The sequence below is a fragment of the Talpa occidentalis genome, unplaced genomic scaffold, assembly GCF_014898055.3.
Source record: "Talpa occidentalis isolate TD23 unplaced genomic scaffold, MPIMG_talOcc4v2.1 talOcc4.6, whole genome shotgun sequence".
Taxonomy (NCBI): Eukaryota; Metazoa; Chordata; class Mammalia; order Eulipotyphla; family Talpidae; genus Talpa; species Talpa occidentalis.
The window spans coordinates 96,960,881-97,105,059 of record NW_023604972.1 but is presented as its reverse complement, the minus strand read 5'-3'; the positions used below and the strand labels follow the sequence as shown (position 1 = coordinate 97,105,059).

General features: G+C 37.5%; 1 protein-coding gene and 1 pseudogene across 4 annotated transcripts; one reads left to right on the top strand and one right to left on the bottom strand.

Moving 5' to 3' along the window:
• The first annotated feature begins 71,139 nt into the window (after positions 1–71,139).
• On the top strand, positions 71,140–143,801 carry HAPLN1 (hyaluronan and proteoglycan link protein 1). 4 transcript variants are annotated; one of them, XM_037529945.2, is made up of 5 exons: positions 71,140–71,542; positions 112,814–112,938; positions 127,909–128,280; positions 137,853–138,155; positions 140,236–143,801. In XM_037529945.2, the coding sequence occupies exons 2-5, from the start codon at positions 112,839–112,841 to the stop codon at positions 140,523–140,525; spliced, it is 1,065 nt and encodes a 354-aa protein (XP_037385842.1). In that variant the 5' UTR covers positions 71,140–71,542; positions 112,814–112,838; the 3' UTR covers positions 140,526–143,801. The 4 variants fall into 4 exon arrangements, with proteins under 4 accessions (XP_037385842.1, XP_037385844.1, XP_037385843.1 ...); XM_037529947.2 differs by lacking the exon at positions 71,140–71,542 and adding an exon at positions 102,050–102,264; XM_037529946.2 differs by lacking the exon at positions 71,140–71,542 and adding an exon at positions 112,014–112,223.
• Positions 93,301–93,399, bottom strand: LOC119261503 (U6 spliceosomal RNA; annotated as a pseudogene).
• Positions 143,802–144,179: the final 378 nt, after the last annotated feature.

Sequence of the window (144,179 nt, the reverse complement as noted above, 5' to 3'; positions counted from 1 at the left end):
GCCTGTTCTGTTCTCCACTCTGTCTCTGGTGGATCCTCTCAGCACCCCACATCTCTGGCCTGTACCCCAGCTCTTGTATGCATAAATAAATAAATCTTAAAAACGTTCTAGTTAATGAAAGTTATCAAATAAAATGTGATTTTATGAAACAGCTGTCAAACTTTAAAATGGGCTTCATATTTAAGTGAAAATTTTACTATTTAATCATATCCTCAGCCAGTTTATTGAGCTTCTACTACATGTTGTGCATCTTGTTTTGTGTGAGTATATTGAGAATGCCTGGTAAAGGGTCCTTGCTCTCAAGAAATGAATGGGTGGAGGGTTAGAGAAGTGTAGAGGCTAAACAAATCAACAAAGTCTCTGTACTCAAGGTTTCATTGGCAAAGGGAGAAAACTCAAATTAGGTCTGGTGGGGAAACAGACCATGTCAGGAAAATATCGTGTTGGTGCTGATCTTGACAATGAATAAATGATATCCAAGGAAGGATGTGAAGAACAAGGACATTTTTAAGAAAAGAAAACAGCACAGACTAAGGAATTCTGCAAGGTGTATGGTTATAGGAAATTTCAGAAAATTGCAAACAGTTTTTCTGGAAGTATGCCAAGATGTGATTATGAAAAAAAAAAAAAAAGGGAAGAGGACATGTTATAACAAACAACAACAAAAGAGGATATTCTAAATGTAGAAACAAGTCTAAGAAAAGAAATATACTTGGTTGAGTGGCATGAGTAGACTATCAGCCTATGAAGACCTTAAATAGTGAAGTGGAAGACAGAAGCATAGGGTGCACAGAAATCCTCTCAGTGAATGCAGTCAGGTGTGGAAGACTCCAAAAGGTGGAAAGGATGGCAAGGAGAATGTCTGTCAGGAGATTATTTTTCTTTCAGGTGTTTTGCTTTGCAGGTGATGACTGAGTCACTGTAATGTCATATGCACTTAGCCTTGTGATTTCCTACCTGTAGGCAAAAGGGGTTAGAGGAGACTTTGTTGCCACTCAAGTATTCAGAGGCCAGATGCTGATGACACTGGCTTTGGTGGAACTTTCTCAGCAAATAATGATAAAGTGGATCAATTTGCTTTTTATTTATTGATTTTTTCTGCATTGTTGTTTATTTTTGTAAAGTGATTGGTTTCTCCCCTCAGGTGTAATTTTAATAGTTCTACCACCATCATATCACCTATGAACCATCTCCATAGCCCCTTGTGCTCTTCCCTCCCCTGTTATGACTCCCGCTCATCCCCGCTCCCTTGCTGTATGTCTCATATCTATGGTCGGCTTCCTAGTTTTGTCTTTTTCTTGACCAAATGCCCCCAAACAGACCAATGGATCAAAAAGTTGTGGTATATTTACACAATGGAATATTACTCAGTGATCAAAAAGGACAAAATAATTTTGCTTTTTAAATAAAATTCAAGCATTTAAAATTAAGAGTAGGTCCTCCCTGGTGGTACAAGAGGTTGAGTCTCAGCACTATAAAGCTATCAGCAGCCACGATAGCATGAGTTCAATCTCCAGCCAGGGAGCTAACCCATGTGGTGCAACAGACCTCTCCTGTCTCGCCCACTGTTCCCCTCAACAGTGTATTTCAGTCAATCTGCCTGTTGTGCTCCCCACTCTGTCCCTGGTGAATCTTCTCACCTTCCCCCAACCCCACACCTCTGGCCTACACCCCAACTCTTATATGCATAAAATATATAGAATAAAAATCTTAATAAAAAATAAAATTAAGAGTAGTAAACATGTCCTAGTGGACAAATGTCACTCTTCTCCAAAGGTAATAAACAGTATTGTGAACATCAGGGATAGAAAAGGTCCTCACTACCTCTCCCAGAGGAGCACAGCTGTATTTCTGCACCCCGCAGTCCAGCTTTGACCATTGTTTTATTTCAAGGACCAGAGAAGACCTGGCAGATCTGGGAGGCTGGGAAGAGTCTTTTAACTACAGTTTCTGCCACTTAAAATGAGGAAGGAAGGGGTAGTTCCAATTAGTCTCCTAATTGGGAGGAGTGAAGGGAGCAAGGGATGCATACTTCAGAGGGACACCTCTCCACCCAGAAAGAAAGAAAAAATCATAAAAACCCCACTACTTTACTGCTCTGGGCAGCTGTTCTGCTTCCTGAGGCTGTCCTCTGCCTCCTGTCACTTCCAAATAAACTTCATTGCTGGCTTCAATTTGGTGCTTCCTGAAATTCTTTACCACAGACACCCTGGGTGTCTCGGTTCCCAGTGTGAACATTGTATCTATGCAGAGAGATTTGTGGTAAATAGCACATATGTGCACAAAATGGCGCAGAAGGTGACATGGAGTAGTAAAAATATGGGTGAAATAGTTATTGTTTATGATTTGTATTTTTTGAATCTTCATGAATTTGTGCAATTCAGGAATGTATTCCAAATATACAATGGGTATGCATTACTTGGATTCTGAAAAATGAGAGAGAAAAGAAAAGAAATGGTTTGTGAAATAAATATGGTTTAATGTGTGAAAATGAGCAAAAGGATGTTTGGCGGATGAAAGTAAGAAAAGAGAAATGCACAAGGTCTGCCCTTTGCTATCCTTGAAGAGTAGATTACTGATAAAAATGTGTGAAAGTTTATTTAAAGATGCTTTAATTTGTTATTTTGATGTTTCCTTTCCATTTCCCTATGATTACATAGTGAGATAGTGAGTAGCTATAAAACTTTAAAACAAAAAGAGCCTGTCTTCTTGTCTTCCTGAGAAGGAAGATTAGGCAGAATCCCAAGGGGTAACTTCAGTTCCTGTCAACAAATATAAACAAAAAGCATAACAACACCTTGGCAAGAGATAAAAATGTGAAGGGCAAAGAGTTGATAACATTACGCCCCATCAGTCAAACCTGAGTTATAACCACCATAAGGATATGCGCTGAATTAAACATTTCATGGTGGGGGGAAAACAGTTTTCAAGTCAAAATTATGAAATTGCTTTGATGTTTAACAACAATCACAGCAACAGGAACAACAAATATGAAAGACTAAGTAGACAAAATTATGCCACCATCAGCAAATCTGAAAAATTAAGAAGACTAGATGTCGACAAAATGCTGGTCCCTTTGGACAATAGGATATTTTGTTATTAATACTTAGTGTTCCTTTGAGATAGTGAAGAGCTCATTAAGGCTATGGAGAGCTTTGCTAAGAAATGCAAAGGATTGGGAATAAAACTTGATTTCTATAGAAACTGAAAATGATGCTTCTGATACTCCCAACAGCTAAATAGGTCCTGAGTGTGTCTAATGCGGAGATAAATAATGCTAAATGTGTTACCACTTTGGTGTTCTTATTGCAATTAATATAACCCTCCACACTTAGAGAGGTATACCATTTGGGACATCAGGCTAACATCAAAGGCAGTTTTGGTACCCAAGGCATGGTACTCCAGCCGCCTGGTAGAATTAAGGGAACAATTTAAACAATGGAAGAATCTGGCTCATTAAGAAAAATTCTTACTAGAATAACAAACATAATGCATGCACCAGTCAGCAAGTCCTATTATCTCTCTTGGTCCTGCACGTGTGATAAACCAAACCTCTCATTTCTCTTCTTCTGATATAGGCAACATCTTACATATCCTCTCTTGCCCATGTAATTAACATGTTCTTCACACTGTCTTCCAATTCACTAATGATATTTTAAGAATTTCAAATTAACAGGATTAGACATAGCATCACACACAGTTGCACACCATATGGTAGGTTCTCCCAAGTGCCATTTATTATTATTTTATTTATTCATATTCAAAATATAGGCACAGTCTTGTTCCTACATGAATCTCAAAGGTCAGATAATCCATTTCTCTCAGTTTAACTGATGAGGGAGTTAAGGTCAAGTGAGGTTCAATGATCTTGCAAAGATCATTTATTGCTCGGAATATTTACTGCAGAATCATGGACTGGCCATTAACCATTTCTTCTGCAGAAAATTCATTTGTAGTCTGAAGGCAGTAATGCTAGATGTAAACAAAATTGGGAGGAAAAATATTTTGCGAAGTAAATTCTTCAAAAAACTTCCTGCTTTATTAATGAGTGAAAAATGACACCTATGAGCTTGACACCTAAAGGGTCTGCATTTTACATGAGATATTGCATGTTCAGTTGCTTTTAGGGCCAGGCAAGTTACACAAGTGAGGGAAATGCGTTATAAGACAATAGACAGGTTGTAGGCTATATCTAACTCTAAAGACTATGCCCCTTTCAAAATTACTTTTAATTTCCAGGAGAGAATGAATTTCTTCTTAATAACATTTTTTGTGTGAATTGTTCTGTTGGAGTTTTGTAAATGTATGTGTGTAACCAATTCTCACTGTACAATAAGCTTCAGGTCTATTTTCTCCTTCTGTCACCTTCATTTATTCAACAAACATTACTGGGTACAAATCTTTTAAAAAAAACAACTTTAATTTCAAAAGTAAAATAAAAAAGCTCTCTGAATTGCAAACCAATTTCAGCCAGAGGCCACCAATTTGTGATATTTTAAGTCCCACGGGATAGACTGAATTAGCATTTATCACTGAATAAATGATATATTTATTTCATTTTGAAGAGAGAAAAAAAATGAAGTTAAATATACACTTTATGCTTTCCAACCTCAAATGTCTTGAAGATAAAATCTGTAAATCAACAGAGGGCAGAAAGTTTATGCTTTGGTGCCTCCTTCTGATCCAAACACACAGAAATAAAATATAAAAAGGAAAAAGCAAAATGGCATGACAGGATTAAAAACAAAACAAAAACCTTTTATCAGAAAGAGAAAAGAACCTCAAGACACCGAGTGGCTCTAAACCACTGGTCATCCGAGTGCTTTTTTTTTTTTTTTTTGAAGATTTATTTATTTATGCATACAAGAACTGGGGCGTAAGCCAGTAGTGCGGGGATTGGGGTGTGTGGGTGAGAGGACTCACCAGAGACAGAGTGGGGAGCAGAACAGGCAGCGTCACTGAAATACATTGCTGAGGGGAGCAACGGGCCAGTAAGGAGAGGTCTGCTGCGCCATGTGGGTTGCTCCCTGGCCTGCCTGTGATCAAACTCATGCTGCAGTGGCTGGCCATAGCTTAATAGTGCTATGTTTAACCCCTGCGCCACCAGGGAGACCCATCTGGGCTCTTCTTCCAGGCCACCAGCGGAGCTCCTGTGAGCAGGGTAGTCAAAAACGGGTCCAGGTGAGTCCGGGACCACAACTCCTCCCAAAAAACACACTTCAAACAACAACAGCAACACAAATTATTTCCAAACATTTCCAACAGTTACAGTTTCTGTGGAAAACAGGCTAAGAAAAGCAATGAACACAGATCCAGTTGGGATCAAGAGAGGATCCATATCCTCCAATGTCACTGCAGGAAAGATGTATATTTTAATGGTAGGACCTAATTTTAGATGTTGAGGCTAGATAGAAGAAAACTTAAAGCTACGAGTAAGAGATAGAAACCAGAGAATGGCAGGTATCTCAAATATTTCAAACAAATAATGTCATACAATTTTTTTCCCATCCACAACGCAAGCAAAAAAGATAGGAAAGACTAACATAAGAGAAAACATACACGCATGCGCACTCACACCCTTTAAAATGCAAGAAAATGAGGGAAACTCCAGTGAAAATAGTACAGAAAAAGTTTTATAGGATAGAGTAATTATTGTAAGAATGGAAATACATAACTTACATTCATTTTCTTGAAAAGGAAAGTACCCTAAAGCTAAGAGAGTTTTTTTAAAACTAAAAGTGGAATGAGTTATCTCAAGAAATTAAGAAGTGTAAAAAGAAAACACTGAGGAAAATTGCAAGAAAATAAAGTTGGGAGTAGGTATTAGTGAAACAGAAAACAAACAAAAGATATGGTCAATAAACAAAATATAAATATGATTAACAATGTTAAAAGACACACCTACATATATTAAGTAGATTGTAAAACCAAATCAAATTTAGGGACCAATCTGATATAAAGGTAGATGACAAAATCTTAAATACATGTTACTTATATAAAATTGTGTTTAAAGTAATACATCATGGGCCTCCCCTGGTGACTCAGGCGGTTGAGCACCACACTGTGAAGCTGTCTGCAGCCTCTGCAGCACAGGTTTGATCACAGCCGGCTGGTGAGGGTCCCACATGGCGTGGCAGACCTCTCCTCTTGTGCCCGCTGCTCCCCTCAGCAGTGTATTTTGTCAGTCTGCCTGTTCTGTTCCCCGCTTTTTCTCTGGTGAATCCTCTCACCCTCCTGCGCATCTGGCCTGTACCCCGGTTCTTATATAAATAAATAAATAAATAAATCTTTAAAAAAAGAGTACAGATAAAATAGATTAAAAAAAATTTTAAAAATAAAGTAATACATCATGACCTAATTCTGATCATTTCAGGAATACAAGAAGACTACAATGATAGAAAATGATTAAGTATTTATACTAATGAATGGATGACAAGGACCCATATGATCATAGCAATAGATTCAGGGGGAGAAAAGTATTTCATAAAATTCAACACATATATGGGCCCCCCTGGTGGTGTAGGGGTTAAAGTCTCAGTGTTTTCAAGCTACTGGCAGCTGCTGCAGCATGAGTTTGATCACCTGTTAGGGAGCTACACACATGGCACAGCAGACCTCTCCTGTCTCACCCCCTACTCCCCTCAGTGGTGTATTTCAGTAGATCTGCCTGTTCTGCTGCCCACTTTGTTTCTGGTGAATCCTCTCACCACCCGTACCTCTGGCCTTCTATGCATAAATAAATAAAATAAATCTTAAAAAAATTCAATACCTATGACTTTAAAAAGACACATTTAGAAAACATGTGTCAATTCCTCAATGGAATTATAAATCTTAATGTGCTATTTTGGAAAAGAAGTAGTAGAATTAAATGTATTGGTTACCTACATGATTATCTTAGAATTTTCACTTATAGGAGATTTGATAAAATTTGCAGAACACAAGGTCAGTTTCAAAACTATTAAAGTTCCTACACACCAATAATAGTCAAATAATAAATATAATGGAAAAATTCCTGCCCAATACAGAAAACAAAATCAACAACAAAATCAACATGAAGTCAGGAATAAATCCATGGAAAAGATGGGAAGATCTCCTTTTAGAGGGGATAATATTTTATTAAAGAACATATAAACAGATGTCAATACTCCCTTTCATTTTTAAATTTATATATACAAGCATTATTTGAATTTTATGAGGACCATATGAAGCCCTTTTTATTTTTAAGTAAACATAGTCAAGTAGTCACCAGATTTCCTACGGACTTTTCAGAAATTCTTATATTCCTTCCCAAATCCCTATTTGATTTATGTGCTTCTACTGGTTCGCATTTATGACACCATAATTCAGTTTTAATTCTATAATTCCTCATAACTGGCTTTGGCTAGTTCTCAACTGTACTTATCCACAGGGCCTGATCATTACCCCATAGGAAACCAGGCCTGGCGGCCTGCTGGTTTGTAGTTGTCTAATCCTATTCCACAAAATAGCACATGGCTATAACCACAGAATTATTCCTAACGTAGTTTCTCTCTTTCACATGCAAAAACATTAGTGAAAAAAGCCCAGTGTGTAAATACTTCATTTTTGCTAGTATATGTCTCATTATGGGTGTGCCACCATCCATGATGTTATGCACTGGAAAGGGGATTTTCAAGCCAAAATGATGACTCACTAAGGCACCATTTCTAGAAATCTATTCACCCCAACCTAAGAGATTGGCCACTCTCAGAGAGTAATGAATACATTGCCAAAAGGGAAGCTAAAGTTTCAAATGAATTGAAGTCTTGTGAGATTTTGATGAGTCAAAGTTTGTTTTGTTTTGTTTTGTTTTTTAAAAAAATAACCTTGGTTAATTTTCAACATGGGAAATTCTGATGCTTTCAGAACTAATTTTTTTCAGAACAGAAAGGCAACAGAAGAAACTTTTTATTTTAATTTTGTTATCAAATGGAAAACAATGCATTGAATAACATACATATGGAGAATACACATGGTTGTAAATTCTAAAGGGTAATGGAACAGGCTAGGACTATTTATCCTGAGTCCTAAGGCATCAAGAACAAAGTGGGGGAGTCTTCACATGACAGATAAGGGGGCGGGGGTGGGGAGGAGCACCTCATCCTTACTCTGAGGGTAAAGATAACATTCTTAGATTGAGAGAACATGAACAAACTGTTTTTAAAACTTTCTATTAGGAGAAACCCAGAAAATGATTGAAATTTATTGTTACTTTATATTGTTACTTTATTGTTACTTTATAAACCACAGTGTGTGGATGTATTTGTAAATACATGTGTCAAAAGTTTAATTTAAAAACTAAGCAGATCAAATAGTTTATTTACTTCAAGCTTCATTCTGACTTACTTTTTGCATTATAAAGAAGAAAGAAACAAATATTGCATAATACCTGTCTTCAAAGGACGATTTTAAAAGAATTTTAAACATAATGCTCTAAGTCCAAATGAAAATAATTAAGATAGCTTCAATGGTTGGTAATATCTGGAAAGTTAAAAATTCTTTTTTTTTCCCATGATAAAAAAAGATATTAGAAAGAAGGTGTCACTGTTTATTATGTAAATGAGGAGGCACAGTTGAGTTATGTTTATGCAGCATTATTGGTCACACAGGTACTCTCTTGTCTTTGCCTATCATTATCTAGGTTCAACCAGGTATGTACTCCACTGTTCTCCAGTTTTGTGGGGACAATGTTCTGTTACCCCAACCTACCAGAACTTGACCATCTTGGGATCCATGACCTCAAAAAATTTCCAATTTTTCAGAGAAGTAATAAAACAAAACAATGAGATTTTATTTTTCAGTGTACAATGATTGTACTCTGTCACTTGTCCATTCCACAAGTGACCAAGCACATAAGGATTACCCTTATAGGATCTTCCCTACATTTTAAAAGTTAGTTTAGGCTGAGTTTGTTCATATCACCATCAACAGTCATGATCTGTTGAGGAGGATTAACCCTCTATCACTTGTGATGATCTCATTTTGGTGTGTGATAAAAATGACCCTGAACACAATGGTCTGAACACACCAGATCCTTAGTACATTATCACTTACTTACCAATACCTATTAATGATCTGTGGACATAGTAACTGTGGCAGCTTTTTTTTTTAGATTTATTCATTTATGCATACAAGAACTGGGGTGCAGGCCAGAGGTGCAGGAGGTGAGAGGCTTCACCAGAGACAGAGTGGGGAACAGAACAGGCAGATAGACTGAAGTACACTGCTGAGGGGAGCAGCGGGAGAGCCAGGAGAGGTCTGCTGTGCCATGTGGGGAGCTCCCTGGCCGGCTGGGGAGCGAACTAATGCTGCAGAGATTGTGGACAGCTTCACAGCACTGTGCTTAACCCCTTGCGCCACCAGGGAGGCCCTGTGACAGTTAATTTTATGTGTCAACAAGACTGATCTCAACAGTGTGGGCTCTATGATTTTTGCCCATTCTCTCTTGACTCAACTGGATATTGAATCCATAGTATTCCAGTTTTGTGGAGACAATATCCCTTTTTTTACTCCCAATTTACCAAAACTAAGGGTCTCCTTACCAAATAGTTGGCTAAACATTATTTCTATTATGTGTCTGTGAAGGTACTTCTGGATGAAATTAACATTTGAATCAGTAAACTAAGTAAATCAGATTACCTTCCACATATGGGTGGGCATCCATTGAAGGCTTAAATAGACTAAAAGGCTGAATAGGAAGGAATTCTTTCTTTCTGACTGCTGTTTAACTTGAACGTGGGTATTCTCATGCCATCAGATTTAGAACCAGACTGGAATTTACACTACCGGCAACCCTGGTTCTCCAGTCCTTGGACATGCACTGGAACTATCAATATATCATCAGCTCTTTGGCTCTTCTGGGTCTGCAACTTGCCAACTCATATCCTGGACTTCTTAGCCTCTGTAATTACATGAACCATCCATTATAGTAAGTCATAGGTATATGATAATATAAATGTATATATTAAATAATAGATAAATGATGATGTATAAATATATATTCAGGCATAAATATTCTATTGGTTCTGCTTATCTGAAGAATGCAGCTTAGTGTAGTAAGTTTCATTCATTCAACAAACAATTACTGAGTGCCTACTATGAGCCTGTCAGTGTAGTCATCAGTGTAAGATAGAACTGATAGTCAAATAGTGCTGGAGTAGACTCCTGCCATCGACCCCCATCATTGCACTGAGGATGGTTCTGTTAGTCAGTTTCCTTTGTAACATCAGGTGAATAAGTGCTATCCACTTGACCAACAAGGGTATGCTAAGTGTTTATTATTAGGTATTCTTCTAGTTGCTAGAGACATGCTAATGGAAGTCAGGAAGACAAAAATTCCTCTTCCATGGAGTTTAAAATGTAATGAGGGAAAGAGACAACAAATAAAACAAATAAAATATGTAGTTGTTAAGAAAGAATCTCTACTGGTTTCTCCTATTTCTGCATATCTTGCCACTAGAAGCACTGACTGCTTTTGTTCTGGGCTATTTTCTCAAATATATTTATAAAGTGAAGAGACTTGGAAGATAAAATCTCTTGTACCAAAGCAAAATTTTCTTGTAGCCTGGTACATAGTGACAATGAAAGGCTATCACTCTATAGCTCTATGTTACTATGTCATTGTATCACTCTAGCATGAGTATAGGCTACCACCTCATTGCTCCTCATCATCATATGGACAGTGATAGGCTTTGAACTTATTGAGATAGAAGTCACCAGAAAGTTTCCAACAAAGAAATGACATAATTTGATTCATAGTTTAATAGAATTATTCTGACTTCTAGATTGAAAATAGCTCAAAAAAGACCAGGATAGACAGAAGACTCAGGAGAGTAAAAGGCATGGTAGAAAAGGAGTGTGCAGCTAAAAGTGGAACATTTCCCTGAGTTAAAGGGAGAGGTAAAAGAGTATTTGGATAAAGGCAGCTCTCCTTTCAGAGTTAAAAGCCTAACCAGTGTGCTAATTTTCTTGATAAAACATTCTTCTCTAGTTTACTAAACTATAATTGTATAATCCTAATTAGTGCTAAGAATTCATTGAGTAATAAAACATTTTCTTTCTAGTCACAAAGGAGCATATGTCTTATATAGGAAATAAAAAAAACTTTGATTATACCATCAGAATCAATTAATTGCAATAGACTGGGAATTTTAATATTTACTGATATATTATGAAGCATGAAAAAATTTAAACTGAGTTTTTTAGTAAGACATGCCAGCATATAAACCCTTCTATTCAGAAGGAAGATTTAGCTATCATTCCAGAAGGCAAAAATCATGACTAGAAGATGGTCGTGAGTATCCAAATTAATATTTTCCAGTAATATTTTTTAAACCAGTCATCTCAAACTTTCAGGAAAAAAAATGCAAGGAAGCAATGAAATCCCAAAATAAAATTAGAAAAAAGTAAAAATCTATTTTTATACACCTCACCATCCATCTCTATTTATTGCCACAGGAAATTATATTTCATGATGGGGTAGGATCATTCTAGTCTACCTCTCTAGAGAACAATTGTAACTGAAATTCCCTCAATGAAAATATACTATTCCCAACAACTAAATAATGTCATGAATCTTTGACAAAGTACTCTTTGAAAAAGCCCCAGATAATACATGAGTACTTTAAGTATTCATCCATCTCCATCCACCCATCCATCCATCCATCTATTCATCCATCCATCCATTATTGCAGTAAATATTATTTAACACATTGTGCTGAAAAAGATAGTGGTTTACATAGAAAGTATGGAGATGATTACGATATTATCTCCAAAGAGAAAAAATCTACAAGCCAGAAAAGAGCACATACATGGTAAAGTAACTGTTTATAGGTGCAGGGATAAATGTTCATTCAAAGAACCAGTGGAATACAAAGAACAACAAACCCAGTTTTGGTGTTAGCCCAGCTAAGGGGCTATTGAATTGTGAATTTAAGGGTGAGTGGGAATTAGTCAAGAAGGGAGGTAAAGGCAAGGACAAGATCTTCAGAAGATTTCCTTTATCCATCACTTGCCTCTGAATACATGATGGAAGTGATAACACTTTAATATATTCCCTAAGATAGCTGTTACAAATAGTTATTGACATCTATGCTAGACTGTTCATTAAGAGACACAAATGAGTGTAAGAAATAATCTATTCATGAAATGAGTGATATTTAAGATGTGTGGTTGGTTAGGAAGTCTCCACAGACCTACCTCCTGGGTGTGACAGAGGGTAGGAATGCAGCCAATCCAACAGAGCATAGCTCTACTTCACAGGGATTCTGGTTCAGCCACAAACTTGTTTGCTTCTTTTTTTTTAAAGTTTCATTTATTTATGCATATAAGAACTGGGGCACAGGCCAGAGGTGTGGGGGTGAGAGGATTCACCAGAAACAGAGTAGGGAACAGAACAGGAAGATTGACTGAAACACACTGCTGAGGGAAGCAGCAGGTGAGTCAGGAGAGGTCTGCTGCACCATGTGGGTAGCTCCCTGACCAGGGATCGAACTCATACTGCAGTAGCTGCTGATAGCTTCATAGGTTGCTTCTTAACCCCTTGCACCACCAGGGAGGCCCTACAAATTTGTTTTGAATACAGCTCTACACATGAAATCTAAATACTGGCAAGAAATCTAAATACTGGCAAACCAATTTATGAGACTAGAAACCAAACAGTTGTGGAAGGAAAGGAAGTGACTGACAAAAGGGACCAGGTTATTTTCTGGAGGGTGGTGGGGAGTTGGGAGGAACAAGAATGTTCCATGTCTTATTTGGGACAATGGTTACATGGGTATATAAAATTATCAAAACTCGACAAAGTCTTATGATTACATTTTAATTATATTTTAACAAGAAGAATAATAAGAGAGAATATCATTGCTTCCTCCTCAAAGTGAAATGTTTATGCATAGTAGTAGGCAGAGAGTTAAAGGGTAAATATGGTGGTTCCCAAGCTACAAGAATGGAGTCTCTGCTTGTTTAGTGACAGCTTAGTAATAAATATGGGTTACCTTTGGCAGACTTTGGTCTCAGATCTGCTTTCAATTGTAACTAACCATCTGGTCATTACATCAAAGGAATGATGATAAGGTCTGCTGCGCCATGTGGGTTGCTCCCTGGCTGTCTAGGGATTGAACTCGTGCTGCAGAGGCTGTGGATTACTTCAAAGTGCAGTGCTTAACCCCTTGCGCCACCAGGGAGGCCCCATGAGGTTTTATTTATTTGCCTATTCAGGAAAATAAGTCAAGCATGGTTTTGATAAAACCCCTAAAATGTCTTAAATGATTTCCCAAAATACTGTGCCTTCAAACTGAAAAGCAACATCTACATTATATTTTCAATTTTATAGGCAAATTTTGAAATTTGATAGTATGTTACAAATAACAATATAATAGTTTACCCGTGATTGAGTGCATTTTGTAGTGAATCTGATATATCGGAGGTTATATATTTCAATCTCTTTGTTGACTAAATAAATAGAAAAATATGAACACCAGTAGCAATGTGAATGCTGCATCATGAATCAAAGGACAGCAACCCAGACAACACTTTTTCCCTGCTGACCAGAGGCACAGGAGGACAGTAAAAAAATAAATTTTGTACTGCTCATTTTTTAAATGCCACTATCCAGTGAGTTTTGATCATAAGGCCAAGGAATTGGTAGACGGGAATTAATTCTGTTGAACTTTTCACAGACCAGCTATGTTTTTTGAAAATTTACATTTACACTCCAGATGCATAACATTTCTGCTCCCCACCCCAAATTAGCTTTTGCTGGGACATCTAAAATCTTTTTGAAAATGCATGTGACCCCGGAATATCCACAGAACACCAGGCACACAACATGCTTAATACAAACTACGCTTGTGTGCAATCTCCTCAGACTACTACACCACGTACCTCGGGGACTCTGCTTACATATTCTAGCCTGTCATTTAACCTAAAGATAAATAAAACTCTTTAAAAGGGAGTACAGAAGCTGCATTCTAAGGCTCTGGTCTTACTTTGTTCTTGGGTGCAAGTCAACCCACAGAAAGATTATTCACACCCACTCCTAAGTCCCAGCTGCCCTCCCACTACCAGGTATGTGTGCGCCCCAAATGGCCTCTTTGTGAAACAGGAGGGCCAGTACAGGAGGAACAGTATGTGCAGTCATTTTGCAATCACTGGGTAAAAAGTTCACCTTCAGTCAAAGTTTAAGAATATTAGTACCTACTCTATACAGTTGTGAAAGCCACAGCAAATGAAAGCTTCGACAGTCGTGTTGTAGAGCTTGGAATTCTTGATTTAAATTTTTGAGATTTCCTTATAATGAAAATTATTAACTTGCTCTTCTCTTCTTTGCAGAGCATTCTGATGGTTTAGAATGTGTTTTCAGAGGATATCTGGACTAATTAGCCTGCACAAACTGCAGTGAATGTTAATGCAGACTTGAAATAAAACAAAAAGTCCATTTATGCGTTGTATTAGGCCACAATTTTACATGCAAGGAATGAATTTTTTAAAGTACTTTTACTGATAAACTTGATTGAAATGCAGCCCACTGTAGAAAACAATTACTAAAAAATACTTACTGAACTCCAAATTGGGAATACCAGAATACATAATTACGTAGGAGGAAGGGCATAGAATTTTTTTAAATCAGAGTTTCTCAACCAGGATATTACTAACATTTTGGGCTAGATAATCCTTTGTTGTGGGGGTCTGTCTGTGCATTATAATTCATTTACCAGTATTTCTAGCCTCTACCCACGAGTTCCAGTAAGAAAGAAAACATCCCAACCCAAAACTGTAACAATCAAAGATGTTTCTTTGTTCCCTAAAACTATTTATTGTTCCCTAGCAGGGGCAAGGGAAGTCAAAATCACCCTCTATTGAGAATCCCTTTCTAATATCAAGACAGTTCTACAAAATCCAGAACTTTTGGTTTATTATAGTCATATGGCTTTAAAAAAATTAACAAAGTAAAGCAAGTATTAACACAAAATAGCGCTATGATCACATGTTGGCTTGAAAATGTTAGCACTTGTCAATAGGTAATTTATTGCCAAAATTTTACCCAGTATCTTGCTTGGATTTAAGAAATTATGGAGTCATTTTCAAGTCCTACATAAGACTGATTTATATTTTTACATGGGTTTCCCTACTGTCCATTCCTTCAGAATTAACAAATACGTTTTTAGAAAACATTTTCTCAATTTTCTATATAAACTTACACAGACAATGAAATCTGATTTTATTTTAGGTCTCTCTCAATTCTCTCCAACCATAAGTAATACTAGATATGGGATATGCAAATTCCATTGTTTCAAATATAAAAATAATATCCTAATTTTTTTCCAGAACAAAGGATAATTGATATGCTATGGAATACAAAGTATTCTCCCATGTATTTTGAGCTCCATTTCAAGCCTCAACGTTTGCCTGTTTTTCTTTTGTCATTTGATTTCTTGGTTTCTATTTAAAGCTTTTTAAGACCCAGAAGATCCCTCTAAATGTTCCCATCCTTGGCACATTAGGGACCAAAGCAATTTAATGAAAAGCTTTAAGTATGGGAGGGGGTAGGCAGTGGAGAACAGAAGGAATTTACAAAAAGGAGTGGAAGTAAAGGAGAATATTAAGATACCTGCATCTTATCGCTTCTCGGCCTTTTGGCTAAGATCAAGTGAAGATACCTGCATCTTTTCTTGGGTAGAAAAAGTGTTGAGACAGCAGGAGTTTGTCCCAGCACAGATTTGCTGAGATAAGAATTCCCCACCCTACCCTCACACACCACGCTCCTGAGTCTAGCAAACATCCCAAGTCCTGAGGTCTCCAAAAATGAATAACAGGAGGGAGGTTAGACTGCCCTGAGCGGGGTGCATTTTCTCACTGACAGTCTCCCCAGTAAGAATCCTTTTATGGAGATTCCTTGGGATTTTTTCATGTAGGGGAATTCAGAAGTTGCCCAAACATTAATTAAGCACTCACCTTACTAAAACTGCCTTCTCTCTGAGCAAAGAAAAGGCTGGGATTCCTTGAGTTTACACTGTCATGACTAACCAGCAGTAAAAGAATGTCTCATTTCCAATATGAACTCAAGATATCTAAGGCCTGAGGGCACAGAGTGTACAAATCTCCTGTATTCACAAACTTCTCAACCTTCTGATTTTTGTAGGCAGAGCTTAAGTTGTTTCATTTCTGCACACAAGCAACAGAGAACTCTAGCCATCATGCAGTGATTTCTGTTTGTCATGGCGCTGGATCGTCGTTGGTGTGTTTGCGGTCATTATGCTTTTTGACCATAAATCGTACCATTTCTGATAGAAGAAAATTCGGTAGAAATATCAAAAGTGCTAGTAAGAGAAGATCTGTATTTTATTGAAAATAAAAGTAAAGGGGTGTCCCTGGTGGTGCAGGGGTTAAAGACACAGTGCTATCAAGTTATGAGTTCGATCCCCTGCGAGGGAACAAACCCATGTGGCTCAGCAGACCTCTCAAATCTCACCCCCTGCTCCCCTCAGCAGTGTATCTCAGTAGATCCACCTGTTCTGCTCCCCACTCTGTCTCTGGTGAATCCTCTCACCCTTCATCTCTGGCCTATACCCTAGTTCTTATATGCATAAATAAATAAATATTTTTTTAAAAAAGTAAAGTAAAGGTAATAAAATAATAGAAAGTGGTAAACAAAGAGGTAGGGGAATGAAACATTTGAAATCAGGAGTAATTCAAAAAACTGAAAGTCCAGAGACAACATGAAAAAAAATTGTATATATGTAATCTTCAAAAATGATTGAGAGAAAAAAAGTGATTACTGAAATTAAAAATGTTTGGACATCAGTATCAGTGGTCTGTTAGAGCTCAGTGTCAATTCAGGAAAGTTTTAGGTGATTGCATAGTTTTATTTGCACCTAACAATGAATAGACTTAAATGTGACCTTGGCATACAACCTTTTCTTTAAGACCTTATATTAATTTTGCTATAGACAACTGAAACTCCCTCTACTGACTTTGACCTGGCAGCTTGAATACAATTTTATTCTTGGAAAGGAAAAAAGAAGAAAGGCACTTATTTTGTTTTTTGTTGTTTTGGTGGCCTAAGGGCATTTGGTGACAAAGGAACAAAAGGAAATATGATTGGTAGTAATTAATGCATTAGGTTGCTCATTGTATCCCCAGATTCCATTTACAGTATGCATATACCACTAATCATATAAGCTCAGAACTTCCAAGTTATTAGTGTTTAAAAAAAAAAATGTAACTACTAAAGGGAGAACTCTTTAAAACCTTATATTCCCTGTCCTGTTGGCTTCACTTGTCTGACCTCAGCTTCTGTGTACAGATCGTAAAGACAGAGCTTACCTTCAGATTACCATCTACTCACACACACCGCACCTTCATGTTCAGTGTTCTGTGGTTTCTTGTTTGAAATGTTAGTTAAAAACAAACTGAGCACATTTGTAAAATTCTTTCACAGCAGTCAAATCCCTTCTCTTTCACTTTACTAATTCATATTTAATTGGTTGCCAAATTATTTCAGTGTCTTCCTCGGAAATGTCTTTATGATCTTCTCTTTTTTGTACTGCAATGATTCATTTCCACAATTATATTATTGGGGCCCTAACTGGGCTTTCAAGCCTCTTATCACTGTCTACTTCCTTCCTATATTCAAATGTCAGTGTATATTCATACAGCTCCAATCACACACTAAAGCCCTGCTAAAATATGTGAATGGCGCCAATAGATAGTCTAATGACATTAAATGAAGACTTATTGTGTTCATTTTCATGACTGCTAACAATAAACTGCCACTTTATCTCCCCTGTCACTCTAGTTTATTTCTCAACTTTTTCTGCAGCTTCCCCATAGACCAGATAAATGAAACATTTTAATTTCACAAATATCCTATCTTTGTACATGTTTTTCTCATGCTTAGAGTTTTCTTGATGCCTATTTCCACCTTATTTAAACATTACCCATATTTCCAAATTCATCTAAAATGCCAGATCTATTTGCCCAATGTGTCCCAAATAAAGGTGATTGTTAGCTGGCCGTAGCTCAGCGGTTACTTCGTAGAACAGCAAATAAAGGTGATTGTGCCCTGATTTTGAGGTGACCAGCCCCTATAAAACTGGAATTCTAGTATATAACTGAAATTTACTGCTCTTTGTGTCTTCTGCAATGTCAGGAACTTAACAAGTACTCAGAGAATATTTGTGAAATTAAAAATGAAAGAAAAAAAAGCATGCAAATATTCATTCAATAAATATTTTTGAACACATATCTCACTTGCCAAAAATTCTCTTATGATACAATTCATTCAGTACTAAGGGCTTTTCCCAGATGGAAGCAATTAATATTATGTATTTGCCAATAACATGCAAAAATAAGCCAACTCTACTTCTAGAATAATCAATTTACAACATGGTTTTTTGCCCAGAAATCTGGTGGATATAATTTCTCATGATGTTAAAATATGCAAATGAAATTAAATCTCCCTATGTGTTAGTTTAAGCATTATCTCTGCATAAATATCATGATATAGGGGAGTTAGTTTTCACCTTCTTAGGATATCCTTGATGCAAAATTACATATAGCTCACAGCTGACAGCTGACAGCTTTGTGTGGATAGTGTTGGAGAAACTCTGTAAAATTAGATCTGTTAGCTCTGTAACACACACAGTAATGGTAAATTTACACTAAAGTAATAGTAGGTATGCAGACAGGAATAGATGTCTGCAAAAATCATTATATTCCTTCCCTCACTATTTTTACTGGCATATGTGTGAATTAATTGAAATTATTATATATCAAAAATCAGTATGATTGCTTGCATGTGCCCAAACATACATTTGACTACATGTAAAATTTTATAGCTAAATTTTGCTATAGATTGCTGCATGGAATAAAGACTGAGTTACAGGGCCTCCCCTGGTGGTGCAGTGGCTGAGTGCTGGGCTGCGAAGCTGCCCGCAGCCTCTGCAGCACCAGTTCGATCCCCTGCCCCCAGCAAAGGTCCACGTGTTGCGCAGACCTCTCCTGCCGCGCCTCCTGTTCCCCTCAGCAGCGTATTTCGTCGGTCTGCCTGTTCTGTTCCCCGCTCTGGCTCTGGTGAATTCTCTCACCCTCCCGCGCTTCTGACTGTACCCAGTGCTTGTATAAATAAATAAATAAATAAATCTTTTAAAAAAATTGAGTTATAAGTTCTAGACCGAACTGTTCCTATCTAGATTTTCTTTACTAACAGCAAAGTTTTGATCTGAATTTAGCTTTCTTAGATTTAATTTTATAAGTTGAAAATTCACATAACCAAAATTAAATCACAAAATCAATATTAGCTTTGAGGGACTTCTACCATTTGGGAAAGGGACTTCCACAATGGAGTAAGAGGGGTTAGCCTGACCCTCCTTCCTCTAAGCATCTCCAAACCAGACAACATAAAATAATCGATTTTATGACATGACAATTGTTGGGGGAAAGGATGTCCTGAGCAAACTCCACAAAGGTTTTGTGGACTCCACCTCCACTCCAGACCAAAGCCATCAAGACACCCGGAACTACAAATCCCATCATCACCCAAGGGAGGGTTGCTGGGACCTGAGGGTGGGGTTAAGCAGCCAGGTTTGGTATAAAACCAAGACATGTGGGCCTTGGGGGTCCTCTTGGTCTCTTGGCTCTTGGCTTGACTCTTGGCTTTTCGCCGGCTCTCAGTGTGCCATTGGGATTCCAGGTCAGCGGAACTGGTAGGACACATTCACCAATTTATCTCCCTCTCTTTTTCCCTTATTTATTCATTTCTTCATTTTCCCTTCTTTTGTAAATAACCCCTTATTAACATTTTTAAGTGTGCCTGCAGTTGAGTCTTATTATAAGTCCCTTTGAGCACATGGTTGAGGGCCCACAGTCAGGCAACCCATTTCATGTCAGGGTTGTCCTGTAACAACATCAGGCAAAGAAAAAGGGAGCCCTAGGATGGGAAATGAATGAACTGATCCTTATGATTGCCTAGCTTTCTGCCTCTGGAGAGTTTTCAGCTGGTGTTAAGGGGAGGAGGAATCCAGGTAGGACTTGGTAAATTCCCTAAAGTGAAGTGATGAGCTGAATCTAAAGAGATGAAAAAGTGCATGACTCAAGACAGGGTGCAATAGAGAAGAATGCTGCCTAGAAAATGAACAATGGAAATCTGCAGAAAGTCTTTGAAAATTCAATAGAATTTCGATCAGCTAAATGATATCATGGAGTATTTGTCTTTCTCTTGCTCATTTTACTTAACATCTTGCCCTCCAAATTCATCCATGTTGTTGCAAATGGCGAAATTTCCTTGAGTGAATATTCCGTTGTCTATGTATAGCACATTTTCTTTATGGGGGCAAGCTCCTTGACACTGGTGTTGGCAATGATTTTTTTAAACTTGGCATCATAAGCAAAGGGAACAAAGCAAAAGTAAACAAATGAGACTATATTAAATTTAAAAGCTTCTGCATAGCAAAAGGAAACCAGTAGGGCCTCCTGGTGGCACAAGGGGTTAAGCACAGCACTATGAAGCTGTCTGCACCCCTGCAGTATGAGTTCGATGCCTGGCCAGCCAGGGAGCTACTCAGATGACACAGCAGACCTCTGCTGTCTTGCTCACTGGTCCCCTCAGCAGTATATTTTAGTCAGTCTGCCTGTTCTGTTCCCCACTCTGTCTCTGGTGAATCCTCTCACCCTCTCTCCCCATGTCTGAACTGTACCCCAGTTTTTGTATGCATAAATAAATAAATCTTGTTTTAAAAAAAGGGAGAACCATTAACACAATGAAAAGGCAAGCTATGGAATGTGAGAATATATTTGCAAGCCATATATCTGATAACGGCTTAAATCCAAAATATGCAAAGAACTCATACAGTCCAATAGCAATGAAACAAATAATCCAATTTAAAAGGGCAATGGACTTAAGGTAGACATTTTTCCAAAGATATACAAATAGGAATGGGAATATACACATAGGCTAATAGGAATGGGAAAGATACTCAATATTTCTAATCATTAGAGAATTGAAAATCAAAAGCAAAATGAGGTATCATCTTACCTCATGCCTATCAGTATGTCTATTCTCAAAAAGATAAAATATAACAAACTGTGGGAAGTAGGTAAAGAAAAGGGAATCATCATACACTGTTGGTGGGAATATAAACCAATACAGCTACCTTGGAAAATAGTATGGGAGTTCCTCAGGAAATTAAAAATAGAACTATCATTTGTTATACCACCGCCACTTCTGGGTGTCTATCCAAAGGAAATGACTATCTCGAAAAGATATCTGCCCTCTCCTGTTCATTGCAGCATTATTCACAACAGTTGAGGTATGGGCTATTAATTTTCAACAAAATTGCAAAGGTAGTGAAGGCAATTTTTTTCAACAAATAATGGGAGAAGCAATTGCATATTCATATGTAAAAGCATAATGCTGACTTAAATACTGCATATAATTTAGTGGCACAAGTTTACACCTCTTAGTTATGTGTCTCTGCACCATCACCCCACCAAAGCACCTATTATCCTTCACAAAACACCATTGGGCCTCCTCCATATGTGCCCCCTGCCCCCTGCTAACCTCAATTATGCAGTCAGATTTCTAGGGTTTGTTTTGGTTTAGGTTGGTCTAATCCTTCATTTTGTGTCTTTAGAACCACTTGTGACTGATGCCTTCTGGGGTTTGTCTGTCTCCGTCTCACTTATTTTGCTTAGCATAATCCTCTCCGGTTCCATCCATGTCATTGCAAATGGCAAGATGTTATCTTTTTTTATAGCTGAGCAGTATTCCATTGTGTATATATACCACATCTTCATAATCCATCTATCTGTCCTTGGATACTAGTTTGTTTCTGTAACTTGGCCATTTTATGTTTTGCTTCAATGAACATAGCATTGCACATATTCCTTTCAATTAGTGTATAAAAGCATGAATTTTGATCCCTAACCCACAGTCTAACAAAAGTTAACTGAAAATGGATCATAGAACTAAATGTAAAACTTGAAAGTGTAGAGCTTTTAAAAGGGAACATACAAAAAAAAATCTATATGACCTTGTTTAGGCAACAATTTCTTAGACACCAAAGTATGTCCTTCAAAGAAAAAAAATTGATGAAGTAGATTTTATCAAAATTAAAAACTTCTGCTCTTCAAATGACATTCTCATGAGTATAAAAACACAAGACCCAGATTTGGGAAAAGTACTTGGAAATCATACTTCTGATGAAAGACTTCTATCGAAAAAATGGAAAGAACTCTCAAAATGAAATTGTAAGAAAACAACACAAAAACATGGAAAAATATTTGAACAGAGACTTCTACAAAGAAATGGATAGACAATAATAAACTTTTGAAAAGATGCTAGCCATTTATTAGCTAGTAAAGAAATGCAAATTAAAAGCACAATGAGTTATATACTTGGTAGAAAGGTTATACTAAAAAAAGGATGACCATACCAAGTAAAACAAGGAATCAGAACTGGCACATACACTGCTACTGGAATACATAATGGTCAGCCACTTTGGAAAACAGTTTGGCAGATTCATAAAAAGTTAAATATAAACTTATAATATGATCTAGCCATTCCACTCCTAGGTATTTACTCAAATAAATAAAAACATATGCCTACACAAAGACATGTACATAAAATGTTCAAAGAAGCTTTATTTGCAATAACCTCAAACTGGGAACAACCCAAATGTTCATCTCAAAATAATTATGCTCAGTGAAAGAACCCGAACAACAGAGTACACACTGTATGTTTCCACTTATATAAAGCTCAAGAAAAAGCAAGCTAATTTATAGTACAGAAAGCAGATCAGTGGTCATCTGGGAATGGAAGAGTCCCCTAGGAAGAAATGGGGGGTAAATTACCCCCCACAAGAAAACTTCTGATTATGGTTGATATGCTCACTCTCCTCAAGGTGGTGATGGATTCACAGGTGTATGCCTTTACCAAAAATGTTCAAATTGTACCACTTAATATGTGCAATATTGCATGTCCATTTTACCTCAACAATACTATTATTAAAACATTAAATTATTAAATATTTAAAATATTTTCTTTGAAAACTCATTAATGTCTTTAAGCTAAAATAACCATGTATATATTATTCACATAGTACAGGCATTCACATGTAGAGTAAACTGCAAAAAAACACACTAAGTACATTAAAAAAAGGACAAAAGGAATGGTTTTATACAGATATTTGGACATTAAACCAATCTGCTTCTAATCCCATTGATGATGAGAAAAGTGGAATTAAGAATTCTGAGGCATCTTTCTTATGTGCAGTGTTTGCTCCATTCTTTTATAATACAAATCTAATTATGTGTATGTGTGTTACCAGATGTGTTTGACATTGTAAAGTATAACAAAATCTTATCAAATTTTGTTGTTTGTTAGTACAAATTAAATTTGTTTACATGAAGAGATTCCATTATAATTTCTAGCTATTCCATTGCTTTTTGGATGCTTGAATATAAAAGTCCATTTCAACAATAAAGGCCCGTACAGTCTAATGGGAAAGTCAGCATGTAAACGTTTATAACTCATTGTTGTCACAGGCTATAGAGAGGCAATTGATTTTGTGTAGGGACAGAGGATTGAGTAAAGTTTTAGGGAGGATGTAAAATTAGAACTATGACTTGAATTACATGTAGATAGATTTTTCTAAAAGCAAAGAGAGTATTTCAGAAAGAAGAGTCTTCCCTTCCTCAGAAGCACCTTCAAAAATATTGAAATAGGGTCTCTAAAAGTCCCTTCATTCTTTCACTGTGATGGTTAGCAAATATTTGGAACTTCAGAAACTGAGGTTCAAAAATGTTGGTATAATTGGCAGGACAAATAGCTTAGTGCCAGAACCAGGATTCAAAACTGTGTTTATTGTCAAAAACTTTCTTTACATTATACCACATTGTTCTTCATGGGCTTCAAAGGGACAAGATAGGTCAAGATTAATTTAAGTGTGTGAATGACCTTGGGAGGGAGGAGAAAAACTAGTATGTTTGTGTGTGTGTATGTGTGTGTGAGAGAGAGAGAGAGAGAGATTAACTGGAGATAAATGAAAATGAATTGATTGCTTTGTCTTCCCTCAGTTCTATAGTAGTAAGGGAGAAATTCTATATTTTTCTATGAATTTGTCATACTCCTTCCCAAAATATACAGAAAAATTGAATAGGCATTTGAAATTATTTAAAATACCCTCAATGAATGGCAATACCTCATTTGTTATTTTTTAAAGATTTATTTATTTATGCATACAAGAACTAGGGTACAGGCCAAAAGTGTGGGGGGTAAGAGGATTCACCAGAGACAGAGTAGGGAACAGAACAGGCGGATTGACTGAAATACACTGCCAAGGCAAGTCAGGAGAGGTCTGCTGTGCCATGTGGGTCACCTCCCTGGCTGGGGATCAAACTTATGCTGCAGTGGCTGTGGATAGCTGCATAGTGCTGTGTCTTAACCCTTTGCACCACCAGGGAGGCCTCTCATTTGTATTTGTTAATACACGGTGGATAAAGTACTAAGTTGAGTCCTCTAGAGAGACACCCATCGGGTTGCAACCCATATGAACAATACTGGATTTCATACAACCCAAATGACAAATGCTCAAGGCCTGCAAGGGCTATTTCAGATGCATGACTAATTGGGAAGGTGTTCATCTCACCCAATGTCAACTGGTAACAATATTCAACACACTCTGAGCCACTGTGCCTCTGTTAAGTGGTTCTTTTTCCGGTTCTTCCATGAGCAGTTCATTGGGTCTCCCTTGTTTTCCTTTAGCACACTACTATTTTCATATTAAAACTCAGGGAAATGCAACATTGAGAAGGCTACTTACCTGGAGCTTTAACATAAATCAGTGGAAGAAAATTTTGATAATTCTCTGAGTTCCAGTCTTTTGCTACTGTTTTGGTGATGGTTCTGACAGAATGTCACTTTAGATAAAGTTAAACTTCTTTGAGGTATTTCTTCCAAAATCATTGTAAGTAAGTATATGGGGGAGGCTGTATATAATAAAGAAGAACAATGATTATTTGGCTTCCTGAGCATGATAAAACCAATTAATTTTATGTCCTTTTTAAAGGAATCTTGTCACTTAAGTTCTGCATTTAACTCAGATTTTGAGAAGCCAGTTGCTAAGGGTATCTAGGGAAAATGGCAAAGACTATAAGCAAATGTATGTCACATTCTATAGAATAAGTCAAGTACCAGTTGGCAAAGGGCAGGAAAGAAATAATGCATAAAAGATACAACCATATTTTATTTTAAGATTGTGTGGAGTAAGTCTCAGCTTGACTGTGTCTGGGTACACTGTGAAGATTCAGATCCATCATGGGTATAGCTCGGAAAATACAGAAAAATCTATTTGCATGGGACTCTTGGGAAATAGCTGAACCTGTATCTAGTTATAGGGCTAACATCTGCCTGGAAAATTGGGGGAATCTTACTAAGTGTATAAAAGAGGAGAAGACGAGAAGGATGGGGAATATACTGACAAGTTTATCAAAGAGGATGGCAGGATTCACAGTTACCTTGGCTCAGAGAAAACACACTGAAACATATATTTGCACTGATGGAGCAAAGGGCTCTAAGGTTTAAAATGAAAGTGTAATTTGTCAGTGGCAAGAGCTGCTATGCCACGCGTTCACAGGTGGTCGTGGTAGAAATTCCCAGAAGTACTGACAGCTAACCTCAGAACATGCATTTCTGTTCCTCAATCTTAGGGTTTCTCCAGAGCCATGCGAGCTACACACAGATGCAGGGTATTCCAAAAGTACTGGAGATGTAACACCCCAAACACACCCTTCACCAAATGAGAAATGAGAATCAGCAGATAAATGCCCCCATTTCTTAGACGCTCAGTGGACAGTGGAGGTAGATTCCATTCAATGTTTAGACAGTTCCTAGTGAAACTGAGCCCCCTCTTCCATACACACATGATTTAGTACACCTTTATCTGTGCTTCTTGCTTCCCTCTCTTTTTCTCTCCATTTCTTTACCTGTGCTTCCTGAAAGACTTCACAAATAAAGTCCTCCATGTTCTTGTCTTAGGTCAACTTTTGAGGAACGCAAACTAAGATATTCTCTAAACTTAGTGTATTATTGGTCCAAATTGTTCAGCTTTTGAACTTCATTAAGAGGATAATTCAAAGTCAGATCATCTCAAAGCTTTGGCACATGAAAATTCAAGGTGGTCACAGCCAGGGAATGTTTGCCTGTTCCCCAGTTCTTGTATGCTTAAATAAATAAATCTCTAAAAAAACAAAAATAAATAAAATGAATGCACAGATAGGGCTACATGATTCACAGAAGAAACATTAGTGCTTAATAAACATAAACATGTGAACTTTCCCTCCATGGCCCTTCTCCTTTTGCCCACCTCTTAGCATCGTGCTGTTCTTTAACTTGGTCTTGGCCTAGGTTGTCAGTGATTTGGTTCCACTTGATGATTTCATCAGGTCTTGTAAGAGAAGGATATGAAAGAAATGCTGTTTTTCATAGCCCAGCGTCAAGGTGAAAGAGTTACAAGACAAGCATATCTTTCTGCCTTTAAGACAGATAGCATCTTATGGCAAGGCTCCAGGAACTTTGTAAGTGGAGTCTCTTTTTTCCTAGCCTACTAACATTGCCACTGTGCCCACATCCGAGCATAATTCCTATGCTATGCCCATATCATTATCCTACTTTATAAAATATCTCATCATCAAGAAAGTATTTTGTTGGGGAAGAATCCCACCCTGATAAGTTAGCTCCCAAATCCCCTAGACTGCCAAAAATGTTCATAAATGTGTATCCTAACTTATGTAGAGTTTTAAATTATTTAAGTCTATTTAATTTCCTTTTTATTTTATTTTGTCATTAGTATTGATACCATCATTATTGGTCTATTTAATTGACAGATCAATGGAGATAAAATCTGGCACTATGCCAAATACAACCATTTGTAGACAAAATGTGGCTTTGTCCATTTCTTCTTGAATTTTTAATATCTTTGGTTGTGTGCATTTCATATAATGATTCAACACTCATGGCTGTGATATTTTCACTGTGAAAATTTAGTGTTTTGTCAATATTTTAAAAAATCTTCTCTTTCCTGCCTCATATTTTGACTTTTGTGTAGTGTTGCCTACCTTAACTTCCACTCATTCCTTTTTTGTTTAGCCTTCCAATTCCAAGGAACTAAATAGTTTTAATCATTCCCACACAACATCTAAAAATATTTGCAAATCCAAACAGTGAACCAAAACAGATCTCCCTTTTTGATAATGAAAAGAGAGAGAGAAATACCTTTTTTATTGAACTGTGGATCCAGTTGGTCATAAAGGGCTGGTGGTAATGCAGGGAGCTCTCTGCTTTGCTTGGTGCAGCGTTGTTGTTAAAATTGTGGATAGTCATTTAAGAATAATGTGATCTTGGGGAGGTTCCTTAACCACTCTGTCTCTCAGATCTACCTCATCTGTAAAATGAATGTGATGACAATACATACTTTCTAGGACAGTTGTGAGGATTAAGGAGGTTAAAGTAAGTGAAAGGCTTAACCATCACCTAGGTCATTGTAAGTACTCAAAAAATATGAAGTAATACCTTGAATACTAACATGACTCATGTTGCATTACTAGTTTCACCCAACTCTTTCCCACTTTTCCTTCAGTTCTGGAGCTTTCTTTTTGCTATTGGACATTTAAGGATGTCCTTGACAAGTTAGTATTGTGATTGTCAATAGGAAAATGAGTCCATGAAATTGTGCTTGATGTTTTATTTTTAAATATTTACTTAGCAGAAAATTTTGTGTTTGACATGATAAATTTTTTTCACAGTATAAAAAGACATGTAAACAGAGAACCCCAGTCCTCTTCAAGCCTCTCTTCCCAAGGCAAATTCTATAACCAGTTTTTTATGTTATCTTTCTCAAGCATTTTTCAAATCCTTAAAAATCTGATGAAAAAGAATCAAGGAAAAAAATCATGAATGGTAGTGTTCCACCTTTACACACTCTTCTGCTTTTAAGATCTCTTGTACATGGTACAGACTTTTCCCTATTATAAATTTACTGTAATTTACAAAACAACAATCTACTAATGTACATTTAAGATATTCTCTGGTCATTATTTTATTTGCAAAAAGAAAGTCACCATGAATATCTTGTACCTATGAATACATTTTTTGAAGAATAAATTTTTAAAAGTAGAAATCTAAGTCAAAACTGAGCACTTTTAATTTTGATAAATATTGCCTAACTGTCCTCTATGGAGATTTTACCACTTATGTTCCCACCAACAGTGTGGGAGGGTGGAAATATATTTTACCCCCACCTTTACTCTTTTTTTTTAAAAAGAAGATTTATTTTTTATATTTATGTACACAAAAATTGGAGTATAGGCCAGAGGTGCAGAGGGTGAAAGAATTTACCAGAGATAGAGTGGGGAGCGGAACAGGCAGAACTGCTAAAACACACTGCTGAGGGGAGCAGGGGTGAGACAGGAGAGGTCTGCTGGGGCATGTGGGCTAGCTCTCTGGCCCAGTTCAATTTCATGCCGCAGTGGCTGGAGGTAACAGCTTCATAGTGCTGAGACTTAACCTCTTGTGCCACCAGGAAGGCCCACACCTTTACTGTCTTAAGTATATTCACAAATATATTTATCTTTGCCATTCTGGCAGCTAAAATCAGTATTTCTTTACAGTTATAATGTTCTTGTCTTCTATTAAGAATCAGACCAGGATGGTTTCTGTTTGCCACCATCATCTAAAATTGTCTTAGTGAGATGATGTATAAGAACAGGCAGCCCTGGTTCTGCTGTAGGTTTCAAAACTATGGTTGGCAGCCTGAGTGTTGGGTTTTGCTCATCACAAAAATATTTGAAAAGGCAAAACTAAAGGTTTCTTTATCCTAATCTTTTTGTTTCTATTTTTTCATACTACTTTTTTTCACCAATTCAATAGCATGCCTAAATTGCAGCGGTCGCCAAGTTCTCAGGGAGTCGTTACACTTCTATTAATTTTCTTTTCTGTGAAAATATACTAAGAAAATGTAAAGAAGGAAATTCCTTTCTGCTTGCCTACAACAATTTAAAGGCCAATGATGAATGGTTAGCTGGGAGAGCAAGTCTCCCAAAGCAAGGAAAGTAGGATGATTAGGTTCTGTATTTTAAATTAGGGATACTGTACTATGAATACATAAGCAATCAGACACCCATTTATACAGAAGTAAGAGGAGCTAAAGATTAGCCCATTAATTGCAAAAGAATCAAGCATAAAAATGCAACTTTTTGCAAAGTGTAAGACTTTTTTTAAAGAAAATTAGGATAGTATTTTCCATGTATTTTTTTCTCAAAACTAAGTATAAATGAACAGACACACGTTTAGACAAAGAAAGAACAATATATTTTCAGTCTGAAAAACTGAATCATGAAATGCCAACAAATCTGAATATGGTTATTCACATGAATCATTTCTCAGTGACGTGAGTACCTCTCAAATGAGTTGATATTTATGAGTCAATATTTCTATTTATAATCTAAACCTCACATAGATTTTCTAAAAGCTCTCTTATCATACTTCATTGCTCAGTTGCAGAATGCACAATGACAATACCTGAATCAATGAGTTGTGCTGGACAATTTTATTGCTACATTAAACTGGTAAACAGTACATTTCCCTCAATGTTTTCAGGTTTCTCTGGCCATATCCCTTTCTCTATTAAACAGATTCTGGTTCAATCTAACTTTTCTATAATAATTCATTCTAAATTTCACAGGTATTCCTACAGAATTTAAGAAGAATTAAACACCTTAGAACATGCATTTAAAGATATCAATGCTGGATACTTTTATTATTAAAAAGAATTAATAGTTCATCAAGTTATTACCTTAACTACCCTATTTAGATATGATAAAATAGAAAATAATTGCTAAAACTAATGTTATGCAATGTTATTTAAACCTAACAAATGAACAAGTTCATCAATAAATAGAACTTCACTACACAAGATGTAAGGGGCCAGTTTGCTTAGTAAACTCTCCATGCCATTCCCTTCTTACACTAACAGTTTTTGTTAGCAGAACAGTATGTCCTGAATGAACTCAACTCACTGATGTTTTGTGGGCTCCATCCCCACCTCCATGCTAAAGAGATATCAGGTAACAAAAACTACAACTCCCATCATGCCATGAATCTGCCGTGACTCTTGATTTCTTGAAAAGGGGGTTGCTGGGAACTGAGGGTGGAGTTAAGCAGCCATATTTGAATAAAATATGTGGGCTTAGGGATGGGGGGTGGTGGTGGTGTTTGTTTGGCCTGTCTTCGCATTTACTAGGGTACCAGCTCAGGCAGCATTGGGACTTTTTTTAAGTGTTCTGGTGAGGACTCACACCCAGGCCATCCCAAGCCATCACATTTACCTGTGGGGCTTTCCTGTGACATTTTGACCCAATACAATTTTCCCAAAAATTACTCATCCTCTTTCCCAAAGTAATAATAAAAAACACTTGTGTAGAAAATACTTGAGAAAGCATCTGTTCAATACTTCAACTTCTTGCAAAAACAGCCTTTCTCCATCATAATGTGGTTCTCTGAAGAGCCTCTTTGTTCAACAAAATCCCCCCTAAGCCTTAGTCACAGAGATAAGTAGTTACCTCACCCAAAACAAACTTCTTTGTTAGGAAACAAAGAAGTAATTAAGCAGTCTTTCCAAGAGATTGAGTTTATCAGATTCAGTTCTGGGGAGGGATGGAGCTATCAATGGCAATGGAAGTTTAGAGCCAAGGAATAGAAAGACAGTAACCTGTGTCAAATGCCAAAATCTAAGAAAAAGCTGAGAAAGAATACAGCCCACTTCACTTCCTGATGGATGGGTCAAGGAAGCTTTGCAGAGGAATCCTCATTTGAGCTGGGCCTTACCACATAGGTAAGAATTGAAGATTTATACTTGATGGGTAACAGAAGATGCTCTGGTGAGCATCTCTTCTGGAAACCATCATTTATAAATCACAAGAAAGTTATTTGGATGTGTGTCTGTGTGTGTATGTGTACACATGTGCATAAATATGTATAGTTATATGATTAAGATGGTCACTACAGCATTATTCTCATTAGTGAAAAGAAATGTGAATATGAATCCATATATTTTATGTATACCTCATATGTATATATATGTATCAATTTTATTAATAATGACTACACATTATGACATAGAATGGTGAGGGGAGTGTCTGTGAAAATTGTAAGGATAATTTGTACATATAAATACTTACATATCCTTTGAACATTTTTCCTAGCATTTTTATCTTTATTTTTATTTTTTTTTAATTTATTTATTTATGCATATAATAACTAAGGTACAGGCCAGAGGTGCGGGGGTTGAGAGGATGCACCAGAGACAGAGTGGGGAACAGAACAGGCAGATAGACTGAAATACACTGCTGAGGGGAGCAGCAGGCAAGAGAGGCGAGGTCTGCTGTGCCATGTGGGTTATCTCCCTGGCCAGGGATTGAACTCATGCTGCAGTGGCTGCGAATAACTTCATAGTGCTGCGTCTTAACCCCATGTGCCACCAGGGGGCACAAATAAAAATTTTTTATTTTTCTAAAAGATATACATGAACACAGTTTAAAGTTAATAGTTCTTGTTTTTTATAATAAAACATGCCTCTGACATCTCTTATATCACTATTTCTTCATTTCCAGAGAAAGCCATGTTTGAAACCTTTTTACACTAATTTCTATTACTCTGAGCAATTACTTAAATTGCTTCTTTGAATGTAAGACATTATTGACTTCCCACTGTGAAGACAGGGCTTCTTTCAAATCCATTCATAATTTCCCAGCTACCATTCACTCAAGATAATCAAAATTTAATTTTTATTAGACCAATGTTAATTTTTCAGGTGTAGCATCTTATGATTATCTTTCCTTTTCTGCATATTTTATTGTCCTTGTTGTTACTAAATGTCTTTTTGTATACTATTTCCTAATAACTTATTAATAGTCAATTTCTAAGCTATTCACCTACCCATTACTTATATCTCTTCTGAATTAATTCAAAGATGTTAGGATTTCAAATTTATCTTGTAGAAAAAGCTTCTCTTAGATCCTGCTGATGTGCTTCAAAAAAAAATTGGTTATTCTTTTGAACTTCTTCCTGGGAATTCATTTTTTTTAAAAGATTTATTTATTTGTTTGTTTGTACATACATACATACATACATACAAGCGCTGGGTACAGTCAGAAGCGCGGGAGGGTGAGAGAATTCACCAGAGCCAGAGCAGGGAGCAGAGCAGGCAGAAGAACCAAAGTACACTGCTGAGGGGAGCAGCGGGTGGCAGGAGAGGTCTGCGCGCCATGTGGGACTCTCCTCTGGTGGCCAAGGAGCAGCCGGGGATTGAACAGGTGCTTCAGAGGCTGCGGGCAGCTTCGCAACCCAGCGCTCAACCGCTGCGCCACCAGGGGAGGCCCCTGGGAATTCATTTTACTTTTGTTTTATGTTGGGCGTTTTTCTTGGATCACATGGTGTTTTTTCTTGGTTTATTCCCTTAATTCAAGCATATTCTTCATTAATGTCCCCAGAAAAAATCACTTGTGCTAAAGTTTTTGTGACTTTGTATCTCTGAAAATGCGCTCAATCTCTTTCCAAATTTGAATGATAATTTATCTGGACACAAATTTCTGTATTAGAAGATATTTTCCTATACCAAGTTTTTAAAAGCCATTTTTAACTTATTCTCCTTGCCCAAAATGTTGTGATATTTCAAAAATAGCACGCCCAGGAATGAGTCTTGTTTTGTCATTCCTTATGTCAGACCCAGTATATATTTTTAAATCTGGAACCGTAACATATAATGGTAAGAATTTCATTGAGTTATTTCTTTTAGGAAATTCCCTTGTCTTCCTCCCTCCCACACCACCCTCCAGGGGAAAAAAAAAATTCTTAGATATTGAACTTCTTATGTTGGTACTCCAATATTTTTTAGACTTATGTTTATGGAGGTAATATTAATTTACAACAATGCATATGTTTTAGGAGTATAGGTTCACAATTCTACAAACTTATGTTATCATACCATGCCTATCACAAAAGTCTCGATAATCCTTCACCATAGACCATTGGGTCCCCTTCCTCCTTTGCTCTACGTAGCCCAGCCTTCCTTCTGGTCATTCTATTCGGTAGTCGGATTTCTAGGAATTGTTTTGTTTGGTTTTATTTGACCTTTTGTCTTACTTCTCTATATTCCACATATAAATGATACCATCTGTATTTGTCTTACTCCTTCTGACTTATTTAGCTAGTTTAGCATAACCTATACAATTCCATCCATGTTATCACAAACAGCAAGATTATCTTTCTTATTTTTTAGTATTCCACTGTGTGTGTGTGTGTGTGTATCAATCTTCCTAATACACTCATCTGTCTTTGGGTGCTTAGTTATTTCCATAACTTAGCTATTATAAATAGATCTGCAATGTGACTATGCATTCACTTTGAATTGGTGTTTTTGAATTCTTTGGGTAAATATCTAGGAGAGGAATTGCTGGATAATATGGTAGATTATTTTTAATATTCCGAAAACTTTCATACTATTTTCCATAGTGGGTGGACAAGTCTAGATTCCTATCAACAGTGTACAAGGGTTCCTTTTGTAAGATCTAAACATTACCATTCACAGATTTTCATGGTAGCCACTAAGTCAGAGATGCTAAAATTATTGAATACCTGCAACCCTACCTCCATAAACTATTGTAAGGGACTTAAATTTTAGGAAGAAATGAAGGCAATCTTCTTACAATTTAGAATTCTGTCAGATTTTAACACTGACTTCTTTTTTGACATATTAATTTGAAGAAATTTTAGAACAAGTTTTAGATTCCTCTTGTTTTGAAAAAAGAAATTCCTGTGGTTGTTTTTATCTTTACCAGAGGTTTTTATCTTAACCAGAGATTTTACTTATTTATGAGACTCTGACTTCATTGAGTGTCTCAGATGGCTCCCCCATGTTACAGCTACCCATGCTGCCCAAGCAGAGATCTCTTACTAACTGGGTCATTAAAACACAGTGGTGAGGGGCCTTCCTGGTGGTGCAAGGGATTAAGTCTCAGCACTGTGAAGCTATCTTCAGCCACTGCAGCACAACTTGGATCCCAGGCCAGGGAGCTGACCCACATGGTGCAACAGACCTCTCCCGTCTTCGCCCGATGCTCTCCGAAGCAGTATGCTTCAATAAGTCTGCCTTTTCTGTACCGCGCTCTGTCTCTGGTGAATCCTTTCACCCCCCCACACACCTCTGACCTGTACCCCAGTTCTTGATGCATAAATACACAAATCTTTTTTAAAAAACACACATAGTGGAGAGCTAGAGAGGAAGAACAGTCCTTTTCCAGCCTGTGAAAATGTGTATCTCGAGGGTTCACTTCAGGAGAGGATGATGACCAAAGTCCAGGGGGTTGCTCAGCAGCTCCATTCAACTGGTACTAGATTATACTTATTATTTGTACAGCAGTAAAGATCAGAATTTATAGTAGTGCAGACCAACAGTAAAAGAGATGAAAAAACAATTTCTACAAAGCATTCTCACTTGGCAACATTAACATTCTTCAAGATTGTCTTAACAAAATAGATGATATGTGCTAGAATCTGCTGGGCTACAACCACATTTCAAAAACTATTCCCCTTATATCATAACCTACAAAAAATATTGGAAAGCAAATGTTTTGCACAATTAAATATCAAGGCCATCTTGATATTTAAGTAACTGATTAAGTCCTAAAATCCCCCAAGTTACACTAGGTGACATTGTTATATAACTGTGATACTGGAATCAGAGAGACAGACTTATACTTAAATCTTGGGCCTGACACCCGTTAGCTGTGCATATTTGGCAAAGTCAGGTAACTGTGTGCATAAAATGGAAAAGGAATATCAGTGTGAATTATTAATATATTGGTTAGCAAAATTTCTAGCAATACTTTTTTGTGGCATTGACTTTATTTGCAAGAAGTTTTTCTTATATAGAGTAACATAGATTGGCCTTTGGCCTTCCAACTATGCATACATTAAATATTAAAAATTCCAGATAAAATGACAAAATGTGTCTCCTCAAGAACTACAGGAATCTCCAAAATGGATTATTGATGACTTTTCTTGAATTCTGTTCTCACTCTTGAGACAATGACTTTGGCTAGTGTGATTTGGTAAAGGTTGGCAGATTTGATCCATGTCACATGTAGGTGAAAACACAATTACCTCTGCACCACCAAAATTACAGAGAGGTAGTTTCAGAAAGAAAAAGATGAAGGCAATTCAAAACCCAGCAGCTGTTCCTGACATGGCTTACTTATCCCTCTTTTTACAGAGTCACCTTGACAAATATTCAATAACGTCACCAAAGTACCAGACACAATGACTTTCAGCAATTATTTTTCAAAAGCGCTCTCTTACATGGATAAACCATTTCAGCTACTTACTTGAAAATCTGATTTTTGCATTTGCACAGCAGTATTTTGAGCATAATCAGATGCTGTTTCTTTTAATTTCTAAACACACCATAAACATGATCAGTGAAAGCTGGAACTTAGAAATAATCAAAAGTTCTTACTTCACAAACCAAGTCTGAAAATCTTAGCAATCAAAATACAGATTGCAAGCAATACACTGAAGTGCTAAAAAGTCACATACTGCTGAAGAGCAGAAAATTGACCCACTTCAGAATAGGGAGCTCCATTGAAATAGGCAACTTTAACCTCCACTTGAACTGGCTGAAACAAAGATCATAAACAGCCTTGGAAATAATTTCAGACTTGGTGTGTTATAAAAAATCCTGTATGAAGTTCTGAAAATGAAATCTAGATGTTAAAAACTATATATTCTTGTTCTTTCACAAATGTGTTAAGATCTAAAATTTAAATACAGTGATTTTAGGGAAACAAAAGTAACCATTAGAATAAGGTGGTTTGTACACTCACTATTTTAACCCAAATATACCTACTTTAGAAGTGCTTCCTTCACTAGTTATATGTTGAATATCCCTGGTTAGGGAGAACTGAATGAGCAAAGACAAGGAGGAAAACTAACATTAAAGAAATAATGATTAGTTAAGTTGGATTGAAATGGAAGGTTTGTATGAAAAAAAAAGTAGATTAGCTCTAAAGTTATATAAAAAGTAAATTGTGTGAGCCTTCAAGTGTAGTATAAAAAGAGTTAATCCTGAAGGCAAGGGAGATTAACCTTAAAGACAGTTGATATGTGGGAGATGAACCGAGTGAGTCTGAAAACACAGGGAGCATAAACTGATCTTAGTGTGACCCTTTGATACTCACTGCGATTGATCTCTCAGCGGATGGAGCCAGCATGGCATCAGAAGGAAGGGATGAAGCAGATATGGCCAAAGAATGTCTGATTAGAGGAAAGCCTGTCAGACTTTCTGTGTCTGGGTGACTGGAAAAGTGGTGATACCGTCACAAAAATGTGGACGTCAAAGGGATGGTTTGCACAGGGGGAAAGAGAATGAGGTTGATTTTGAAAAATACATTGAAATACTGATATGCACTGAAGCCAGGACTGGAAAAATAGATTTGGTGTCTGTCTTTATAGAGTTAATAGGTGAAACTACAAGAGTAAAAAGAGACCCTGAAGGAAACAGATATAAAGACTGAACTGAGGATAGCAGGTAGGACGAAGTGGACATCGCAATGAAAAAAATTGTTAGATGAAGGAAGGAGTTAGACGGTCAAGAGGTGTAGACATGGGAGAGAGGAGCTAGCTGGGCAGTGAACAGAGACAGAACTCAGGGACTAAGGGTTTTTTTCCCAGAAAGTACTCTCCTTTGAAGTTACCCTGTCTGCTGGACACACACGCATCCTCTGCTGTCCACTGAGGGGTGAACTTACCGGTACAGTCCTCAAACACATCTGCACCAATGTTCAGCTGGGTAAATGCAGGAAGCATTTTAGATCCACTTAGCTACCCAGATGAAGCCATAATTTCCCCTTGTTCTTCTCTAAGTAGTGATAATATTTTTATCTCAAAAACAAAAAGGGAGAGAGAAGGGTAAAAATGAAGAGAAAGTGACGAAAGGAGAAATATTAAATAATGTAAGAAGCTAAAATTTAAGTAGCATCAAGGTTGTAACTTGCAAAAGAAGCTAGGTCTTCTGAGAAGGCATCTAAGGAAGAAAGGAAGCACTGTATTCTTTAACAAAGTTAATTTAAAAAATTAATAAATCTACCATTTTCACTGCAATAATTTAGAAAGGTAAGACATTTGAGAATTTCCTACAGCATAATACACTGAATTTAACTTTGTAGATTTCATTAACTGTTATGGTGGCCTTTAATTTGCATCACAAAATATGCATCCATAGTAGATTAGCCAAAAAATATTACATAGTTTTGCAGCATCAGTTCTGTGCAAGTGAAAATTAAGGGGGAATTATTCAATACTTATAAAAAACTTTTTTCTATTTATTAATTTGAAAGTGCTCTAATGAGTTGGGTGGACAAATTTTTGCCCGATGAAAGCAAACAGACAAATGCCAGCAGCTTCCTAATTGAACAGGCACACTGTTGTATTTTTAAATATTCACTGAAAAAATTTCAGGCTTGGAATTGAGCTGGTCTGTGTCTCTTTCCCCATATGTCCTGTAATAGTTAAAACTCCAATTCCAGTTTGAGGAACATTTAACACCATTTTTCTAGCTTTCTTCAAATAATAGATGCGGCTGCTAAATCAACCATAGACTCATAAAATTAAAAGAAATCTCAAGATCATCAAGTCCTCAAATCAGAATAAAGGATATTATCTAAGTCAGTGTAATCACAGAGACATACATTTCAACAGTTTTAAAAAATAACTTTAGGTTTTCAATATCTATTGGTCTTGCAATGGCCTACCAAGTCAGATATTATCACACAGGCTCATTCCTGTTATTTCCCTGATAGCACATTTCTATGCTTGTAGTAAAAAGGACTGAGAAGTTTCATAAAACACATTTTTTAGATATTAAATAATTGCATTTACACATATATAAACAAGCAAGTATACCTATGTAGGTTTGCCTTAGATTGGGCTGCAATAACTGAGCCCCCTCCAAAAAAGTGCTTTAGATAAGTATTTTAGTGCCTCCCTAGTGGTACAAGGGGTTAAGTCTCAGGACTATGAAGCTATCAGCAGCCACTACAGCATGAGTTCGATCCCTGGCCAGGGAGCTATCCATATGGCACAGCGGCCCTCTCCTGTCTCGCCTGCTGCTCCCCTAGGCAGTGTATTTCAGTAGATATACCTGTTCTGCTCCCCACTCTGTCTCTGGTGAATCTTCTCACCCCTACTTCTCTGGACCTCGGGCCTACACCCTAGCTCTTGTATGCATAAATAAATAAAATAAATATTTTTTAAAAGTATTTTATATGGTGAGAATTTTGTTTCGTTTTATAGGGTCTCCATCTGTGAGAAGTCCTCATGCTCCAAGGTGACTTGCCCAACTCAGTGTGGTTTTTAATACTCTATATTATAAATAACTCTGTAATGAAGTCATTTACTTGTAAACCTTCATTTATAACTCCCATTTTTCCTCAGAATAAATTTCTATGGCCAAAATGTCATTCAAAAGGAGTGTAACAAATTATAACTTCACCAGCAGGGTTTAGCAGTATCCTTTTAGCCAACACATGTCCTTGACAAAATTGAGCATATCATTCTCTCAATTATTTGACAGGTAAAAATGTTTTTCTCATAACTCTTAATTTGTACCTCTTTGGTCATAAGCGGCCTTGAACTACTCCTCTGAATACTAACTACTCATAGTTATTCTCTTACAAATTGTTCAGATACTATGATAATTTGTTTGAAAGTGGAATGGAAAAATTATATGAGGACTTTTCATATTATAAGATGCACTATAAATATTAGATGACTTAAGTGTCATTAATAAGGAGAATGACTTCAGTTTCTAATTTTCAGATTCAAATCAAGCAAAATTTATATGTGACAATGTTTTGAAAACTTATACTTAAAATGTAAATGCCCTGGGATATTATCAAATGTTGCTTAATTTATTGATTAATTTACACAGATGGAAGGTAGGAAAAAAGGAAGTTGTAAAATAAGTTTTTCTTATTATCACCATGTCACTCCTGTCATAGCATCCCATTAATATGGGTCTAGGTGTATGGTAAAATGAAGTCTTTCTACTAAGGTCCCCAAAATTCCCATTAGCAGATTTTGGAAAAAAATATTAAAGGTTGAAAAAGAAATGAGACTACTTTCTGGAAGAAATTTCCATTATCATTTTTGAAAATTACCTCACTTTTTTGTGTAAGTGAAAGCAGAAGCTATGATGTAATAATTTCCTGAATATCTCCTCCTTCTCTTCAAGTTGTCTAAATGTACACATATTATTTGCTTTCCACTGCAGTTAGAATAAGTATTCCTCTATATATTCCCCAAGCAAGCTCATTTCTTGTCAAGGATCTATCTAATCTCTATGCTTTTGTCTTTCAGATAGATTCCTTCAGTTAATCTCACCCTACACCAGCTAGCTCACATTCACTTCAAACAAAAAAACTAAATTCATCAATATTTTTTTTGCAATTCAAAGTCACTTAAACAAACATATTATATGGTAATATTTTGCCAAATATTGTGAGAGTCAACACTATAAATGTGACATAACCATGTTTAATAAAAGATATGTAGATTTGGGACACAAAGAAAAGACATGATGGTGATATTATCTTTTTCTACTTTATTTATAAATGTTAATACATTCTGATTATGCTGGTTATTTCAAAGTAGTATCAAGGATGTTTGTTTAAATTAAATGTGATAGTTATCAGAATTTGAATTAATCTCTTGGATTTATGCTATCATTTTTATACATGGTTTATATTTTTGTATTACTTTATTTGTCATGGTTTCTGGTTAGCTTATGGGCTTGGTAAGATATTAATGTAAGAAAAATTAGAGGGAAAAAGACATTCTTCAAATAGTCCTAATAGTAAACATGTTTCACAGGAAATGAAATGAATAAGTGTTTCAAAAAATGAATATTCTTAAGTAAATCATAATTATTTTTCTGGAGAAGAGTCCAACATTTTTGTTCTTGGGTAGTGAAAGTTTTATGTCCTATCTAGAAGCAATGAAGTGTGTTCTAAATGGTTTTTGGAACACTAGAATGCAGAGTACAAAATCTGAGTGAAGGGGGGTTCTTTTTGCAATTGAGAAAAATAAACATAATAATCCTAGAGCCATAAGTATGAAATGTTCAAGTATGGTAAGAAATCTGGCAGAACTGATTGATAAGTAACTTTTAGATAATATATTTTTATACAAAATAATTTAAATCTTTAGACCTTAATTCTGAAATGATTAAAATTTTTGCATACAAAATAAGCCCTGAAATTTTAATTCTGACCTCTCCTGCTGTTAGCATTGGTTTTGTCTATAAGCTGTCTCCACTACAGTAACTTAGTGTGGCTGAATGTCTGAAGCATTAGTTGCAATCTTTTCATGCTGCGGATGTGTTATGAGTGCTGCTGTTAACAGCTGTGATTGTTGTTTGTAATTATCTCTATTTTCCTTGTAGGTGGTCTCTTGCTGCTAAGGCTTCTAAGCAATCATCTGCAATGTTGACTTCTCTTAAAACTGAGATACTTAGGACTAAACTGCCACCCATGTTATTCATTCCCATTAGATAAAAGAAGTGTTTAATGACTGCAAATGTCAGATGTGTATTGCCTGAGACTATCTCTATACACAGTAAAGTGGAGAAGTTGGTTATTACCTGGATATTTAAATAAAATAACTGATATTAAACTGAGGAAGAAGTAAGGCTAGGATTTTGAGTCCAATCTTGACTGAAAATCCTGATTGGTAGTGACTGCCTTTGCTGAGAATTATGATTCTATAATTAATCCTAGCAGAGAAGCAATTAATTATTCATATCATATCTTTAGTGCATGGATGGTGATTCAGATCTATTCATTTGAGCTAAGGGGTTTTGGATAAATCTGATCTTCATTGAAAGTATTATGCTATCTGTGTCATAAATTGCCTTTGGAATCCATCAGTAAGTAGTGTAATGTATACAGATAGAGTTTTGCTTGAATCCCCAAGGCAGGGACATTCAGTTAGCATTTGAAATAGAATAAAGAGGAATCCACACTCAGGAAGTGTATTTATGCATTTCCAATATTGATAAGAAGTTTTGTTATTCACAAAGAAGTCTTAGCAATCAGATTTCAGTGCTGAAGTGGTTTCTGAGGTATATGACTGGCTAAAAGGGAATGTAAAACTAAATGAAGAAGGTACAAAATTGAACAAACCCAAATTGGCAATCACTGAGATTCAGGGTTCCAAAAGCCTTGGCTACTCCACTGTAAGTGTTAGAGGGAAAAGGATGGGGTGCTCTATAACATAAGGACAAATCATTTGATCTCTGGAAGTGCTGCTGACCCTGTATTGGCCTCAGCTTGAATCTTTCAGGTAATGTACCTATCAGAGCTACTGAGGGCAGAGATGGATGCCTACAGATTGCAAGAGCAGATCATTCAGTTCATTATTTCAGATAATTTGCTTTTGTTTGCATATAAATATGTTTTACCTAGATTTAGAGTGTAGGCTAAGGTTTGCTTTCACCATAAATTACCACGTAGCCCCAGCTATCACTGTCCTTCTAAGCCAACATTGTGGTATAGTCAAATTGGCTTATTTGAGTTCACAAAAGAGGTTGCTATACCATCTCCCGCCTTTGCTTTTTTCCATTTCCTCAGATACATATTATGTATCATGTTTTGTTGAAATTATTCTTCTCCACCATCTTTCTGTACTTGTCTCTTGCTACTTTTTTACTGATAGCATTTAACGAAGTACTTTAATGGAATATAAATTTCATGGAGTAATTATGATTCTTTTATAGATGTTTCAGCAAGACTTACTGTTCTTGAAATAACATAACTGTCTCAATGTGCTAAAGGCATATCTGTTGTATTATGCAGGTTCAAAGGCCAGTATTCTTGTTATTTGTCAGATATCTGAGCCACTTGAGGAAGAACAAAACACAGCATCTGTTCTAGGGCATAGTTTTAAAGATCAACTTTGGGCCACTGCCAACTCCAGAGCACTGCTGTGCACATAAATAAAAAGATACCCACTTTAGTCTTGCCAGTGAGCCAATGGCTTTGTTGGCAGCAGAATGTAATTTCAAAGATTTTGCATTGTGGGTATGACACAACATTCATAAAAAAATCCACATTTAAAATTCTCAGATTCCCCCATGAAAAAAGATATTATGTATTTGTTGTTGGGTAACTATCTGTAAAATCTTCATTTCCCTAGTCTTCATCTGTTTTCACCAACAGATTGTAAAATCCAGTTCCTCTTGTTCAAATAATCCATCAGCAGTACTGACAGAGTAGTTGATATCAAACTAACCTCCCCACAGGAAATAAGTGAAACTGTAGACAAATTATAAAAAACAAGTTATTTGAAAGCAATGGAGGAGGATCAAACACAGGCAGAAACTGAAGAAGGTAATTGCACTGAGTGATATCCATATTTAGGGGACATTTCCACTAAAAGAAACTCAGCAATTCAGGGAGTCAGCTAGAACCCAAGCATAAAGCTGCAGTCTTTCAGATGAGGTGTTACAGGACAGAGTTCAGTTAAAGTTTCTCTACTTTAAATAAGTGCTAGGAAACTTAAAGGTATTTAAAATTATTTATACCACAGAAATAATCTTTTGGGGACATTTTCTTCCTTGCAAATGAATTTTTTAAAGAATATTAAGAATATTTTAAAGAATATTGCTCATATTTCATTAATAAATTCAACTATGGATGTTGAAAGATGTTTGCTAATATATTTGAAATGTACCAAATCTCCCAAAAGTACTTTCAAATAATGGTTAAAAGTTGCTAGACTTAAAAATTACAATAGTAAGATTGTAACCTAAGAAATAAAAAAAAAAACGAAATATTCATTGAGTAACTCAGTTTTTGAACTTGTCACTTTAATTAATTGAATTATAATTATTGGAACCAATAAATAAACTTCTGGATATTTTTTTTTTACCATGAAATGGAAAGAAAAAGAATGCTCAAAGATTTTAAAGATTTTACACTGTCAGAGATGAGAGCTTGACTACCACAATAGAGGGGGGAGGTTCAAAGTTCAAGCAAAAGGGCAAGGCAGGGGGTCTGAAGCTGCTGAGGAGCCAGAGGGAAGAATGCAGGAAGAGACCAAATATAGCAAAACCAGGAAGGATCTTGATAACCACCAAAGTCACTCTTTGTTTTAGACAGGAAATAAATATATATTAGATACAGATACTTTAAAAAAAAATAACAGAAAAGGAAAGAAAAGAAATAGGGTAGCAGCCAGCCCTTTCTTCCTGTTCATCGAGCCAGAACATATGGGATCCTACAATGGCCCAGCTGTAGAGGAAAGTTAACCACCACAAGGAATACACAGATTGCACCAGAGTAAATCGGTGAAATCCTGTAGATCCATCATTAGTCATTCTTAAAAATCAACTATTTCTGTTGCACAGTAGAATGCTAACCAGTTTGGCCTATGAAATGTGGTGTAAAGTGACAAAGTGAATAATACCACTAAGGAGATCAAAACAATTAGATGATACTTTCCTTGAAAAACAGATTTCTAGAGTCAATTTAATAATGCAGTCTATAGACTATCTCATTCCTGGTGAGCAGAACAATTAAGTCGCCTTTTCTGTGTAATTTCTGATTTTACCTAAAGCTCCCACACATAAGAATATATACAAGAGGGCCTCTCTGGTGGCCCAAGGGATTAAGCACAGCAATGTGAGGCTGTCCTCAGCCTCTGCAGCACAAGTTCCATCCTCTACCAGCCAGGGAGCTACCCACATGGTGCAGCAGACCTCTCCTGTCTCACCTGCTGCTCCCCTCAGCAGTGTGTTTCAGTCAGTCTGCCTGTTCTGCTCCCCACTCTGTCTCTGGTGAATCCTCTCACCCTCCCACTCTGTACCTCTGGCCTATACCCTAGTTCTTGCATGCATAAATAAATAAATCTTTAAAAAAAAGAAAGAATATACAAGAGAACCTATATAGTGCTGTATAGTGTTGTACATATTTGTTTTAAAATTAACCTAAATCATTTTTGGAAGACTAAAATCTATATCAGAATAAAATAATGCAGACAATTCTGCTTTAAATTATTTCCATCTCAGTTGTTAAATATATTTACTTTAAAATTATGTGTGTATTAATAAATAGGAAATAAATATATATATTAGATATAGATAATAAAAAAAAAAAAAACAGAAAAGAAAAGAAAGAAGGTAGCAGCCAGCTCCTTCTTCCTGATCTTCCAGACAGAAAATATGGGATCCTGCAATCTCCCAGCTGTAGGGGAAACTTAACCACCTCAAGGAAAAGATAGATTGCTATTTAAACACAACATTTCCTTTGTATACAGTTATTTAATAGGTCCAGGTTTGTCTCTTAATACATTTTTATTTATTTATTTTATTGGGGTAACATTGGATTACAATGTTGTTTTTGTTTTAGGAGTACAGGATTTCCCCCTTGAGGTAATGTTACTAACATCCAAGCACCCACAGTGCATTGTGATTCTGCCTCACTTTGTTCTCACCATCCCTCTCTGGTAGCTCCAGTATTTCTAGTGTTTTTTTTTTATTAGTTTGGGTTTATCTGACCTTTTCTTTGGTTTCTCTATATTCTACTTATAATGACACCATTTGGTAGTTGTGTTTCTCCTTCTGACTTACTTGGCTCAGCACAATCCCCTCCAGCTCCAGCCATATTGTCGCAAATAGCAAAAGTTTATCTTTTTTAATAGCTGAGCAGTCTTTCACTGTGTGTCATACACAACACTGTCTTGATCAACTGATTTTTTTGTGTATGTGATTAGGTTTATTCTATAGTTTACTTGTTGTAAATAGTGCTATAACAAATGCAGGTGTGCATATATCCCTTTGAACTAGTGTTTTGTATTCTCCAGGTAAATACCTAGGAGTGAAATTGCTGGATCATAAGGTAGATCCATTTGTTATATTTTTGAAAACACCATGTTCTTTTTCATAAGGACTTGACCAGTCCACACTCCTACCAACAGTGTGAGAAGATTCCTTTTTCTCCACATCACCAGCAATGATTGTTTTCCTCACTGTTCTAGATGAATCCACAGACATCTCTGAATACTATATTATTCAGAGTTTTGCCTATATTGTCCTCTATGTATTTTATGGATTCAGGTATTATATACAAGTATTTTTACCATTTTGACTTGATTTTTGTGTATTGTGTGAGATAGTGATCTTGTTTCATTCTTGGGCATGTGGCTATCCAGTTTTCCCCAACACCATTTACTGAAGAGGTTTTTCTTTCTACAGTGTAATTTTTTGTTCCTTTGTCCTAGAATGACTGTCATTATAGGTGTGGGTTTATTTCTGGACTCTTAATTCTATTCCATTTGTTTGTATATCTGTCTTTGTTACAGTACCATAGTGTTTTGGTCATTATAGTTCTGTAGAATTATTTGAAGTCTGAGCATGTGTTACCACCCTTCCTCCTCTTTATTGTCAAGATTATTTTGGTTAAATGTTTATATTTTCTTTATTTTAAGATTTAAATTTTTTCAAAGGTATATTAGAATTTTTTCGCTAATCATGATGGAAATTCATTGAAGACAGATTTTTATTTACTTTATGTGTTTTACTCATATCATCTGGTAACACAAGATATTCAAAAAATATTGCTTTGCCCAAATAATAATGTTTTTGCAGATTCCATTGCACATGTAATAAATTAGACAGAACTTCTGGGCTGGTGTTGCACTCAGGCCTTTCATTATTAATAAAACCTAGTGATATTAACCTGTTTGTCAAACTTTTCTTTTCCCTGCACTCCTGAGATATGTAAGACATCCCTATCTGTAGAGTCCATGGCTAAACTCACTCTAACTAAAGTGGGGGGTAGAGGCCAGGAAAGATGGATCTTAAAAAATCCTAAATGAATTCTTAATACTACCCTTCACCACATCCCCTTAAGTATAGTGTATTCAAATGGCAAATTCATGGAGGAGAATGACAAGCAATTTAGGCAAACACTTGCTTTAGAGAAACAAACTTTTATACAAGCATAAAATAATCTTAGTTCATAAATGAATTATTCTTGTAGCAACTTAGACTCTTAAGAGCATGGACTCTTTCACCAGAATAATGGATTGAAAGTTGCTTCCATTTACTTGATGTATGGCATTGAGCATATTCCTAAAACTCTTACACCTCCATTTCCTCATTTTGTACTGCAGGGAAACCAACAATTGTACAAACCTAATAGTCTGGTGAGGATTAAATAAACTCATGTTAGCAGAAAAACAAAATCTGTGCTGACCTTCAAATAAGTAAATGAATGAATTCAGCAAGTAGAAGCTGTTATTGTTGCAGTAGTGGCTGTTAAAAGAATACTTGGTCTCTTTTATGTTATATATTTGAAAGCAACAAAATGTATCATGTTGTATGTGTGTGTGTGTGTGCGCGCACGTGCATGTGTGTGTTTGTCTTCTCAGGGTGCCATAACAAAATACCACAGCCTGAGTTCATAAACTGCAGAGTCTCAAAAATCTGGGTGCCAGCAGGTTTGGTTCTAGTTAGATTTCTCTCCTTGGCTCACAGATCACTACCTTTTACCATATCTTCATATGTTCTTTCCTCTGTGCTCACACAAACAGAGATAGAGACCTGGAATCTCTTCTTTTTCTTGTAAGGACAACAAATAGTTCTATTGGATCAGGACCTTACATTATGACCTAATTTAACTTTACCTCCTTAAAGGCCCTCTCTCCAAATACAGTCACATGGGGGTTGAATCTTCCACATGGAGACTCCCTGATGGTACAGGGGTTAAAGACAGTGCTGTCAAACTATTGCCAGCCTCTTCAGTAAGAGCTCAATCCTTGGCTGGCCAGGGAGCTAACCACATGGTGCAGCAGACCTCTCCTGCCTTGCCCCCTGCTCCCCTCTGCAGTGTGTTTCAGTGGATCTGCCTGTTCTGCTCCCCACTCTCTCTGTGAATTCTTTCACCCCCTGCACCTCTGGCTTAGACCCCAGTTATTGTATGCATAAATAAATAAATCTTTAAAAAAATCTTCCAGTGCCTCCCCGGTGGCGCAGCGGTTGAGCGCTGGGTTGCGAAGCTGCCAGCAGCTTCTGCAGTGCCAGTTGGATCCCCAGCTGCTCCCCGGCCACCTGAGGAGGGTCCCACATGGGGCGCAGACCTCTCCTGCCGCCTGCTGCTCCCCTCAGCAGTGTACTTCGGTCCTTCTTCCGCTCTGCTCCCCGCTCTGGCTCTGGTGAATTCTCTCATCCTCCCGCGCTTCTGACTGTACCCAGTGCTTGTATAAATAAATAAATAAATAAATAAATAAATAAATAAATAAATAAATAAATCTTTTTAAAAAATCTTCCACATAAGAATTTTGGAGGGACACAATTCAGTCCATAACAGCATAAAATCCAGATGTTTTCAATTTTTACCCAATTCACTACAATATTCCCATGTACTAATTAGACCACATTAGTTTAGCTAAATTACTCACTAGAAAAACAATGTTAATAGCACTTTGCAAAATTAAATTCCTACTCTCTAACTTCCTCTAAAATTAACATTTGCATTTTGAACCAAATTAATCATGACTCCAATACATTATTTTGCCTATATCCTACCAAAGTGTTTCGTGAGGGAGAGACAGAGGTGCAAAGACAGAGACAGGGTTGCAGCCTCTGAATACCTACATAATAATTAAGTCAGAATTATCATAGGGAGCTTCCTCAAAACATATCTGCCTGTCTCACTAACCTCTCCAATGCTGAAAAGTATGTGGGTATCTTTGGATACTATTGAAACCACTCCCTGATTTCTTCCAAATCATTCCTCTCTTTTTCATAAAATTACATAGCAAGTATTTCCCTACCTCTCCTGTGGCTGCCACTTCTCAGTGAGGATCAAATACAGTTATTTAGAGCTTTCTAGCAATTGGACTAGATAGCTGCCTTATCATCCAAGTCTATGAACCAAATTATTTTGCAAAAGACAAAAAAATTTAAAAATAGATTAGATGATATATTGATGTCACTTAGTTTTACAAAATAATCTTGATTTATCTAGTGGGTGTTCCTAGTTTTCCATTAATATTATAAGGTTTGTTTCTTTTTTTGTTAAATAATTCTTTTAAAGATTTATTTATTTATACATACAAGAACTGGGGTACAGGCCAGAGGTGCAGGGTGGGGAGGTGGTGAGAGGATCCACCAAACACAGAGTGAGGAACAGAACAGGCAGACTGACTGAAATACACTGCTGAGGGGAGCAGCAGGCAAGATAGGAGAGGTCTGCTGCGTCATGTGTGTAGCATCCTGGCTGGCCAGGGCTCATGCTGTGCTGCAGTAGCTGTGGATAGCTTCATAGTGCTGCAACTTAACCCCTGGGGCCAACAGGGAGACCCAGGTTTGTTTTAGAAACTTTACTACTTGGTTGTTAAATTATTGGTAGCTTGACATTGATGTAGAAATATTTACTAACAAAATATTTACTAACTAAATATTTACTAACAAAAATCAACAACAAATTCTACAAATCAGGATTTTTTTTTCTTGAAGGAGCAAATATCCAGCATTTACCAGCATCCCACTAGGTATTTAATGCAATGTATTTATCTATACGTATGTATCTATACATATGTATTTATGTGTACTTATGTCTGAGCATGAGACTTTTTTCTCCTCCCTCTTCATCTATTCATGCCCAGTTCATTCCAGTTCATCTATATAAAACTCTCTATTTGAATTTTTTTTAATAAGGAAAAACCTAAATGAGAAGCATATTGGCTCAGTAGGAGTGCTCTTATTTTGAAGTAGCAAGATGTCTCGGTAGTCGTCCCATGAATAGATAAATGCATACTCAGAATTTCTACATCTTCAAGTCTACAAATACAGCTTCTTTGTATAAACAGATTCCTATATATTTACATGTCAGCACTGCATATAATACATAGTATTCTATAAATTAGTGATTGTTATGTGGTAATTAGACCTGGAACCTACTGAGAATGCTTATAAAACAGGCATAGTTTCCAGTCGTACTCTCAGAGAGCTACCAAAGCTATAAATCCAGGGTAGAATCCAGGAATCTGATATTTGACAGTATCTCAGGTGATCTGTGCTGCAAGTGGTTCTCAGCCTACACTTTCAAAGCGCTGCCATAAGGTGGGGTACAGGTTTGGTAGCAGTGCCTGCAGGCTTTTGGTCACTGTGCCAAAAATTGCTTTGAACCTGTCTACTCTAAGGAGCAATATTTGTTCAGTCTCTCTAGGTCATGCTTACATCTCAATATCCACCTCTCCAGGAGCCCTGATTAAATGAACTCAGCCTCCAAATTTGTCTGGATAAATTCTATCCCAGCACTTTTTCTTTCTGAAACGTGTATTTTACTTGCCAATTGATTGCTGTTGAACAACTACTGCTGGTTTTCTTGGCTAGGGATCATATTTTTGTGTCCAACTTATAAGTAAAAGCAGGACTTTGCTGAGTTGGGACTTCCCCAAAGATCACACAGCTTCTGTTCAAAGTCATGCTTCCAGTTTGCAACCTGTTCCTTGGAGCTCCATGGAGATTCCCAACCAGAAATGTAAAGACTTTTGAAGGTATTTACGGGCCTCCTTAAGGAAAGAAAAGGAATGTGTACTACTTACCGTCAATCTTTTTATTATCTATGGGGTTAATGTTTGCCTAAAAATTTCAAAGATAGTGGCTGACCTAGCTAATCTTTGCTTATTGGTGTTCTGATATCCGGCTGTAACACAGTTCATTACCAGTGCTAAGCTATTTCCTCAGAGACTTGTTTTCTGTGAATCCTTCACTCGGATAAACTAAATGACTTTATGTATGGCTACTATCCTAAGTGTTCCCAAGTTGTTCTCTTGCAAATGATTTCCAGCATTAACACATGGCATTATTTCTAAATTTTTGTTTTTCCCTACGTACACACCTACTCTGAATGCAATGAACACTTCCAGTTGTTTCTTCCAGGAATCTCTTTCCTCTCCCAAGCCTGCACAGGGACAAGCAGGTGTGATACACCTACTCCAGAACCATATGCAAGCCTGAGAAGAATGGAAGAAAAGGTGTTTGCATAAATTGCACAAAAGCCTGAGTGCATATTAGAGTAGCTTGAGCTAGTTCAGTGCACAACCTGCACAACTGTGCTCAGCATACTCTCCAAGATAGGACTAGTTAGAACCAAATTTTTCACATCATTCTGGCTGTGGGGAATACCTTCTATGTGACTAATTTTTATCTTTGAAGACTCAGTTCAGATTATTATCTTACCTTTCCAGACAGGTCAGTACTGTTCTCCAAAATGGCCTATACGTTTCTGGTCAAATACTCATTTAAAACTATTATATTGAGATAATCTGGTTTTGTGTCTATTTCTCCCTCTATATTGTAAATGTATCGAAGACTGAAACCAGAAAGCATTCATCCTGTGGCCTTTAGAACATAGTACAATGCCTGCTACATAGTAGGATCTTAATAAATGTTTATTTAACTGTCTATCCTTTGCAAAGGGATGGCATATTTGCAATAGCATTTGCTTCTCTTAAACACTTCTAAATAGAAGAGGAAAGCTAATGATGCGGAGACTTCAGTAACACAGACACTCCACTCCACTCGACAGATTCTGTGAAGAGCTTTTGTTAATTAGGCAAGTATAAACGGTAACATTTTGAATTATTAATGTATACTGCCTCTCCTTTAACCTAAGCACATATTCAGGTGAATTTCTCAAAATAAACTCCTCAACCTTAATCCATTTTGTGAAGCCTGTGTTTCAGTATATTATTTGGAAATATTATGAAAAGTACTAACTAGCTAACAGTGATTATTTTAATGCTTATATTTACAATAGACATGCTTAGCTTCTGACAACTTTTTCTTAAATATACAAAAAAAAAATCACTGTAATCAGAGAAACTGAATTACAAGTTTAGGAACAATAGGCTGCATATTAAATTTTTAGGTTTATAATTTGGAATAAATGATACATTTGAAAATGTCAATATCAGGCATGGCTTCAAAAAGATGGGTTAGGAGTTCCTAATGACAAGCATATTTTGAAACCTCAAGATCTGCTACAGTCTATAAAGCAAGTATGAGTAGAATGCAGAATTGCTCTGATGTTTTCATAGTGTTTTCAGATTTTGTAAAGAGACATTTATATTAAAATGTGATAAAGCATAAAAACTACTGTGGTGGCAGTGATTGCATAAAACTGTCTCAACAATGAAATTATTGATATACTGTACTTGATGGGATACACTTTTCAGATGTTAAATAATGGCAACCTTCAAAACCCTGGGTAAAAAGATATAACATTTTAATCTTACTGGTGAACTACAGTGTGTTTATTATATATTAATTGAAATTCCTGTGCACAAGGTGAACCTGGTTTGTGCAGACTTAAATTTTTAAAGTTGCTTTGTATTTTCTTCATAAAATTAGGGAAGAAGGGATGAAGAAAACTAAGCATCTGAGCAAAATTTATCTATAGCTATTATTTAGCCATTATATTGTTTATATATTAAAAACTTGGAAAATATCATATGTGTCCTATAGTAGCACATAGGTTACATAAATTATATAGTTATACCATGCATCCATAGAGCATATATTGCAACTATATGAAACATTTTAAGGGGATGTAGATATTTTGTTGTTCTATTTTAAAGACTAGTATGGGCGGGCCTCCCCGGTGGCGCAGCGGTTGAGCGCTGGGTTGCGAAGCTGCCCGCGGCCTCTGTGGCGCCGGTTCGATCCCCAGCTGCACCCCGGCCACCGGAGGAGGGTCCCACATGGCGCGCAATCCTCTCCTGCCGCCTGCTGCTCCCCTCAGCAGTGTACTTCGGTCCTTCTGCCCTCTCTGCTCCCGGCTCTGGCTCTGGTGAATTCTCTCATCCTCCCGCACTTCTGACAGTATCTAGTGCATGTGTAAACAAAACAAACAAACAAACAAATAAATAAATAAATAAACATGCCTCTAAAGAAAAAAAAAAAGACTAGTATGGGGCCTCCCCTGGTGGCGCAGCGGTTGAGCGCTGGGCTGCAAAGCTGCCCACAGCCACTGCAGCGCCGGGTTCGATCCCCCGGCCGCCAGGCGAGGGTCCCACATGGCGTGCAAACCTGTCCTGTGCCCCCAGCTGCTCCCCTCTGCAGTGTACTTCAGTCCTTCTGCATCTTCTGCTCTCCGCTCTGGCTCTGGTGAATTCTCTCACCCACCCCCACCCCACCCCCCAGCGCTTCTGACTGTACCCAGTGCTTGTATAAATAAATATATAAATCTTTAAAAAGAAAAAAAAATCTTAAAAAAAATAAATAAAACGCTAGTATGCCAATATATATACCATAACCCTTGAAAATGTAAAAGTAGTAATATGTCTGACAAAAGTAGGATAATGCCGTTTGACAAGAAGTGAGAAAATATGTGTACATTGATTTCCTAATCTTTTATAACAGGTATTCAATAGATAATGTCTGAAGTTAACGTTTTCTGAATAACATTGTTGAAAAGTGAATTCACTTTTATTTTAGAAGCTGTGGGCAAAATTGTGCAGGAATAAACTGCATAAAAAATCCTTTCATTAATCCCTCTGTGAAATATTGCTTATTTTACATGCTCAAGCCTTTTAAAATTGTGGGGTTTTTTTCTGATATTTGTGATCCAACCCAAGGCAACATTGCACTGATAGTCTGATATATTTGCCTTGCTAAAGTCTTGGCCATAAAGCAATGGAATGCACTAAAAGATAAAATAGCTAAATTGATTTCACTCACATGTGGAAATAGACTGAGCTTCAGAGTAGGCAGAAATGAGGAGCTAAAGGTGAAACAGAAATTGAGGTCCTAAAGATACACAGTCTAAGGAAAGAGAGGAGCTTGAACACTGTTGAAACAAGGGGTAGGGGACCTAAAAACAGCTCTTCTTGCAGCAACACATGCTCTGCCTTTCCCTAAATAAGAATTGCCTTGATCCATTGATTTTACTCTTGTTTGTGCTATAAGGGGAAAAAAAAAAAAACTAGTTTGCAGGATACTGGTGAGAGGGCAGAGATAAAGGGAAAACAAATACAGAAAATAAACAGATAAATGCATGAAAATAAATACATCATTTGCAATCCAAGAAAAATTGAATGAAACAGCTTGACTGAAGCTAAGCATTAATGCCAGACTGTAAGAACTAAAAATAGAAGATGAATTGGGATAGATGATGGAAGGCACTGAAAGATAAGAGTAGTAAATTTTAACAAGTATGAATAGTCACTTCTAGTTTTTGAACCAGACTTTGGAAAGATTTAAATAATAGGAAGTAAACTGAAAGTACAAAACAAAAGGAGGAGAAACAACATCTTTTAATAGCCCTCGACATTGCAGGTACAACAGTCTGTAATTTCTCATCTAATGCAACGACCTGATAAAGCATATATTATAATTTTCACTTTTTAGATGAGGAAATTAGGGCTTAGGGAAATGAAGTAATAAGTCTGCCTAAGATCAGGAAAAAAAGGACATTATTTATATACTGTTTGGGAGACATGTTCTGGAAAGATGGAGTAAGGACCTCCAAAAATCCACTCCTCTGCTAAAGTAATGAAAACGTTGACAAAGTTGTCATAACCAACTCTCTTGCAACTGTAGAAATTAACTAAGGGTTTGCCAAAATCCAGCAATGGATTTATTCCAGAAAGTGGGTAAGTGTTGGTAAGAACAGTAAGCTTGTGGATTTTAGCTTTCCCTGTTCCCACTGCCCCTCCCAGCTCTACTGCAGCCAGGAAAATCAGCAGCAAGCAACCTGGGTGACTCTGCAAGCCCGCAGGCTCAGGGAACCAGCCTGAGGGAGCCAACTGGGTTTAGAGCTCAGTAAAAAGCTCCATTCCCAGAGAATAGTCACTATTTTTCTTCTCTGCCAGCTGCCTGGAAAATCTTCATTCATAGGGCATGTCATACTTGACTCAAAGCTCAACTCAGTGGGAAATCCTTGCTCACAGGATAAAAAAAACTGTCAGTCACCATTGTTAATGTTGAATTGGCAAATAGTAATATCAGTTGAGGAAAAGAAGAGGCAGGCCAAAAAACCTTAAAGGGAGTACCTGGGAGATGACCCTAGAAGGTGTAGGGGAGCAAAAATTCTGACACCCTAAAATATTCCTTTTTGGCAAAAGGTTAATTTCATGGGAGGGACTCTCAAGGTTGGGTGGAGCTTGCTTTTAAAAGGGCATGCACCTGGAAGACCTAATCGCCTATCTTTTTCTCTGGAGAAGGCTGAACTTACATCTGCATCCCTTTGCCCGCTGTGCCCTCCCCAGTAACCTCCCTAACTTAACTTCCCTTTCTCAAACCCTGTCACCAAAGTCCTTCTGTCTTAGCCAAGCTATTAAGATGGCATCTGAGGCCAAGTGGGTCAGTTAGTTAGTTTTGCTGGGTCTTTCTTGGGCTAATCCTGCGTTCTCTGTTGGTATAATCATGTAAGTCCCTGTTCACATTACTTGTGAGCATGTCATGGCACAAGAGAATCATCCAGTACACTTCTGATTTCTTATAGGCTGTCAATAATCAAAAAAGCATCAGACAGATAGCTAAGAGGAAAAAAAAAGAAATTTTTAAACTATATGGCTCATAAGTATGGGAAAGACTCAGCAGAACTGAGACCGGATAAACAAATTAACATCAGACGGATCAGTAGGAGAAAAAAAGAACAAATTTAGTGACTCTGTGGAGAAATCACATGGCTATAAATTCTAAAGTAAATGGGACAAGCTGGGGGGGTTGTATCTTGTGCTAATGGGCCTGTGGCATTAAAGAGTGAGGGAGGAACTTCATATAGATAAAGAGGAGATGCCAAAACCTTGTTTCTATATTTTGGTTTGTGTTAAGATAGGTTTCCTGAATATAAAATATTATTCCTGGAGAAATCCTTCAGTCTAAGTAATATCATTCCTTAGTGATGATACTATTATCATTCCCCCCAAGGCCTTCAGGTCTCAGTTGACCTTAGTTCCACTGTTGCTGTTACATGTATTAGAAAAGGACTACTTTAGACACCTTGGGAAAAGCCTATCTGACCCCTTTTGGGGTCAAACCAAGCCTACACCAATTCCATTCAATATTGTACTGGAGTTTCTAGTTAGGAAAATTATGTATAAAAGGAAATAGATTGCATTCAGATTGGAAAGGAAAAGGTAAAACTATGTCTGCACACAGAAGACATGATCTTGTATTTTACCAATAGCTTCTAGTTCTTCCTGTGGGCACCATAGATTTATCTGTGATTACAAGACTAAGGTCCCTGCTTCCTTGCTGGCTTTTAGCAAGGAACTCATTTCACCTGATAAAGCCCCAACTCAATCCTTGCCATGGGGCCTCCTCCATCTTCAAACCAGAAACAGCACAGCAGATCTTTCTCAGGTTTTGAATATCTTACCTTTCTTTTTTTTAAAAAAAAAAAAAAAAGATTTATTTATTTATTTATTTATTTATACAAGCACTGGATACAGTCAGAAGCACAGGAGGATGAGAGAATTCACCAGAGCCAGACCAGGGAACAGAAGAGGCAGAGTGACGAAATACACTGCTGAGGGGAGCAGAAGGTGGCAGGAGAGGTCTGCGCGCCATGTGGGATTCTCACCGGTGACCGGGGATCGAACTGGCACTGCAGAGGCTGCAGGCAGCTTCGCAGCCCAGCGCTCAACCACTGTGCCACCAGGGGAGGCCTTATCTTACCTTTCTGTGACCAGCTGGCAGAGGAAAAAAATCTATTTTTAAAGAGCTCATATAATTAGGCCAGGTCCACCAAGTTTGTTCCCCTTGGTGGTCAACTGACTTCGTACTTTAATTACATCTATAGAATACCTCCATAGCAATACCTAGATTAGTTTGAATAACTGGGGAAAGTGCAGTGATACCAGGGGCCAGGAATTTGGGGGAGGAGAGCATCTTACAGTTCTCTCTGGCACAAATCTGGCAGGGTTGCAAAAGGAAATCTGTCACCCTGCTCTGGGTCTTTCTATTGGCTAATAACCAAACAAACAACTAACAGTTAATAAAAGAAAAAAGCCAGAAATAGCATATATACCTTCTGTAAATGTGGGAGAGAAACAGTAAGACTGAGTGAACTCCCCCCTGTGACTTCAGATACCATATTAAACAACCTTAGCTAAGACATGTTTGGTGAGGCTGGTGGTGGGAAGGGAAGGCAAGTTAGGGTTGGTTACCATGGAAGGCATGATAAATGAAGTTATCACTGTTAGGCAGGTTTAAATTTTATCTTCTCCCTTGAAAAGAGCTAAGGAGTTTAGGCCTTCCAGTACAGTGAGGAGCCATCCTTACAGAGACAGATTTGCCTTTGTACATGTAAGGATCTCCTTCAAAAGGCAATCTCCAACCAGTTTTCAGATGGCTCCTATGAAATAAACCTTTTTGGCAAAGACAAAAGGTTTGGTGTGACAGATTTTTTTTTTCCTCTATCATTCTCTTTTAACGCATCAGCAAAATTATTATTGTATTTGTAAACTGTGTGTTTAAGAAATTTCTCAGCTAAAGAACAGAGAAAATGAGTGCCAAGCTGAATGGTGGGTTTGCAAAGATACAGAATTCATGATTACTTGTGTATGGTGTGCTTTGCTAGAGTATAGGTGAGTAGCTTGTGACTAGAACACAGTGTGAATTGGAAGGTAACAAGTGAAACTGTACAGACAGGTAGAGACCAAAAATTCTATGTCATATTGAAGAGATTAAACTTTATTCTGAGGGCTATGGGCAATAAGGAAAAAGCACAGTTAAATTTCCTTGTGGGCAGATTGTTCTGAATATGATACGGAAGACAGACCCTGGGGCCTGGCTGCCTGCATCTGAGTCTTGCCTCCATTCATTACCAGCTCTGTGATCCTGTACATATTCTTTAACCTCACCATACCTTAGCGATCACATCTATAAAAAGCACATAATATGAATACCTAGTTTGGGTGCTTGTCTTATGCATTAATTGAGTTAATACAATCAAAGCATTTTGAACAGAGATTGGAATGTAGTAAATGCTACTTAAGGATCTGCTATAATCATTATTAAAAAAAAAAAGAATGGAGAGCATTTGGAAGGCTATTGAAATAAGTGATGGCTCAGGTCAGGAAGGACTCAGACATTTATATCAGATTGAGAAACACTTGGAAGCAAATCTGACTGGACTTGATTTGATATGGGTGATAACGCAACAGTAGTTGAGAATGATTCATAGGCTTTATCGTGGGCAGATTCCTAGGGTTTAAGGTGAACAGTGGACCAAGACGCGGTAGTCAGAGACTTGTAAGAACAAGAGGAGAATATCATCACAAAAGCTAAAGGAATAAATTATTTGAAAAACATGTAATGCAGACAACAGTATCAAAAGTAGCAAATAATTAAGTGTTGGTTTTAGAGTTGACACTACAGATGTCCTTAGTGTCCCCATGAGAACAGAAATGTGGATGAAGCAAAAGCCAGACTGTGATGGTAATGCAGAAAAAAGGGAAGGAAAGAAGCTATGGTCAGAAGGTTCTAGAGCAAAATTTTAGTCCTAAATAAATAAATTTATAAAAAGAAGAATCTGCTGTCAATGTAGAAGAAGTTCAACAGTGACTATTTAATTAATCTGCCCAGCATGGATTGTTCGCTAAGAAAATTACCAGGTGTGTAGTATTTAAAATTCTGTGTGATTACAATTCACAGCATTTCTCTAATACCTTAGTATTAACTTCATGTGAAATATCAACCACCTATGATTCAAATCTAGAAGGAAAATAGAGTCAAAAATATTTTTGTCAGACATCAAAGGTTTCCTTTCCCAAAAATTTGTGCCATAAGACAGATAACCCCTGATGTGATTCTGAGTCTTCAGGGCATTTTGTTTGGGTATAATTACCCATTATTTAATGTCTGGAAAGTGCCCAAACTTCTATCTCCAAATACGTCTCAAGAAATTCTGGGTCATCTTTAACTCAAAGATCATTGCAGTCTGATCAAGTGTGGGGACTTGATCCCTGGGGACTAACAGCTGATATTTTGAGCAGCTTGTGAACACAGCTTGGGTTATAATCTCTTCACGCGTTAGCTCATTTAACCCACACATAACCCAGGAATCAGGAGCCATTATCATCTTCATTTTATAACAGATAAAATTTTGATTTACAAAGGTTAAATAACCTATGGAGGCAGCACCTGGCAAGGGCTGTGCCCAGATTTGAATATAACTAGTTACAATTGTATGATTTCTCTTCCACATAATGCAGCATTCATTTATTCAGGAAGGAAAAGTGTGGTTAAGAAAACAAGGAAAAATTTTTCAGGAACCTGAATATTTATTATGAGAATAATTCATTTATTATTCTCCCTTCTTTTCGGATTTTGTTTTCTTCACTGCAATGCATATTGCCTTTACCAAAGAGAAGGCAGAAAATAGAAAAGGTTAACTGAAAACAAGCAAGTCAGCCTTATGTAAAACTGTGAGATAAGTGAAATCTGCATCCCCCACAGTCTCAAGTCTCCTTTGCTTCCTGTCCTAGGTAACTGAACAGATGGTGATTCCACAAGCCAGGGCATCTCTTCTGACAAGGTCTCATTGCTTTGATGGCCTTTGCGTTGCTAAGCAACTCTCTTTCTCACCCTCTAGTCTGTCCCACCCATTGCTGCTCATCAGCTCACCCTATCATCCCACACCTTCCACAATCAAAATATAGAAATAATACACTTCATTTCCACATTCCACAGATTCTTCAATGTTTCAAGAATATTTGCTTTTGTTCTTAAATTTTGTGCAAATATTCTCACTGATAGTGTTTAGTCTTTTTTCCCGTTACCCTCCTTAGAGGAGGAGTATTTTCTAATCTTTACCAAAAGCTTAACAGATCTTTTTAGAGATTTTTTTCTTTTTCAGATTTTTAGGTGGCAAGTCTGCCTCATCAATAAAATGATAGCACATCCTATGTTCTTTTACTGATCAGAATGCTACTTTTCCATAATAATCCCTAATGACAAGTCCTGCATCATAAAGGAGGTAGTATGTCGCTTTGTTTTCATAACAACTAGAATAAATAAGTTTAAAATGGGTTTCCCAGAGACACCTTAACAACAAGAAAGCAACTTTAGCAGCAACAAAGCAGTTCAATGATGGGAATTGCAAACACAGTGGCAGCCAGGCGGGAGCTATTTTTGAACAGACAGGACTCTTACTGTCCCTCAAATTATACCATCGACATTGCCTCCCTCCCTCTGTTCATAAGGAGGATCATTCCAGCTCACAGGAATTCAATACCATTTCTTATTAATAGAACTGTGAAAAGATTTGGGAGGAGGAATGTATAAATTAGGATACAAAAACATTTTTCTCTCAAGTGTTAACACTGTTCAAAGATTCATGTGAGGACACCCTGGACATGAAATCTAATTTTAATCATGGGCTTTTGCTTTTTTTAATATTACCTTAAAAATAAAACTTCACTTTTTAAACACTTGTCAAATATTTGTCAATTACTTATCACATGCTAAGCATGAAGGATAAAGCAGTGAATGAAATGAACTTTATTTCTGCCCTGGGGCACCTTAAAATTTACCAGGGAAGACAGATATCAAACACATTATAAAAATGTGTTACAAAGACTTCCAGATGTTCATGGAGTATATGGCAGGGAAATTAAAGTTGTAATTCTTATTTTTAAAAAAGATTTATCCATTTATATATGCATACAAGAACTGGGGTACAGGTCAGAGGTGTGAAGGGTGAGAGGATTCACCAGAAACAGAGTGGGGAGCAGAAAAGGCAGATCTACTGAAATACACTGCTAAGGGGAGCAGTAGGCGAGCCAGGAGAGGTCTGCTGCACCATGTGGATAGCTCCCTGGCCAGGGATCGAACTCATGCTGCAGTGGCTGTGGACAGCTTCATAGGTTGCATCTTAACCCCTTGCGCCACCAGGGAGGCCCTAAAGTTGTGATTCTTTTTTTTTTTTTTTTGAAGAATTTTTTTTTTTTAAAGATTTATTTATTTATTTATACAAGCATTGGGTACAGTCAGAAATGCAGGAAGGTGAGAGAATTCACCAGAGTCAGAGCTGGGAACAGAACAGGCAGAGCAATGAAGTACACTGCTGAGGGGAGCAGCGGGCGGCAGGAGAGGTCTGTGCGCCATGTGGGACCCTCCTCCGGTGGCCGGGGAGCAGCCGGGGATAGAACAGGCGCTGCAGAGGCTGCGGGCAGCTTCGCAACCCAGCGCTCAACCGCTGTGTCACCAGGGAGGCCCTAAAGTTGTGATTCTTAAGAAAAATTAAGGTATCATTTACTCTCTAATCTATTACAGTTTCTATTATTTAGCATTCCTCATATGAAAAAATATCATGAGAAAAATTAATGGCAACAAAAAAGAACCTAATTGAGGTCATTTTCTGTGTCTTATTCTTATGCCAATAAGATTTCTAAAACTGATTAAAGTTTTGTAGGTTGTGCTTTTATATAACTATAGCACTTTTATCTAGTTGATAGAGAAAAACATATTTATTCTATTAATTATTATTTCAATTATCTACATGATGAGTAAATAATGTAAATAGTCTCAATAATTGTTAATGACTCTTTGCAATAAGAACACAAGCTAGATGGCTTAAAGCATTAAGAATAGATTATTGTTATTTTATTTCATTGATCAATCAATCAATTAACTGTGATTGCTCAATCTATAAGTACCCTGGATACAATTTGCCAAATTGCAGACTTGGATTTACAATCCAAAGTAAATCCATGGGGTAAAATCTGCATATGTTTTGGAATGAAAGCAACAAAAACCTTAACCAAAATAATCATCTTGTCAAAACAACAAATACAGGTTGTATCTATCAAATTACTCTTTTCTTGAAATTCAAATAAATTAAAAATGGAAATAATAGTAAAGGGTCTATTATTTTTTAACCTTTTAATAATACCAGCCTACAGAAAGATTATAGGCCTTCAAATTAAGTATTTTATTATTTAAGAGTTTTCTTTTTTTCTCTAAACCCTGAGGGAATAAAAGCTATCTCTGGACAGCTAGTACTTTGAATATTCAGTGAAACAAAATCTCTTCAAGATCAATTATTTAAACAGATTAGTAGCAGAAAGAAGTCATTTTCATAGTCAATTTTTAAAAAGGTACTCACCAAATGACATACATATTTCAGATTGAAATGAAAACAATGTAATGAACCTTACTTTATGTAAATGATTTTAACAGCTAAATTATAAAATAGAACATAATACTATCATTAATAAAAACTGAAAGAAGTTTACTTATGGAACATCAGTAGCAGTGAGTAACTTAAATTGTAGCCCATGAAGCATAAATGAAGCTTTACATGTAGCAAAGGGCCAGGAGTATGCTCCTTATGTTACTCATTTTTTATCCCCACCCCTTATTATATAAAAGTCGGGTAATATTGGGGCATGTTTTGAAATAAGTTACATGTTCAATGCTCCTAATTTGTGCTTTTTTTATGTTTGCTAAGTGGAGGGGATGTTGTAAATCCATATGGTAAAATCATATAGTCATTAGAACTATAAGTTTCCATTCAGGATGGAATCTCACAAAAGTTCACTGTTAGAGGCATTAAAAGGAAACTCAGTCAGTGAGGCCAGGGGGTAGGTGGAAGGAGGGATGAGTAGGTGGGACACAGAGTATTTTTAGGGCTGTGAAAATATTTTCTTTCATCCTATAATTGTGGATGCCTGTCATTACACATGTCCCCTGCTATCTGCAAGTAGAGTGTTTCTATGAAATTTTCTTAAACTGAAATGGTGTAAAAGCAATTACCATTAATTTATATGGGAAAAGATTGAAACATTCTCAAACTCAAATAATAACCTTCCAAATCATACCAATAACATACGAAACCTAAAATACCAACATAGAGTAATAAGGTGATATGTACACAGCCTGTATAAAGTAGTTCCCAGGGAAGGAGGTTGGCAGTGCTACTTTTAAAAGTTCTATCACTGCTGCAACAAAAGCAATGCTGAACACTACTTTCACTTTGAATGCAAATTTTTGAGGAGCAGGGTATATTTGTATACATTTGTTAAAACGCACAGAATGTACTAAGACATGAGTAAAACATGTGCTACAAAAGATGACCCTGCATTAATACATCATTATCACTGAAAGTCCGTAATTTACATTAGCATTCACACATGTGAAAAGCAGGTAATAAAACCACTTTGTTTTTACAAAGGATTTGTATCTCTTACTATTGTCACCAACCAAAGGAAATCTGAAAAGGACTTTTTTGCTTTTACAACAAAAGCTGAAAAGTGAATCTGGAGGTGGATGTAGATATTGGGGGAGGCTATCAATGTGTGGGGGAAGAGAATATTTGGAGTTCTTTATACTTTAAGTTTGCTATAAACCTAATATTGCTTTAAAAATTAAGTTTTGGGGGGCCTCCCTGGTGGTGCAAGGGGTTAAGATGCAATCTATCAAGCTGTCCACAGCCACTGCAGCACGAGTTCCATCCCGGGCCAGGGAGCTACCCACATGGCATAGCAGACTTTTACTGGCTCGCCCACTGTTCCCCTCAGCAGTGTATTTCAGTCAATTTGCCTATTCTGTTCCCCACCCTGTCTCTCGTGAATCCTCTCACCCCCCCCCCAATCTGGTCTATACCCCTGTTCTTGTATGCATAAATAAATAAATCTTTTTTAAAAATTAAGTTTTAAAACTAGACATTTAGTAAGACAAGCTACAGGATTTTTTTGGTTTTATTTTGTTTTTATATACATTCCAGTTGAGGGAGCAGCTTCTGAACTCTCTGCAAATATTCAAATATTAAGTAAAATGCAAATGGCACAAAGCTTAACAACCACAAGGAAATGCATAAAATGATCATACCCCAATACAAAATTATCAAGTATATTTTTCTACAAATATTTGTTGATTATTTTATGAGTCTAAATATACAGAAATGGAGCATAGTGACACTCTGAAATTGAAGCACAGAATCCCATTGAGCAGAGACCTATTTGTTTAAGAAAGTTTCATGCATAGTAATTTAGGTAACCAAAAAAATATATTTTAAGTTTTACCAGAGTCTGATGAACAACTATATTCACTCAACTTGATCCAAGAGTAGTTCTACTGCCTCCAAACAACTTAATTAATTCAAAAAGTAAAGAATGCCACTCTCAGGCCAAGTATAGTAAAGCAGTGTAGATTTTAACATCTAGGTCACAAAACCAAATACACATCTCAGGTTCTTAGGACTCAGCTATCCAACAAGCCTTGTCAAAAAAGTTTTTGATGAAGGAAGTGCTACATTAAGAGCAATGACAGAATGAAATAGTGTTACGGGCACATGGAAATGGATCTCTGCAAAGAAATTAAGATCAGGAAAGGCAACCAATTATACAGCCTAAAAAGTGGGGTTCAAGTAAGAAAGGGATAATACTCAAAATGCTAAAACTGAAGAGGCAGAAAAATTGAGGGACATTTCAGATTTCCTTCTAGAGTCAATGGAATCCTGCCTGGTCATTAGCAAGAATGGGAAGAGTAAGCATTAGTGCCTGAAGGGTTTGGGTGGTAAGTATCCAGGAGGGATTACCATGCTGAAAGGAAAATGAAGAGGGAATAGAGAAGAAACACAGACCATAAAAAATGGGTCATGTCCAGTCTTAAATCAAAACACATTGCTATAGTTTTATAAAAGACAAATCTAACATACTTCTCCTATGGTTTTGATGTGATTCAATTCAACGAAATTTTTTCTATACCTCCATGGCCTATGTTTGGGGTTTGAAGCAGCACTGGAAGATTTAGAAGTGAATTAGTCATGAATAAGAAATGTATCCATAATATAACGAGAAAGATAGATATATACCTAACTAATAAATTGAATTGTGCTAAATTTTGTAATAGAAATATAAGGTGATGAACAGAGAAGAAGAAGAAGAAGCAATTAATTCCTAACTATGTTCTAGAAGAAATATATTAATTACAATTGCATCTTTAAGTACTTTGATATTCAGAAATATGTGGCTAGGAAAATTCACAGACATAACACAATACCAGGATGACTTTGAAAAAAGGTCTTAATCTCATTAGATTTAGGTTTCTTATCCAGAAAGTAAATGATTAAGATCACTTTAACTTGCTTTTAATTTAATCTAGAAACTTTATACTTCTGTTTGTGTTATTGGAAGGGCTATAAGGAGAAAGCAAGGCAAAGATCATCAATGGGGAAAAACATCTTAGAAATCACCGGATTCTGAAGTTACTGACAATTCTTTCCATGTATGAGGTGAGAGATCGTCACCTCAAATTTGCAATTTTTAAAACTTTTTCATGATTTCAAATTACCTGCCTTTAAATCCAAATGATTTTCAACATCAAGCATTTACGCCAGCAAGCATTCTCTAGTTGACATTTAGGGCAGGATTTCTGAAGAATTATTGTGCTTTCAACAACAAGGTTAGTAGCAATTAGAAACAAAATGGGGGAGTGTTTCTTTTTTTTTTTCTTTTCTTTGTTTACTCACAGGGTTTGCTTTATTCAGGAAGAAGTGCAAATTTCCTATTTACAGTAGAATCCATTGGCTAGGTTAATCTGTGAAAGGAAGTATTCAAGATCAATGTATGTAAAGTTATTTCCACATGCACTGTTCAAAGCCTTCTTCTAAAATCTTTTACTTGCTCAGTGCTTAAAATAAACAAGTGAGCTTTCCAATGGCCTTATGCAAAACAAACAAACAAACAAAAAAAACAACAACAAAAAACACAAAACCCACACACACTCAATATAAGTGCACATATTTGACAGATGTGTGAGCCTACCTCAGAAATATTGCAGGTTCAATTTCAAGTCACACACATGTTATGTTTTCCCAATACATATTAAAGTTACATTTACACTATGCTGTATTCTATTAAGTGTGTAATAATAGCATTATGTCTAAAAAAACAAGGGGCACACTTTAAAAAAAATGTTTTATTGTTAAAAAATGTTAGCCATCATATGAGCCTTTAGTGAGTCCTAGTCTTGTTGGTGGAGGGTCTTATAAAAAACACAGTATTTGTGAAGAGCAATAAAGCAAAATGCACCAAAAGGAGGCATGTCTGTTCCTGTCTGCTGTGTACATATAAGCAGTTACTTTTAACGATTCTTTTAAATACTGCCTAGTGCCTGCTTAAAACTTGTATATAAGGAGAGAAGTAGTTATTTGTTTCTGGTGATATTAGGAAAAATTAACTTTTTCCTATCAAGTTTAGCAATGACTTTATACAAGATTTCAAAAATATCCAGATGTTTATTCCAAACCACTGGAATCAAACTATATTCAGAGGTATGCTGTTTTAAGTATTATGCCAATATTCTCTTCTAGTCTAGTAGAAATGTCCCTGACCTTCGCACCTAACTATTTCTTCCTTTTGAAATTCTTCTTCATAAGCTTCTGATACAGTATATTCCTGTCTTTCTCAATATCTTGCTGAAAATTCAAAACTATTTTCTTGCATTTCCAAATAATCAAAGCACCACACTTCAGGCCCTCCTGAATTGTCTTGCCCTATGCCACCCTTGATGCATTAGCTAATTCACCCATTTCACCCTAAAAAGGACTATATATAAATCACTCCAGCCCAATTAGACTTGACATTCTATTCTCTGAAGGTTATAAGAAAAAGGGCAAGAAGAAAATACAATAAGGATCACATTTACTGATAGTAATAATTGGTTTAAACTTAAAGGAACTATGTAAATGTAACTGAAAAAAAATTCAATATTCAATGTCGATACTATTATTTTAAGGCAATAACCTTATTTTATTCCTAAACTCAACTTAATTTCTTAAAAGAATAAAATATTTCACCTGTGTTGAGTATCATTTATACAGTCACTCATCAACCAAGTGTGGAAGAAAAATATGTGTTATGTTTCTTTTAATTCTATGAAATCAATAACAATGATACAAATTATTAATCAACCTTTGATGATTTATTATTTATGTCATGGGCTATTAGATGCAACTATTCTGTACTAGCTTGTCCAATAACAAGTTTTCCTCATTTATTTTCACTTTTGCTCCTAAATATAAGCTTATCGTCTTCAACAATAGCAAAAAAAATGTTTTGATCAGCTTCTAAAGAAGACAGTGTGCCAGGAATTGCAGATGCAAAGATAGAATATCATTCCTCAGAAAATTTACTATACACCTGATTAAAAAAACCTAAATACATGTACATACAAATAAAAATACAAAGCCATAAACACGGCAACAGAAAAGCAGGTGAATTGCAGCTGTTACATCTCTGGAGTTGAAGATATTTATTGCTTGGCATGATATTCACATGGCCTCACTAACTTTTAGAACAGCTCTGCTCTTAACATTTGAACAATTTATTACCTAATTATTTCATTTGCCCTTTTGAAGAGTCTCTCTCCAGGACAAAAAGGGGATCCTTAGAAAGTCATGCTACCCTATTGCATTGAAAGTAAAATAACCTTTTATCAAAAGCTTTGTGACCATTTATGATACTGAATTTGTATTTTAATCATGGAGTTCAACAGGAATATAGCCAGTGGGAAGGACTTAGTTACAAATGGTGTCTTTCTCATGGCTGCTGCCCAGCCCCAAGGGATGCTCCCCTGAAGTTCTGAACCTGTAACAGGGTGGTCCCCAGGAAAGGGGGAGGTTCCCGGTTCCCTGCCCCACCCAAATGGAGGGTGGAGCTGAGCAGGGAGAGGATAAGCTGAAGAGAAGACTGAGGAAGGAAGCAGGATGGAGCCAGAAGGAGACCTGGAGGAGGCGCATGGAGCCTAGAGACACGTGAAGAAACTGCGCTTGTCTTTTGGTCCTGGACTGGGTGATACAGATGTGGGTGAGAACCGTAGGGAGGGGACAATGGCAGCTTTTATCTTGATTTTGATTTTGCTCTTTTCCTTCTGGGCTTGTCTGGTTGTTTCTGACCCTTTTCTGTGGGTCCCCACTGGAAGATGCTTTAGACTTGTGGCAGGCTTTGGGGACTTGCTCTGGGCCAATCCCATTTGGATGGAGTTTTACCCACTAGGGGACGGGTAACTTTGGGTGCTTGATTTAGAAACTAGATTCTTTGCCTTTCCTGTCTTTTTTCCTAGTTGTATTAAAGTTCCTTCCCATTAAAGTCTCATATGTTTTGTGTTGATGCCGTGGATGGCAGAACCCATTAAGAATAGGCAGGTTTGCAGGGTCTGGGCTGCCCCTCTCCCTGCCCTGTAACAAACCCTGTGATAGGAAAGGACAAAAAGACTTTTCTCCACCCCCCTCCCAGGTACCTCAAAGTGCACATAGCTGCACCTTCATCCAAACAGATGTTCCTCCAGGTGTATCTGCCTGAGGCAAAAATTCCAGGAAACAAGCATGAACTCACAGCAAAGCAATTCGCTGGAGTTCAGTGGATAATTGAGAAGCCGCTTTCAGAGTTTGAAAGATGACTTTAGATAGTCTCCACTTGATGTAAATGGCTATTTCATTAGAAGTATAATATGAAAGAAGGAAGATTATTTATTACATATTAAAGATTCTTGATATTTCAGATTGATATTTTTTAAATGTTGAAAATGTTCCTGCTGTGTTTATACTATGCATGTAGTTTGTATTAGGTTAAATCAGATGAATTGCCTTATTTGGTAAGTTAAAAATAGTTGAGTATTCCATTTTATCTGATGCAAACTGATTACTAAAATAGTTTTACAACTAGCTAAAGAGTGCAAAGTTACATTTATAACACCATTCTGATATATTTTTTCTTTTTTAAAAAATATTTTGGCATGATGCTAAACAAGATATTTTCAAGACGTGCTGATATATATATATGTATATATATATGTATATATCCACTACCTCTAAATTTGTGTTTACTTTACTAGAGCTGGTCTTAATTTTCAACTTGGATCTTCAGGCTTTGTATCTCTAGCACTAGCCAAGTAATTTAAGGTATAACCTGACATGAATTTTAGCACATCACATTAAAAAATAATATTGAACATTTAGGTTCTCTTAAAATGCAAAAACATAAAAAAACTGGTTCCCTACCTTCTCTAAAACAAAAACACTTCACTATGCAATGGCAGATAAGAGTTTTCACATGCTGGGCCTCCCTGGTGGCTCAGGCGGTTGAGTGCAGAGCTAGGAAGCTGTCCCCAGCCTCTGCAGTGCCAGTTTGATCCTGGCCGGCCAAGGAAGTGTATTTCAGTCAGTCTGCCTGTTCTGTTTCCCGCTTTGTCCCCTGTTCTTGTATAAATAAATCTTTAAACAACAAAAAAAGAGTTTTCACATGAATTATTAATGTTAATAATTAGAGAGAATCTTCAGATTGAGAATACTCTTTTGATAGGGATTTCCTTGAAAAGGTATTTAGAACATCTACCAACTTTTTCACAATTTACACCTCTATAAAAAATTTAGTGATTATAAATAGATTTGTATTCATTTATTTACTTGATTAGACAATTTTTACTTAACCTTATTATGACTTTGCCTTGATGCACAGTTATAATATACCTCTATAAAGCATTAATTAGTTGAACAGTGATTAAACACACAAAAAAATCTTTTTAAAAGACTCTTAAAGCTAATTCTGATGTAAATTTAAATTAATAAAACATGTAAACCCCAAAATTAATGAGAATGTTTATCTCGTCAATTAAATTAAGTCAGAATAACACAGATTAAGTAGTTATAATTGAAAATATTACAGATCTTCTAACAAAAGGAGTAAACTAGGCACTGGGAAGCAGAGGTAGGTAATAGCGGTGGGGAATGATTGACAAGATACTTGTCAGGAACAGCAGGGCAAAGTAGCTGTCCTTATTTCTGGAATTCTATCTCAATTGGTGGGCTATACCTGAAATTGAAACAGAAAATTCTAGTGTAACTCACGGTGGAATGACCAAATTACAAAACAGCTGGTCGTGTGGTTTATAATTTCGGAAAAGAATGCATTAGTTTCTCTTAGTGTGTAGAACAGAGTACAAAATAAGAACAAGTGCTTTTCATGGGTCAGCTGATCTGATTTACTCTCACAGAAAACTCTCAGAAATTAGGTTTTTATGCTGGGGAAAATAAGATCAATATTTAAGCTAGAAGATTTACTAGCTGCACACCATCAACCACGTCTTTTAAATATAAAAATTGTAACATATTTGTTATAGGGTCTAATTCTTTCGTGATACTTAAAATGCATTCCACTGGTGAACGTTGGCAAGAAATAGCACAAAACTTTTTCGTAGTTGAAATTAGAGATCTATCTTATTTTTTTGGCAGTTAATGTGAGACCATACAGTATAGCCGCTGTCTCAATAGTCACGAAATTAACGGCATAAAATTGCAAAAACGCTTAGCAGCCTGTTTGCTGCGGTGGGAAAATGAAAAAGGCCTTACCAGGTTTTGGAATTACAAGAAAGGTGTTGAATTGCTTTTTGGATGACTCACTTTTAATTATTTCATTTCAAATATAACTGCATTTAAGGTTTGTGGGCGTTTGGTTTCTCTTTGGAATAAAAACTTTCCAAGAGGCACGTGTTAATTACTACAGACCAGAATAGCAAGGGCCAGCCTGGGGCAAGAACCTGGAGAAAAATGTCAAAGCAGAAAAAAAGGATTTTTTTTTTTTTTAAGATCTCTTTCCCGCCTATCTGCAAAGCTAACTGCCACAGCTGCTTAGACTTTATCTCAAAGACAATAGCGCCGCTCGCCGCCTCGGGGGGGTTCAGACTGCGCGCCCTGCCCTTTGGGCTTCTCTGTCCCGCCTGTCCCCTCCCCACTCGCTCCCCTGCCCCAGAGGCGAACTGTCCCACTCTAACCCCCCGTCCCAGCTGCACCCCTGCCCCATGATTCCCTTACTCCACTAGTTCCTCTGCCCGCAAGCCTCCCAGCTCCGCCAACAACTCGTCTCCATCAATCATCTGGCCCCACTAGTCCCTCTAAATAACAGTCACTCTGCCGCACCAACGCCCAGCCAAGGAGCCAAAGACCGTGGTGATGAACCCGCAGTCTGGCCAGCGCCATTCCTGAGCCTATGGGCGAAAACCCGGGGCTGGGTCTCGAGATGCTGGATGCCTCCCAGCAACGTGCGCCCACGATGCCCAGCACACCCCGGCTCTCCGCAGGCTGGCCTGGGTCTCTCCTCCACCCGGGTGCTGGGCCTCCCTCGGGCTTGTTTGCTTGTCCTCATCGCCCCCCCCCCCACACACACTCCCACCCCCGCCAGCCTTGCTCCCTCCTCCAGGCTGCTTCAACAGCCGTTTGCTTCCTGCGGTGTCTCCTTTTTCCCCTTCCTAGCTCCATCAAAGGTGGCTCTGTTATTGAAATATGAAGCCATTTCCTCTCCAAAAACCTTGGTTACTCAAGGCGGGAATCAATGGACCTATATACTCTCCCAGGAGTTATAAATAAATGTGTATTTGTTCAGGAGGCGTTTTCCCGCGTGTCTCAGCATCATCCCCAGTGGTTATTTTAGGGGTGTGTGTGTGTGTGTGAGTGTGTTTGTCCGCGTGCACGCGCGCGCGCGCCTGTGCCCATCTGGTTTTAATCCTGGGTATGGATCTTTAAACCAACCCCACCCATCCCGTACAACTCTTGCATTCCTCACTCTATAAATAAATCCAGGTTCTTTGAGCGTTGTCTTCCAGGGATACAATAACAATTGTTTGTTAATAGGGATTCAAATCCATTATCGATACTGAGTCCAGCAAACTAGAAAATATACGTTTGGCAATTTGTGTGGAAGGACACTGACAGTTTTGAAGTTTTATCTGATGTTCTCATAATTGCCGCTCTACCTGGATCTTCTGGATCTACTCTGGGGAGAGTATGGCGGGAAAGCGAGCACCTCTCCTACCCTTGGAGTTTGCCTTTGAAGAAGAGGCTAAAACACAAAGCGAAAATTCATTGCCCAGGAGATTCTGCCTCACACTGCTGTCCCAGAATTTATTCCACAGTTTCCTTGTCCCATCCCCTCTGGATAGACTCGGGAGGGGTGTGGGTGGGGGCTTGTGGTTGCATCGGACGCACTCCCTGAACCCCGAGCGGGATACTGGGGTCTGAGCAGAGGGGAAAGTCATCTAAGAGACTGCTGTTTCCCGAGGTCTGGGCACAGGGCTGCCCCTCCCTTCCTCCCGAAGTTTGCCTGAAGTGCATGTTAGGCTGTAATTAGGGAATCTGGGAGGAGAACTTTTCCTGGTGACGCTCAGCTTTTCTTCTGCTCTTGGTGAGAAGTGCCTCCTTCTTCCCAGGATCAGGACCTCTGCCATCCAGCGCCACAAAGAGGCATTCTGCACACACACACTCACACACGCACACACACACTCGCCCAGAGACAAACTTAAGGTGAGGGGAAACAGCGTTAGCTTCACTTGATCTCCAGGCTCCCACTCCAGCAGGACTTGAGAGCATCTGAGCGTGTGGATTTCAGGACATTCAGGACAAGGTAAAACTTCCACAACTTTTTCCTCTTTCAGTCAAATCTTGGTGCCCTTAAGATTTCAAAGAACAGTACCTATCATGATAGATGCACACATTAAAACGAATTTCCTAATTATTTTCTTTTGCATTTAACGTATCTCAACTTTTTATTATGATGATTTATATTGTCAGATAAAATATTGTGCTGCAATAGACAAGCTCAGTCTAGAATTGGGGCAAGGATTAACTCTAGTATCCCAACTTGGGCTACTGCTACTATAAATCCAAGTGGTGATTTTTCCATCTTTATTTCAACAAGCATTTTTTTTATAGCACCTGAGATGAAAAAAAGACAATATAAGTTGAAGGAAGAGCTGAGGAATGGGAATGTTTATTCCAGATTCCTGTGTTTTATTTTAGGAAATAAATAGATTGCTGTGGGAAAAAAAAAAGTTACTCCAATGATAAGTAATACCTGTTAGATTATTAATCAGAGATGTTACCAATTTAGGTCCATGCTTCTCCAGTTCATTGTGAAATTCAGATTATAATACAATGTGTGTGTCATATATAGGATGATATTGATGGATAATTTTAATGTACTTTTAGTCATAATTGGTAAGATTACTTTAGAAAGTTGCTTACAGGAATTAGTTTTGTGTTTATAGACTGTTCACCTCCCTAAGCAAACCTGAACTCTTTGGAAATTAAATAAAGTTGTTTTCCTCCATTGAATGTGAATATTGTGTTCAAAATAAGATGGTTTATTAATTTGCAAATAACTTATTTTCATTTATCACTGGAAAAATACACAAAGTGGCCGGGACATTTGGGAATTTTTAGGGTGGAAAGTGTTCCTGTACATGTTCCAGCGTGATGTCATAAAATCAAACATTCTGGCTGGCTTCTTGGAAGCTAACGGTTCTTAAGAAATAAAGCCTGTGAATTAATTTCTAGGTGAAATGTAATATTTATTCATTGCAAATGTCATTTCTGGTAACCATTTCTATTTGATTATTTCAGTATACTAATTTGCTGTAATTTCATAGACATTTAAGCGACTTCAATATTTTAATGGAAACATAAAACAGAAATATTGTTCTACAAAATTTATTATAGTAGCTCTCTTTGGACAACTTTTAGTGTGTTTTTCTTTACCTTTTTATCACTTTTTAACTTTAGTTCCATTTGTTTTTACAAATAATGAAGCTTTCCCTTCTATCCAGTAAAAGAATGTATGCTGAATGTCCATTGAGCATTTAGTCTTTAGTGATTTGGGGGCTTTCTATTCTTAATAATTTAATTGTTTAAGCTAAGACAATGACTTTACATTTTGGAGTAACCTCTCACTAAATTGGAAACAGCTTAAAAATGGGAAAACTAAGGAGCTTTAGTTTTGTTTAAACCTAATTAAATGAACAAGAAAAACCAACAACCTCAAGACACCACTGGTCCAATATGCTAAACAAGAGTATCCGATGGAACTGGGCTTTCAATGAGAAACAAGAAGGGGAATAGCATGTTCTTATAAAATGGGTCCTTTTAAGTGAGAAAGGCCCTGTCTCTCAGTGAAATGACTGACACTGTAATTTAGAAGCACTGGAGACTTTCACAGAGAAGAATCAATTCATTATATCCCTAGTGGTTTTACTTCCTTTTCCTTCCTTTGGGAGCAAGTAACACATCCAGGATAAACACAGTAGGAGCATGCAGAAAGATATTTCAGATACTTCACAAGTATATGGTCCACTACACAGTTATGTCTTTTTGAATCTTGAATGTCGAATATTGGTAATTTCTGAGAAGTTGAACATGTCTTCTGAATTTTAAGGGAGCACAGCGCTTTTTCACTGTAAAGATAAACAAGTCATATCAGAAAATAACTGCTTTTCCAGAAAATTCTAGTGCTAGTATTCATTTCCTTTTGCCCCATACATGTTTTACTTTCCAGATTATATTTTGAAGACAATGGCATTCCACTAATTAAAATTCCAAAGAAATGCCAAGTAACATTAAAAATGACTTTTAAATTATATATATCAATTTCTATAATCTCTAGTTAATTTTTCAATAGCCTGTGTTCATTAATAGTAACTATAGTACTTAGTCTATATAATTTAAATGTACTTAGTTTGTTATTTAAAAGTAGCAAATGTTGGGTGGGGGAAAATGGGGAGGGATGGAAACCTGAATATGCTTAGGATTTTAATCAATAGTGTTTAAGGCGGATTAGAGGAAACAGCTGGTTAAACAAATATTAGTTGTAGAGTGGACGAGATGGTATAAATTAATAATGCAGCTCTTTATTTACACCATGAATGGGAAGGTCTGTGACGGTACAATGTGTGAAGCATGGTCCCTGTGTGCCACCTAGTGGATGAGTCAAGGAAGGCTTTCTCACCAGCTTTTTAATTAAACATTTTGACTTGTATTCAATTGATATGCCAGACGTTGGGTTAGGTGCTCACAGTAGAATATACAGCAAGTGACTTTTATATAATTTAAAAATCAAGGCACCACTTAACAGTTGATTAATTTCCCAGTGGTTGAATTTAAAATCAGTTTACTCTATCGGTGTTATACCATCAACTTTCTGCCTCCAGAAGGCTATAATCTAATAACGGTAACTCACTTCTAATATATAATTTGTTTTTACAGAGATGTCGTGATCTATTCCAACAAAGGAAGGGAAAGAGTTTGAATCTTGAATCACTGTTTCTCAAATAGAAATAAAATTCTGTAAAGTTTATTGTTACAGAGCTTAAATGGGTAAATAATGGTTAGCTTAAAAGATTAGCATGTAGATTTGCTTATATTATTACATTTCTTTAGATATGTTTAATCAAATGTAAAGGAGAGTAGTAAAAAATGCTTTCTGCTCTAAAACTGCTCTCAAACGTGAATAATTAGCATATAGAACAAGTTTATCTATACCTATTTTTTATATGTAGTTTTGAAACAAGAAATTTGCTTCTGTTACAGGGCAATGCGGAGTTTCTTCAGGTCATCTTTTCCGCCCAATACTTCCATTAAATTTGACACTGTAGAATCAAACCATAGGCAGGAACAGTTGCAAGGAAAACTACTGTTTGAATGGAGTATCAGGAAATCAGTCCATTTCAATACGGCACTGAGAGTTGAAAAACTTCTCTTTAGGAGATATATAAATTATTACTCCAATTGGCACTTGGCAAGATATATGACTTAATGGCAACAGTGTTGAACACATCAGCATTAATCTGAAATTCAGATTGGAAAGAAAAATGCCCCTGTAGGAAAAAAAAAAATGATTAATGTTAACTTGCTGAGCTCAAGAGGTGGAATCCACAGATCAAGTTAGACCTGCTGGTATGGAATGGAAATTTTCTTTTTTTTTTTTTTTTTTTTTTTTCAGAATTTTGGGGTTTGTGTGTAGCAGTTAGACCTACATGGTAGGAGGAGAGATGCTTTTTAAGTCTTTTTTCATTAATGTCACAAAATTATAGCCTGAATTGATAGGAGGTGATGACAAGAATCCTTAATCAACAGTTCTCTAAAATTAAAGCATATTATTTAATTCTGATTTCCAATAAGTCATTATCCACTCCGTAAGGAGCCATTCTGTTAACAATTTCCTCTGACGAGCCTTGCGATTTAGATGAATCACAGACTCATTCTAGTGAGAGAACTGCTGAGAGATTGCCTAAAAGTCAGAGGCCCGGAAACAAGAAATTTAGTCATGGATTGGAAAACCATTATAAGAACTTTTAATAATTTCTGATTACTTAATGATACTAAATAAAAACACACTCTGCAAAGAGAACCAACCAAACTCTTGGAAATAGTCCAAGGCTACTGGGTTCCTGGTTATATTCCGGTAGCTCCACATAATGCTTCTCCAGAGAGGAGACATGGGAGTATCTTGCTGGTGTTGAAGGGTTTTTAGTTATATTCAGATAAAATGAGGATTCATCAAATCTCAAAATATCAAATGATGTTGGATGTTATGAGCTTTTATTCATTGTTGTTAGATTATCAGGGCATGGTGATTAATGAGATGGGAGCATTAATGGAAGGAGGCTATTTCAAAACAAAGCAAAATAAAAACAAAAGAGAAAAAAAATACTTGAAAAACTTAGCAAAGTTCAAAGGGTCACTTCTCAGTCTTGTAAGGCACAGAAATTTCCCTTTTTATCCAATCTAGCTTAGTCCAAAAAGAACACAACCTACTTAGTTATTAAATTCCAATTACATTTACTATGGTAAATAAAATCCAGTTAGTTAAACAATACCCAAATACCTTCTACAGTAAGTCTGATTTTCCTAAATTTTCCAATAAAATTTTATAGCTCATATCTTAGTTCAGTTTCCACCTTTACCATGTGACTTTTTCTTATTTTGAGTATTTTGAATTTGGGGAATTCAAAGGCCTTATTTCGGCATTTGTGTTTTCATATATTAGTTCTACAAAAATTTATTGAATACTTGCTTCCTTCAGGCTTTGTTCTAATGCCCTTTGCTGGGTCCCTTATTTTATACCATGAAAATTCATTCTAAAATATCAGAAAGTCAAAATTGATGATAAAACTTTGCAAAATCCTGCAGTACACTTTAAGTAAGAGAAACAATCAAACAAGTCTAGCCTTAAGAGATTTTGTGGTAGAATTTGAAGCATGCTCATTTAAAACCATTTCCCATTATTTGCTGCTTCCTAGCTGGGGGGTTAAGAGCTTTGTTTCTCGGTTGTGTGGGCACAGATGGGCTTGGGATGGCAACTCCAACACTCCAGAGCCCCAGGTTCCAATAATCTGTCTACTTGGATGGGCAAGAAAAGCAAAAATTCATTTGCACACAGTTGCTGTCCACCAGTTTGCAACTAAAAATTACAGACAGCACAAATGATTTCACGCTGACCATTTGCAACAGGCACCATGCTAGGTGTTGTAGAGTAATCGCTCAAGGAATTCACAAGTTAGTGGAGGTGACAGATGGATGCACATCATGAGTCACTAGTAAAATTTGCCAAGTAGGTGAAGCTTGCCTTCCTAGTCTCCTGGATCCCTTTCCTTTGCACTTATCTTAAATTTCCTCCCTCCTCTCATAAACTGAAACTCCTCCCCCCAAACCTCACCCCAGAGGATCATATACTTCTCTGGTTTATTGATTTCTTCACTGACTGATTACACTTAAGTGTGAATGAGTTTCACTCATGCATTAACATTTTAAGCCTTTTATCTCTTTTAAGCAAATGTTTTGTTTTCTACAAAAAGAATTTCAAACATCTAGGGGTCTTCCCATCCTTACAGCAAAGGGTATAATTAAGCTGATTTAATCCTCCATGGTCTTCAGTCTCTCAGTTATCCTCACTCCCTATGTGAGGTCAAAGGGATTCCCACCAGGCCAGTTTCCAGAAACTTGAAGGAACCTGGGTCCTGTTAACTACTGGCTCCTTTTAGTTGAGTCTGACCAGCCTGAATTCCACCTTCCCAAGCCACTCTGCTCCCCACTTTGCTCAGACCCAGTCTCCCCAGCCTTCCCCCTGCCTTTGAAACTTCCTGTTCACTTTGCCATATTCTACATTCAGGTCTTCTGAGCCCTTCATCACTGTGCTTTGGTTACTGACCCCAAACTTCTTTTGTTCTACTCTTTTTTAAAAAAAAGATTTATTTATTTATACATGCAAGAACTGGGGTACAGGCCAGAGATGCAGGGGGGTGGGGATGAGGATTCACCAGAGCAAGAGTGGGGAACAGAACAGGCAGATTGACTGAAATATACTGCTGAGGGGAGCAGTGGGTGAGTCATGCTGCACCATGTGGGTCAGCATCCTGGCTGGGGATTGAACGCATGATGTTGTAGCTTCAGATAGCTTCATAGCACTGAACTTAACCCCTTGTACCACCAGGGGCCCTATTCTACTCTTTTGAGCCCTTATGCCCCCCACATATCCAGGTCAAGAGAGAAGGAGTGGTGAGGATCCATATATTGATCCAAGAACTCCTCCAAGTCAAAGGGAAAAGAAAGACACTTTATATACAAGGCAAGCATAGAAATTAGCCATCATATTGAAAACATCAGACAAAACCAACATCTTTCAAAAGTATGTGCTCAGATACTTAACTATAATTGCTTTCAGAGACATTTCAACATCAATGCTGATTAGATTCCAGAAATCTAACTTTGCAGGAAAAAAATTGCTTTGGTTTTATAAAAGTCACACTTATCATAGTCATTTGTTTAAATTCTGTCCCACTTGATATTTAATTAATAAACAGAATAATGATAGTCATGTTGTTTAAGTTTTTTAGATGTATTTATATGTTTTCTTTGGTTACTCTCCTTTGATGATGATTAGTTTGGAGCCCCTGTGAGATACTGATCTACTGTTGCAAAGTTGTGCTCACTATTTTTATTTTTTTAATATATTTTTTTAAAGATTGATTTATTTATGCATACAAGAGCTGGGGTATAGGCCAAATATATGGGGGTGAGAGGATTCACCAGAGACAGAGTGAGGAGCAGAACAGGTAAATTGACTGAAATACACTGCTAAGGGGACCAGTGGGCAGGCAAGACAGGAGAGATCTGCATGCCATGTAGGTAGCTCCCTGGTCAGGGATGGAACTTGTTCTTCAGTGGCTGCAGAGAGCTTCATAGTGCTGACACTTAACCCACTGTGCCACCACAGAGTCCTCCTCAGTACTTTTAAATTGTCGGACAGATGACTCAAACTTAGAGAGTTAGTTTCCTTTCCCTGCTTCCCTGCATCCTTGAGAATGGAGTCATTGGCCTGCATTATTTACCAACTGGGGATAGGAAAAGCTCACATTCAGTAGGTGCCCTATATATGTTTTCTGGCATTGCTGTCAGTGCTCAGTATAATGCTGCACTGGAGGCCTCAGGAAACCTTGCATCCCCAGTATCTTTATTCCACGGTCAAACACTTCCCAATACCAGGCTATTCATTCCCTGACTCTGTCTCTATCTCTCTGTCTTCTTCCCACCTCTCAATGTTGTTAAACTCATAAACTTGTCTCAACTTTAAATAATAAATATAGTTGATATAAAATTAATAATATAACAAAAATTAATTGATAATGGCAATCAATGTCAAAATTTAAAGAAAGTGAGATGGAGGTGGAAAAAGTTCAAAGAGTCCTTGAAACAGCCTAGGCAGCATCTAACAAGGGTAAATGGATTGAGAGGGGAGCGTTGTAGATGATAGTATGAATGTTCCCAGGTGGGTGATGCTGTGAAAAATAATGCAGTCTTAGGCTAAGATTAGGGAAAAGGAAGAATTAAAGGTTCTGGGCAAAAAGGAGGAATCTATTTTAGAAAGTGCCACGGAACAGCCAAGCACACAAATTTAGATGCATGTTTCTTAGGTATAGGGGAAAAGTCATGGCTGGAAACAGATCTGGAACTCTTAGGGACTGAAATGGTAGTTGGGAATCAGTTGGCCAAGAACTGAAACCCAGGAAAAAGTTGGTAAGAATGAATTTTGCCAGTATTTACGCATGATTTTAACTTTTATTTTATCAACTATAGATGTCCATTGAGTTGAAAACAGCAATGTTTTATTAATCCTGTATCTCATAGTATTACTAAGCCCTCTGCAAGTAGAAAGTGCCAGACATGCTTGTTGAATTTAAATAAATTAAAATGGCATTTCCGGGCCTTGGTGCTCTAATGACAGATTTTTATAATGACAACCCTGAAGCTGGGTTAAGATCTCAAAATGTCTGAATTGTAGCTATTTATTCAATTTTGTCCAATAATGAGCTAACTTTAAATATATGTTGTTACATTTTGTTGTTTAAAAATCAGTAACCAAATTGTGGTGTAGATAGTAATTCACCAGAATACTTGATTAACCTCAGCCTGTGTTGTTTAACTTAACATATAAATGAGCTCACCACGGAATGCAGTCTAGTTCAAGTTCATTTGTAATTCTTTCCCTAGTTCCTTGATCCTGAAGACCTCTAAATCTTACATTAGGTTGAGAGCACATAATCCTGGATTTCTCTGGTCTTCTCAGCAATTGCTTTTTACTAATATTTTTCCCTTTTGCCCCCACCCTCCCATCAGAGCTGCCATAGAAAATTCAACAAATAATTGAATAATATTTAGTATAACTATGTCTCAAATATTGCAGGGTATATACTTATGGTAAGATTATCCATTGTTTATTCAGATTTAACTGGGTGTTTTGTATTTTTCATTGGTTAAATTTGAATAACGCTATCCCATATTAATATAACCAGAATGTAGCAGGTAAGAATTTCTCCTTGAAACTCTGAACACTGCCTTCTTAGAATCAATAAATGGAGTTATTGAATTTATCTTCACTAGTGAAATAAATGTTTTTGAAAGATACTCAAAATTATCTAGCTAAAATATACCAACCAAAACGCAAATTTATAAAATATTTAACTGCGGTGTTATATAACTTAAATAATAGCTATCCTAAGAATGCCATAAATGTATACAGAGGTCATGTGTTTTAGTCTAAATATTTTTTTTTAATTCTATATGTTTAAAAATTAGGTTTTTAAAATTTCCTTTTTGAAGTTGGCAATAATGATGAAATTATTTGTAAAGACTATACATTCAGAAATGTATCTATATGCATATATGTATACAAACAAACATATAATGTATAACGGATACAGACTTTCAAATGTTGGAAGCAGAAAATATCTGGAAAGGATCTTTTCCGTTGTTCTTACTTTGTAGTTGTGCTGCCACCTTGTGATGATTTGAGGTATGACCCAATTTAATTCAACCCATTAACAATATACCAACTGACAGCTTGGTCAATATTAAAATTGTTCCTCATTCTATTAATATCTGTTACTTTACCGCAAAATGCCACATATTTCGATACTTAAAAGGATTTCTTGAACATCTTAATGCAAACATTTTCCAGGAATTTAATGTATTGTCTGCAAATTAATATATCATTCCTGAGATAATCACTAAATTATAAATTATTTACTACTATAATAATTTATGTGTTGGGGTGAAATTATGTTTTATCTGCATGTATGTTTAGTTTACTTGATTATTTACTCTGAATTTCTCATAAGATCCTTGAACTCAACATATTCAAAACTGAACTCATTACCTTCTATTAAGCTTGGTTCATGACATCTCTACATAGATAGATGCCAAGGCCATGTAATTTTTCACTCAAAGCAGAAAAATTTGAAAGTGAAACAGGATACCTTACAAATTATTCCAGCACAATGGGTATAAACCTAAACTGTCTCAAGCAAAATAAATAAATATATATACACATTTATTTGTATATATGTATTGATTACTGGTTCATCAAATTAAACTGGAACCTTCTTACAGTCCACATTCCTTTAATCTATTTGCTCCTTTTCATCTTCCTTTCTTCATTGTCCACCATGCTTGCCAATGTTCTCAATATTTGTTCTGCTATCTGCAGAGAGATCCACCAGGCAAAATTCTTTTTCACGATGAATCTAACTATCTAAATTCTCCACACTTGCTCCAAACCACTAGGAACTGCTGGGGAAAACTCATCATCCTGCAGAATGGGGTCACTGATCAGCTTAATTTATCTGACTTCAGTTGGATTTTAAATGCTCTAAGGCAACTCTGATGTGTGTTTTAAAAGCGTCTTGCTTTTTGAACTCCTTATAGCAGATATACAAGCCTTCCTTATTCATACTGAATACAGAAACTACCTGTAAAGAACCATCCCATTGTGCCATCAAAACTAATTCCTGACATTCAGCACTCCTATAGTGACATTCAGCACTCCTAAAGTGTCTCTTTCATCGTAACCTTTCCACTCCATTTCTGCCTATTATCATTTAATCATTTTAACTATTTGTCTTAGAAATAGAAAACTTTCCCTAACATCAGATACACTCTATGTAGCAATCTTTCTCTTTCACACCGGAGCTGGACTTGGTGAATTATCTCTGCCCCCACTGTACCCCTTGACCCTGTCTGCTCCTTAAATCACTGCAGTGTGCTTTCTCCATCAAGCTAGGGTCACCAATGTCTTATTTTCAATGCTTTCTTAATGGCATTTAATGTGGGTGTCCATGTTCCCCTACACAAGAGTCTCTCCCCTGGGCGTCTGTGATATCATGCTCTCCTAGACTTCCACAAATGGAATTTGACTATTGCATTTCAGACTTCTAGGGAATTTGACTATTGCATTTCAGTCTTCTCCTAGGCAATCTGTGTTCTAATATCTTCTAATATCTTCTATCTGCCCCTAGGCAATCTGTGTTCTAATATCTTCTTCCCAGAACGCCTTTCACTATCTCCACATTCTCTTGGTGAGTGTTCATCCACTCCCCTGCATTGCACTTCTCTCACCTGAGTGAGCTTGACTCTCAGATCTTTATATGTGTCCCAGAATTTTCTCCTGAATGTCCAAACCACAACATTTCCCAGCTAGGAAGTTCTTCAAACATCTCTTATTCCATCGATGCCAAATGAAGTTCTTTTCTTTTATCCTGAATTTGAACTTCCCCCAATCTTATCTAGCTTGGTAAATGGCACTGTTTTGCCCTCTATTAAGTTCCCAAAACAGAGACATAGGAGTCCTCATATGGTTTCTTTCCCATAAATATCCCTTAAATATATACACCCTTTTATGTCATGGCATAAATCTTACCCCTGGTCACTGTCCTCTCTTGCCTGAATTCTTGCAAATATGACCCCTTCATCTCTCTCTCCAGTCGTGTTGCTTTTAACTGCATTTCTCTGACAATGGAGCTAGAGTAATCTTCATAAAGTCTAAATCTGAATATACTTGCCAACTTAAAATCTTTCGATGCCTTTCTATTGCTGTGATATTTAAGTCCAAATAATTTAGTGTTGTTTGTATGCTTTCTCAGGGACCATTTCTCATGTTATCTTTCTAGTACCATCTCTCCTCATCTAAAATTACCTAACACACCAGCCGACAGGATCAAATAACTGGAAAAAAAGAATTCAATTACTGGAACAGAAGATAGGAACAAATCAATGAGTGATCTAAACATTAGAGTTATCAGATACAGATTTTATGTGATTGAAATATCCAAAAAAAATAGATAATAAGGATTTCACAAAGAGTGACAACTATAAAATATTTAAATGGAAATTCTAGAACTGAAGAAGTATAATAATTAACAACTCAATGTGTAAGTTTGAGAAAAGTTTCTAAAGATGATTAGTAAAGTAGAAAATAGGTCTGAAAAGATAACCAGACTAAAACCTGTGGAAAAAAAACAACAATGAACTAAACTGGAGGGGGAGAGATAGGAGGGAGTAAAAGGCATATGAGATACAAACATTGAGTCCCAGCAGGAGGAACAGCAAATGGGGCAGAAACAATCTTTTGGAAATTACAGCTTGTGACTGACCACATCACAGATTCAAGAAGAATTACAAAGCTCCAACATGATAAATACAAAAAATTAAAAGTCAAAACCCACACCCAGGTATGGCATAGAAAATCTGACAAAAAGAAATAGAGAATATTGAAAGCTTCCAGATACGTAAGATTTCAGATAAAGTAACAAGTAGTAAAATCAGCTAGCTGTCAAATTTGCTTTCCTTTCCACTTTATGCAAAAAAGAAAAAAAGAAAAAAAAAGGGAAGAAAAGAATCAGTGGGTTGGCTTTTCTATATTCTGGGTAGATCTTATCTGCTCAGCCTACTTTCTCTGGAAGAACGAAATTTTCCAGTCCAAGGAATATCAGTGTGCCTCATTGCCTGAAGGAGCTGGACTGGACGGAGATAAATTTTAGTGGTGACTGAGTTTCTACAATCTGTTTTCAGATGCAGTGTTGCGGTATTGCTATCCAGGAAAAATTCTGGAAGCCACTTGGGAGGTTAATAACCATCTCTAGCACTATCTAATGTTATTTTTAATTACGAAGAAGAAACAGTGATCCAGAAGGCTGTGATTTATACAGGATATTTTATGTCTTAACTCTTTGTTTAAGGCACTGAAAGGCAGATGTTGGTAACCAGAGTAAATGCATATTTGTCACTAGGATTCTAATAAGGAAAAAAAATCTCTGGAATATCTATTTTTCTCTTGGCAAATGACATGTTCTACTCCTGAGCTTCTCTCAGACAGGGACCTCTTTTTTTTTTTTTCCCTTAGACTTTCTTTTTTTTAAAGATTTATTTATTTATTTACACAAGCACTGGGTACACTCAGAAGCGCGCGAGGGTGAGAGAATTCACCAGAGCCATTGCAGAAAGCAGAACAGGCAGACAGACCAACTACACTGCTGAGGGGAGCAGCGGGCGGCAGGAGAGGTCTGCGCGCCATGTGGGACCCTTGCCAGCGGCGGGGGATCGAACCAGCACTGCAGAAGCTGTGGGCAGCTTTGCAACCCGGCACTCAACCGCTGTGCCACCAGGGAGGCCCAGACAGGGACCTCTTACTACTTTTCCCTCCCGCCTGAATTATGCACATGCTGGCATCAGTAATATAACACTCCCTCCAGGCACTGCTAGCTGGAGCTAGTCACTTTTTCCCCTTAGTTTTCTGTTAATATTGTATTAACACCATTATGTTATTAGTGCACTTTTCTCTGTGTTACACTCTAATTGATGAAATATCTTTCACTAATCTATTGCCTCATTGTTAAATTGTTTTATTCACCTGCTGTCTTTCATAGTTCTGAGCAGAAAGGGTAGATTTGGAATCAGAACGCAAAGGACTAATCTGTTCCAGTGCCCCACCCATTAATGGAATCCCTTGTGTAATAGAATTGACAGATGTTTGTTGATTTACTTCTACACCTGCAGTGGCAGAAAGTTCTAATGTATTCTACAGGGCAATTCATTTCACTCTTAAAGGACTTACCAGAAAAGATATTTCTGACATTTTGCAAAAGCAGCATTCTTAACTTCCATTTGTTCTAGTTTTGCCCTGCGAAGCTACATTGAATAAGTTTAATATTTTTTCCCAGCTCACATTTGGGCAATATATTTGTAAATGCAAAACGCTTTATTTTATTCTGATAAATTTTGTCATTTTGGGTGCATCATTCCAAATTCTGCAGATCATTTTATTTCTTCCTATCTTTCAAGTCACATTGTAATTACTCTTAGCATCAGCTTTGCAGGCCATGTCCAGGCTTTGAGTCTTGAAACTCTTAAGACTGAAAGGTAAAACCTCATTTATTTTAACATGACTTGAAAGCAAATGACTTGATTGATAGTGCTAAAAGATTATAGGAATGAATAAGAGAATGACCTTGTCATTGGAAAGGTCTCCTTTTATTAAACAAGTAACTAGCACACCAGAGAAATGGAAAATAGATGTCAGTGCACAGTTGAAAATATTTATTTTGGAAACAGAAAACATTGATCATTTTCATTCTTTCATTATTTATTTTATTATTTATTACTATTTCAAATTAATCTTCATACAACAGAATGACAAGATAATAGAAATATGTGACTTATTTTAATAAAATAGGCATAATCATATTAATACTTAGTAATTAATCATATTAGCATGCCTAAATATATAATAAATAGTTTTTATACTGTGGTGGAATATTCTGAGGACTCAGTTTGCTATTTAGTATGTGTTTTAATCTCCCCATTTTTTGCTTTTGGGGACCATGCTGCTGTTTATGGGGCTTCCACTGGGTGTGATTGTGCGCTTGCTGGTCTGGGGATCTTACCAGAGACTGTAGAGACTGTGCTGCTGTATGTCCTGCTGGATTTCAGTCTACCCCCCTGCACTGATCTGAGGTTCTTACTGGGCCCCACACTACTGCACTGCCAGTTTGGCCTCTCCTGGGCATGGCTCTGCCTATATAAATAGTTTTAAACCTCTTTATCAACATCCAAATTATATCAGATTTTTTTTTCTCTATGAAAAAAATCATAGGCACACATGCGTACAATTCAGGAGAGAAACATGGAAAGGCTTATTTTTTAAAAAAGATTTATTTATTCATGCATGCAAGAACTAGGGTACAGGCGAGATGTGCGGGAGGGTGAGAGCATTCACCAGAGACAGAGCAGGGAACAGAACAGGCAGACTGACTAAAATACACTGCTGAGGGGAGCAGTGGGCAAGACAGGAGAGGTCTGCTGCAACATGTGGGTGTCTTCTCAGCCGGCTGGCCAGGATTGAACATGCACTGCAGAGACTGCGGATGCTTCACGGTGCGGCGCTCAACAGCCGGCGCCACCAGAGGAGGCCCAAAAGGCCTATTTTGAAAAGGAAGATAAGTAACTTTTTATTAGATAAATGAAATCCTATATTGTTTTTAATGAGCTCTAAAATGAGGGCCTCCCTCGTGGCCTGTGGGTTAAGTCTCAGTGTTATCACCACAATGGGCTGAGTTTGATCCCCACCAGGGAGTTAACCCACATGGTGCAGCAGACCTCTCCTGTGTCACCCACTGCCCGCCTCAGCAGTGTGTTTCAGAAGATCCACCTGTTCTTCTCCCCACTCTGTCTCTAGTGAATTCTCTCACCCCCTGTATTTCTGGCCTACACCCCAGTTCTTGTATGCATAAATAAAAATAAATCTTTAAAAATAAATAAACTCTAAAATGCTGCAATGGCTTATGATAATAACATTAACTTGCCTTCAAGTATAAATTGACCAAAATTTTCTTATTTTAGGTTACAAAATATATTCCTCAAATATTTTCTCTTAAAACTTTTTAGTCCCTATTTACAGATGTTACTCCCATGACCAACCTGCTGATGAGAATCTATGGCATAAATACTATACTTTGAATAACTTCTTACACTTTCCCCAAACTCAGAAATTCATCATACTGTTAAAAAACTGTATTCTCCATCTGTGACTTTGGCTTTTATGATCTCCTTGGGTGGCTCATTTTTCCCTTGCATTTCTAAACTTCAAATTAAGAAACAGTCCCTCTGCAAAAGGTATTGGACAATTTTAACTATTTTCTTGCTGTGGATATTTTAGGGTCAAGAAAAGACCAAGGCATTTTCAAAATGTAACTTTGCATTCTATTCATCGCCAACAAATTTGCTTGAGTCCTGGTGCCAGGAATGTGTCCTATGCAGTTTTTCTTTTCAAGTAAGCTGAAGATTGCTTCCTCAATTAGTTGAAACTTCTGGGTGGTCTTTTAAAAAAATAGCTCTTTGAAGAGAGTAGTGAACTAATAATGCTGTAAATGTAAAATAACATTAGTCCCTTAACTCTGATGCTAAAGATAATGAGAAGCAATTCATTGTTTTTTGTTTATTCATATAGAATTTCCCACCTCTGACTTTTAAGAAGGAAAAAATCTAAATCCCACAAAAAATTAAAAAAACAATTGTATATATTTGGGCTTAGATTTAGCCAAGTTGAATTCAGAGAGAGAGAGTGTGTATGTGTGTGAGCATGTAAACTGCTTGGTTTGCTCATTTTTATATGCAAATAGATGCACATTTTACATTCTACATTAAAATTAGTGTATAATCAGTGTATAATAAATAAAAGACTTCCTCAATTTCTGAGAAAACTGGTTGTCACTTAACCTTAGTTTCCACATTTAATTCCACTTTCAGGTCTGAAATCATCCCTGTCCTTTCAAAATTAGCCACCACTACCCTTATATCTTGCTCTATGCAAAATACTAAAATATTTGAAGATTTGTGGGCACTCCATTCTATCCTACTGTTACCTTTTCTACTTTTACTTTGGGGCTGGGATGTGGGAAAAACTATTTCAGTTACAAAGCCTTTTGCTGCCCTGATAAACACCCACTTATTTTAGACCACTGTCCCCTCTGGAGAGACATAGGACATGCTGACAATATTAACAATCTTCACTACTCGAATACCCACAACTGTGATTTTCATTACTACACTGTGTTTGTCTAACAGCCTGACAATGAAAACAGCTACCATGTACGTCCTCAGAATATTCAATTTGGGTCTGTTTAAATCCAGTGACCCCAACCCTTCCTACTCACCAACCCCAAATAGGAAGGATAGTTAAATTAATTCTGTCTTGAAAAAAAGATAATCTTCTACAAACAGGGCCTTAATAATTGGGATTATTGGTCAGTAGATTGAGCAAATTTAAATAAAGTAGACTATGCATCTATTGTAGATTTTGCAAATCCCCCTGGCAAGTTCATTCTAAAAGGCATTTTTGGCTGTGTAAATACAATGTCTGTACAAGAATTGTACTTAAGCCTGAATACAGAACATTGAATTTAAGCTCCTCCCGGAGCTGCTGAGTTTCATCAGCTATTGGCCAAACAGGCATTGGTTGGCAAGTGAATATTGCCATGGCCTTCAGCATAGTTTTATTCAATTTGCAGTTTTATTAGTGTCATTATTACTAGCTATTTCTCAATGTATATAAATAGAAGGCAATAACAGTTTGCTACTCTGTCCACCATTGCCTTAAATACATCATTTTCTAGTATCATCTTCTCCCCAGTTTATATTAATACCTCCTATTTAAATGAACTTTCCTCAAATACCCATTATCCAAAGCAAAAGGAAAAAAAAAAAAAAACACTCGAATCTGCATTTGGCAAATTGTATTCCAGGAAATTATCCAAAATCGTGGGCGCCCACAAAAGAGGTCAAGAACCATTTGCTTTTCATGTGCGTTTAATTATTGGAGGGAATTTGATTTGCCAATTATGCTAATATTTTGAAGCAATTTCATTTTACAATTGAGAATGAGGACTTCTTAAAATAGGGTCTGTGCCAGTAAATTCATGCCAGATTCATTGTGGGTACTGAAAAGTTTAACTTGTGAGGAGAACCAAATAAAGAATGGCAGGAACTAATCTGCTATGTAGAGATAAATGGAGCCTAGTGCTTCAGAACAGGCAGCCAAGGTAGATGGTGTGATGCAGTGGTCACTGGGATGACTTTTGAGAAGAAATATTTCTTCCATGCCTGAAAGGTTCACTATGGAATATAAAACTTTGAATCAAAGGCATTATTAGGCAAACAAGAGATTATCAGAAGACAAAGGCAAAGGAAATCTTGGTTTCAAGGGCAGAGAAGGTCAGAAATGAGCTGACTTTTTCAGCAGAACCTCAGGTCTGAGGAGAGAACCTGAACGTTAGGCTATCACAGACACCCAGGACATTCTGAAAAGAAAAAGAAGAAAGAATGTAAACAAAAGAAGGCATGGATGGATATGAGAACAAACTTACCCTGTCCCATTTGGCCTATTTTGTGGCTTAGAAATACTTATCTATCCAATGTTTGTATCTTTAAAAAATCAAATGGCTAAGAATAACTTTTTGATGTTATAGCAGAAAAGCAGTAACTGGAAATGTTATATATAAATTTCAAAATTTATGGGGGCCTTCCCGGTGGCTCAAGGGGTTAAGCACCGCACTGTGAACCTATCCACAGCCTCTGCAGCACGAGCCATGCCAGACAGGGAGCTACCCACAGGGAACAGTAGACCTCTCCTGTCCCTCCCGCTGCTGCCCTCAGCAGTGTATTTCAGTAGTTCTGCCTGTTCTGCTCCCCACTGTGTCTCTGGTGAATCCTCTCATCCCCCGCACCTCTGCCTGTACTCCCGTTCTTGTACGCATAAATAAATAAATCTTAAAAAAAATTAGAGTCTAGTGGCAAAAAGAACAAATAAAAAGCTAATCAATCCTCCTGATGCTGTCATCTTTTCCTTCCCATTACATAGATTCAGAAATTGGGTATGCCAAAGTATTGAAATAAACAGATATAATTTTCAAAATAGTTATGAGGACATTCTTTTAGTTTGCGTGCCAGAGATTCAAGGATTGATAACACAGTGTGTGCATTGTTCTGATCAAAACAATTGTATGTTGATTGGGGATGTTGAGTGTCAAATCACTTTAATGTGACATCACATGCAATCCAATGGGATTTAAAGAGATCATTCCTCCTTCAGATGCCATAACAGTGAGTGATTTGGGGGGATGTGGATTACATTTTACACACTTGCCTCTAAAATATTGTGGAATAAGGGCCTCCCAGGTGGCGCAAGGAGTTAAGCACAGCCTGGGAAGCTGTCCACAGCCACTGTAGCATGCGTTCAATCCCTGGCCAGGGAGCAACCCACATGGCACAACAGACCTCTCCTGTCTCACCAGCTGCTCCCCTCAGCAGTGTGTTTCAGTCAGCCTGCCTGTTCTGCTCCCTACTCTGTCTCTGGTGCCTCTCCCCCCCCACTTCTGACCTGTACCCCCGTTCTTGTATGCATAAATAAATAAATCTTAAAAAAATATTGTGGAATAAGTGCTTTAAATACTATATGAGAAAGTAGTTATTTATTCTACTTATGCATATGACTAACCAGAAATTTAAGCTTTTGCTCAGATGGTTATTTTTGCAAAGACTTTTCTATACCATCACTAAAAATGCAAATTGTATTCAAGAGGTTCCTATTTGAGGGTAGTGGGAGAAATCACAGCTACACCCCCAGGCCATTCACTATATGCTGAGAGAATATTCACCATTTGTGCAATTTTAAAAGTTGCTTCCAATAGACTAGATCAGCGGAGTTAAACATCAGATGAAGTCATTGTCCTTTACTCTTTCTCATGGGTTGATTGGTTGGTTGGTTTTGCCTTTGACCAGTTGTCTGTTTCCAAATCAGTTTTGTTGCATACGTTTTATTATTTTAAAGTACATTTTCCCTTTTGTTTTATATTCCGAAAGTCCTGTTACTTTAACTCTCAGTCAACTTTTATTAACTACTCTTTTTTCAGGCATTGGTATTTTTACACAATGAAATTCTTCCCTTGAAATTCAGGAATGAACAAAACAACACACCCTTCCAGATGTGGAGAAAATAAACCTTATCCTGCTCTTGACCTTCCTGAAATTTAAATGACCTTCTTTTGTTTTGTGTCTCTTTGTACTCCACCTGTTTTATTATCTTCTTCTTCCCTCCCTCAACTTGACCTAGCATAGTTGATTCAAGGAGCTTCCCTCAGTTCACTTGCTGGCTACCTCTAAAATGCCAGCTGGGGCTAAAGGTAAGGGATGGGGCATATGCCTCAAATTATCTGTGTTAGGTTTGATGCATTACATTTTCAGTCAGCATTAGAAAAATGAAGAGACAACATGGTTGCCTCTGAATTAATTTACTGCTAGAAATTGCCTTTTAACATTTAATGATATTGAGCCTTCTCACTTCATCGCTGCAACTTCTGTTACCAACTCAGATAAGAATTAAGGTATGTGGGGCCTCCCCTGGTGGCTCAGTGGTTAAGCGCTGGGTTGCGAGACTGCCCGCACACAGCCTCTGCAGCGCCAGTTCGATCCCCGGCCACTGGCGAGGGTCCCACCAAAAAAAAAAAAGAATTAAGGTATGTGGATTCCACTGTCTTCGACTCTCCTTCAAGCCAAAGGAGGTTTTAATAAGCCTGACAGGAAAGAATAACAGAGTTCAGATAAGCCTCACTAAAGGTTATTATATTAAGAAAACAGTCTGATTTTGTTCCTTCTATTACCTTTTCATCACTAGCAACATCTGCTTCTTTGTGCACCTGTCTTACCTTTCCCTTTTTAAGACAGAGGTCAGATATTCATGCAAGGAATGGATTGAAATGGGCAAAATCCTCAAGCAAATTTATTCTCTTTTATTAAGGTAAATTTGGTTTATAACATATTCTGTATTTTAGACATATAAGGTCTCTCCCTTCAGGTGTTGGAACAACCCCACACCCACCACCAAAACATCCATCATCTACTACCATATTCCATTGTGCTTCCTACTTCTTTATTTTTGCCCCTTCCTCTTCCCGACCCCCAATACTGACCTCAGTTCTACAGTCAGATTTCTAGCATTTATTATTGGTTTGCTTTTTCTGACTTCATTTTGCTTCTCCATATGTCACATGTAAGTGACACCATCTGGTATTTGCCTTTCTCCTTCTGACTTAGTTTGCTTGTCATAATCCCCTAAGTTCCATCCATGTTGTCACATAGGGCGAGGGGATTTCACTTCACACCTGTGAGAATGGCCCATGTCAAAATGACTAGAAACAACAGATGTCGGCAGGAATGTAGACTGATCCAACTTCTATGGAAGCAACATAGAGGTTACCCAAAATATTGAACATGATCCACCATATATGACCCACCAATTTCACTCCGAGGTATTTATTTGCTGAAGAATATAAAAACACTAATTTAAAGGAATATATACCCTCCTATGTTTATTGCATTATTATTTACAATAACCAAGCTATGTGTGAGTGTGTATGTGTGTGTGTGTGGTATGTCTAATATCTAGAGGGCTATAGCATATCATTGTGCAGATTGTATACTGTGCAAGGCTGGGGCTGCCATTCATTCTTTTTTTTTTTTTTTTAAGATTTTATTTATTTATTTATTTATACAAGCAGTGGGTACAGTCAGAAGCGCGGGAGGGTGAGATAATTCACCAGAGCCAGAGCAGGGAGCAGAACAGGCAGAAAGACCAAAGTACACTGCTGAGGGGAGCAGCGGGCGGCAGGAGAGGTCTGTGCACCATGTGGGACCCTCGCCTGGCAGCCGGGGATTGAACCAGTGCTGCAGAGGCTGTGAGCAGCTTTGCAGCCCAGCGTTCAACCGCTGTACCACCAGGGGAGGCCCTGCCATTCATTCTTAAATGTGCACTGTAAAACCAACTCTAATGTGTGCCAGAATATATCATGGTGAACATACTCTCATCCCCTAGGTCACAGTCCAGTAGTTATACATCCACATTATGGGCTGGATTCAGCTCGCAAATCCCAAAAGATATTCTGGAACCACTTGAATCTCTTGATACAACCCAATAAAAATACATATTGAATTTTGGACAGTGTTTGTGTGTGATCAGTGGTATCCAGGAACCCCAAACTATTAAAAAGTCTATGCTTTAAAAGGGATTTGGCCAAACACACACACACAAAGACAAAGGAAGCTGATTCATAGATTTTAATAGGATTGGTATGGAGAGAGAGATTGAGAAGAAAGCATTTCAAACAATAGTTTCCCAACAAAACTCCAAAAATTACCCATTCCATGTGGGAAAACACCTATGTAGAAAGGCTTGGCCTGATGTAGAGCTGCTGAGGTCCAAAAGCTTGCCACAAGTCTAAGATACCCTCTGGCAAGGAACCCCAGGAAAGAAGTTAAGCAGGCCACACACACTTGGGACAGAAGGAGAGACTCCAAATTCAAAATATACCACATGATCCAAAATGAGATCAAGGTAATGACGGTCATTGTCTCTGCCAAGGACCAAGAGCAGCCCCACTCCCCCACATATCTATCCCCTTTGTGTCTCTTCCAAGTGTCTCTCCATGACCCTCCTCCATGCATCTCCCTACCATTGTTCCATCTCCCTTTAGATATCCACCTTGCTCCTTCCCAGCTGCCTTCCATGCAGGAAGTCTGCTTCATGGCATGCTGGGTCTTGCAATCCAAGACAGCTGCATTTAAGGGGGTGAGGGGCAGGGGAAATAGTTCCTCCCACTTTCACACAGGTGTATCTGTAACAGATGTGTCCCACAACTATGCTGAGTTTACAGCAACTGCTGTTCTAATCTGACCTTCCTGACGAGTGATTGAATATCCAATACTAAACTCATATTTTGAAATCTTCACATTTTGATTTTGTAAATATTGGAAAACTTTTTTCCCTCAAATTTCATTAGTCAGACAGCTCTCCTGCACACCTGTGACTATGGAAGTGCCTCTCTTCTTTCTTTCTCCTTTTCTCAATAAACCTGTCTTTTTAAAATGTAAAAAAAAAAAAAACAAAAAACTTGTCATTTTTTTACTATATAATTTTGAGAGTACAAACTTCACACCTCCATTAGTGCACATGAGAACTAGGGGTGCTCCACAAATTTGTGTGTCACTCTTAGGCAGGGCCATACTAATCTCCATTTCGTTCCAATTTTAGTATATTTGCTACTGAAGCAAGACTGGAAGGCATTTTAAAGTGTGTTATGACTGCATCTGCCTTAGTAAACAGAGTATACATGACATGGTTAGGAAAATCCCTCTTTGCCATGTGCCCTAACACACTTGTATTTTAGGGTATTATTAAGAAATATTTAAAGATAAGGAAAATAACTTGAAGTGGCGGCAGCTCTTTTTTTAGAAGACCTGCTAGCATCAGGAAACATGCAGATTAGCGTGACTGTAGGGTGAGGAAAAATGTCAGGCTTTTCTGCCCTCCCGCCATCAGGATAGATGATGGATCCTTGCTGTCCTGAATGCATGCCTGATGGCGGGCACCTGGAGTAGGGTGTGGGCATAGGTAGATGGGATTCACCTGGGCTAAGACTGTGCTTTTAAGTGCAGCATCACGGGGACGCCAGGAGAAGCCGAAAGAGAAGCTGAAAGAGAAGCAAGGAAGCAGAAGCAGAAGCAGAGATCACAGGAGAACCCAAATAGAGTGAGGATTTGCTGGGGGCTGGGAGGACTGCCAGCCTCCCGGCCCCCCAGCACCCTTGCCTGCTGTCTACCGGGTAAATCCCAATAAAAGACCTGCAAAAACTACTGAGGACTCTGACTTCTTTACCCCGTCTGCTGGATCATAGAAAACCTGCACTGTGTCCATTCCTGCCCCTACAATTGGCGTAAGTCGGCAAGATGATCGCGCAGACGGGTATGGAGCCCTCTGAAGACCTGGAGGGACTAAGGAGTAGCAGACTGAGCCTGTGACCATGCTGGAGGCGTCATGGCGACACAGAAGGTGGACAAGTTCCGGGAGCTGTGGGATAAGACCTCTCCCGGAGGAGGAGGAGGAGACACCCGAGAGGACCAGCCAGCGACCCCTGAGGCAGCAAGAATCATCGGAAGAGAGGACCACGATTCGGAGCTCACCAGTGCTGATGCAGGGAGAGGCTAACAGACTTGGACTAATGAACTTGGACTGATAACCCCACCAGAAGGCAGAGGAACTTTGGCAAGTTATATTTTTGGGACCCTAGGGGAGGATGCTATTGTTTGTACACCCCAGGAGATGGGAATCTGGGGGTGGCCAGTGGGCCTCAGTGACCCAAAGCAGCCTGTGTATGCCGAGCAGCCAGGCAGAGGAAAAAAGCCAACTGAGAAGGCAAACGCTGATGCTGATGCTAAGTTTGGGAAGCCCTGAGTGGCTGTGAAGCACTAAATAAGCTGAGGAAGGCCAGTGAGTCTCATAAAACCACCCGTGGGTGATGCCCTGCTCGTTCTCGAGTGAGGGTGAGGAGCTGAGGAACCCGTCCTTGGGGGACGGGTGGGGAACATGGCTTGGGGTGGAGCCCAAGCCGCATGTAGAGTTTGGATCCCCGACCCATGTGCTTGTGCAGTGGGTTGGCCTGAGTGCAGGGGTCTGCGAGTCGCATGGGTGGCTATGGAAGCCGAGTCTTGGAGCGACTGCAGACAGAAACCCTGAGGGTTGGCGATTACCCCCAACAGTGTATAGAATCGCCAATCCCAGAGTGAGTGCATCCTGGGGGTGGATGCTGTGTGTGGCTTGTAGCCGAGACTACAGCCAGAATAGGCCAGGAAGCCTGACAGCTCCTGGTGTGTTACAGTAGATGCCGTGAGTGGTTCCCCTCCCTCATATGAGCAGTGGCTTTGGCAGCAGATTTGGTGGATCATCTGCTGGTACCAATAATTGTCTTTTGCCACTAGGTTGGGGCCCTGCCTGGACTTATTTGTGTTCTGTTGTATTTTGTTGTTATATTGTGATGTATTTGCTTTTGTGGGCTGTAGGGTAAAAAAAATGTCAGGTTTTTCTGCCCTCCCACCATCAGGATAGATGATGGATCCTTGTGGTCCTGAATGCATGCCTGATGGTGGGCACCTGGAGTAGGGTGTGGGCATAGGTAGATGGGATTCATCTGGGCTGAGCCTGGGCTTTTAAGGGCGGCATCACAGGGACGCCAGCAGAAGCCAAGAAGCCGAGAATGAATAGAAGCCTAGAGATAAGCAGAGAACGCCGGAAAGCCCAGATAGAGTGAAGACTTGCTGGGGTCTGGGAGGCCTGCCTGCCGTGTTCCTGGTAAACCCAATAAAAGCCTGCAAAAAAACTACTGAGGACTCTGATTCCTCCTTTACCCGGTCTGCTGGATATCAGAAAACCTGCACTGTGTCCATGTCCTGACCTTACAATTGGCATAGTCGGCAGGATGATACATGCAGACGGGTATGGAGCCCTCCGAAGACCTGGAGGGACTTAGGAGTAACAGACTGTGTGAGCCCGTGACCACACTGGAGGCGCCATGGCGGCACAGAAGGTGGACACCATCCGGCAGCTGCGGGACAAGACCTCAGCTGGAGGAGGAGATACCCGAGAGGACCAGCCAACGACCCCTGAGGTAGCAAGAATCGTCAGAAGAGAGGACTACGATTCAGAGCTTGCCAGTGCTGATGCAGGGAGAGGCCAATGGACTTGGACTAATGGACTTGGACTGATGAACTTGGACTGACAATCCCTCCAGAAGGCAGAGGAAATTGCAGGTTGATATGTTTTTGGGACCCTGGGGTGAAACAGTTTCGTTTGTAAACCCCAGGAGATGGGAATCTGGGGGTGGCCAGTAGGCCTTGGTGGCCAAAAGCAGCCTGTGTATGCCCAGCAGCCAGGCAGAGGAGAAAAGACAACTGAGAAGGCAAAAGCTGGTGCTGATGCTAAGTTTGGGAAGCCCTGAGCGGCTGTTAGGCAGCCTGAGTATGCTGAAGACATGTGAGTCTCGTAAAATCACCTGTGGGTGATGCCCTGCTCATTGTCGAGTGAGGGTGAGTTGCTGAGGGACCCGTCCTTGGGGACGGGTGGGGAACATGGCTTGGGGTGGAGCCCAAGCCGCATGTAGAGTTTGGATCCCCAACCCATGTGCTTGTGCAGTGGGTTGGCCTGAGTGCAGGGGTCTGTGAGTCGCACGGGTGGCTGTGAAGGCCGAATGTTGGAGCAACTGCAGACAGAACCCTGAGGGTTGGCGATTACCCCAACAGTGTATAGAGTCGCCAATCCCAGAGTGAGTGCATCCTGGGGGTGGATGCTGTGTGTGGCTTGTAGCCGAGACTACAGCCAGAGAAGGCCAGGAAGCCTGACGGCTGCTGGCGTGTTATAGTAAATGCCGTGAGTGGTTCCCCTCCCTCGTATGAGCAGTGCCTTCGGCAGCAGATTTGGTGGGTCATCTGCTGGTACAAATAATTGTCTTTTGCACTAGGTTGGGGCCCTGCCTGGACTTATTTGTGTTCTGTTGTATTTTGTTGTTATATTGTGATGTATTTGCTTTTGTGGGCCATGGCTGCATTGTTTATGTTTGATAAGAAAATTGTTTATATATATAGACTGTATGGCAGAAAACCCTGAGGGGTTGGACTGTAGGGGAAGGAAAAATGTCAGGCTTTTCTGCCCTCCCGGCCATCAGGATAGATGATGGATCCTTATGGTCCTGAATGCATGCCTGATGGCGGGCACCTGGAGTAGGGTGTGGGCATAGGTAGATGGGATTCACCTGGGCTGAGACTGTGCTATTAAGGGCAGCATAACGGGGACGCCAGGAGAAGCCGAAAGAGAAGCTGAGAGAGAAGCAAAGAAGCAGATCATGTCACTGCCCCTACAGTGACATACAGACTTTCTCGTGCCTGGCCCTACTGCTTGTCCAGCCTTGTCTCCAGTCAGTTCATAAGGATTATCTTACTCTCCAGTCACGCAGAACTCTGTGCAGTAAAATGAACAGCCCAAGTCCCTGTAGCTCATTCCCCCATGCATATGCCTTTCTAGCAATTACTATTATCTCTTGCCCTCTTCTCATTTCTTTGTTTTTCAATCTGACTAAGCAATCTTCTTTGTGTTACACTCCTGTTCTCTCTCAGGCTGGGTTAGGTACCTGCTGGGCTGTTGCACTGGACGGCCTCAGGGTACCATTTCCATTGTATGCTGAAGAGCCCATCTTTCTCCAATAGTTCCTTTTTTAAGTTTTTTTTTTTAATTTTATACATTTTTACATTATTTTTCATTTTTGCACATTGTATGCATTTTCATCTTGTTATAGTCCCCATACAATTCCCCCCTCCCTGTTTTAATCCTACTCCCTCCTCCCCCTCCCCCCATACTGTGTCTCTGGTTTATAGTTGCTTGTTGATTTTGATTTTTACTTTATTATAATTAGTCTTTTTCCTGGTCCCTTATTTAGGTTTTCTAAATTCCTGCTATGAGTGAGACCATCTGGTATTTTTCTTTTTCTTTCTAGTTTATTTCGCTGAGCATGATCCCTTCCAGCTCTATCCTTGTTGCTGCAAATTGCATGAGTTTATCTTTTTTGATTGCTGAGTGATATTCCATGGTGTATATGTACCACATCTTCTTGATCCAGTCATCTATTTTGGGGCATTTAGGTTGTTTCCACAGCTTAGCTATTGTAAATAGTGCTGCTATAAACATAGGGGTGCAGGTGCCCCTTTGAATTAATGTTTCTATGTCCTTTGGGTAAATATCTAGGAGTAGAATTGCTGGATCATATGGAAGTTCCATCTTTAGCAGATTGAGGAACCACAGCTCTCCATATGGTTGAACAAGTTTGCACTCCCACCAGCAGTGCAGGAGAGTTCCTTTTTCTCCAAATCCTCCACACCAACATTTGTTGTTGCTAGTTTTTTTTGTTTTTTGTTTTTTGTTTTTTTAAAGATTATTTATTTATACAAGCTCTGGGTACAGTCAGAAGCACGGGAGGGTGACAAAATTCACCAGAACCAGAGTGGGGAACAAAACAGGCAGAGTGACGAATCACAATGCTGAGGGGAGCAGGGGGCGCAGCAGGAGAGGTCTGTCGTGCCATGTGGGACCCTCGCCAGCAGCCAGGGATTAAACCAGTGCTGCAGAGGCTGCAGGCAGCTTCACAGCCCAGTGCTCAACTGCTGCACCACCAGGGGAGGCCCGCTAGTTTTTTAAATATGTGCCATTCTCACTGGTGTAAGATGATATTTCATTGTAGTTTTGATTTGCATTTCCCTGATTACAAGTGAAGCATTGCCTTTTAAAATATTTCTTGAACACGCCTCTTACCTCCTGCTCTGTTCTGTTGTTCCATGGCCTCTCTGCTTTGGAAGCTGCAGCTGAGTTTGTTTCTACTTGCTAGGCAGAAAGTGGTATGCAACAGATAATTACTTGAATTATGAATTTGTATGGCACAGCACATCATCTAGGAGTCCCTGAATTACATAAGGCTGTGTGTCCCTCTGTAGATCTGCTCGATACTTCATTTAGCTTATCTGCTGCTCTATTCCCCCTCTGTTGAAGTATCTGTCTTTATTTTTTTTTTTAAAGATTTATTTTTATTTATTTATACAAGCACTGGGTACAGGCAGAAGCACCGGAGGGCGAGAGAATTCACCAGAGCCAGAGCGGGGAGCAGAGCAGGCAGAAGGACCGAAGTACACTGCTGAGGGGAGCAGCGGGCGGCAGGAGAGGTCTGCGCGCCATGTGGGACCCTCCTCTGGTGGCCGGGGAGCAGCCGGGGATTGAACCGGCGCCGCAGAGGCCACGGGCAGCTTTGCAACCCAGCGCACAACCGCTGCGCCACCGGGGAGGCCCTCTGTCTTTAATTTATTTCTCCCACTTCCAGGGGCTGTGCTGGTTGTGCCATTTTCAGGTATCCTCTATCACCAAGCCACACTACCCTCCTCTCCCCAACTGTTCCATTTTTTCCTCTTCTCCCTCCCCTTCTTTTCCACTTCCTTCCTGTCCCGCTTTACTTCCTTCTATCCCTTCTCCTCCTACTATCCGTTCCCCCTCCCTGGCTTCTCCTCCCCTTTTTCCTTCTTTCCCCAATTTTCTCCTTCTGCCCCCAAATCATCATCCACTTCCTGTTCTTCCTCCTCCTCCTTTTTCTCTTTTCTTTTCCTTGCAGCTTGTTTCTCAGCCCTAGGGCCTTTTTTTTTTTAATGCATACAAGAGCTGGGGTACAGGCCAGAGATCCGGGGGGTGAGAAGATTCACCGGAGAGAGTGGGGAACAGAACAGGCAGATTGACTGAAATACACTGCTGAGAGGAGCAGCAGGTGAGTCAGGAGAGGTCTGCTGCACCATGTGGGTAGCTCCCTTGCCAGGGATTGAACTTGTGCTGCAGTCGCTGTGGACAGCTTCATAGGTTGTGTCTTAACCCCTTGTGCCACCAGGGAGGCCCCCTAGGGCCTTTAGCCTTTTAAAATATTCCCAACAAAAATACACTTTTTCACAAATCAGTCTCAGAATCAGTCACTAATATTCCATTTTCTATTACATTAATATTGAATCCTGGGGCAAGTTAAGGATAATTAGGCAGCCTCAAGGACAGTGCAGGGACTTCAGGAGAGTTAAGGAAGGCTCCAGAGATAAGGGCAACAAATTCCAAGGGGACTAATCAAACACCCCAGGACTTATGATATTAGGGACTTACTTTATGACCTTAGGGTCAACAAGACTTTCCAAATAGAGGGCAATGAAGAAAAAAAGATAAGGGCAGGATCTCTAAGATCCCAGCGGACAGAGTAAAGGAGTCCTGGAGAGTCCTGGAGTCCTGGGGGCTTTTTAGGCTTTTATTTGGATTTTACTGGGTACACAGCAGGCAGGGGTGGAAGAGGGGGCTGGGGCAGAGAGGCTGGCAGGCCTCCCATCCCCCAGCAAGTCTTCACTCTTTCTGGGCTCTCTGGCATTTGCTGGCAGTCTCTGCTTCTCATTCAGTCTTTCTTTCACTCTTGTTCTCTCTGCTTCTTCTGGCATCCCCGTGATGCTGCCCTTAAAAGCCCAGTCTCTTAACCCAGGTGTACCTACTTACGCATGCCCACACCCTACTTGAGGTGTCCACCATCAGGCATGCATTCAGGACCGCAAGGATCCATTATTAATCCTAATGGTGGGAGGGCAGAAAAGCCTGAAAATCACTTAACCTACAGGTTGGGACACAAAGACTTAGTTCTGGGTACAGAGACATTTAGGCAGTGAGTGACACCACTGGGAGAACTAACCAATCACAAAGAGGCTAGTGGAGCTTTAGAATAATTAGGTAAAGAAGGTATATATTCCCTGAGACAAGAATACACTTTGGCTTCCTTGCCCCTCCCTAGCCTGGTTCCATGGCCTGGGAGTCCCACTTTATTTCTGTTCCTTTTCTCCTCAATAAACTTTTTCTTTAAACAAATCTACCTCTTCTCATTTGCTTGCCTGAGTGTCTGCAAAGTTCCTGCTGAGGCTTCATGAGAAACCAACCCGTGGTGGTCTAGTGGCTGGGACTCAGCGCTGCCCCTGTAGCTTGGGATCCATTCCTGGCTGGGAGACTAGGCCTGAAAACCTACAATTCCGGTATCAATATCTTTACAGTTTCTCTCAGTATTTGTAGTTTTGTGTATAAAACTGACTTTCAAGTGTGCAGTTATTATCAGCATATGAGGGTGATGACAGACAGCTGTGTGTATGAGGTTTTTCTACAGTTTTTGGATAGCAGTGCCTTTTTTGAGGAGTCATGCAAATTTATCATGCCACTTGTTTTTCCAGGTATTATATTCTCAGGATTACATTCTATCACTTAGATATAAATATATCTTTGTACTTGCTAAAGCTAAGTGATATAAGAGGTTACTCAAAGGTCATTAGTACACAAATTACCCTCAGCTGCCATTGATAAGCATTTGAGTATCTTATGCAATTGTTCATAGAATGCCTACTTTCTCTGAAATGTATGGAAGTCTCTATGAAACTTCATTTTTATATTTCTCTCTTCCTCTTAATTTTGTCAGTACCCACTCAGGAATTCTGTAACCTTTAAACTGCTCTTGTGATCACAAACTTGAGACTACCCATAATATTCTATAAAACCATGGTCAAGTTTGAAATGAAAAGATCTTGAGTAGTTGGCACTCTGGTAATTCTAAAGGTAGTAACATGGATTCAGGTTGAAAGGGAAGGTCCTTCAGGAGGGGAAGATGTGGTCATTTTATGGTATTTAGGGCATAAAATATCTTTGAGATTTAGGTGTACCTAGTCTTGCCATTTCTTGGGTTAGTACTGCTCATATTTTTTGTATATTATAGTGAAGGATGATTATTTAGCTTTAAATTGATGGCAAGCCTAATACTTAAAAAAGTTTGAAGTGCCATTGTTCTTTGTAAAAGAAAGTTACCAGTTATATAGAAACATTTTTTGAAGTATAGAATATTTCATTCTAATTGACTAAGTTTCAGTATCTATAAAGTAAGTTGTTTAAATGCATTTCTTTTTAGAATAAACAAATTCCTTAGCTAAAGAAGATGTAAATGAGAATTATTTCATTTTAAAAGTCTAAAACACACATTCAAAGATCTCCATAACTTAAGAATCTATTAACATGAATGTTAGGATGTATTTTGCTTCAGTAAACCAATTTGGAAACTTAATTTAGTGAATTTAGTTGTCAATATTTGCCATGCTAATTGGAGAATATTCTATTCTCCATTTTTATGCTGTGTAGAATGTCTTTTTGGCTGCAACAGGCTTTGTTACTAGAAGCCAATGAACTGAATTCTGATGAGATCATGTTTTGACGTAGAATGTGGACCAATAGTAAACCTGCTTCAAAGTCTTGGAAGATATCTTAAAAGTGACAGCCAAAAGAGGTGGGAACTGCATCAAGCTGAGAGGAGAGAAGGGAAGTTCTGCTGCTAAAGATCACTCACTATTTTAATAGATTTATTTTGTTTTTACCATGACTTAGCACAGTCAGATACCTCAGTAAATTAATTCTAGACCTATTTCTTGCATGTAGTAAAAAGTCAGAATTGGTATATATATTTAAAATCAGTCTACACCTTCTCAGAATCTGATCATCGTTTAAAATATGTGAGTTGCCTGATTCTTGTTGTTTATTGACTATTTTAAAATTACATGTGGGATGCAGGGTTGGATTTTGCATTATGTAGAAAACTTGTTACTGTTGCCACCAAAGCTATTTTGTAGATGATTTACAATTGTATTTTTCTATCCAGTGTTGATATATGGATCTAATATGTTTAACTGACAGCTGTTGAAATTTTGAACTTTATAAGAAATGCTAGAATTTTAAATGAAATGAAATCTTAAAATAATGTTTTGTTAGCTCATTTAGAAATACTCTTGGAAGCAATTTGTTTGAAAGTGATATTTCTATCCATATAAACCATACTCTCAAATATTTTCATTTAAAAACGTTTGTTCCCACATTATAAAGCCTGTAACTAAGAGCAGTCATTTAGTTGTATGCATATAAGCTAGCCCTAAACTTGTTTTTATGTAATTTGTATTTAAAATCAGTCTTATTTTATTCATATTTGCACATTAAAATATAAACAGGAAAGTTATAGTCTATGATTTTAAAATGACATAAAAGTAATAAAAATGGAAACTTGTTTGATTTGCTCTTGTCTGTTTTTGAATTTGTTTTATTTAGAAAATAATAAGAGATTTCTAAACTGTTACTACTTGCTAGAATATTCTTTTGTAATGTTTCAGGGAAAAAAACTGTTATACATCGTTGCTAAGAAGGTAATTTCTAATTTCTTTAAGTTGCCTATGTTGAAGTTCTATTTGAAATTCAGTTCAGTCAGAAATAAGTATACCTTTGTATAAATCATAGTACCAAACTCCTTGTCAGTGTTCAAAATCATTTACTATTGCTAATAATGACTGTAAGTCACTTGATTTTATACATTGAAAAAGAATATTTCAGAGTCTAACTTTTAGTCATTCAATACAGTGCTTAGTTATTGATGCTAGTGAGATTTTTTTGGTCATGGAATCAAGGAAGAATGTGTCTATAAAATGATGTCTTTCCTGTACAAGTATACCTACCAAGCATACTCCTAGAGAATGCTTATTTACTCTTTAGAGAATTTTTTTCCAGAACAATGTAAACACAAGTACAATCTTCTCTTGTTTGTTTGATTTTTGAGGAAATTATTCTAGACCAGGAAAAAAAAATTAGTCAAAATTACCTCTATTATTCAGACTTCTTATTTTAAAATTTGATGCTTATTAGAATGTCAATACACCTGGCAGCATTTAGAATACTAATGTGTAAAGAAATTACGAGTTAGCCTGAAAAGTGGCAGCATTGCTAATTTCTACTGTGACACATTTAATCATCTTTTAAGAGTTGTTTATGAGGTGATTTGATTTTTGATAATTTTCTTGGTGTTATGATAAAAATGAATGTTTTCTTCTGCTTTCTATGGTGTATTTTTAGTAGCATAAACAAATAACGTTCATATTAGTTATCATCTAACTTTATGTCTTATGGCAAAATTACAATTTTCAGGGCATCAAAAATAGAACAATTTTCCCAAAGATAAACAGAGGGGAAGATAACTTTATTTTATTTTAATATCATCATTACCATCCAAATTTATTGCTTAATATATTAATGTTATTATCCTCCTCTGTCAACAACTGTCTGATTAAAAAAGAGACTGTTGTTTTGGAAGACATGAAGACTTCACAATATCTTGTAAATGAAAAACTTTTGAGTAGCTAGTGAGAACCCCTCTGATAGACAGAACTCCCAGAAACACCCCAAAACTACCAGAGTAAATTCTGCCACACTCGGGCTTTGAGACCAGGAATCTCCTTGTCCATCTATCATACATACCACCTTTTCCCAAAAGGTTGTGAATTATTGGCTAGAGTTAGAACTAGAATATTGGAAAATATTAAAAGCAAGTCTGGAATTATCTCCGTATGACCTGGAAAGAGAGTCTTACTGACTGTAAATGAACTGCTTAGGGAAAAGGAGATTTTTAAGCACATAATCTCAGAATGAACTGATGTTTCTGTGTACACACACCATCCCTGTCATGTGGCAACACATGCAAAGACCCTAAGAATACACAATGACAAGAAACTCCATTTTTGACAAGATTACAATTTATATTGTGTTCTTCCAGTCATTTGTTGGGTTTTGAAAACTACCCCTCCACTGGTTTTAGCCAAGATGAAGAGATTCCTGGCTAAGGAGACCATAACACAAGATTAGGGAGTCATAGCCTACCCTTTACATCCTGGAGAAATTACCCAAATAAGATATAATATAAACATAGAAATATATTTATTATAACTTTAAATTCCATCCCCACCTCAACGTGCACTGGATTAGAGAACACAATTTCCACTGAAGGCATTTCATGGAAAGAAATGTTGAATGAAACATTCACAAATTTTAAGTATTACTTTAAGTTTAGGCTCCATATAATTTATAACATAGGAGTACCAAATTCTTTCTATATGTTCTTCATTCATTTATTTTTTCAGCAATGTCAGATTGTTGGTTACTCAGAAATGAAAAAAGCCTCAATAAGTCCCTGCACTTATTAATATATAATGCACTGCTCCCCTTAACCCCCAGGAATTCAATAAAAGCTTGTTGAATTCAGCACTATAAACACCAAATATAATTTATGTTTTTATTCATATACGCCTTTTATATTTATTTTAGAAACCAACAAAATGGCTGCAGAACCCTTTCATAAAAGCTGGTTTTCTCAAATGTAACTCTTGTTTCAGGAATTATCTAAAGCAGTTTCAGATGGCAAATGAACAGCCTGAGCAGATGTACTTTGATTTATTTTTTTTAATAGAGGCATGTTTTATTTATTTATTTGTTTGTTTTTTTTGTTATACAAGCACTGGGTACAGTCAGAAGCGCGGGAGGGTGAGAGCATTCACCAGAGCTAGAGCGGGGAGAGCCAGAACGGGGAGCAGGCAGAGGGACCAAAGTACACTGCTGAGGGAGCAGCGGGCTGCAGGAGAGGTCTGCGCGCCATGTGGACCCTCCTCCGGTGGCCAGCAGCCGGGGATCGAACCGGTGCCGCAGAGGCCGCGGGCAGCTTCGCAACCCAGCGCTCAACCACTGCACCACCGGGGAGGCCCTGAGCAGATGTACTTTGATTCAGTGAAAGATTTCTAAGTTTGTCCCACATTATTATCAATATTTTCAAAGAGAGAGCTGAGGAAGGAAAAATAAGTAGCCAAAAGCAATAAGTGAATTGAATTGCTACTTAAACAAACATTATTGCTACCACCTATTTAATAGCCCATGAATTTACTCGCTGAAAAGTACCATCTCAAAATGCAGTATGGGCCTAATAACTCTAGTAAAGAGTGGTTAAATAAGATTAACAGCTTAAAAGTCTTTGACATTTGACATGCAAGTATTCTAATTGACTGATGAAAAACTTGATACGGAGAAGTAGTTGAATGACTTCTCAGGATCATACAACTAGAAAGTGGCAGATGAAAAGAAACTCAATCTGCCTTCTTCCATTACACTCCTACCATATATTCCTATCTTTCTGTTATCCCCAATTTCTATATAGTTAAAAATAATTCTCCTGTTAACCCTATGGCCTGGTTTGGTGAAAAAATACGTCATCGTGTCAAAGATGCAACAATAAAGAAATAAATACAGTGAAATAGAAAAGAGAAAAAGCAGAGTAAGAATGGATGGAGAAATAGAAGTGCCAATGAAAAATAAGAGCATGATAATGAAAAATTAAAGGGGAAATGGAAAGGAAATAGGTTGATTTGAATCTGCAGAAGAGAACGAGGAAAAGAAATCACTCAAATTTTCAAATGCAGTTTATTCTGAGAGTCACAGGACCCTAGCAGACTTGTTGAGATTTATGAGACTTTTAATTGTGGATAGAAACCACAGCTAAACAGTGGAAACAGTCACAGCGAAAAAGCTGTCACTAAGTGGTTACTTCTAAATGATTTCCTCTAAACCTAAGCAATTTCGGGTAAGTTAGTAATAATCACAAGCATTGATGAGTCAAGTAAGTATTATATTGAAATATGTGTTCATATATATATTGGATATATATCACTCAAATAAACTACTGGGAAATCCACAGACCCCTTGCTCATTTTTCTTTCCACCACTGGACTCCTTCCTCCATGCACTGTAACTTTGCCAGAAAAGATGACTCTTGAGCTAAATAACAAATCTTGTTCCTTGAGAAGTCCTCTTAAGACATTCTTGGTTCTGGAAACTGCAACACGGCATTCATTTCATGTAGCATTTTCATTTCTTTAAACTTCAAGATAGCATGTCAAATATCCTTTTTATTATTCCTTTGCTTCTTTTTTATTGCTCTTGTTATTTTTAGTGGCCTTTTCTTCATCTTTTCATTCTGTTCTTCATATTCCCTTTATACCATTTTCCTACTTTTTACCCTATTTCTAGCCACTTTCCTCCTTTTGCAATGAGCCAGTCAGGGAAACCAAGTTGACCGTGGAGAAGAATTAAAGGGTCAAGGCTGATGTAGACATGGTATAATTGTCAAAGGTCCACAGACAGTCTCAGGAAGTTTATGAAACTGCTTCAGTAAAATGACAGTCATCCCATTCTAAACAAAAAACTAAATTCTGGCAAATAATCCTTTTTTAGTGCCAAATATATATTTTAGATGATTAGCCATTTTTGAATGGGAATCTTTCCAAATTGAATTACATAGTTTTTTGCCTTGAAAATTTGTGTAAACATAACAACATCACAAAGAGTTTGTAAGATAAGAGAAAAATGTGTGTATTCCTGTACAGAGTTTTTAAGTCACACTTTTTATTAAAAAAAAAATACATGTTCAATGTAAGATGAAAAAAGGAAAATGGGAAGAGAGGAGAGATAAACACAGGCATTTGCATTTTTTTCTAGGCATCTGTGGATTCTTTGGAGCATAACCATAGAATGAAGAACACCTGGTAATCTTAATGGCTGAGACCAGTGATTCTCAAATTGGAGTCTGAGTCAAGGTCACGAGATGGGGGCGGGGCTTGTAGGATGCTGAGAATTTGTTTTTCCAACAAATTCCCAGGTGCTGTTTTCCGTTGTTCAGACCCCACACATAGCTTTCACTCCAGCACTCATCCCAAATAGTGAACTCTTAGAACCTATTTGCATCTGAGATGGAGATATCTTTAGTTTGCTCTTTTTCTTACATGTATCTGTAAAATTGTTTGGGTTTGAGGTGGACCATGCCAACTCAATTAACAATAATTTGTATAGTTTTTAATCCTTTTTGAAAAATACTTCTCACCCTGGGGAGATTATTGCTATATTACTATTTTGTATGTGACATTGAGACCTGATATAATAGTTACATGACCAGAAGTAGAACCTTCTGGTCTAGGACTTTGTTTGCTAAAGGGTCACTGGAAGGGCAAGGAAGCAGCAGAATGACCATGACCAGGTTAGAAGGTCCCCATGCTGTCTCTGGCTGCGCCTCTTTCGGGGCCTGTTAATTTCTCCAGCAGCATGTGCTCTCCTAGACCAATGCAAGAGGACAGCTCTGTTCACACAGCTTTGACACAGAATACTCCCTTAGGGAAGTTGTCATTATATAATTGAACAAAGATTTTTTCCCCCCAAATGTAGCATCTTTCATGAGCTTTGGATGTATTCCAAGTGATTTTGTCTTCTGCCCCCATTGTGTGTAGTAAATCCTAGGACTTTGTCCACATTGGACAATTCAAATGTGTTAGTAGTCATTTAACTGATTTCTGAATTTCATATACCTGTAGATTCAAAACAGAAAATAGTGAACCAGCAACAGAAAACAATTGAGGAGTCAGGATCAGGTGGCCATTAAAAAAATTTTGTTGTAGTTAAGTAAATCTACAATATGAATAGTCTAAAAAGATGTCATTCCATGAAGTAAAGGCCATTCTAATAGCAAGAAGTTAAGAGCTATTTCCCAAAAAAAATTGAATTAATATAACCTAGTGAAAAAGCATACTTTCACAGTCCTTATTTTATTTAACTTTGTTTTACTTTATTGAAGCACTAATCAACTTTTAGGAAATACTCATCATGGACCCTCTTCTACTTATAACCCCATCATACTTAAAAGATAACAAGAAAGAGAAGATTCAGTCTGTTTTAAAATAGTTCTGTCAAATGAGCTGCTGTGGTGTCTTTGCTCATCCAATTTCTAATATCCTTTGTATTTTTAAATGAAATTTCAAGTGTTAAATTGAATCCTGGTTTATATCATTATGCCCAGGAATGGAAGGAAAAAGAAACTTATCACCATATTCTATAAAATAACTTATGTGAAACTTGAAACAGTGTTAGATTCCGCTTTATCTTAGCTCTTTTAGTCTTTGTAATGGTTTCTCCCAAATGCAATCTTCCATTTAGTCATCCTCTTGATGGAGCTGGAGAGCTGGGGGGCTCCTGGAGGTTCTTGTCTTCAGTGTAGAAAAGAATGCTTGTGAGAGTCAGAATAGGTGAGTTAGAAGTGAGGCTTTTATTACAAGTGATGGTACACACTTGAAAAAGAGTGTAGGAAAAAAAAATAATAATAATAATAAAGGAGTGCAGGCAGATTCTAGAGAGAGTTGTGCCTTGCGTGTTGAAGCTGCTGGTACACATCTATATATACTTGATTTGAGGGGCAGAGGCTCACAAATGGGATTCTGAACAGGTTCTCAGCAGTTTTGTCTAGCAAGACCACGTGTCCATAACATTCCTCTTGGTCAAGCAACATGGGAGAGTTTTACAATAATGTTGCCCAGACAGGGAGTGAGATAAAGGGTCTAATGATTAGGATTTGGGTTACCTTGCTTTGGAATGTGCAAAACCATGTTTCGAGAGTAACTGGTAGTGTGTGGAGGTGGGGCAAAGAAGAGGCCTGCAAACTCTGTGCTAACTCCCTGTTCAGCCTCTCTCAAGGCACCCAGATCAGTGTCAGGTACTGTGCATGCAGTGAGGAATAAGAAAGTACTCAGAATTTGAAGTCACACATTTCCTGTGCGAACAAGGCTGTACTGATACCCACCGCCAAGCGAGAGAGGCATTTCAGCGTCTGTGAAGGCTTGAGAGTTGTGAGAACTGTCTTAGAAAGCTGATTGAATTCCTAGGGCACCAATAAAAGTAAGTAGAGATTGCAGACTCTGTGGTTAGAGCACCATCTCTTTCCTTACATGGGGGCGGGGGAGGGGGTGGCTATCCCACTTTTAAGACTCCATTTCCAGAAGTGTAAAATGTGTGTAGTCCATATTTCAATTGAGATGTTCTGGGAAAGAACAAATAAATGGGTGAAGCCTCAAGGACAGTGCCTAGCATGTCACGGTAGCTCAAGAAATAAGTGGCATTAGATCTCAAGGCACAGAGAATAGCATGTGTGTCTTCCCTTTGTTCTTGTTTCCCTAGTACAATGATTTTAACATAGTGAGTGTTTAAAGAATAACAACTGGCCACTTTGGTGGTGATAGGTTAGCATTGGTATATTTTTATTTCTATCTAACTATTTGACTTTTGCTTTGTCTAGAGTACCTTGCTTCCATTATAATGGTTCAATTATCACCAAAGCAGAAGGATAAAATTTCAGTCTTATTATATGTCTTTCAGCATGAACACAAACCTTGCAATTTGACTCATCTGAAACCTGGTTGAAACATCATGGCAGCAGGGCGAGGTGGGCGATCAAAAGAGCCCCACTACATGTGACCTGCGGGTGAACTATGAGTATTAACTCAAGGCTGGCAGTTGCTGCCTCTGTGACGTCTCCCAAATTTCCTAAATTTTACTCGTGTCAAAAATAAAACCTTTTACCTAACAACTGGATAGTCAGATGTCAGCCCACAATGCAAATAGGCAGGAGCCTACATTTATTCATGCACATGACCATCTGCTATATGAAAGCATCTTTCTCCCCTGAGGACCAGAGCTCAGCCACTGGCAGCACTGGTCTTTAAGGACCTTGGTCCATGTACTTTATGTTGTACTTGCAGCTTGCTGAAGGCTGTGTCACCAAAGTTAACTCAATGGTATGAACCCTTAATGGTAAAGCATTTAATATTATGATATGGAATTAAAAGAGATACATTTTCATGCAATATATTTTAGGTAAAGGTATAAAAATGAGAGAGGCTGCAGTGGTAGAATGCACAACCCTAAGTGTGTGTGTGAGTGTGTGTGTGTATATACAATTCCTTATAAATTGTACTGTAGGGCCTCCCTGGTGGCACGAGGGGTTAAGCACCACACTATGAAGCAATATGAGCCTCTGCAATACGAGTTCCATCCCTGGCCAGCCAGGGAGCAACCCACATGGCGCAGCAGACCTCTCCTGTCTTGCCCGCTGCTCCCCTCAGCAGTGTATTTCAGTCAGTCTGCCTGTTCTGTTCCCCACTCTGTCTCTGGTTAGTCCTCTCACCCCCTGCATCTCTGGCCTGTACCCCAGCTCTTGTATGCATAAATAAATAAATCTTAAAAAAAATTATACTGTAGATGACCACACACATGAAAATTAATGTAGCGAAATCTCTGATCATCTTGAACTCTTACAAAGAAGGTCTCCTTTTCTTAAAAAAAGATTTATTTTTATTTATTTATGCACACAAGATCTAGGGTGCAGGCCAGAGATGTGGGGGGTGAGAGAATTCACCAAAGACAGAGTAGGGAGCAGAACAGGCAGATCGACTAAAATACACTGCTGAGAGGAGCAGCGGGCAAGATAGCAGAGGTCTGCTGCATCATGTGAATCAGCTCTCTGGCTGGGGATTGAACTCAGGCCATGGCAGTAATAGTGCTGAGCTAACCCCTGAGCCACAAGGGAGGTCCAGAATTTCCCCTTTCTTTAACAGACAAAATTGTATGCTGTCCTCACACTCTCCCACATTCCTCCCTCAGCCATTCCTGTGACAGCTAGCAAGTGCCTGACACCTCTTTGTTGGTTTGTCCATGGTTTTATGTTTGTTTGGATAATTGTCCAAATTATATTCCAAATTCTAAAATATCATCTTTATTGTATTTGTTCACCCAAAATGTATTTCTGGGCTGAAAATATGTAATACTTGTTGATAGTATTCCTATGGATAAAAGTCAGAAGTTTCAAAAAAAATTAAACATTTCCAAAAAAAATCCTTAGAGACACAAGCAAGTGAACTTCTGAAAGTAAGATTGGTAATCAGGTAGAATTTTAAAGGTGACACTATTAGTTGCCTAGAAAAGTAAGTCTCTCAATTTGCTTGTCTACAATCTTTCTGTGACATAATGAAGAAAAAGTAAAGGGTTAAAGAAAATATGAAAGACTGAAGCCATCAGTATCACAGCTATGACAATTTTTAGAGGAGACATGCAGAGGTGTGTCTGTCCCAGGAGAGACTTGGGGAGTCTGTGAATAGTACTGGCCTACAAGGACCTCCAGGAACGGACTCTGAGCTCTTTAATAAGTATTCCAGGGAGTCAGTCTTTCCTGGAAAAAGCAAATTAGTGTGAGAAGCCAGTACTGTGCAATTTCAGTTTTAAAAATAGCCATGTACTGTTAAGGCTGCTGTGTGCATGAGAGAAGCCCTTGTTAATATCTGCCTCTGCTTCCACATTAAAACAGAGGAGCTACACTGCAATTCTTGCCTGGCAAATACTGCAAAGGGCAGAAGGTTGGTATCACTTGGAGTCAGTTTTTGGTCCTTCCAATGACAAAGTTTGGGGGTATTATGTCTGCTTTTAGCATATCAGCATGGTGCTAGAGGACAGTCAAGTGATGGCTCTGCCTTTCACGTAGGACCTGAGCCGAGCCTCCCTGCCTATTTTGGCTCTTCATTTGCCTAATTACCCTGCGAGGCTGGCAGGGACATTCTCTGCAGCCGTGCCTGTGCTGACTGCAGAGACCCTACCTGGCACTCTGAAGTTGTTGCATCAGCATTTTAGGGAGAAATGAATGAAAAATCAATCAGGAGGACTGCAGTGGTAGCCTGCACAACTCTAACCTAGTTTGTCCATAATTTTCAACTCTTCACCATAGAACCAAGCAGTGTTTAAGATGGTAAGTAAATCTGTGACAACTATGCTGCTTCTACTTAATCAGGCATTTTTTTGTCCTCTTTTCTATTTTAGAACAAGCAAATTTAACCTCCTTAGGAAACCACCTAAAATGAATGACGATGTCAAGTTTCATACAAATATTCTTTATTTGCCTTGGTCTAAGATTCAGTTCCGAGTTAGACTGAGTGATAAATATTCAAACATAAATATATCAAAGTATTGTTATATTAACTTATACTTCAAATTCAGAGGTTTAAAAAAATTTAGGTCTATTTTGCATTCTTGCCACATCACTTTGTAACTTGCTGTAACTCTCTACATCAAAACTACACTGTTTTCAATTTCTAGATTTACCATTCTGCAAAGATAGAGTTAAATACTATGTGAACTCTGGCTACATAAGGGAAACTGTAATTGTTCAAAGCTGCAGTCTTCAGCTCTGAAAGACAGCTACAGTAACTTTCTGAACAGATTGGGTTAAATATTCTTACAGACCCATTCTATGATGATAAGGCAGTAATAAGTTGTGCAGTGCAACACTCTAAAAGCTTCCAAATCTTACAAGCCTCTTTCTATGTGATGCTCTTACAGTGAAGAAGATCCTTTCGCTTTAAAGATGAAGAGTTTACTTCTTCTGGTGCTGATTTCAATCTGCTGGGCTGATCATCATTCAGACAACTATACTCTAGATCATGACAGAGTTATTCACATCCAAGGTAAGAAAACCCAGGTGCTCTTATGAAAGTCAAATTAATTTCAAGTTACTTACAGTTGAGATGCTTGTTTAGTGTGTCTTGATTTTAGTTCTGATGCATTGCCTTTTTTTTCCCTTTCTGCTAATTGGTGAATAAGCTCCATGGCTTTTGAATGCTATTGCATTACAGTAGAGTGAAGTATTGGGGACAATTAAAGTGAAATGACTTAAGGATGTCCAATTGCAGGGATTTGTGATTCAAGGTTTTTTAGTACAGCTACTATCTTGTAAGTAGACTGGGGGGCATAAAGTTTATTTACGTGCAAGGAAAAGGGGGAAGAAGTAAGAAGTAAAACTTACTCTGTAAGGTTATTCTGTCAGAGTGATCATTAATAATAATGAGAAAATGAAAGGCAGACAAGTTTCAAAAAAAGTAACTCACCCTACTATAATCTCCTTCCGTAAAGCTTTAGTTCCCACAGACTAAGACATTGTCCCTGTATCTTTCTGTTCAGTTCAGCTGTGTCCTAAACCTGAGAGCTGTAGCAAGATTTGAGGCTGCAGCACACTGCAGCTATTTCCTGTCCCAGCTTCAGATGAGGGACATCCTGCATTAAGAAAGCTAAGAGACTTATGCAGTAAGAAAAAAATAGTCTAAAGGAGCTGCAATTTCTCTTTGCCCTTGGATGCTGAATAATTAAAATGAGAACTGCAGAATTTAACAGTTTGAACATATGATAACATTAATATAGATGAACTCAGTTTGGGAATGAGAGGCATAAGAAGTTTATGAAGAGACATAAAACACCAACTTATATCTTCAAGGTCAAAAGTGTAGTCTCAGAAAACTGCATCCACTATTGAAAAGTGTGACTTGTGAAGGTCAAGTGATACTGTAAGTCTGACTAGAAGTATTTTCCTGTACGCATTAGGACCACACACACAGAATTCTGAAATTGACAATGACTATTTGAGACATCTTTTTCTGTTCTCTTTGTTTCTAACAGCTGTATGTTTTTCACTGCTTGATCATGAATAAGAATTATATAATCATACATTTTAATATGCAAGCTGCTGACTCAGCAGTTTCCTTTAATGTATATAGCAGAATCAAAGCTGGTTCCCAAAGACTATTGAGATATTATACATAGAGATCCGATAAGGAATAACATCTACTCACAGAATTCAATTCAGCCCAAATAGTAATACCTAGCCATTATTAACAACATTTTTAAATCCAATGTGAAACAAATTTTAGCTATGATTTTAAGTTATTATTAGATAAATAACTGGTATGTAATTAAATATGTACAAACATAATTAAATATGTACAAATCACTAAATTACACCTAGCATAAGAAAATATTATTTTAAAAGTGGACTGAAATTTTACAGATTTTTCCTGGGGAACCTATAAGTAAGATTCAAGTTTTCTAGCATGTAAAACTTATGCTCCTGATTTTCCATTATCAATACCCTTTGAAATTAATGCAAAGGAATTTCTGAGGCAAAGTAGGAGAGTTATCCAAATTATTTGCATACACTATTCATTTTTAATGCCTTGATAATCCATCTCATTTTAATTATAAATTCACATTCTTAGAAAGTTACTAAGAACTTTCAAGTAATAAAACTACCAGACTCCATTTTGCTTATGGAAGTTAATGTTGTAATGGGATCATGATGATTTATGTACAAGGTCAGCAATTTTTTATTCATATGTTAAAATTGCTCCAAGTACCTGATTCTTGTTACATTATATCAAATAATTTTTCCTTTAACTTTATAACATTCAGATTGAACATTTTATAGCTTCAGTCCATCAGAGAAACCACTGTCAAGTGGCTTACCATAATTTCAGTTGTTTTTTTACAAAGCAAAAATAAGTCATATGGCATAGTAGACAATCATTAACAAGGATAACCTTCATTAATTGAAATACTGGATTCTTTCCTTATATTAATTTTTTAATTATTTTTTAAACATGGTCCAGAGGGAATCTAATAGAACTAAAACTCTCATATTTTTTTTAAATTTGCAGTCAGATGATGAAATTAGTAATTTACCTCTTGAATTCTTATATTGTACAGATAAGCAGGATAATCTCCTCTCAGTGACAGAAAATTGTTGAAAATTCATATGGCTGCAAAACACTTTCCAATTTTTATTAAATTTCCATTTTTGTTCTCTTAGTTCTCCAGGCCTCAGTAAATCAAGGGTATAGTGCAAATCATTCTCTATTGCTCCTTGTCTACCTTAATAAAGGAGCTTAACACTTTGAAAATATGTTCTTGAGTCTCACGCACGCGTTGCTTAATTATTTTTCTGAAGGTTCCTCTTAATTTTGGTGTAGAAGTTTCTATGGATACAAAATCAAAACAATTTAATCTGTCTTAAAAAATTAGATGACCAGAAAAAAAAAAAAAAAAGGCAAGTGTGGAGCTCTGTGCAAAGTATTTCTTGTGAAGAACATTTTTTCTAGTGGTGAAAAAGGAAATTCTCCCACATTACCAAGAAGAAAGAGACTTTGATAATGTTGCACATGTACTAATTCATTCCACTTCATTTTTTAAAAAATTCATTTGATGACATGAGAAAGCAAATTTCACTTGTCCACTGAGTTTGCTAAAATGTGCAGTCAAGTGTTAGCTAATATATTATGTACTGCCTCAGTGTTTAAGGGATAGTAATTTCCTCAAATGCTCTCCACCAGAAGAGATAGCTGCTGTTAATTCCATCTCCATTAACACTCTCAATTACTGGATTGTTTCCCTCATTTCTTGATGTGCCTAGTCAAACAACTTCTAAATCCTTTGAAACTTCAGGCCATTAGGAAGAATTTTATCTGGAGAACCAAATCAAACAAAAGTACAAATTTTAAAACATTTGGTTCAGTTCCAAAAACTCTTTGTGTAGATTTTCAATTGCCAGTACATTTAGAGATGATTAATATAATTTTTTCATGGTACAACTTTTAAAAAATATTTGCATAGACATGAGAAAACTTTTTTTTTTAAGATTTATTTATTTATGCATACAAGAGCTGGCATGCACCAGAGATGCAGGGGTGAGAGGATTCACCAGAGACTGAGTGAGGAACAGAACAGGCAGATCCGCTGAAATAAAGTGCTGAGTGGAGCAGCAGGCGAGACAGGAGAGGTCTGCTGTGCCATGTGGGTCACCTCCCTGGCCAGGGATTGAACTCGTGCTGCAATGGCTGTGGATAGCTTCATAGTGATGCATCTTAAACCCTTGCGCCACCAGGGTGGCCCCAAGGTTATAATTAATACAAAACTTGCTTAACTTTATCCAAGTTGGCAAGCCTCTGGTGATGGATCGTACACAGATCTTCTGATGACTCGTTCAAGGTTTTCCCCTAACGTGACTTCTGATTTTATATGATAGACAATTACTTTCTTCTAGTTAGTTACCTATTCTGTAAGACTATACTAATCACTGATTATTCCACAGGCCTTTGTGAGAATTAAATGAGATAATACATGGAAAAGAGCCTGACACTTAGCTCCCAGGAGAAGATAATAGTTACTGTCATTTTAACCACAATGAAAAACAGATATATTAATAGAAAAGGAAGCACAACTATTGGTGGGAATAGCTCATCTTTTTCAAACTCTTGTTAATAGAACTATCTCGTTGTCTTAGTTCTAATGAGGTGAATATTTTCTATGTCACCTTCTTACTAGGTGAACAGAGAAGCTACTTTACCTTTTTTTTTTTAAAGACTAGTGAGGAAATCTCAGAAATGAAAACTGTTCCCTCCTATTAAATAAGTAAAATTTATTGTTACCTTTCTCAAAAGATAAAACGATTAGTTGTTTTTGTTTGTGTTTTTTTTCCCCCAAAGAAAGAATTGTCAGAAGTTCATCTCTAGAAGTGGGTACTCTCCTACCAATGTGGTTAATTCCTCTTTCCTGCATTTGCCCCATACAACTCTGTCCCAGTTTGGCATTTATTACCTTTTGCTAAAATCCCTCCCTTCTTTATCAGACTGTCAGTCCATCTATATGCTACAGTCTGACATGTAGTAGGTGCTTAATAAATGTTTGTTGAGGGGGCCTTCCTGGTGGTGCAAGGGCTTAGGATGCAGCACTATGAAGCTATCTGCAGCCACTGCAGCACAAGTTCGATTCCCAGCTGGCCAGGGGGCTGACCTACATGGTGCAGCAGACCTCTCCTGTCTTGCCTGCTGCTACCCTCAGCAGTGTATTTCATTCAATCCACATGTTCTGTTCCCCACTCTGTCTCTGGTAAATCCTCTCACCAGCCTCCCCCACCTCTGGCCAGTACCCCAGTTCTTATAAGCATAAATAAATAAATCTTTTAAAAAATAAATGTTTGTTGAGTAAATAAATGCATATAATGCAAGGCATGTATCATAATGACCATTTATTGAATTCTGTGGCATCCATGTAGCAACACATGACATATTGTGTAGATTTAGAATGTTAACTGGATGACAGCTTTCATTCTGTAATGTTGGCATAATATAAACCAGATTTACAGAATTTAAGAACTTAAAAGTTGTTCAGTAGAGATCATCCAGATCAATACCCATTGTGCAAATGAAGTAATCAAGACCCAGAGTTTTTATGTCACTTATACTATATGGCAAGGCTGATGAGGGGCAGATTCTCTTACCTAATACACTTCCCTTCCTCATCTCTGGGCTTATTTCTCACCCTGACCACTGCACTCTTCACCCTCCTGGCCCCCAAATCTCTCTCAAACTTCTTTTACCTCTCCCTCCAGCCCTAGCCATCCACTTATTTTAATCCAATTGTTTGTGTCCATCTCTGCAATAAGAATCTTTTAGTGGTGAACTTAAGGAAGTATATATAAATTTGATTTATAATGATGCACACCTGAAACTAATATAATGTTATAATTTAATGCCTCTTCAATAAAAATTATTTTCAAACAAAGAACATATATCTCAGCTGCTAAAGTGCAGCAACCCTTATCTGACGTGTTCTGGTTATTTAACGTGCTACCTGGCACATTTATTTCCTGAGTAAATCCAAGACCAAAACCAGGTACTTTTCCTAAGCAAGTCCTAATTAATTTTACCAAACCCTAGGAAAATCTCTGTTCATAGAATAAGAAGCAGCAATGAGGAAGAGGATAATGAGTTTCAGAAGCAAATTTTGTTTGACTGATTGCATGGCTTCCTTACTTCACATAACATCTGCTGCCCCATGAGTGCCCCAGAGGAAAGACACCACAGCAATTGTCTAAAATGTGCATGCAGCTTTGAAGAGAAATGGATTTACATTTGGTCAATGCAAGGCTATCCTTTTCCTTATGTAATGTCTGCAGAGTTGGGATCTGATGGTATAAAGTGGATCAAACAATGTGGAATGAATTTAATAATGTATGATCACAAGCCATCTCAGAGCCAGAGTTTAATGGGAAAATCTTCTCCCAGTAACTAGTGTTAATCCAGCTTAGTTTTCTCTCTTCCACTTAAAATCATTTTGACTTCATGGTCTGTTTTAAAAAGTTAAATTGATTCATTTTTGTCTTTTTGAGGCAGAGTATATTACTTTTAGCCACAAATGCAAAATTCATAAATATCAAGGAGTATATCTTACAAACTGTATTAGAGAAACATATACTTTTTAATAATTCTATCTAGTAATTATTAGCTATATTATCAGAAAACTAGAGGAATTATAAAAATTAGTAACCTTAACTGTAATTAAGTGACTAATTCTAAAATCCTTTATGTTTTACTATAAGATATGAAGCCAAACGTGACAATAAAAATGTGCTACATTAAGCACGGGTTAATTTTTTATCAAACTAGAATATGAGCATATGAATATCATAAATAAGCCCAAAAGAAAAGAGTGAAATGTATAGAGAGAGATACATACGTAAAAATAGGTATATATACACCCATTCAGATGGCTGAAACAAAATACCATAGACTGGATGACTTATTTATTTTTCACAATTTTGGATATTAGGAAGTTCATAACCAAGGCATTGGAGATTCCATGTCTGCTAAGAGCTTATTTTCTAGTTCATTAAATGTCAAATTTTTGCTTTAAGCTCACATGGTAAAAGGGAGTGCTCTGGGGTATCTCATAAGGGCACTAACCCATTCATAAGGGCTTCAGCCTTGTGATATAATTATCTCTCAAAGACCCTGCTTCTAAATATCATCATATTTGAGTTTGGGGGTATATAAGCATTTACTCTAGAGCAAGCATTTACTTTAAATAAGCTTTGAGAACAGAATGAGAATTAACACAAGGTCACTGGCTTCATAGAGCTTACAGTCAGGGAAACAGACATTACCAAGAATATAGAACTATTGACTATAATAACAGCTATGAAAGAAAAGTATGCAATGCTACAGAGAAAATGGCACTAAGTGTTATTACTTTTATTTAAGAAGTATTGGAAAAAGCAATTTTTTCAAATTATTGGCATAAGTCAAACATGGCCAATATCTTTCTTCAATTATATAGCTGCTATTCTAAATACACAAACATGCATACGTTAAACATATATACACACATACACAGTGGTTAGGGTAGAAAATACTAGGAATGAAATGATTATAGATAGACATATAATTTTTATAAATCTCTAACTCTGTATTCAGAAATGTATTTATTTTCATACCAACTTGGCATATGCTACCCCATGCCCTCACCTTTGATTTTTGTCTGTCCTTTTGAGAAAATCTACCCCTTTTGATATTTGTTCAACACAGGCCTCCTCATATTAAAGCACAGACCATCTCCTTACTGAGCTTACTGATAATTGATAATACTATTGAGGCAACAAAGTGAGGCAAGAAAGAATAAGTATCAATAGAGGTGAAAATATGGAAAAAAGAGTAGTTACTAAACACAAAGATTTTATTATTTAAAACTTTGTATCTACATTCACTAGTTTTTTCACTCAGTAGATATAAAACCATAAAATATATTTTAAGAATATTTCTAAACTTATTGAGTAACCTATAATGTTGAATTCCATGCTGTTCTATAAAGAATGTTTTAAAACAATAAATTTTAGGACATTTTTAGGAATAAGTTCCTATTTCAATAATATTTGCAGGTAACAAATTCACACTAACAGTCATTGCTTTCTCTGTTCCATTCTGGGTGCAGAAACTGACAAATGTATGCAAGAAGCCAAAGATTATTTGGAAACTTCCCCAAATACCCAGAAAAATCCACTAAGTGGAGAAGCTTTTCCCTCTGGTTGCAAATCTGCAAGAACCAATGTTGACTCAACTAAGGCACTGACCTGTAGCTTAACGCTTCATGCTAATGTAATTTCAACCTGCTATGTTTCTCTGATTTTACCAAACATCAAGAAAGAATAGATTTACATTTCTTTGTTAAGAAAGAAATTTTTATTAGTTTTGGCTATTTTATATGCAAATTAGAAATATACTATCTGGGAAACTATTGGAATACAAAAATCTTACACAATGCTAAAAAGTTAAACTTAGCTAAAAAGTTCTCTAACTAATAGTATCCAAGGAAAATAAAGAAATCTTTGCTATGGAAATATTTTTATTTCAAAATGAAGACATAGAAAGCATAATAAATTTTATAAAAGTGCTTTAAAATTATTTTGCATATGTTGTATTGCCACAATATAGTAGCACTATACATGTATGCCCTCAAGAATGACTATCATTAGTACAAATGGCCATTTTAACTTTTTTTGTGTGTGTGGGACCCTCGCTGGTGGCCAGGGATAATTATATCACATGTGGCAGGGTGGTTAATGCTTCACTTAGATGTTTCCATATGAGCAATTCCTTATCTTAAAAGATAACTAAAGTGTCAGCTTTTTATAGACTATCCACAATATATTACAATCAAATTGTGCACCAAGAGCCAGCACTTTGAACTCAGCCTCCTTTTGTGTCACTATTTATTTGGTCTTCATACATAACTTAGTAAAAAGAAACAAGTTAACACATAACAAATATAAAAGTGTTTTTTAAGGACTAAAGATTGTGAGAGAGCATCAGGGGGACTGTAGGGTGAACCTCTTTAGAGGGGCGATGAGGAAGGGCTCCCCAACCAGGTGAGGATTAAGCTGAGACCTGAATCATCTGTGATCAGAAGCCGGCCACATCAAAAGTCAGCTCCAGAACTTTCTAAGTAGAAAAAGTGGGAAATTCATATTCTCTTAAGATGGGAATAAATATGGTGTTTTTAAAGCAAAAAGTTGCTGAAAGGATTCCAGCCTGGTGGTAAGAGAGGGTGTGGTTTAAGATGAGATTGGAAGAGTACGCAGGGGCCAAACGCTGCACTTTGTGTTTAAAAGTACAAAGTTCAAATTTTATTCTAAAAGTATTTCAAGGGCCTCCCCAGTGGCGCAGTGGTTGAGCGCTGGGTTGCGAAGCTGCCCCCAGCCTCCGCAGCGCAGGTTCAATCCCAGGCCCCCGGTGAGTGTCCCACATGGCGCGCAGACCTCTCCTGCCACCCGCTGCTCCCCTGAGCAGTGCACTTTGTCAGTCTGCCTGTTCTGTTCTCCGCTCTGGCTCTGGTGAATTCTCTCACCCTCCCGCGCTTCTGACTGTACCCAGTGTTTGTATAAATAAATAAATAAATCTTTAAAAAAAAAATTTTAAGGCATTTCAAGGGCCTCCCCGGTGGTACAGCGGGTTAAGCACAGCGGTGTGAAGCTGTCTGCACCTCTGCAGCACGGGTTCGATTCCCGGCCCCCCAGGGAGATGCCCACATGCCACGGCCAACCTCTCCTGTCTCGCCCGCTGCTCCCCTCAGTACCTGCTCCCTGTAGAAAGGGGCATTTGTGCCCAGAAATGGTAGTATTCTTTCCATCCCTGCTGCCCTCAGTTTCTGCTGTTCCATTTACTTCCTCAGCCTTGTCCACTGGATATTTGTGTTTGACTTACCTTTCATCTTGCTTTAGCACTAAACTTAAGACACATTACAGGCTATCAGTTCAGGAGAATTCATTAAGAATCACAAGGTCCTTTTTTGTCCCTTCTGCCTCTAGGATTGACTATGGCAGTATGGGTTTTATGACTTTCTTGTTAAGTTGAAAATATTAACTATATCAGTGTATAACACCAATAGTGTCCTTTCTGCAATTGCAAATAACTTGGCCTTACACTTAACCACAAAGTGGAAGTGGTCTGAGTGGAAACAAGGAGATTTAAGCTGTACCCCTTTACCACATAAAGGCACATTTCCAATAATTAAGGAGTGTGTGGTTAATTATAGCCTAATGAAAAAGAATGATTCAAGCTAATGTTTTGGTTTCTCCATGGTCTTTGAAAGAAACCTCTATTACAGTTAAAGTCCTGGAAAGTATGTTTATATTAAGAATGTCACTGCACTATAAACTCAGAATTTATTTTTTAATAGAAGAGTTTAACTATATACATGCACACATATGGTGATTTCTGAGGACTGTTGTTACAGAATCTTAATTCTCTATAATTATGATAACCCAATATTTTCTAAGTCTAAAATAATAGAAATTGAAGTGTTATTTCTTTATCCATACCTGTGATAACAAGGACAAATTTAAACTATTAACCAAAACATCTCTGAGTTGAGAAGCTACTAAGATTGTCTCTAGTTGTGGGATTGTAATATTTCACTTACCAGTGGTAATATTAATAAGTTGATTTTAAAATTTATCACCATTTATTATGCATAACTCACAATTACAGGCTCAGTGTCCTTTGTATCAGGAAGAGCTGGGGAAAAAACTAAATCCTGTCTCCGACTAATTAAAAGTAATCAAGACAGGGGAGTGAAGAGCACGAGGGACTATGGTGATGGTTCATGGGTGAATTGGTGGTGGGAATTTTACCAGCAATACAAAATGATACAAAAGATATACAAAAAACTTAACTAATAAATAAGTAAGTAAGTAAATAAGTAAATAAATAAAAGTAATCAGCCCTCCAAATAGACAGTACAGCAGTCCCTTATATTCAAGGTAGATTTTTTTCCAAGACCATTAGTGGATGTCTGAAACTGCAAATAGTAATGAACCCTCTATATACAAAGTTTTCCTATACACACACATCTATGATAAAGTTTCAACAATAACTAATAACAAAGTAGAAGAATTGTAATAATATATTGTAATAAGAGTTACGTGCCTGTGGGTATCTTTCAAAATAGCCCATTGCGCATAATAATCTTGAACCGAGGTTGACTTCGGGTAACCGACACCGAGGAAAGTGAAACCTCGGGTAAGGGGGAGCGGCTATACAGGTTGGGTGGGGGTGGGAGCAACAGAGACAGAGGACAAGCCTCATAAAAGTTGCTGATGCCAAACTGGACACACCATGCTCATGAGCAGACAGTGGGAGCCCTGGTTCTGATGAGCACCTTACGGAAAATTAGATCTTTCCAGTTAGAAGGAAACAACATAATCCAAAAGTTAACATTTACAGTAAGATCCTCCTTAATTTCTCCTAGTGTGCATCCTACTCATGTCATGCGTAAGGTACTAGGAGTTCAATATCTAAATTATGTATTCTGCTTAAGTATTTTGCTATGTACTTGTATAATTGATTTTATGAAGTGTTTTCATTGCCCCACTATGATATGATATACAGAAAGCTCAGGTGTATTCATAGCTAAGCACAGCCACTAGGCAGCTCTGGTACATTTCAGCAGCTGACACTTAGCTTATGCAGGGCACTGCCTTGATGCTGGAGGAGCAATGTAAACAACACATGGCCCAGGGAGACAGTGATTGCTTTCAGCAGAGGAAGGAAAGCACAGGATGTAAATCCATCCCGATTGCTCACCCTCAGGCAGATTTGGCTACTCTACAGAGAGTAACAGCATTAGTCTTACAAATCGAAACCTATCAAGTGATAACGGTTGTCACATAACTAAGGTAACATTTTAAAAACCTTTAGCAGTTTTTCAAATGACTCATCATGAAGCTGACAGTTGAGTCTCTGCCAACCAGTGTAGAATGTCAGGGAAGCATTAGCTTTCTGTTTGGAGTGATGACAAAGATTTGGAACTAGATAGTGATGGTTGCACAACACTGTGGAAGCAGAAAATGTCCCTGAATTCTACACTGAAAATGGTTATTATGGCAAATTTTATGATTAAAAAAATTCAAATGGTGGCAATATTTTTTTTGGGGGAAAGGGAAGCATTTGTAATGTTCTCGTTTAACAACTGATGTAATCATCTTAAACAGTTTCCTCCAATTTTGTTTTTGTATTAACATGTTATTGGTCTAGGAAATCCAGAAATTAGGAGGCTACTTCACTTAAGCAGCAGTGAGGAAGTAGCCAACACCAAGATTGCCCCTGCACGGACATACAGTTTTAAAGAGACAAATTTTGATCCATAGCACCTTCTCCTTTTTTCTGTCACCTGTGTTTCTTTGGTGATCATCTGCACCCCCTCCCCCACTGCACTTTTAATAGAGCTGAGAACAATTGATAATAGTCTAGTATTATATATCTAAATTGTTTTTCTGCAGCTAATTGTTTTTGTCCTGATATTTAAAACTTCATCGAAATGACATAGCATACAAAGATTGGTGGTCAGGTCATGCCATTGCTTTCATAATATGGTGAAATTGAATGAAGTCCTCTGGATTTCACAGCAGAATGTATAAGAGAATAATGAGGTCCTGCTGTTTCCCCTGGAGACAAGTGTGGTCTTTGAAGGGCATGAAGTCTTTCAAGTCACTGGCATTGAGTCTCACTAATAAAAATAGGAAATCCTGTAACTTAACAATTGGACTTAAAAAAATTCAGTCTTCAAGTAAACACATGTATGTTGTTTGTTTTTATTTGTTCTTTCATTTTTTTAAAAAAGGAAAATGAGCAATACTCATTTTGATGATCGAGGTTTATTTTTATCTGTTGCTTTTATTTGTTTTGCAGTTGCTTGTTGATCAAAGAGCTCTGATTTAAACTTTAAACTGATCCAGGTTTTTAAATTCAATGCTCATAATCCATAGTTAATCTAGGCAACTTGTGCAGTTTGCCATTTTCCCTCTTGGTTGCCCTTTTCTGCTCTCTGCCCTCGTTCCCTCTTCTGTCCAACATAGTGTGTTTCCTGGTGATCTCTGATGACAGCTCACCATAGCAAGCCTGATAACAATCTTAAACTTCATGTTCTCTGAGGTAGAACATGCAAGAGTCTGCTCTGGGACCCAGAGCACCTCACTCACTGACCAGTGCTCCTTCTTCAACATCTTACCTGTGCTGCCACAGGCCACTCCCACGAGCAGTGCTCACTGTTGTGGACTCTGCAATATCGGTCTTCTAAATCACGTGACCCACAACAAATATTGTTCCAAGGCAATGTTTTTGAAGGTTCAGGTTAGTGAACTTTCATGGCACTCAGTCACTCAATGTGCTACATATTACACGTCTTTTTTAGTACTTCTAGAATTTCAGTCCAGGGACTTCTGGTCTTTATTACCTCAACACCTCAACCCACCAAAAGAGAAATAAGAATGGTAGAATTTTACATTCTGGCAGAATTATTTAAAAAAAAATTATTCTATGGGAAATAAGTCAACTTTAGTGTCTGCTCAGTTCTCAATATTACACCACATGAGTCATCATCAATTCATTATTCTGGAGCATAATGAAGTCAAAAATTAGAAACCTATCCTTCTAAAATACTCCAAAAACAATTTACAATTAACCACAGAAAAAAAAAAAAGATGTTTTGGTCCCTCATGCAAGAGTTTTGATCTTTGCTTTGATCTTTAATTTATCAAATGGGCAGAACTGTATTCATTCTGGAACACCTTATGATTATGCTAAACCACACAATAATTTCTAGGTCTATATAAAACAGGTGATATTTTATATACCTTTTCATTCCACATGGTTCAAAACTTTATAAGTAAGTGAAACCGTGGAAGATTAACTAAATTGCCAAAAATAGGCTCAATATTTAGCAGTATAATATTTGAGAAATACTGTGAAAAATCTAGTTCCCAATGGCTAGTCTAAGGTGACTACATATAAGTGCGGTTGGAGACATGGTACCTCCCCTAAACAGCCCTAAGTGAGAGACAAAAAGCAGAATCTAATGGAAAAACTTAATGAGGTGAATTTGTGATTCATTTTAATTAACCATTGCCCTTTGATTTTATTATCTACTCACAGTGTGGACATTGATGGCTTTGTTAACCCCAGATCCTGAGGACTGAGACTGATTATACATGAAATATGTTCATTTTTATATTAATTTGGATGCTATATAATAAAAGATGGACCACTGTGTCACTTTTGAACACTATTTTAAAATCTGAATCCTGTGTATGCCATTACATAACTAAGTTTGAGATCTTTCTGAAGGTGATTGGTTACTCTTCCTGGTGAATTGTGTATCTTAAATGATTTGTGCCTAAAGTTTATTCGTAACCTACCAGCCTACAGCAGGTAGGGCTGCAGAGCTCCATGAAAGGCAATTTTGAGAGCCGTGCGTGGATGAGAAGGTGTGTGGTTATTCTTCCTGGTGAATTGTGTATCTTAAATGATTTGTGCCTAAAGTTTATTCGTAACCTACCAGCCTACAGCAGGTAGGGCTGCAGAGCTCCATGAAAGGCAATTTTGAGAGCTGTGTGTGGATGAGAAGGTGTGTGTCCAGGAGTTTTTATAATGATTTCTCATTTTCAAATCTCGCACATCCTCAGGAGACCTTGTCAAGGTCAAAAACACAATGAGCTAACCAGGGGAAACCCCAGAGAAAGCCAAGATCTGAAAATAACAGCTGGATCTCTAGAGACTAGCAGTCTGCTGACTTGGCAGGCTTGGAATATTGCGGTGCTCTCTGGAAGGCAATAAAGTCCTTGGAAGAGGGAGGAGGGAAAAAAAACGGGGAGGAAAGGAAAGGTGGAAGCAGTAACTGTCAAACAAGACATAGCAGAAAGCAAAGAGAGGAGACAAAGGAGATTAAACAGAGTAAACAAAATAATTATTTGGTTAATCAAAAAGTAAGTACAACTTTGGGAATACTTGTAACATTTAAGTTTTGAGGAATGTATTTCTCAAAGCTGGAGTTTTTCAAACACTCACCAAAAAACCTTTTTGATATCTAGCCTTTATAGTGTTAAAATAAAATATATACAGATGCTTGAAATGCTCCAGAGTGGCATATTGCAGGTGTATATTTCACTAGAAGCCATGAGGTTATCCTAAATTTCTTTGGTCAAAACAGTACAATTAAAGTTAATGCTGCTCTATACATTTTCCAGAATATATAATACAGATTTATTGTACTAGAAAGGTCAGATGGAAAGAGATAAATTTGTCTCACTAGAAATTTTTGTGCTTACATTGGGGAGGTAGTCATGAAACGTTCACTTGTCTTTGTTTTACATTTTTATGTTTAAATATAGAAGAAAAATAAGTAGAATTTATTGTGAAATCATCAAACTTCGATGACTTTCTTATCTGAATATTACCTTGTTATCTAATATTTCTTTCCTTTTTTTAATGGATGCATTTTTTAAGATTTTTATTATTTATGCATAAAAGAACTGGGATGCAGGCCAGAGGTGTGGGGAGTGAGAGGATTCACCAGAGACAGAGTGGGGAGAAGAACAGACAGAGCTACTGAAATATACTGCTAAGTGGAGCAGAGGTGGAGACAGGAGAGCTCTGCTGCACTATGTGGGTTGCTCCCTGACCAGGGATCGAACTCGGGCCCCAGTGGTGATAGCACTGAGACTTCACCCTTAAGCCACTGAGGGGGGGGAGCTATCCAATATTTTTTAATGATTATCATGCCCATCCTTCCATTTTTCAGTGTTTTAAAAGATACAATTTCCTTATATTGAATAGATGATGTCTAGGTATTAGATTTATCTTTTGATGTGGTTCAAAGGAGATTCAACATTGCAGAGAAGCTTATCATCCAAGGCTATTTGCCAGATTCCCTGTATAGATAGCATTTTTCATTTTATTAAAAAGCCTAAAAAATATTAATAGTTCTTTTCTTTTCAATTATAGCAGAAAATGGTCCCCGCCTACTCGTGGAAGCAGAACAAGCCAAGGTGTTCTCACATAGAGGTGGCAATGTTACACTGCCATGCAAATTTTATCGAGACCCTACAGCTTTTGGCTCAGGAACCCACAAAATCAGAATTAAGTGGACCAAGCTGACTTCAGATTACCTCAAGGAAGTGGATGTTTTTGTTTCCATGGGCTACCACAAGAAAACCTATGGAGGCTACCAGGATAGAGTGTTTCTGAAGAGAAGCAGTGATAACGATGCTTCTCTGGTGATCACCGACCTCACCCTGGAGGATTACGGGAGGTACAAGTGTGAGGTAATTGAAGGCTTAGAAGATGATACTGCTGTGGTAGCATTGGATTTACAAGGTAGGTTTCTACAACTCATCTCAAACTTAGAAATGAGAACTAATCATTACTTTTTTTTTTTTTTCTTGACAAGGAATAGCTAGTGGTCTCCATAGTGATGATGTGAGAAACCAAAATTCTATGTATAGCATGTGTTTCTGTTCTTTTGTATTTTGCTCTCTATCATTCAAACTTTCATATTTGAAATGTTCACACAATAGTTACATGCAAAACTGAAGCCATTTGCAAATAGGAGAGATATGCAGTGGAACTTAAATGAGCAATATTCAAGACCTGCCTTATGCTGTTCAAAATTAAAACCTCATTTTATGGTTATTGAGAAATTCAGATTGGAAGGTTTTCTTTTTTCAGCATGCTTCTAAAATTATCTCAATTTAAAAAAAAAAATGGCAAGTTTTGTGAAGGACATCTGCTAACTAACATCCATGTAATTGTATTCTGTAAAGTAACTGTGAAAACTCAATTTAACAAACAAGTAACCTCTTGATTCATTAAAATATTCTTATATAAAGAAGTATTTTTTAAATGGTCCAGAGTCTCTTAGACATTTAATACTAAATGAATATCAGATTGAAAGGGGTTAGAATTTAGTTCTTAAACATATAGCCCTTTCAGTAGTTTCAAAACCAAAATAAACACAAAGCTAAACAATAAAAAGTCCTTGTCATCCTGTCTCTTCCTAAATTTTACTTAATATGTCCCAACAATAAGGAAATACTTCTTCTTGGTGGCACATGTATCTCAAAACATCTACATTCATGGCTATTAGTGTTTCTTTACAGTAAAGGATGAATTTTGATTACATTAATAGAATAAATTCCTTCTTTTAAAAAAAAGAGATTTAGGGCCTCCCCGGCGGCGCAGCAGTTGAGCGCTGGGTTGCGAAGCTGCCCGCAGCCTCTGCAGCGCCGGTTCGATCCCCAGGGGCTCCCCAGCCACCAAAGGAGGGTCCCACATGGCGTGCAGACCTCTCCTGCCACCCGCTGCTCCCCTCAGCAGTGTGCTCCGGTCCTTCTGCCTGCTCTGCTCCCCGCTCTGGCTCTGGTGGATTCTCTCACCCTCCCACGCTTCTGACTGTACCCAGTGCTTGTATAAATAAAATAAATAAATATTTAAATAAATATTTAAATAAATATTTAAATAAATAAATAAGATTTATTTTTATTCATTTATGCATACAAGAGCTGGGATGCAGGCCAAAAGTACGGAGGTGGTGGTGGTAAGAGGATTCACCAGAGACAGAATGGGGACCAAAACAGGCAGATCTACTGAAATACACTGCTGAGGGCAGCAGTGGGAGAGACTGGAGAGGTCTGCTACGCCCTGGCCAGCCAAGGATCTAAGTCTTGCTGCAGAGGCTGCAGATAGCTTCACAGTTCTGTGCTTAACATCTGTGCCACCAGAGAGGCCCTAAATTCCTTCTTTATGTCCGTAAACTATAAATTGTGCGTTTTCTAGAAGTCCCATTCACATCTAGGATAGATTTGTCGTTTTAGAAAAATATCTGAGCCACCGGCACATCACGGAAATCATGACCTTCTGAATCCCACAGAACCCATCTCATGTATGGAAATTTACTGGATTTGCAATAACACAAAATGCATTTTTGTGTCCTTTTATCTCTCTTAGTTGTAGCTTTTTGTTCCTGATTGCAAACCACCTTGTGCTTTCAATTTTATTGATTCACATCAATGTTCATGAATATTAGCATTATTCAGGATGAAAGAAGTAATTGGGTTAGAGAAGACAATCAATAATTAGCTATTAATTAAAAGCCATTTCCTTCATTGAAGGGGAATCAGGCAACGGACAGAGCCTTGAGCTGTTAGTCACGATGCTTAGGCTCATACCAACTCTGCCAACATACATTTAATAGGTGGTGCAAGTTAGTTACGTTTTATTTTTAAGATTTATTTATTTATGCATACAAGAACTGGGGTACAGGCCAGAGGTGTGGGGGGTGAGAGGATTCACCAGAGGCAGAGTGGGGAACAGAACAGGCAGATTGACTGAAACACTGCTGAGGGAACAGCAGGCGAGTCAGGAGAGATCTGCTGAGCCATGTGGGTTGCTCCCTGGCCAGGGATTGAACTCGTGCGGCAGTGGCTGTGGATCACTTCATAGGTTGCGTCTTAACCCTTGAGCCACCAGGGAGGCCCACAAGTTACTTACTTTTGAGGTACTTTTACTTCCTCATTTAAGAATCAAAGACTGACCTATATTATGTGATATCATTTTTTCTTCTGAAATTCTGTATTTATATATCACAATATTTCTAAAATGTAAGTAATGCTCTTGTCATATTTTCTCTCTCCCTGCATTTACTTTAAGATGACATTTAAATATGTAGAAACAGTATATCTTGCCAGAAATAGAAGGAAACCATAAAAATGAATGCAAGATATTTCTACTTCTAGTTTGATACCACTGCTTGCCAATGGCATTGAGCATGGTATCTGCTCTCCTTTTGCTTTAAAAGGCGATTTTGTATATGTTAGAAAATAATGCACTCTAGCCTCTGAGACTCCAGTCAACACACAATTAGAGGTTTTGAAGGTGAAATGTAAGGAGAGTACTATTTCCTGTGTAGGTCTTCTGCCATCCCAAATCTCCATGTTGACATACTTTTGGAACACTTCCCTACCATAGAACAAACCTGAGTCAAGTCTCTGGGTCCAAGAAACCAATTTAATAGGTAAATATTTTCTAAGTGCTATTTTTGATGCCATGAGATATGAAGAATTTCAAATCTTGGTTCCTTTCATTCAACAATGATTTGGACCCTGAAAGGTGAATTGGTTTACAGTCCATTGAAGGTTCTAGGATACCTTCAAAAATAAGTACTTTAAAATAAGACAAAGTTTGGTGAAGTAGGTAGATAGAAACAAGATATTCTAATATTATGCACTACTTATTTTGTTTACTTTCTATACTTTCCATAATTCCCCTTGACAGATGACACTTAGGGATAACTCCTTTTTTAAGATAACATGGCTAGTAATAAGAGTCAGAGATGGAATTTCATACTAAGGGCATTGGGTGAAGCCAATGCTTTTATCCACTATGGCCTAGGAATTCAAAGGAAGGAGAAATTCTCTGCTGGACAAGAAATAAGAAGTTTCAAGAAGGCAGCAACATTTGGCAGGTTTGGGGGATGACCTTGGGACTGTCCTTTGTTAATAATGTATTAATTGGTGTACCCATGAGAACTGCCAAATCCTATCATTGCAGATAGCATTTTTCCATCTTTCTTGTGTGCTGTAGAAAGGATAGAAGCAGTCATTAACCAGAGAAATTGCCTATAAATAACTGATATTTTAACTTTGAACATTTTACACATCAATCCATTTTTGAACAACTGAAGAAAGCATAATCCTTCAATAGTAAAATCAAAGATCAATTTTATTCTGTGTGCTTACCTTCCACCCTCCAGCTATGACTTTCTCGTAGCAACTTATATAGATTTCCATTACAGCTCTAATTATATTATGTTTTTTATAAATATTTATTTATGCATACAGGAGCTGGGATGCAGGCCAGAGATGTGGGGAGGGTGAGAGGATTCACCAGAGACAGAGTGGGAAGCAGAACAGGCAGATCTACTGAAATACACTGCTGAGGGAAGCAGGGGGAGACACAAGAGAGGTCTGCTGCACCATATGGTTTAGCTCCCTGGCCAGGGAAGAACTCATGCTGCAGAGGCTGCTGATAGCTTTATGTGCTAAGACTTAACCCCTTGCACCACTAGGGAGGCCCCACATTATGTTTTGTAAATATTTGCAAAAATCTCTGTCTCTACCTGCTAAATATGATCTATTTGAGGGCAGTCAAGTGCCAAGAACAGAGTTAGTACACTCAGTAATAAGTGATTGAATGTTTAAAACTTCTTTTTCTTGTATTTATTTTAAATAGAGGTAACATTGGTTTATAATGTTCTGTATGATTCAGAGATATGTGATCACACCTTTTCATATGTAGGTTAAAAACTATGAACTTTTATCTCAACACCATATACTTTTAAATACAAAACATTATATATGCAATAGAGGGGTGAGGGAAACCACTCCTAAGGAAGAGACACTGATTTGGACACTGAAAAGTGAATGGTTTTTTTTCACTAGTTGATAAAGAGTATGAAAAGGGTTATAGGGCATCATAGGTATCAGAGAGAATGAAGATACCACAGACAGTTAGCATCCTGCTTGACTAGTTTAAGGCTCAATTTGACAATAGGATGGAATAATTTTTTTTTTTGCTATAACTAATTTCAAACATTGGGTAAAGTGAAAATATTGGTATATGATTTCTGTGTACCAGCAGCCATCTCTCAAAATTATGATATAGACAGTCTTATTCTTTCTTGCTTTATTTACTCCACTTTCACTGAAGAATTTTTAAGAAAAATTCATGGGGCATTATTTTATATATGTATTCTAATATGAGAAGGACACATATTGTAAGTGAAATTACTACAACAAATTTAAGAGAGACACAATACCATAGATTATGATTTGAGGTACCTTGTTGCTTACCAGAGGATGATTTCCACATGCTCTGGAGTAGATGATCAGAGTACCCAGGTTATATACATAAGAGTTTGAAGGTTACGGAAAACTACATGTGACAAAGGAGATACCTTGTGTTTATTATTTATTAGTTCTTGTTCCAGATTCTGATCTTTTTGCATTATCAATTACATCCTTAACATGGGAGCATCAAGAAAGATTCACTCAAACTCTTTGCCAATTTCCTAAAATGCTTAAGTAAGATCAGGAAAGCATATCATTTTCAATGTCATGATGAAATTGTCATTGCAACTGTTAACTGTATGATGTCTTTCATTATATTGGCCCTTTTTTAATACAAGATGAAATACTATGTTCTACAAAGAATTTTTCCAATTAGAAAAAACAAGTTCTTTAAGATGCCCAAATTGTATGGTTTGTTTTTATATTACAAGATTTTATTCTGCCTTGGATTCAAATTTATAAACTATCCATTGAGATATATATAATCACAGACTCCTCATAAGAAGAGGGCCTACCCCAAAATTGTATTTTAGTACAGAGTATAGTACCTTGCTCTTAACTATCTGTTAAAAAAAATATTTGAATCATACCAATAAAAAATAACTGTAAGCCCTTTTGAAAGACTGATTGACCTATTTATGGTTTGTACCTAGATGTTGAAATACTTTTTTTTAAGGATCTTGGGCAAATTGGTACTGAAAAGTACCAATTACCCACATTGCTGGTACCAATTACCCACATTGTCTTTGCATGAGTATATACAAGGAGATTGTATATATCTTTATATGAATATAAAAAGACAAGTTTTATATGAATATAACAAGGAGATTGTCACTAGAAATTGGTAAGTAGCCTGGGCTGCAGAATTCATCTCAGCAATCAATAATATGAGTAATGATATGAAAAACATGATATATGCGCTCCCAATCACCCACTGTATGTTTTCTCATGAAAATGGGGTCATTTCATTTTCATTTCATTTTCATGAAAATGGGGTCAAATAAAAAAGTATAGTTTGAGAATTTTAAAAAATAGAAAATTTCAGCCAAACATATTGCTAGTATGCACTTAGAAAAACACTAAGGAAAGTAAAAGTATGCTACATGGTTTCTGAATTTTTATTACTAAAAATATTCATTAAAATTTATTTTGGCTTTTATATGTACCATGGTGTGAGAATCCGCCTTCTGTCTAATGAATTCATATTTGTTAACAACTAGGATGAGTTGAATTATGTAATTATAAATCTTAAAAAAATGTGTTTCAAAACATTTTGACAGACAAAGCTACTCACATAGTTTGATATTATTATTTTCCATGTGATGCATCATCCATAGTAATATTCTTTTTAGAGATGCATCTAGGCCTTCATGGAAAAGTGAAGGCTTTTGATTATATTTTGTCATAAAGTATAAAATAATCACAGTTGGAAAAATAATCATGCAGCCTTCTTTCTCACTCATGAAAATTTAACTTTTCTTATTTTTGTAATGCTGGATGAAAGCAATCATAATTTGCTCCATAATTAAGAATTAAACTTAATTCTTAATATGTAGATTAATTCTTAATCAACAGTTAATCTGTATTGCACATTTCTCCAGAGTCAAGAAGTTTCTGCAATTAAAGTCTTAGATGTGGAAATCTTAACTAACTGGAAATTAAATAAGTAAATAAATAGAATACTAATATGTAGTTTCAGAAATGTCCCTGCATGTAAGAAATAGCTTATTGTTGAAATTTGTACAACAAATGCATTTAAGACAATAAAACCCTCAAAGCTTTGACTGAATCTGACATAGAAATTGACCTTGATTTACTTGGAATTTGTTCATTCCAGCATCATCAGATATTAATCGAATTTTGTTAAGTAAGTCTTTTGAGATAACATAACAAGAATTTAACCATTTGTGTTACAATTTAAAAATACTAAAATTTTATATTGGGTTTCATTATGACTTTAAGAAACTATTGCATGAAAGTTATGTTAAATTTGAAAACAACTAAAATTAAATATATTACAATGGATTTGGTACTGAATCAATCATATTTAAGTGACATTCAATGGTTAATCAAGGACAAAATACTTCAGAAAAAAAAATTTTCTAATGTCCATAGTAGTTCACCAGATATACTATTGTGAATTTAAACCTGAAGGGTCATCTAGGTCTTTAAAGCTATGATAAGGTAAAATATCCTGTGTTCTCTATTATTATCTTGACCCCTTTGGGAAGTGAAATTCAACCCAAAGGGTTTCCTTCTCTCCAGATTGAGATAGCTTGAGATTTTCTCTCACTTAAGGAAATCTCTACTAGATAAATTAAATATTTTCCTTTTCATTGGTATTCCTTGGTGTGCTAAGGAAGGAGAATAAAAGGCACGTGAGAACAGAGAGAACATTGCATTTCCTTCCCAGCACTAACTCGACTCTTAGCAGATGCTCTTAGACCCAACCATTTCTAGGCTTCCCTACCCCCATCACTGCAGGGGGAATGGCAACCAAGAGAGTCTTTTCCTCCTCTTTTTGGCCCTGACTCAGCTTATAGATCCTGCAGCCAAGAATCTGAGAAGGCAGGATCAGATCAGGAAACCTTCTTGGACCTCTGCCTCTCGTGAACAGTGCCAGCTGGACAGCTTTAGAGGGACAAACGTGCCCTGCAGAGGCGCAACTTGATTTAGGCTATTGAAATTTCTTCTTTAGAGTCTTCAACTTATAAAAGAAAACATGTCCTGTGTACTGGTTACACGATTAGTGAATTGTACATTTCTTTTGAACAGTGTCAGCAGTCTCATAAAATAGCACATGTGATACGCTCCACAAATGATCATCAAGGGGACAGTCTTTTACATTGTACATGCTAAAAATATTCTTTCTATCTTAAAAAATCCAAGACAAGGCTTCAATAATCACTGTAAATTGATTGTCTTTTAGCCACTTTAGGAGAAACATTTTGATAGAGCAGTCAGTCCTTCTGGAAGTTCATCAAATGATACAACTTTGCTTTCTTATGAGCCTTACTCTTTAAGGAAATTATGTAGAAAGTATGGGATGATTCAATCACCTCCCATGCTTATTTGACTAAAAAGAGTTATTTGGGGGCAAAACATTACATCTTCTTAAGCAAAGGCAAGTTCCAAGTTGTGCTTTTTATATTTGCTAAGGGTTAGTGTCCTTAACATGTGTGGATTAATTCTTATATTTGCTAAGGGTTTATACCCTTAAAATATGTAGCTTAATTCTTAAAATCTATTAATTCTTAATCAATGGTTATCTGTATGTACTTCCTTTGTATAGGATGCTCTGGGAAGCTATTTTTCTATTTGCAATAAAAAAAAGTTCTTAAAATATTAGTTTTGCTTTAAAGTATGTGAACATGGAAGCTAAAAATAGTAATGAAAATACTTTTAAATGAAAGCTCGTGTTTTAGTTTTGCTATTCAAGGATGGCACAAAGTAAGATAAAGCACTCCAATAAAGTTTAAAGAGATAAGAGAGCCACGATGCTTTCTACAGGGGTGTGCCTCACTGTAGAGAATTGCCTTATTACTATGGAATAAGACTTTATTAGGTTTTTGTTAGATATCCAACAGGATTCACTTTAAATCTTCTCTAAATAAGAAATCCAATAAGTGCAAGTTTTTTAAAAGATTTATTTTTATTTATTTATGCATGTAAGAACTGGGGTGTAGGCCAGAGGTAGGGGGTGGGAAGTAAGAGGATTCACCAGAGACAGAGTGGGGAGCAGAACAGGCAGATCCACTGAAATACACTGCTGAGGGGAGCAGCGGCAAAGATAGGAGAGGTCTGTTGTGCCATGTGGGTTAGCTTCCAGGCTGGGGATCAAACTTAGGCCGCAGTGGCTGGCGATAGCTTGATAGCACTGAGATTTTAACCCCAGTGCCACCAGAAAGGCTCCTTACCTGCAAGTTTTTAGGAGCACAGGTGTATATATCTATATTTTACTCACCTGTTAACAAATATTTTACAAGAGGGCCTCCCTGCTGGTGCAAGAGGTTAAGCACTGCACTATGAGGCAGCCCACAGCCTCTGCAGAATGAATATGATCCCCAGCTGGTCAGGGAGCAACCCACATGGTGCAGCAGACGTCTCCAGACCTCTCCCACTGCTCCCCTCAGCAGTGTATTTCAGTCGGCCTGTCTGTTCTGTTCCCCACTCTGTCTCTGGTGACTCCTCTCACCTCCCCCTCCCCCGCCCCTGCATCTCTGGCCTGTATCCCAGCTCTTGTATGCATAAATAAATAAATCTTTAAAAATACATGTATTTTACAAGAACATAAAAAAACAAATTACTAATTATATGATAATAATTAAGAAGAAAAATTGTGAATTTTGATAAATGCCTTCTCTCTGAGCACAATTTCTGCATCTCCTACCACTCTTTCTACTCACTACTATTTGATTTTTTCCTGTGTGGACAAGTCTGGGTGGTCATCTGTTTTAGGGAAACCAGCAGCAGAAGTTAAATTCTGAGGGAGAACTATTTGGAAACTGCAAGAGGCAGACAAATCATTTCATAAAGGAAAATTTTAAGAGTTGAATTCTTAACCAAAGTGATACATCACTGAACTTATCAAACCAAATATTTAGTTGTGAGATGCTCAAAAATGAAAGACAGCTTGCAGGAGAAAGGTAGATGAGAAACCACTGCCAGTGCACCAAAAAACTGCTCTTTCTATAAATGGTAAGGCCATTCGGTTTTTCACCAGTCAATTCAGATTTGCTTGTACAAAACAATCCCCCAAAAAACTATTTGTGATGTAATTTGAAATATCTGGTGATGTATCTTTAATTTAGACTCTTGAAATATATCTAGTTGTATTTCAGGGAATTCTTATTTGGATTTGGGAAGTTAGAATTTCATAAAAATTAGGTAATTGGTGATTGTGTTTCCTAAAGGCTTCTGAAATTTACAATTCTAAACTCTGTTGATCTGTCATTAAAATGAGAACAATAATCATAAAAATGACATATTTGCTCATAGTTGTTGCTCTTTGTGCCACCAATGACCCTCACCTTCTTTGGACAGGTGTGGTATTCCCATACTTTCCACGACTGGGACGCTACAATCTGAATTTCCACGAGGCCCAGCAGGCTTGTGTGGACCAGGATGCGGTAATGGCCTCTTTCGACCAGCTGTATGATGCCTGGCGGGCCGGGCTGGACTGGTGCAATGCTGGCTGGCTCAGCGATGGGTCTGTGCAATACCCCATCACAAAGCCCAGAGAGCCTTGTGGAGGCCAGAACACAGTCCCCGGAGTCAGGAACTACGGGTTTTGGGATAAAGATAAAAGCCGATATGATGTTTTCTGTTTTACGTCCAACTTCAATGGTAAGATATGAACCATGCTGCCTTCTTTCTTATCCTAGAGATTACACTTGACTTTTTATCTCATCCGCTTAAAAAAGAAAGAAAAAACCTTTGAAGTGTTGATTTAGCTTGAAAAGATGTGAAAGTTCTTTAATGTCATAATTTTTTAAAAGTATCCACATAAGGCAGGCAAAGGTGTCTGTTTCCTCTACTCTTAGGTTATATTTCATCTAATTGTTATAAAATAGCTTTAATTGTGACATCGTATGGGTTGTGTTTCTTCCTTTTTTTCCTTTTTGTATGTGTGTAGGTAGTGTATGATCAGGTTTTTTTTTTTTTTATTTTTTCATATTTATTTTCTTACCTCGTTGTTAACTTTTCTTTTTGCCAAAGATGATGTTGCCATTGTGTGCTCTCTCTGGAATGTAGATCTCTCATTTGAAGTAAAGATGGCTTCTGTGCCATGTTCGCCTCTAAATTACAATGGATGCATGGATGATCAGCAAAACTCAAGATAAAGAAAGGTTCTCTATCTTTCTCTCTTTCATAAAGAGAGAGGAAAATTTTGCCAGAAAAATAAGTAGAGAGTAACACTGGAGACGAAAGCAGAAGAAAAGAAATCCCCGTTGCGTCAGTGATGAAAGTGATTTATTGAATGCATCACAAATCCCAACTTTCTCTTGCTCCATCCAGAAATAGCAACATAATTTGTGGTTGTGAAAAATGAAAATGTGTCATCCATATTTAAAAATGATTAAGAATTTTAATCTTGGTTCAGGAGAATATCAAGTCAAGCTTGGGGCCCTGTGTAACTGCCCAGTCACACCCATGAAGCAAATCTTGGCTCCATAGTTTCTAGTGCTTTGCTTTGGGGAAAAATAATAAAGGATCCGAGATGAACAAATGTTCTATAGAGAACCAGCTCGTCATAGTTTTGGCCTTGCGGGCCATATGGTCTCTGCTGTTACTCCTCAGTGTGTCATTGTACCTTGTAAAACAAAAGCAGCCATAGACGCTTTTAAATGGGTGGGTGTGGCGTGTTCTAATAAAGTTTCACTTGCTTCCTGCGCTGCAATTGCTGACCTCCGGGATAGATGACAGAACTCACCCTCTAGTTCATGTTCCCCTGACCTCTTCCATCTCTGCAAATCACATATCTTAAGGTAGAAAGAAATTGTAAACATTAGCTTATACTTGAGTCATCTATATTCAGTGAGGAGCAGGGGAGCCCCACAATGCAATTTGTAATCAAATAAGAGGGATTAGATTCTATCTGAAGCTAAAAGTCTGAGAAAATCTTGCATCAGTATTTATCACTTCGGTCAGTTATGTCATTTTTTACTTTTTAATGCCTTTATAACACATTTTGAGGGAATCTCAATAATTACCACTATTCAATAAATGTTTGAAATTAACTTGCTCTTTGCTGTGGAATCAAGAAATGGTGGGTATCAGGGTTCCAAAGGAGGAAAGTTGAAAAAAAATTCATCCTCTTGCAAGGAAGCAAACCCGGCCGAGTTTACATTCTGAGTCTGTGTTATTTATGGCAAGTGACTTCCTGTATTTTTTGCATTTTCATACTGTAGTCTTTGAATAAGAATAATGTCTTATTGATACCTGTAATGAAAAGAACTTGAGGGCTTTTGATTTTTTTAAATGGACTTTTATGTCAGTAATGTTTTTTGATCCTTTCACATTCAAATCTTGCCTCTCCAGAAACTTGTACTGGGCTTGGGTCTTGCTACAGCTAGAATTTAAATAGCTCTTGCTTTTAACATGGGATTCTGTCTTCTCTAGTGCCACAGAAGGGCCCTTTTAGTTACTAATTAGCTAAAAGAAACTGCATCTGTCATTTCCCTTTGCTTTTTTAAAAGCTGTACAAGGGCATGTCTGAACACACATTTAAGGGGCAAGGGAAAAACTAATTTAGTGGAGAGCGACCTGGGCACTACATTTAATTGGTGATCATATGTTCCACAAAACCTTACAGACATTGCTCCATATTCCCCTCCATTGAGAAACACAATTTGGCTCCTTCCACCTCTGTGTGACTCAGGCAAGGACAGGCCCATTGACGGTTTCTCTCTTTCTCCCTCTGCAGGCCGTTTTTACTATCTGATCCACCCTACCAAGCTGACCTATGATGAAGCGGTCCAGGCTTGCCTCAAAGATGGTGCTCAGATTGCCAAAGTGGGCCAAATATTTGCTGCCTGGAAACTTCTGGGATATGACCGCTGCGATGCGGGCTGGCTGGCAGATGGCAGCGTCCGCTACCCCATCTCTAGGCCAAGAAGGCGCTGCAGTCCCAACGAGGCTGCGGTGCGCTTCGTGGGTTTCCCAGATAAGAAGCATAAGCTGTATGGTGTCTACTGCTTCAGAGCATACAACTGAGCACGCCCCTAGAGCGCGGCAGTTTTAAAGTTATTAAGAACATGTGAAAGGTGTTTTTTTTTTTTTTTCAATATGAACTCATGCAAGTTACCAAAACTGTGATAACCCTTTTTTACTTACTGTAAAGAGTCATTTTCATAAAGACCAATTCATTAATTTGTTTTTTGTAAAACTATCATTCAATATCTATTATAAATTAATATAATTGTAAGGGAAGTGCTAGTAAAGAGGCTTAGAGCCAAACCGTTTAGGCCACATCATCCCAACGAAGTATTCCTTTCATGAACGGGGCATGCAATAGCTTGAGGATTGCTAGGATCCAATGAAGGAAAGTAAAGCTACTCAGAACAGCAACTTCCACAAGCACAAATTTTACACATTTGTACAGTTTTGAAATGCACTACAATAAACAAATTAAGCAACACATTTGAGATACAGCCTTCTTTAGAAAAACTAAGATTCTGAGCGGTTACACAAAGCTGTTTAGCAAGGGAACAATATACACTTTTCTAAAAGTTAATATATCTAGTTTCCAAGAGAGAGAACACTTTACTCCTTCAATTCCTGCCTTTTTGACCAAAAAAAAAAAAATTCATATGGACTCAAATGCACAGTAACAAGCACAGTTAAAACTTCTTATAATCCCATTTATATGAAGTATGAAATTAAACAAGCAGATAATTAACCAATGAGACTCCTACCTTCTTCTAATTAAAATTACACATGCCTGAGGAGAATTGTTTTATCTCTTGAGTAGCTTTACTGAGTCATATTTAAATTCTAAGGGCCATTTGCTAAGCAGCATTTAGCATCTACTCAGGGCAGTTATATAGATAAACTGCTGGACAGAAAAATTGTAAAATTTAGCAGCTTGATTTTATGTTAGCCTATGAAATGTTATTGTCCTATAAAAATAACTTTAAACTATTTAATATTTCCTTCTTATTTACATTACATGAAAAAAATAAAAGCAATGAGTAACTATACACTTGCTTAAACAAGAAATTGGGACCCAATCTTCACAATTCTTATTATTCTTATTTGTTTATACACTAGAAAGTCCAACTGGTGCCTGTGTTTGGGGAAACGAAGTCAACAAAGTAATTCTAAACCTTTCTCCATACAGAAAATGTGGTCACTTTCCTTGCTGGTCATCATTAGGCTTAAATGAAATGCCGAAGATGTCATCAAAAAGTTTACACTAAAATCTTCAGGGCTTTAAATGAAACTGTAAGGCCAGCTTCAGAAAAACAGCTTTCCACATTAACAGCTCCAATCTTAAATAAAGATCTGTTTTCCTATATTTTTATGACTGTTGAGACCCCCCCAGGGACCAATATTTGTATTCAAATTACATTTCATGGTTTCCCATTGTTTCACAATGAGTTTTAATAAATGGGATTTAGTATAATAATTCAAGTATGACATAGCTGGTATGCTTTCATGAATGTTTTTATGTAGATTTTCCTCCCATGAACATCAGTAAATAAACCTATTTCCTGAATTGATTGTGGTTGCATTTAAAGCTCTGTAATAATTCTAATAAATTTGTGCTATAAATGTAGAGTTATGTGTGTGAAAGTTATAGAACAATTGAAAGTTCATGAAACCATAACTATATTCATATTATCTAGACAAATTGTTGTAAATAAAAATAGATATTTCTTTTATCAAAAGCCTATCTGGAAATTTTCAGATGCTTTAATATTAAAAGATGCATGCACATTTTGACATTAAGTTGGACATGCAAATTGGACAAAAATATAAATCCAAAGTGATTGTGAGGTTTAATTTAAACATGCTGAGACAACTCAAACTTCTAAATTAAAAATACCTGACTGGTCTAAGAGAAGATGAACACATTATTTAAAAAGGTGGCTATCTCCTAAATAGCAACTCTAACACCTCAAATATGGGGGTTAGCTTATTGGAAGAAGTCCATACTTGAAGGATTACTATCATGTAAATAAATTTTACTGGAAATGCAAATGGGAACAAATTTCTATTGAAGCATGTACATAATTTTTCAGATATTGCCACAGAACTCTACCTTTATAATGTTAAGCATAATAGTATTTCTTAACTTTTGAATACTTACCAGTATAAGAATTGGTGCTGATCAAAATCTCTCGAGTGACTGTTAGCTGATTAAAATCTATAATGATTACACATCATTTTTCCATGCTTGTAAAAAACAAAGTTTAACAGAGTGAATACTGCTAGGCAGAATTTTTATCTTCTGATTTCTCCCAAAGCATTAGAATTCCTGTACCCCTGTAGATTCCTATTTGAATAATGGTATTTAAAAAAAAAATTCCATTTGCCATTTTCCCACTAAATGTCTATTGTCCTACTTTATTCCTCAAGATATCTCACTGAGAATGTTTAAAAATAAAGGTTATCCTAACACAGCAGGAAGTTAGTACAACAATGGCTAATTCAGAAATTGCTCCTCAGACTTGGGTTCTAAGAGTATTGGATGGATAAAATAGGAGTCTTGCTTAGGAAATATTGATTGGATCATTTGCTCATAATAATTGTGCCCCACGTAAGGAACAAAGTACATCTGCAAATTTCACTGAAACACCTACAGTTGAAAACCTGAACAAAAAGAAATGATTCAAATAACAAAGAGTGTAGAGGAATGGAAACTAGTTAGTCACATTAACACTGGAAGCCATCTTTTAATGACTGCTGCCATATTGTATCACAGTAAGTTTTAGTCATCTATGGTATTTGTAAATTTAAACTTTCTCTCATAGAAACAGGGCCGGTACCTATTAAAGTTTTATTTTATGCAATAATATAGTTGCTTATTATTTTGGCATTTAGAAGTAGACTCCAAAGAAATACCAGTTTGGTTGCTGGCAGCCATATTGGGTTTCTCCACTTCAGTGCTCCAAAGAATATGGTGGTCTCATGGAATAGTTGACCACGAAGGAGGATTCAAAAGGAATTACCTATCAGTTTGCAGAATAGAATGCATCAAGAATGATCAGTGGATTATTGACAAAGTTTGGCTGAGAAGTTAACTGTATCATAGCTCACTACTGCCAGAGCAGCAATGATGTACAATGGAAGAAATAAAAAATACAAAAGTCATTAAGCCACCTGATTAAAAGAAAATCAGTATTTAAAGTCATTTAATACCTCTTGAGTACAAATCTGAGGAGAAGAAACAATCTGTATTACCGAAAAAAAAAAAAAATGTTTTCATTTTCATTTTCTGTAAGATACAATGAACTGGTAAACAAACATTAAAAGTCAATTTTGTGTTACTGCAGTATCTTTTGATTCTTCTGAGTTGTAGAATCTTAGCTATTATTCTTTGTGTCAAACTATAAATACTTTATTTCAAGAAAAGACCTTTAGCCCATCTTTGTTCTAATACAACAGAGCTGAAATTGTAAACATAGCAATTCCCATCTCCTGTATCTTTACGAAGCTAAAGGGGGAAAGGAGCATATCTATGGTATTGCTAAATCAGCAACAATTCTATCCCAAAGTCTATTGTATTTTCCTCTCTTTTATATGATTTAAGCATAATTTATTTTGCCCACCCAGTTAATCCAAGAAATTAGTTTCACTGATTAGATTTATATGTTATCAGTACAGAATTAAAGGAAAGAATTTTATTTTCATAATAAAGTCCTT

Bases quoted from the DNA above. Each gene is read 5' to 3' on its own strand.
- HAPLN1 (XM_037529945.2), top strand. From the start codon at position 112,839: ATGAAGAGTTTACTTCTTCTGGTGCTGATTTCAATCTGCTGGGCTGAT. The intron at 112,939-127,908 runs GTAAGAAAACCC...TTTCAATTATAG, and splicing joins CAGAGTTATTCACATCCAAG to CAGAAAATGGTCCCCGCCTA. The intron at 138,156-140,235 runs GTAAGATATGAA...CTCCCTCTGCAG, and splicing joins TTTTACGTCCAACTTCAATG to GCCGTTTTTACTATCTGATC.